At 41.7% G+C, this 129,551-nt stretch overlaps 1 long non-coding RNA gene across 2 annotated transcripts; it reads right to left on the reverse strand.

The window, feature by feature from the left end:
• Positions 1-3,535: 3,535 nt before the first annotated feature.
• On the reverse strand, positions 3,536-89,746 carry LOC143842598 (uncharacterized). 2 transcript variants are annotated; one of them, XR_013233207.1, is made up of 3 exons: positions 89,623-89,746; positions 8,031-8,143; positions 3,536-7,914 (listed from the first exon to the last, which is right to left on the reverse strand). It is a non-coding gene; the product is annotated as an uncharacterized LOC143842598 (long non-coding RNA). The 2 variants fall into 2 exon arrangements; XR_013233208.1 differs by having other exon boundaries at positions 3,536-7,917.
• Positions 89,747-129,551: the final 39,805 nt, after the last annotated feature.

Here is a 129,551-nt window from a genome sequence, read left to right on the forward strand (position 1 = left end):
TTTTCCCGTCATGCCATTCTTGAGGATCCCCTGTTTACCAGGAGTAGCATTTTAGGAGATCAACCCTATATTTATTTTGAGCTATTTACAGACATTGCAGTATGTTGATATTTCAGATTCAAGTACCTGAATTGATTCTTCTAAATGAAAATAGGGTTGTTGCCATCAGGTTCCACCATCTATCATCTTTCTCTGTACCATTTCTCCCCTTGTCTATAGGGTGTTTTATATCCCTCTCATGTTGTTACACCATTTCGATATATGTGGAATTCTGAGAGCAAAATGTAGTGAGGGGGGAAAAAGAACTTTTGGATGAAATGTCTGGGATTTGTTCAGATCTGTTAAAGTAATAGGGGGGAAGCACAAAAGGATAAAGAAAAGAAAGGCCTTAATCTTTGTTCAATGAGTGATAAAGCAGCATCACATGGGTGAAAATTGGCCTGACCTTCACCCACATGATGCTGCTGCTGCCTCAGCTACTCTTTCTTTGCGTGCTGATTAAGTGAAGATAGCCTCTTTCTCTGTGAGGAAAAGTCAAAGAACAAAAAGAGAGGGGGGAAAACCTTGCCTTAACTATAAAAGGCTTATTTTTTTAATCACAGTTGGGCTCATACAAGCTGGTTTCTAATCTTATTTTTAAGTGAAAAAAGTTCTTTTTTAGAATTTCTTTGGTTCAGTAGCTTTCACCTTCCTGAACCTCGGGGTCTAGATCTTAACTCACTTCCTGATGGATGTTCTTGCCCCCCTCCCCTCAGCCCCTCATCCTCACTTTTACACAATAACTGTTTGACTTAAAATGGATTGTTCTCCAAAGCGCTGCCCCTTGGGATATGTCAAAACTGGAGGGAGGGAGAGCAAGACTTGGCTCAGCTGGCTTAAATGACAGGCATAATCTATCTATTGGCTGGGTATTGAGGATTTCTGAGGTAACTTTTACTGGACTTGCATATGTCTGCTTTTTTCTACTGGCTGCCATAAAACTGAGACCGAGTATTAAGTATCGGGTTATCCACGTTTACATAGACAAGGAAGCTTTAGCACTCTGTTACATTTAAATAGCACTCTGTGTGACTAATATTTGTAACAGCACGATACTTAAAATTTGACAAGGCTATAATAATTCCTTCTTGAGAGAGCATTGCATGCCAACAAAACAAGGTCTTCAAGTCATTCTACAGTGTCTTTGGACATAGAATCCATTCAAGCTAATCTCTTGTGGCTGTGTGTAACTTTGTCTCGAAATCTACCAGAAAATAGATAACACAAGACAGTAAACAGAGAAATGTGGAAGAGCGTTCAAGAATCTGGCTGAGATCCAGTGTTCCCTTGGTTAAATCCACTGGCTAGCTTGAGTTTCCAAGGGCCCATCTTCCCTTCGATCGGCTAGAGCTAAGAATGTAAGATGCCATTCAGCTGAATGGAATGTTAATGTAGAGCATATTGCATTACATGCCTGAAGAGGGTTATGAGAAACTAGTGTTCAACATACCTATAACATAGTGGCATGAAACAATATTAAGGATAGATTCATACAAACAGTACTCTCCCAACGCTACATAACACCCTTCCCCCATCATTTCATTTATTTGTACTTTCTTCTTCCTCGAGAGCTGAAAGCAACATTTTAGCCTTACAATAGTTCTTTTGGATAGTGTAGGCTAAGACTTAGGCTTTCGGTGCCAAGATAGATTGGGGTGGTTCAGTGCTGGATAGGGGCAGTTTGGCGCTCCTCGTGTTCTTAGATCTAATGGGGGCATTTGATGTGGTCAATCACAAGTTGTTAGCACACCACCTTGCTGGGACAGGGATTAGGGGGACAGCCTTATAATGGCTTATATCCTTTCTCCAGAACCAGACAGAAGGTAGCTGTGGGGAAGAGTTGTCATGCCCCTTTGCACTCCCCTGTGAGGTGCTGCAGGGGGGAAATACTCTCCCACATGTTTTTTAACATCTATATGCACCCTCTGGCTCAGCTGGTCCAGAGCTTCGAGCTGGGGTGTCATCAGTATGTGGATGACACCCAGTTATATCTCCTGATGGATGGACGGCCAGACTCTGAAGCAGAAATATTTGCCAGATGTTTGGAAGTGGTATCTAGGGAGTCACCGGAAACTCAACCCCTTCAAGACAGAAGTCCTATGGCTGGGTAGACAGGGTCAGGACCAGGAAGCATGCCTTCCCATCCTGGATGGAGTGCAGTTTATGGCTGTACCTACCGCCAGGAATTTGGAGATGATCTTTGATGCCTCCTTGTCTATGGCTTTTCCATATTATATCACTCATCCTTAAAGTTATTTCCTGCCCCCTAACAGAAGTTGGCTTTGTCCAATGTGTTTCAATATAGTTCCGCCCTGTGATAGATGCACTGCAATCTATAACACTATTTTCTCAATTGAAAATGTGTCAAAATGATCCTTGATATGGATCTCAAGGTGCACTAAAATCTATTTGTAATTTGGTACTGCTAAATTTATGTGCCACCTTTTGGCTGACAATGATGGGGTTTTAAAAAATTGTTTCCTTTTCTGTCAAAATACATGGAAATAAGGGCCTATAAAAAGTAGTTAAGAAAGACAGTGTCTGACTATCTATTTGTCTGGTTGTATCCAACCAGCTATTTTTGCTAGTAGAAAGAGAATGAGGGCTTCACTTTGACCACCCAAAAGACTAAGATGAGGTCTTTTATGTAATGAAGAGGAAAATTAGTTGAGATCATATGAAAAAACTGACTGGATCTTACCAAATTTTAAAATATCAACATAGAAATTATTTATTTAATATATTTCTGCATTACCTGACTCACACAGTGAACCTCTTACAAGCTAAGTATTGAAACATACATTGAGAGCAATCCTAAACAGGTCCATGCATAATCCTGTTGGGAAAGGTAGCCATGCTGCTGGCTGCACCAGAGGTTTGCCATGAAGTGAACAGTTTTGCCATGTACCCTTGTAGAGCACTGCATGGTGGGCAGAACATGTCAGCTCATGGTCCTCCATGAGAGGATGGAGTACCAAGGAGCCAGATGTTGCAGCAGCCAATAAAAGGCTCTGTCCTTCATGAAGGTTGGCCATCAACTGTGAGAGTTGCAGCATGGTTACTTTTGAAAACTCATGTCTTAATACTGGGGGTACTTGTCTTGTTTCCAGTGTCTGGCCACGAAGAGGGGGACAGCCCAAGTGAAGTTTCCTTGTGAGTTTGGTATCACTGGGTTGTTCCTCAGCTGTTTCATAGACTACTGCAACTTCAGCTGTCTTTTCCAGAGACAAACATTGGAGAGAGTTTTTATTTTGGGGAGGGGGGGGCGTCATCTGTAATTGGGACCTCAGAAGTGTAATCTGTTCCCAATTTTAGAAAGATTTTAGAGGAACTGATGGCAGGATGAGGTTCCCTGTGCATTTGGTGTGTGTAATTCATAGGGGGTCTATTCTATACTCCTTTGAACCTGCACCTGACATTTTCTCCAAAAGCACTTTCATGGGGCCATCTTCTTTGAGAGGTCATTCATTGTTATACAAAACCCAATAGCCTTGTTGAAAAAATGGACAGACGGGTAAAAGAATGTCTACAGCAGGGGCCACCAACCTTTTTGAGCCTGCAGGCATCTTTGGAATTCTGACACAGGGTAGTGGGTACAGCTAAACAAATGGCTGCCATAAGAGGTGGAGCCAACTACAAGATGCCAACTACAAGATGTCAGGCCTTGAACAGTAACTCTTCAACATTTCAGTCAGAAGCTCTGTTTAACAGGATGCCTTTTTAAATGAACATATGGTATAAAAATGTTTTCTTGCATATATACTTTACCTCCAGTGAAGAGCCTTGCATTGTGGTGACAGCTGGTGCTGAAGCAGCTTAAAAAAAATCTGCACAACCAATTAGGTCTTCAATGGCCAATCAAAAGCCCTGCTGGGCAAAAGCCCCATCTGACTCTACAGTTTCTAAAATAATTGAGGATCTCCAAGAAAGGTATTGTCAGGACCCAAAGGGGACCTCTGGACCACAGCTTGCTGAGAAACAAGCCAAAATCATGGCCAGCAAGATTACAGTTGGCCCCGTTTGCTTACAGGACTACTTGACTCTTGATGTTTGAATTTCTTTAAGGATGAAAGGCCAATATCAGATTAACTAATTATCTAAGACTCTCTTTTTACTGCAGATCACCGGATCTAGCTCTTTCTGGATGTGTTAAAGATCAACAAGAGATGTATAAACAGTACATTGCTCATGTACTCCCTCCTAGTCATACTTATAGTTAGATTTTATATATATAAATATATATATAGTTTTTATACTGCCCCATTCAAAATGACTGTCTTGCGGCACTGTACAATAAATAAAACTGATTACAATAAAACATAAATATTTAAACAGTTTTTAAAAAAAATAACAGTTAAAATATCTAGTCTAGCCCCAGTGATGTTCCATTCTGGTCAGTTGTAAGGAAATGGTATAAGTAAGGGGAAAGAAAGGAGGGGTAGAGAGAGGCCCAATCTGCTGTTTGTCAGTGCTACTGCTGTGCAGGCCTCAAACATAAGCCTGGCAGAAGAGGGGCCCCCAGAACTTCTGGGAATTCATGCCACCAGGCGGGAGCCAGGGTCAAAAAGGTTGAGGCCAAGTATACTTCCTTGAGGCCAGGGACCCTCACCCTGTTGGTATTGGCTCAGCACAGAACTCTCCGGGGGGCATTCTCAGAAACGCAGTCCCTTAGATACAGGGGGCTCAATCTACATATGCCCTTGAAGGTGAGTACTGAAACCATGAACCTGATCTGGAATTCGACTGGAAGCCAGTGCAGCTGCCCCAAAACAGGTTTTATGTGGGCTGTACATGGAATTTGTGTGAGAACCCGGGCAACTGCGTTCTGGACCAGCTATAGTTTCCAGAGCAGGGACAAGGGAAGGCCTGTGTAGAGTGAGTTGCAGTAATCAAGCCTGGAGGTGACCACTGCACGGATCACTGTAGCTTGTGTTTTCATCAAGTGATTAGAAGAAGCACAAGACAAAGAAGACTGCCTAAAATATTTGAGGTTTTTGCAACTGATTTTTTTTTTATTAAAAGAGGGGTGTGTTGTGTTTGATAGTTGCTTTGCATGTTATTTCATTGTTGATGTTTAGAGGCATGGCCTGCTAGAGAGTCTAGTTCACTTCCCTTTCAGTTCTGAAAGGAAGAGTAAAAAGCAAGATGGTGGAGAAAGTTGAGTCAGATCTTTAAGAAGGATAAAATCTGGCCCGGCCTTGTGTCTGTATTAAGCTACAGAAATGGACTGATCTCCTCACTCTCAGACTTACTTGAACTCTTTCTGTCTTCAGGTATAACACCACATCTGCTGGTTGGCACTCTTTTCCATTTCTAATTAGGAATGTTTCTGCTCATTACCAAGTAATGTTGGCCTGTGCCTTTGTTTATTTAAAGAATATTTGAACCTACTATCACATTATACTGAACATACATTTTTTCCCTTTATGTTCAAAATTTCACATGGTTTTTTGGGGGCATGGCAGCTGCATTAACACAAGCTTGAGAAGTTCCATTATTGTCTGTTGAATCCAAACAGTCTTTTTTTTTTCTCAAGCAGCAAAATACATACTTAGTTACAGCAAATTGGTAAGTCAATATCCATGCCATAATGTGCATGCTTAGTATGACTAAAAGTGAATAATTTATCATCCATGTTTAAAATAAAAGCATAAATTCCTACTGTATTGAGCAGATCCCTTCTCCTCCCAAACACAACACTAGTGCATTCAAAAAGGAATCTTTACATCTTCACAACTGAGAGCAGAATTGCCGGCATTTGCTTGGGATCTTTTATAGCATACATATTTTGGTAATAATCATGTATTCTAACAGTCACTTGAGAGCTCATCTGTGGATACTGATATCAGTAGATATCTGTAGATTGGGAACACATGGAAAGAAGACAGATTTTCCTCCAAACTTGAAGGAATCCTCTAGTTTAAGGTGACCAGATTGTCCCACTTTTGGAAGGACATCTGGGGGTACCTGGCAAATTGTATTTATGTTGAAATTAAAATATATATATTACAATGCTATTTTCACGTTCTGTGAAACTTTTTGTTGTTCCATATAGACCAAATTTTTAATCAAGACCCCCCCCCCCCCCGGTCAATGGTGTCCTGCTTTACCAATGTTAAAATCTGGTCACCTTACTCTAGTTTGCTCCTGTCAATAAAAGGTAGGAGGAACACCTTTTGTGAGATATGTTGACTTTTGATGAAAGATTCTTTGGGGCTAGGCCCGGTGGCAACTTTGGGACTACTTGCAATCACCAGTCTCTATGACTTATGTAGGCCTAGCTGCTTGCTACTGTTCAACAACATACATGAATTCTATTAAGAACATAAGATCATAAGAAGAGCCCTGCTGGAACAGACCAATGGTTCATCTAGTACAGCATTCAGCATTACACAATGGCCAATCAGTTCCTCTGGACAGCCAACAACAGGTCATAGAGGTTGGGGCCTTCCCTTGATGCTGCCTTCTGGCTGGGATTCAAAGGCTTAGTGCTTCTGAATGTGGATGTTCCCTTTGGTGACCATGGCTAGTAGTCACTGATAAACTTAACATTACTACTAAACATTATAAAGTTGAAGTTGTGTGCAGACAATTCCCTCTCTAGGGATGTGCCACCAATAAGGAGATAGCACTCAGCCATTGAGGGCCATTCGGTTCAAATTGCACTCTATCAATGAGAGCCAATCAATTCAAACTGCACTCTGCCAATGAAGGTCAATCAATTCACATTGCAATATGCCAATGAGGGCCAATCAGTTCATATTGCATGCAGACAACTAATTCCCTACCTGATTGGCCTCCCTGGGGGTGTGCTGCCAATAGGGAGAGAGCACTCTGCCAGAGAGCACAGAGAGCACTCTGTGTGTGAATGAGACCTTGGGGTACTTGTGGATTGTAAACTAAACATGAGGAGGCAGTGTGATGCAGTGGTAAAAAAGGCAAATGCCATTTTCGGCTGTATCAACAGAGGCATCACATCAAAATCACAATATGTCATAGTCCCATTGTATACGGCACTGGGCAGACCACACCTGGAGTACTGTGTGCAGTTCTGGAGGCCTCACTTCAAGAAGGACGTCGATAAAATTGAAAGGGTACAGAGGAGAGCGACGAGGATGATCTGGTGCCAAGGGACCAAGCCCTATGAAGTTAGGTTGAGGGACTTGGGAATGTTCAGCCTGGAGAAAAGGAGGTTGAGAGGGGACATGATAGCCCTCTTTAAGTGTTTGAAAGGTTGTCACTTGGAGGAGGGCAGGATGCTGTTCCCATTGGCTGCAGAGGAAAGGACATGCAGTAATGGGTTTAAACTACAAGTACAACGATACAGGCTAGATATCAGGAAAAAAGATTTCACAGACAGAGTAGTTCAGCAGTAAAATAGGCTGCCTAAGGAAGTGGTGAGCTCCCCCTCACTGGCAGTTTTCAAGCAAAGGTTGGATACACACTTTTCTTGGATGCTTTAGGATGCTTTGGGCTGATCCTGCATTGAGCAGGGGGTTGGGCTTGATGGCCTGTATGGCCCCTTCCAACTCTATGATTCTATGATTCTATGATTCTATGATTCTATGATTCTATGAATAAGGGTTAATCAGTTCAAATTGCATACAGATAATTCACCCCCTACCTGACTGCCCCCTCCCAGTGTACCACCAATAAAGAGAGAACAAATCATGCTTATAGAATCATAGAATCATAGACAGCTTATCTGTCCCCTTCTTCTTCTTCTTCCTGTTGCTTGTAGGGTAGAAGAGGTGCTGGCCTCTCTGAAAGGCCCTGCTACAGATAAGTTGCTCCGCTTCTTCCTACTTACTATCTCCCCCAGGCAAGGGAGGGAAGCCAGCTGGTTCCTTTGCTGCCTGTGTTGGTTTCAAGTCTCTGCTGGAAGGAAGCACAGGGAGAAGGCAAGCAAAGAGAATCGGTATTTCAAAAACAGAATGCCAAGAGACAGACAGAATGCAATGAATTTCTTAACTCAGTCCAATGAAGGGTACCTTCAGGCAGTCCAAGGGCATCAGCAGAAGGAGCAGATCATAGGTTGTGTCCACATCCCAGGCCTCCCAGCTTCAAGTTAATATAGGCTGTCATCAGCTTCTCAGTATTCACTCTGTGAATATAGTTCTGTAATCAGCAACTGTCTTGCTAACATGGTGTGGTGCCTTTTAGCCTGAAGCTCTTTTCCAGAACTAGCTGGAATTTCTCTATGGCTTAGGTGAGCCAGGAAACTGAAGTCAGGGCTGCCCTGGAAGACTGCCCAGAAGCTACCATTGGTACAAAATGCTGCAGCCAGAATGTTGACTGAAGTGAGTCAGAGGGACCATATCCCTTCAGTTTTGGTTCCTTAAACTGGCTTCCCATTTGTTTTTAGGGCTTGATTCAAGGTGCTGGTATTGAACTTTAACACCCTATACAATCCTACCCACTCACTCCGATCATGCTCAGAGGTTATGCTTTGGTTGTCCCTGCCATCTGAGGCTCTCAATCTCTTATTTCCATCTGAGGCAATATGTAGCAACTTGAGAAAAGGCCTTCTCTGTCATGGTACCAAAACTACGGAACTTCATCCTCAGGAAATTTGGCTGTTCCCCTCTATTAATGTCTGTTTCTGAAAATGTTTTGTGTTTTATTTGGTTTATCCCCAAAAACAGTCATTGGCCTTCCTATTAAGGTAACATTTTTTGTATTTTTTAAAATTGTATTTTAATGGTTCAAATGTTTTAATGTTTTGACATTTACCTCCCTATAGACTGAGATTGGGTTAAAAGACAGCAAAAAAAATTAATCTAAATAAATGTAGGTCAGTTGATAAATAAGAAGCAGAGAAGGAGGCAGGAAAGGAGGAGAAGGGAAATTATTATTATTGTTGTTGTTGTTGTTGTTGTTGTTGTATTTATACCCCGCCTCCCCCCGAAGGCTCGAGGCGGCTTACATAACCCCGTCCCCTAAAACCATAAAATAACAATAAGATCCAATAAATTTACAATAGTGGAACAACGATGGCTTAATCTTACTCATTTGGTCTCTGCATCCTCAACTACAGGAGGGGGGGTGACACTCTCTACCGCCAGTTTGTGAGGGGGGGGCTGATCTTCTTACTGCCCGGCCTCAGTTATAAGCCTGGCGGAAGAGCTCCGTCTTATAGGCCCTGTGGAATGCTGGTAATAAGATTTACCTTGCAGGTCCTTGAAGATTTAGCTGAGACCCAGATACTTAAAAATGAAAATACATAAAATGTCCTCTCTTTCCACACATGCATTTCTGAAACTTCATGGAAATGTTCTTTTTTCTATGTTAGTTACATTTAATGTTCACAAATGGATTGGCGTTATCCCCAGAAGGGAATACGTTTAAATTGGTAAGGGGGAGAGGAATGATTGACACAAAGTATAAGTATTTTTGTCATGACTCTGGTATATTATTAGTTAGAAAAACTCTTCTAATGAGCAATGTCCACACATACCAGCTGTGCTATCAAGGATTTGCCGGATACTAACAACATTCTACTTCATTACTAATACCCATCACCTCAGATATGAACACCTTTAGGATATTACTCCAGTTAAAATTCCACACCATTTCAAGCAGTATACATTTTTCCATGATGAGTTGCTTGTGCATACTGTTATTTTGTATAGATGGTAGATTACAAGTGAGCCGACTACCAAATTCCCATAAAAGATGGGGGGGGGGGAACGCATACCTACTTTTTGAAATACAACATCCACAGTTAATTAGGAACATCATAGAATCACCACAAATAGCCAAGTGTGGAGTCCTTTCCTTTTGTGTATTATGTGTTAGTCAAGTGGAGAGGGAGCATCCCATCCCCACTTCACTTGCTTCCCTCTTCCCCCTTTTTGAATATCTTCCTCCTTTTCCTCACTCCTTCTCCCTCTATAGATCTTCCTATATCTTTCTCCCAATATCTGAGCCTCCACCCCACTGGCCTTGGAGGTTGAGAGCTGCCTGACATCTGACATCTGAGGCTTCATCACGCACATGCACATGCACATGAAGAGAGGCCTTGGAGGCAAAGAGCTGTACAGCTCCTTATCTCAAGGCCAGTTTATCCATGTAGCTCATGTAGCATGTGCTACAGGGCCCACGCAGTGCCTTCTCCTTCCCAAGGATCAGAGCTGTAGCCTCTCTCCTCCTCCCTTCCCCTCTTTAAGGACACTTGGAATGACTACCCTTTCCACTGAGGAGGGGGGGGCTCTCTGTCCCCCATCTGACTGCTCCTACCACAACTGTATTCTATTAGAGCCCTGCAAATCCTTTAAACTGGCTATGGTGCAAATTCTTGAACCACTCCTGGCTGACCTCCAAATCTTCCCACATGACACTGGCCTTGGAGATCAAAAGCTGCTGACTCCCAGGGGCTTTCTGCACTGGTATCCTCATAGCAAATTGTTTGCTGAACGAAAAATCACCATTTAAAATAGTGGAATTCATCATTATGCATACCTGCCTTTGTAGTGGAATCCAGTTGCGTTTCTATTGTTTCCCACAGGCTTCCGGTCTCAGCAAAAATCGCTAGAAAGGAAGCGCTATTGCCAAGCTTGTCCCGCCCCTGGCCGTCAAGCAGCCAATGGGCGGCCGTTAGCATGCTCCCAAACAGCCCCTTTCCCTTTAAGAAAGGTTTTTTTTTAAAAAAAAAACATACCCGTTGCAACAAATATGCGTTGATTTGTTGCAACGGAGAGACCCATCCAGCTGGCAGGTGTGTTTGAGCTGCAGTTTCATTGTTGCCACGCTCCCCCCCCGAGTGAAAAAAAAAATCCCCCCCCTCACGGGCGCGATTTTCAGCCGAAAACAGTGTGAAAAATAAAGGGAAAATACATCAGCAAACGGGCTTTTCTGTTGTTTGTGCTTAGTGACTAAACAGCTCTGGGGAGGGACTGAAGCCAGGGAAGCCTCTAAACGGAGGCTCGCCGATGCGTTGATCTCCGCTCGCTCAGAGAAAAAAAAATGGTATCGCTTCGCCGGAAGATCAGAGGAGAGAGCCAGGGGGAGGGACTTTGTAGAAACCGCAACAATGGTAATGCACAGAACTTTCCCGCTAGTGTTGCAGATTGGTTGCAGGAGTGTAGCGCTTTCCGGAGGGTGAATCCACTTTTGGGGATTTCCCTGAAAGCGCTACAACGAAGCGCTTTTTGCAGATCGGTTTCAGGAGTGTTGCAGATTGTCAACGACGTTGTGCATAATGGCAAATCAGTAGCGTTTTCAATTGGCAACCATTGTGCGATTTTGAAGGAGTGCGGAAAGCCCCCCAGTCTCCAAGGCTTTCCCCTCCACACCCACACACTGGCCTTGGAGCTTGAAAGCCAGGCATTTCCCAACCTCCAAGCCTTTGTTTATGAAACTGGCTTTGGAGATTGAGAGCTCCCTGGCTCCAGATATCTGAGGATTCTCACACCCCATACATATGCACACATTCAGGTGGATAGCTGTGTTGGACTTAAGCAGCAGAACAAAGTTTGAGTCCAGTGGTACCTTTAGGAGCAACAAATTTTATTCAAGGTATCATCAATGAACCAGAATTTCCTCAGCCATTACATATAGGAAGGGGGTAGATTGGTTGCCAGGAAGGTCTGGTTAGAATAAGAACTGTGCATTACCTGGATGAAGGTGGTTGATAAGATTGATGCATGGCAAGAAATTAGCATGCCAATGCAAGATTTATAGATGTGAGAATTAAGTTTGAGTCCAGTGAGAACTGAGAGACCTAGCATGTAGACGCAAATACCTTCAGATATACAGAAGTGGGGTGATCGGCTGTGTAGAGTATTTCTCCTGTCCCCAGACCAGAGAAATACATTCCAGGCTACCATTCCAAATATTTTTGGGGGCAGAATGATTTAAACCTTTCAAGATATATTTTAAACTTTTCAGATGTTCCTACAAAGGTAAGTGTGCTCACTAACGATGGGCTTAGATATCTGCAGATAGGGGGCACACTTGGAATATAGTATATAGATGTGGCTTTATATCTGAAGTAGAAAATGGCATACTTGTTTAAGCTAATTATAGGATAGGTGAGGCACAGACATCACATGTTAATGGATAAATGGGAATTGGATTCGACTAGTTCTTCTGCTGAACAAAGGGATGGAGGAGTATTCACTCAGGTCTCCACCTCATCACAGCCCCATTCCTGTGTCCATGAAGGTCCTAACATCCCTGGCAGAACAATTTTGGGTTCCAAAAGAGCCCCTCCTCCCTCTTGGACCAACAGAAAAGCTGACACTATCCAACTCACTGTGTTTAGATCACAGGAACCAATTATTGAACAATTTCCCATTTATGTGATTTGGGCTGAGTGGAAGTTCTTGTGTAGGGCCATACCAAGAGACAGGGTGGGATCAGTGAGTTTCCACCAACTGTACTAAAATGTTAATACATGTTTGAAAAAAGACGGCTCTTGGGCACTTTTTGCAGCGTTGATTGCCACGGGGCCTAATGCAGAGAGAAAAAGTCCCGAACAGAACAAAATTGAAAGGTACAATAGGAGAAGATTGAATCTTGTTGATCACACTCATTCTTTCTCTTCCACTTTTAAGGGCCACTGGCTATCTGAGGCTCGAAAAAAGAACCAGAGAGCAGCTGATAGAGTATAATTCCTTTTTAGTACATGGAAACACTGTTAAAGAAACACTGTTATCCCTTAGCCATAAAAATCTACTATGTAAGTTTTTGCTGAAAATCAGAAAGCTCAGTATCCATCATAGCATTAAATACAGGACCAGCTACATGAAGGCAGCAATCTCTATTCTAGCATCATCTAGTCTCCATTATGGAATCAGAAGGCTAATAGAAGGAGTCTTCTATCATCTTCTATCTATCTTATTTATATACCACCCTCCGTTGCAGCTCAGGGCAGTTTACATTGAACATGGGAGAAGTACAATCCAATTCAGCAACAGCATTGAATAAAACAACAGAAACAACAGTGGTTTCAACAATATTCCAATAACTTGTGGAATCTAGATCTTTTAGAACGGTAGATCTTTCCCACATTCCCCTCCATTCATTAATCTCTTCTGATTCTGGAGAAATGGAGTCACAGGAACCACCTGGACTAATAGGCATGAGGATTGGTAGGCTATTCTGAGGATGGAGAATGGGCCAAATCACACATCCCCCTTCCTCTTCAGCTCCATAGATGGAAGAGATAGGAAGAACAATTTCACCACCACTCCATGAACACACCCCCTTTAGCTGCCTGTCCCATATGATTATTAGTCCACATGATTCTAGAAATCAACATTTCTGGAACAGTATGTGAATGAGGGGAAGAAAGGAATGTGGAAACGATTCATGAGCATCATTGCCTTCTATCAACAGATCCCTATATCTAACCCATTATGCAGTAGTGTATAGTTTAAACATGCGGCTGTTGGACAGAAGAGGACGGTTATTTATTGCATATAGATATGGCACTTTTTTCTCACATCATCACTTTCCATAGGGCAATTGCTACCTCGGGCAAGAGGGGAATGTGTGGCTGAGATACCCTCATGTATGTTTACAATTAACAATGTTATAAGTCTACAAAGGGGTTTTTGTCCCTCCCCTGAATTTCCTTACTCTAACTTTCCCACAGGACTGTGGGTTAATGTTGGAGCATTTGCTCTGAGTGCAGAAGGTCCCAAGTGGACCCCCCAGAATTCAGGCTAAAGGGGAGCAAGTTAGTAATGTGAAAGACCTGTGCTTGAGACCCTTGTGATCCTTGGCCAGCAGACAGTTCTGATCTTGCAAGGCCAATGTCTTGCTTCTGTATGTCAGCTTTCAGTGTTCATGTGTCCCTTCAGTGTTCATGTGTCCCTTCTGACCTTTGCAGACACCAATGCTCCTGAACCGCAGAACAAGGGAAGCTACAACTGGTTCATTACTCTGAAATGGGCTGCATGATTTTCATGAATGAGGTCTCTCCCAGAGGTAACACTGTGTGCTTTTATGTTATTAAACACCAATATTTTATAGTGGCATTAAATTAACCCCCTAAGAGGTTATTAAAATGCATGTCAATATTAATATCAATACAGAGGTTGATGTTTGTGTTGATCATACCTACTTATGCATGAACCTAATTTGCATTATTTTAATTGCATTCTCCAGAAACAAGATTAAATTACTTCCATTTGATATCTGCTGACTTTTTATGTTTAGCTTACATTAAAATAGAGTTTTCTTCATTTGCTTTATCAATAATATGAAAAATTAATGGAGCTCTTATTAAGGTTAAAAGCACCTCAGAGACACCATCATGCACTTGTGGTTGTTTTGTTATTAATCTTGGAATTGCTGAGAAAGTTGTGTGGTTATCACTATCTGAATAATAAAAAATTCCATTTGCCTGGCAGGAGGTTACCAGATGCTCATCGTTCCTCTTTTAAAATAGGGGGTTTATAATAATTGACTAGTTCCACCCTTATGGTTAGACTGTCAACGTGATCTGCACCCCAGGTAAATTGAAGCATTTGGATTTCAGGCAATTTAAGTCCCAACATTATGAAACTGGTGAACTAGCCAAGCAGCTGTCAATATGCAACACAATGGGTCCTGCATCGCTGCAGCATCACTATAAGTAAAAGGGGTTGTGGAATACACCGCTTTATGGCTATGTGAGCCAAATAGCTTCCTTTAGTGCTAGACAGAGAGAGAAGGCAGACCTTTAATTGGAAATGCAAACATTCTTTGTGTTGCTTGGTTTAACCAAACTGGATCAGAATAAACCCTATTTTTAATGTGCTCATGTCCTGCACACAATGAGCATTGGCCCACCTTTTCCCTCCCTCAAAAGGCGCCTCAGAGTCCTCAAAAGCAGATGCTAGGGTGTCTTGTGTTGCCACAGGAAGAAATGTAGTGAGAAGGGGAACCTTGGGGACAATGCCTCCCAGGCCCTTCTGTTCCCAAATAAGAGGCTATGATGGCAGAAGAGGAACGAGTGATTTTTGCCTGATTATCCACCTTAGTTGGCAAAGTCCCCTCCAGAAATGATTATTTTGTCCACCAGGAGCACTGGACTGCAGCATAATATTTTAAGGAATCAAAGGGATCACATGGATAAGGGAAAAGGTGGGGAAAGTGACTTCCTCTACTTCAACTTATTGTTGTACTATCCACATAGATATATTTTGTATGCAGTATTCAATGTGGTGCACTTTTATATTTTAAAGGAGGGGAAGGGGCTAAAATACATCTTGGTGTAGTGGTTAAGAGTGGCGAATTCTAATCAGGAGAGCCGAGTTGCATTCCCTGCTCCTCCACATGCAGTCAGTTGGGTGACCTTGGGCTAGTCACAGTACAGGGAAGCGTGGGCAGGAGGAGGATGCTGCAATAATCCTGCATGTAGACTTCCTAAAAGTCATAGTTGGCCACTGGGAACAGAATGCTTCACTTGATGGGCCTTGGATCTGATCAAGAACAGCTCTTCTTAAGTTCTCTAAAAAGAAATGCTGGATCAGATTCAAATTCAAAGAGGCACTGAAAGCTCTGTGGTCATATTTCCTTACATTGTTCCTACATGGACTCCTGATTAGGTATTAGAAGAAGTTATTGGCACTCAGTTGCATCAAAAACAAACTCCCGTACTGATACTAATTTTGGAAAGGGGGCAAAAGGCCATACAAAGATGATTTCTTTTGGGGAGGGGTGTGTGTTATTTTGCATTTACATGCAATAGCATCATGGAAGAGGATGGCTTCAATTTGTAACATAATTTAGGAATGGAAAAGTTAAACCTCTTTTCACCTGCAACAAGTCTGGGGGTCTGAATAGTGCAAAGACCCAATCATGATTCTGCTAAGGAGAAGGCAAACCTTTGAAGCCCACACTTTGTAAAGGAGAAGGTGGGTGGGTGTGTGGGGGGATGATTAGCTGTGGGAAACCATCCTTCCTGAATCACTATCTTAAGCTCCAACTTATTTTGCAACGTTTGCTGAGCAATAAACGTCTTTGTAAGTTCTGCAGTTTCTTTGCAGCTAGATGTGAGCTCAGAATGGGGGTGGGGGAGGTGGAAGTGCTTCATCACAGCTGTATCAACAGCATCTTTAAAAAAAATAAGCAGCTGACATGGCATGTCAAGCATGACAGACTTGGCCCTGAAAGTAAAGTATAAGCTTCATTGACCAATAACATAGTTTTGGACTAATGCCACTGGAAAGTTTTCTTGTAAACTGATGCTACCTTATTCTCTGGATTCTATATCAAGCTTTCTGAGATTCACGAGCGCACCAGTGCATTGACTGATTCTTCTCAGGCGCTGCAAAATGCATGAGGATCATGCATTTTGATGACATTTTGATGAAAAGCACAGCTAAACACAACGTTTATAAACATTGGGATGCTGAAACCCATTAAAGAGTCTCAGTCCCAAAGGATTATATAATGCTAAACCCAATATGCTTTCACTTTATATTACATGAGAGCCGTGGAATGAGAATCCAAGAGATGAATGATCACAGGTTATGAAAGCAAGGAGAGCATTGCCAGTCCGACAGGCCCAAGAGTGGCAAGTGGGTGTGATAAACACCCACGTAAATCAGTATAACACCCAAGTGTGTTCAGATGGCTGGGAGTATGGGATGTGAGGTGCCCAGGCTGTAATATCTATTACCCCACTGATCACCAGGGTTTATTCAGCTGATTTGTCTGACTAGTAGGTGTCCCCTACCTTTCTCACCACTCCGTGTGCATCCTTCCTAAAGCTGTGCACTGGGTGGAAGAGAATGACCATTCCAGATAATAGGAACAGACCGTTCTTCAGTCAAGGGTTCAGATAGCTGGGACTATGAAATGCTTGGGGAACTCAAGAGAGTAGAGAAATGATGTCAGTTTGGATCACTGAATGTCACCATTAATGGCAAAAGTATTGATGCATGCAGATTCTAAATCTGAATGGTAATAGAAATTATATGGCTTATTAGTGCCATTGGTTCTATGTGCTGTTAGTTCGGTATAGTTTTTAAGAAGTTTTTATTCTGTTTTTAATTGTGCACCATAATAAACAACCAACAAGTTTTACATTATTTTTATTGTTCAGCTCAACTTTTGAGTTCCTACCTGTTAAGGTTGGGTTTTGTTCCTTTTTTGGTTTAGCATTATTAGCGCCATCAGACACTGAGAATAAAAATAAACCAAAACTATTTGGCAATACTTGGTCAAGAGGCTAGTAACAAACTGCAGAACTAAAAGTGTGGGTCTGTTTTTATTTCACATTGTCTGATTTTTCAGTTTGTTTCAACATTCTGCCTTGCTTAGCCACCCAGACAATGCAAGTGACCCCACAGATCCTCGGTGCCGCTTTTAACAACTGTAGCTGTATTGCTATTAATCATTAAAGATCCAAGAGAGACACATTTAAGTGGCCCAAAACGGTTGATGTTACCTTCTGGGAAAAGCAACATGAAACATTTTAATAAGTATCCAAACAATCTCAACAGAAATGTCATAATGCATTTATAAAAAGACGCTTTGTCATCTGCTATTATTTGCTTAACAGCCTGAATAATTAATCAACAGTCTTGTTATTCATTTGGTCAGAGAAAATAATACGTTGATCAGTTTGGGTCCAAGAGATGGCTTAATTTCTGGGGAAGGAATCAGGAATCTGTGGGAACAGAACAATCTATAGGGAGGAAACTTGACTGATTTAATTTAAGAGGCGGATTCCAGCCGTCCTATTAGTGTGGAAATAAGGCGGAGGGGCCAGGGAAGAGAATAATGGATGGATTGGGTAACTAAGGGTTACAAATTAGAAATCTCAAAGAAATCTGGGAAAGAATTGTTGTGATGGTGTAGGATATTTGAGAAATATCCAGCAGTCACCGAAGCCATGGGAAGAAACTGCAGGAATCTTTATAGACAAAAAGAGGCAAGCATTTTGCACAGGCGGTGCCTTCGCTAGCTTCTCAGGCAGGAATACATCAAGAGGGCACATTTTTGGAATCTTCATATAATGAATTCAGATGGTAACTTCTCTTAAAGGCCTGAAGGATTTGCAAGGAATCTGACGATGCCCTTTTTGTCGCAGGCCCAAAGAATTCACTGATGAGAAAGGCAATAATGGAACTCACAACAATTTCTGGTGCTTTGTGATGTGCTTCATTGAAAAGTTAAGGAGAAACGGAAGTCTAGAATCTTTGGGTTAACAGGAGGCGATATGAAAGGGAAAAATGGTTACTATACTCTGCAGGTATTAGTAACTGCAGATTCAACTTGCAGGCCTACGACTAAATTTATACCACAAGGAGGCCTTGTCACATCACCAAATTCAAATTATGTTCTTAAATAAACTTTTAAAATCAATCTGAGTGCTGCACAATAGGAATGTGCATTAAAAATTAACTAACAAAAATTCAAACCAAATTCCCCAGTTTTAATCATTATATTTAATATTCTACATCTGTCCAATTTTTTGGCAATTAGTAAACACCAGAAGTTGTTAGTATAGAGCCTTGCTGTTTACCTTTTTGCTATTGTATAACAGAAGGAAAGGAACACAGCAAAACCAACATGGAGTAACTCATAGTGCAATCCTAACCAGTTATATTCTTCTAAATACACTGACATTAATAAGCTTAGAAGGGTGTGATTCTGATTAGTATTGCAATGTCAGTGGACAATGTCCATGACAGAGGCATCATCCAGCCAGAAGAATTAGCCAATCTTTCTATCAGACATAAGGACTTCTGAGTAAGGACCAATTATTGCACTGTCTTTGTTCTCCTGAAAAGGGTTTCCTTAACTGCATGCAGTTTCATATTCCTGAAGTTGTTGCAATTATGGGGCCTTGCTGTTTGCTTTTTTGCTATTGTACAAGAGAAGGAAAGGGAAGCAGCAGAAGCAGCAGAGAGTAACTCATAGTGCAATCCTAACCAGTTGTACCCTTCTAAATGCATTGGAATTAATAAGCTTAGAAGAGTTGGTTCTTATATGCCGCTTTTCTCTACCCGAAGGAGGCTTAAAAGGGTGTAACTCTGGTTAGTACTGCAATGTCAGTGGACAATGTACATGACAGAGACATATTCCAGCCAGAAGAATTAGCCAATCTTTCTATCAAACAGGGTTGTCTCCATAAGGATTTCTGAGTACCAGTTATTGCACTGTCCCTGTCAGTTTGAAAAAGGTTTCCTTAAGTGAGTTTACTTTTATATTCTTGCCCACAAGCTTTTGCAAAGAATTCAACAGTCCTATGTCTGGCTCTTTTATTCTCTAGGCAAATAATCAACAGGTCCTACTGTGGGCATCTAAAGCAGGGGTAGTCAACCTGTGGTCCTCCAGATGTCCATGGACTACAATTCCCATGAGCCCCTGCCAGCATTTGCTGGCAGGGGCTGATGGGAATTGTAGTCCATGGACATCTGGAGGACCACAGGTTGACTACCCCTGATCTAAAGGATTCTTTCTTTGTTTTTCCTTCCATACCTGAACTCATGAAGTTACAACTTTGATTATTATGATATGCAAAGTGATTTTTAAAGAAATCAAAGTCCTTTGACAACCAAAACTTCTGCTCCTAATTTGTATAGTTTAATTCAACAAGTATTCAAAAAGCACTTTTTTTTACTTCACTTGGTTTAAAAACAAATAGTTCACGGCCATGTGATCCATTAATTTCTTTCTTTCACACTGTCAGATCTAAGGGGCTTGCTGAGCTCAGGGAGCTCTTTGACATTCATAATTCATTGGCTTTGGCAAAACAGAAACTGCCAAAGAATAATTAACTTGTGATATTGAATTCCTGGTCTGAGCCCAGTTTATGTATCAAGACTCGGGATCAGCAGAGATCTATAAGACTGGTCTAGATGTACACCGTGTGTATTATGCAATAAGCAAGTTTTTAGAGGCAGGGTACATTCAGTAGTATGCTGGCCACAACCTGATACAATTGTCAAAGTCTGACTATCTTATGGGGAAAGAAGAAGGATGTGTGTACCATGGGAACCTACAATACTTACTCTTCAATTTTCCTGGATTTGGAGTTCTCACCTTAGAACATTTTGACTGGGGAGGTTTCAGCTATTTAAAAGGGACGTCACCACTCAGTTATTAGAAGAAGCACCCATCTAATCAGACACTTTTGCTTCAAAATACCACCTTAGACTGGCACTGCCCCCCCCCAACATGGCTGTTCTCTGGTTGTCAGCCAGCCATTCACCAAGCTACTCCAAAGGGTCCCCCAGTTGTGGATATGCCTCTTTGCATGAGTCAAAGCCCCCACCTCTCACAGCCCCCACCTCCTCCCTCTCCAATTGTTAAAATACACATTTTAAACAGAAACCAAGAACTGGCCTGAGACTTTTGAGATGCAATTTACAGCTTAGTTGTCTCTTTGTGCCTTTGGTGTCTCCATTAATCTAGCTAAGCTTGAGATCAGCCATTGTGATCACTTGAGTAGATGCTGCTGACTATGGACATGCAAAAGTAAGCAATGTCGATAATGTTAGTTATTTAAAAGATGTACCTGACTGACTAGGAGAGGGGTGGGGAAAGTTGGGGGAGGATTCTGTCCTTGGCAAGTAAATCAATGTAATGGTCCATCCCTGACCACAAAAATGGAGTTGGATTTTAAAAATAAAATCATCCCACAAGCTGCAATGTATTTGTTACTTTTTACCAAGACATGATACCATTGGCAACCACATAAGGATTACCCAGTGACTACACTTTTCAATTTAAAAAACCCTCTGAGGTAATCTTTGCATAAATATGAGATAGTACAATAAGACAAGTTGGCCTGGCTATTGTGTTCATGTTGAATTTCATGGTGTTTCCTGCCACCTTGTACTTTCCTGTGGGACTTTTGTTCCACCTGCTTCTGTAGTTCTTCCAGGCAACTGTGCCAGAAGGTGTATTGCTTGTACCAAACCTCTCTCAACTTGTCCCCTCCTTGTCCCCTCCTTTCCTTGTCCCTAGATTCTGGCTGGGATCCTGTCTTGAACATCTACTGGCTCAGCTCACTCCTGACTGTCCATCAAGAGCAGATAGCCTTCTCCTTGATGGGCTGTTTGGCTGCCTACAATAGTCTCAGTCCTGTCCCTTTGGCCATTCAATGTGTACCATTAATTCAAGCAAAGAATACTTTCTGAACCTGCCTACCACAATGCTCATGTTAGCCCCTTTTCTATCTCCTTTCATATGGCCCTTACTTCTTTATCAACAGAAATGTTCCCACAAATCCTTTTTCATCATCAATGAGCCTTTTAATATGCAGCACCAGGAACTAATTTTTACAGCTGTTATGTCACCCAAATAATTTTAATTTCATTTTCTTGGTCCAAAATATGTCTACTGAGAACCTGCTCACTGGGTCTTTGTTTACACAAGGGTGATTGCCTAGCAAGGTTTCTCTGAAGCATAGCTGTATGGCAAGAGCTTTTTGCCTGCATGGATAGCTGCTGGGTCATAGCAGCTTGTGGCTGTCTTTGCCCAGACTGAGAAGACAGGCATTTCCCACCAGTGCCATGGTCATTCAAGTCATTACATTCACTAATTCCCATTAAAAAATCCATCCTGTCTTTGCACCAGGACAGAATGCTTTTTATGCTTGTTTTGTCCATGGTACATATTTAAGAAGGGATCACTAGAACCAAGTGCACTGTTTTAGATGGGTTTATAGGCAGATAGGGGGCCTGCTGCTATGGGAGAGCCATCCAATCATGTGAGAAATCAGTGTAATCATGCAAATAGACATATCTGAATTCATTGAGATGTGTCCACATAGCTCACCGAGCAATTGGCTCCCTGCTCATGACCAGCGAGTAGGACATGAGCTGAATCAGAGGGGTTTGAGCATAATTAATCCCAAATAGTTTATTCCTTTCTGCATCCATTCACATGGCCAGGTACTGAAGCTTCTAATGGTGACCTTCTTTACTTTTTACTTGACAACTGGTTCATTCTTTCTCCTTCATTTCACATTTCAGCTTTTCAAGTTTTCTCTTCATTGCTATTCTCCTTTGGAAATCATCGTCCATCTTTTAGACACAACAGGTTTGTTTTTCTTTTCTGTCTCAGCGTCACTTATTCTGCACTTATTCACAGCACCACTTCTGTCTTTTTGATCTTCCTTTGCCATTTCCAGATCAGAACTAATATTGTTCTGAGGCCTATTAAATGTTTATGCAGCTCTGGGGCTAAAACAATGCTCATTACATTGCTGAGAAACTTGTCCTGGTTGCTAGTTTCCCTAGTATTCTGAGTATTCCCACTTCTTTTCAGGTTTGTTCTTCTTTCTTGAGTAATTTCCTAAATGAGCAAGACTTGATTTCTACTCAAGAGCGTTTAATTCTCTTTCAAAGCCTACCTGTCCAATTATCACAGATCTGTCCTGCACATTTCCACCATAAAACTTCCAATACCAGGACCGTATCACCTCTTGGATTTGTATGTCACTTTTCTGATTTTCCATTTCCTCCCATATTATATTTGAGCCTTTTCATTTTCAAAGCTCACTAGAACGACACACCTGTCTACACCTTGTCTCTAGTCCTTGTATTCCTTTCCTATATATACTTGGATTCTCTATTCTCTTATGTATCTCTCTCATTAATCTGCTAAATTGAATATTTAAATTAACAGTCCTTTTCAACAGAACCACTTTGTAACTCTAAAGAAATGCACTGTTATAAGCAGACAGAATATTAATTTTACCTATTAAAGAATGCAGATGAATAAGTAACATACATTTAATTGAATATTGTTTGCTGTTGCTTGCACAACTGAATTTTATTAAGACAATGATGCAAAAAACCCTCAAAATAGTATACATTTAACACAACTATATTTGCACTATACTCCCACAGATGCCATGCAAAAGTAACTGTGACTGCAGAAAGAGATCAGCTTGGAATTCTACAGTCTTCTCCCCTGACCTTCAACTATGCTCATAATTGGTGTTACTGGCAACTTGAAATCAGTTCGTGTCTCCCATGGTAAAAAAAAAAAAGGCATTGACCTTCCCTTCTTTCTCCATCTTGGCTGTATTCTGTATACTGGTATATGCAATACTGTGCATGCTTTGTGCACACCATTATGAGGTGGTCATTAGTTGTAATGGGAGGCCCCTTTGGAATTTACATAGACCTACCAAGCTATCTTGCTTTCCTCTAAGAACCTGGGCTATTGCAGACTTTCTCAACTGGGGTTTTGTGAAACTCTGGTGTTTCATTTTTTTTCATTAAACATTTACCAAGTGATATTGCTAAACATTATAAAGTTGAAATTGTGTGCAGAGAACTCACTCCCTACCTGATTGGCCCTCCCTGAGGGTGCACTACCAATAGGGGGAGAGCACTCTGCAATGAGTGCCAATCAGTTCAAATTGTGCTCTGTCAATGAGGGCCAATCAGTTCAATTTGCACTCTACCAATTAGGGCCAAGCAGTGCAAATTGCACTCTGTCATTGAGGCCCAATCAGTGTAAATTGCATGCAGTCAATTAAATATCTACCTAATTTGCCCTCCCTGGGAGTGTGTTGCCGTTAGGGAAAGGGCACTCTTCCAATGAGGGCTGAGAACTATAAGGTGACCAGCCATTCACTTCTATAAGGAATACCCAAAGTCATAGAATCATAGAATCATAGAGTTGGAAGGGGCCATACAGGCCATCTAGTCCAACCCCTTGCTCAACACAGGATCAGTCTAAAGCATCCTAAAGCATCCAAGAAAAGTGTGCATCCAACCTTTGCTTGAAGACTGCCAGTGAGGGGGAGACTTTCCTGTTTCAATGGGGAGGAGGGGGGAGAGTCCCACTTCTGCTGTAGCCTCTTTGCACCAAAAAGCAAAATAAAATATGATTTTAAAGACTTTTTTTCCCAATGAGCTCAAGAAGTTGTTAGACCCTTAGACACAAAAATTGTTAAGGTCTGCTTCAGAGTAGCAACCACAAGTGATTAATGAAACCTTAAACCTCACAACTCCTGTATTATTTCCCTCCAGATTATCTTTCCCTCTTGATTCTAGCCAGCAATTCATCCAGTGTATTCTATTCTAGTAGTTCATTTGAATAAACTATACCACAGACTCCCAGACGCTCTGGGGTCAAAAGACCCTCACAGACAGGCTAGCTTGAGCACAGTTTACTTACTGCTTGCTTCCAGATAATTCCACAGATTTCAGACAGTTCATACAATGAGTCCTCTAGGAATGAACTTCTGAACTCTGATTTGGAACATCACAAATTAGTCCGGAAGCCTCTTTGTACAGCTGAAATCTTCCCACTTCTGCTGTAGCCTCTTTGACTTTTTAGTCATATGCTGATTTTGTTCTGGGGTAGAGTTTCTTGAACCCTTAAATCCTGTTATTCCCATGTTGGAGTATTGAAAATACCTGATGGTATGGTAGTGAGTATACCAGGCATGATTTAAATCATCTGATTCTCTAGATTGTTTAGGAGAAGAAAGATCTTTTTAAAAAATTGAGTGCATTATACTGCTAATTGCAAAAGACAGTGCATACAGTAAATTCTTTCCTTGTAGAGCTGTCAAGATTCATATCAGCAGATTAGAAAACTGCTATTGGTATGGTGACATGACCGTGCAGAATGAAAACACGGGCTTCATCATCCTGGATTTTGTTCTTTCTTTATTTTGCTTCCATTATCAATGCATGGCTGACAGTCAAAGCCAAGGTATTAGTCTACCCTTTCTGTTCTTTATTGGGCTGTGTGTGGAGACAAGCTTTGTTTTGTTTTGGTCTTGACACATATATCAATATTTCAGTTAAGACAGTTATTTTGAATATTCTGAGACTGAGTATTCTCAGAGCTGGCCCTCCATGGGAGGGCAGTCTAAAAATCAAACACATAAACAAATTCGCGCTATGTTTGAAAAGGCTCATTTGCCTCTCTGGACAAATCAAGTGGCTCTCAGCAAATAATCCAGATAGGACAAGAAAACCACTTAGGGCCAGTTGCTATTCCAGTCGTGCTTCATTTTACCATTCAGGACATCTGAGTTGAGTTCTGTTTCCATATAATCTGTGAGGTGGGTTAAAGAGGACCACTAAACGATTCTTCAGAAAGACAAGCAGACGGACATTTGCAAAATAGTGCATTACTTACCACTAACAAGTTGTGAAGCTTGAATGTCGGTTTCAAAATAGGAACACTGCAAAATGCAATGATCACACATGCGTATCTAGTCCTTGTATTCCAAGAAAGAGTCCAAGAAAAGAACTGCAGCCACTGTTCCACCCTGTCCTATAGTTTAGGCATCTAAAACAGTTCAAAGAGTTCTCTGTATCCATTGCAAATATTAATCAGCATTGGCATGATTGACTATATTCCAGATTTTCAAATTGTAACAAGACTTTCTTACACTGCAGGCCATTAGCAAATGTCCTTTTATCTCATTATCTCTTTGTAACCCTCATATGATGAGGCACTATAACATCTGATGAGCATTCATAGCTCAAGGATTCTTTGATTACCAGATTAGGTTCTGATAAACTACAAATGCATTCATAATAGGTAATTCTGCTGAGAAATATTGAGGATATTTCTCTGGATGCCATATTAGAAGTTGTTACCTCCTCCTTTTTATTCTCTCTCCCCGTTTTAAGGACAGAGCAGGGCACCAGAGTTCAAGACCCAGCAGCTTTTCTGTAACCTAAGTGCCATTCATGTAAAAGATTAACTTAAAGCAATGTCCTAGTTTTATGACCAGGCTTATACAAGTAAGCCTATGCGGACCTGCCCTTGTCTTTGATCCAGAAGTTACAGCTGGTTACAAAATGCGGCTGCCAGGGTCCTCACTGGAACACCATGGTGCTTTGACATCTGCACTGGTTACCAGTTTGTTTCTGGATCAAGTTCAAGGTCTTGGTTTTGACCCTTAAGGCTAGGGTCCTGTTTACCTGCGGGACCACTTGACTGCTTATGCTCTCCGCAGGGCTCTTCACTCTGCGGGTATGAACTTACTGATAGTCCCGGGAACGCTGTGAGCCCAATCGGGAACGGCGGTATATAAATTTAAATAATAAACAAACAAACAAATAAATAAATACAAGTTGTGACCCAGCTGGATGCAATGTAGTACCCATGTATGGTGGCTCAGCAGGGCCTCAATATACTTTTGCTTTGGATGGCTGCTTTACGAGGGACAACATGGTGGCATATGTCAAACACCATGTTCAGCTCAGTGGGTATAATGTTGGTTAAGACACATTTGAAAGGAATTAATTGTACGTCCATGTTTGTCTTTGTGAGGGAAGAGCTGATGCCCTCACTGAGTCACTACCTTGATAACTGAGGAGTGTATACGGCAGACATCATCAAGCAGCACAAAATGGGCTCGTTCGCAAAGCGCAAAATTACAGTAGTTGTTTCCATCTAATTTCTAGGGATATAACTCCGACAAGCATTTGTTAGGCTTTGTTAGTAATTTACCACAGTGTGTATGCAATCTGCCTTCAGCCGGCTGGCCAGGAGTGGCGAGTTAAAAATTTAATAAACAAAAACAAACATAAACAATCAGTAAGCTGTGCTGAGAAGACATCCTTCCACTCTTTGCCTTACCACTGAAGGAGGAACACTGACTCAGTTGTAAAGCAGAATTTTCAATTCATACAACTCCAAATTCAATCATATTTATAATTAGACAGTGTAGATGTGTTGGAAAAGACCCTTTTAGGCCTGTGACTTTAGCAAACTGCCACAAATCAGAACACCAAAATAGAGCAATTGTTTTAATGGATATAAAGCTTCTTCATATGCTTTGCTTCCTGGGTAAAGGAAGATGGTAGAGCTCCCCTCACACTACAACCAGTCAGTTTACCACAGGATTATACACCAACCAGGGTCATTACTTGGCAAATGTACTCAATAAGCATGCTTTCCAGCAGTTCAGAAAGAGGTTGGTGCTATGACTGACCTTTAACAACCAGAATTTAGCATTGGTGGCATAATTTTAATTTCTGTCTAGTGCATACCCACTGAACCAAGGATTCTTGCTATTTTAATTATAGTACTGTTTTTCATAAAAGTCTCCTTTGGGAAAAACAGGATAGAAATTAAAACAAATGATTCACAAAAATTAGGCATGTGGTTTGTATGCTAGCATGCTTGAATGGTTAATGTGCTACAGTCTAGCCACGAAGACCTATGCTTAGATCCCCAAGAAATGTGTAGAAGAACAAGGGTTGGTTTTTATACCCTTCTCTTTTCTACCCCCAGGAGTCTCAGAACGGTTTAAAATCGCCTTCCGGTCCTCTCCCTACAACAATTACCTTGTGAGGTAGGTGGGGCTGAAGAGCTCTGAGAACTGTGACTGGCCCAAGGTCACCCAGCAAACCCCATGTGGAGGAGTTCGGGGGAATCAAACCTGGTTGTCCCAATTAGAGTCTGGTACTCTTAACCACTACAGCCAGTTGTTTTCACACGTTATTGTTGTTTATATATATTGGCTTTAAATTATGTTATTCTACATTGCTGTGAGCTGTGATGCAGCATTTAACATACTTAAACCATGTTGTTGTTAGCCATCTTAGGCTGCATTCGCTGAGGGCAAGACGGAACATGAGTTTGAAAAATAAAATAACATTGAAAAATATAAGTTTACTGGTTAATTCGGGTAAACCAGTCACTCTGTCTCAGCCTAACCTACCTCACAGAGCAGATCTGACCATAACATAGTGAGATATAAATTATTAAATCAGTTTCTTCTCCTTGGGTTGATGGCAAGGAACATTTTAACCACCCTGATAAGATTCCAAAAAGATGGTTCTTTGCAGTTGGTGTAGCCAATATCCCTTGACATCAGTGGATTTGGAATCTGCATCTGAGGGCAAAACTTGGTCACGCATGCACTTTCAGGCCATTCTTTCATTCCCTGCCTTAAAGATTGTTTGGCTGTAATACATGAAAGGAAAAGCAATGCCTGAAAAGGGGAAAGGAACAATTATTCTTGGTGTTAACGGTGAAGTGCCTTAAGTGAGGAGAAATCAGTCACAGGAGGCTGTTTGGTTCACTTATTTTTGCTGCTGCTCTAGGCAAATAAAGATTAAGCCATTCTTTTCCTAGGCATGCCCTCTCCTCTTCTGTATAAAGACATAATCAATCTCAACCCACGGCAACTTGAAGATGGATAAAGGTGTTTGGGCAGGGACTAGTGTTGCTAAATAGACATAAATGCTTAAGAGTTAATTTCCATTTGGATTTGACTTGCCTTTTACAAAAGCTAAACACTTGAAACAATCTTAGCATTTTAATGTATTAATTTGCACAAGAGCTAATAAAACAGCCCCGAAAACTGTTCATATAAATTTATGGCTTTTCGCAAACACAGAGATGGCAGTAATGTGACTCTGGGAAATGTGCTGCTAAACAGTATAAGATCGGTTTCTTTTTTTTTTTCCCAGCAAAAGATCAAAACCATGATGTATAAAATAAATATTTTTCTCATCAAACCATTCCAGCCCCTGCTGAGCATGAACATTTAATGCTGGATCCTTTTGCAGTTAAACAGATGAGCTGGAATAGCTAAGGCAAGTTCAGGTACTTGCTGTTATGCATTGAGACAGGCAAAGGTGATCCCTCTAAAAGCCCTTTCTTTTTGACCTTTTCTATCCATTTTCAGGCACTCAGTCTATAAACCCCAGACTGGTACGATCCCAAAAGAGACATCACCAGACCTTAATTGCTAACTGTGAATGTCTTTTCAGGAGCTTTGAATACATGACTTTAACCTGAGTCAGACTACAGATCCATCTATCTCTGCTCTGAGTGAGAGCAGCTCTCTAGAGAGTTAGGCACTTTCTCCAAATCTATTTAGCTGAAGATAGCAGAGGTAGAATGCTGGCGGTTGTAAGAGCAAAACATGTACAGCTGAACCACCGAGAGCCAGCTTGGTGTAGTGGTTAGAAGTGTGGACTTCTAATTTGGTGAGCTGGGTTTGATTCTGCACTTCCCCACATGCAACCAGCTGGGTGACCTTGGGCTCGCCACGACACTGATAAAACTGACTGAGCAGTGATATCAGGGCTCTCTCAGCCTCACCCACCTCACAGGGTGTCTGTTGTGGGGAGAGGAAAGGGATTGTGAGCTGCTTTGAGACTCCTTCAGGGAGAGAAAATCGGCATATAAGAACCAACTCTTCTTCTTCTGAGTTCCTCCCCATATAGCCCACTACAGTATGAAATTGTATGCCACAACTCCATTTACCATATCGTATGAACACAGTGCATGTGGGAAAAGGGGTTTAAGCCTCCCCCTGGACCATATTCATGAACTGAAACAATCTCAGGGAGCTGAGATTTGCTCTCAGTGGAAACTTATGTGTACCCAGCATTAGGCATAAGGAATGCCTTTTCCAAGACATGGATAGAGAAATACATGCAGACACATATATATCTGCTGGCTGATTAACTGGGTACAGCTTTAAAGTTCACTTTAAAAAATCAACATTGTTGACATGACCGATTAATCAGATGAAGTCTGTGTTCCCGGTTGAATAAATTGAAATGAAACAGTTACCTGCAACTTGTTTGCTTGTTCACATTACTTCTGCCCATATCCACAGTGCCTAAATTGTGTGACCAGAGTGGAATGTAAATGACCACTCGAGTTATGTAGGTTTTTAGCAGTGACAACAGTAAAGGAAAACATCCTGATGTTTTATCTGTAGAGAACAACCAACCAACCAAATGGCTCAATTTAAAGTAAGATCCAGAAAATGTCAAAAAATTAAGAAATTCAGTAATGAAATTAATCTATGTTTAATTCACCTAAGAATAGTCCAGTTCATGTAGAAAACTGCCAGTGTGTTTGCTTTTGATTCAGGACAAGGAAGACAATATCAGCTTCAAGAGAAAGCTACAATAATAGAGATTATTTTAAGAAACATGCCGGTAATTTGATAAAATTAATGGTGATTGAACTATTTGTAGTTCTCACTTTGATTGAAATGAAAACTTTCTTTTTCTGTTCTTGTGGGGGTTTGCATAGGGTTTGTATTTTGCAAAGAATTAATCTGAAGTTTTTTGATAAGATGGTTTATGCAAACATATTTTAGCATATGGATTGCTTGGAAGCTGTTCACAGAGACTGCCACTTTGAGTATAAACTTCTTCTAATTAGGAGTTCATACTGTGTGATTAGTCATCTAAGTCATATGGTATTTCTGCTTCTTGATGGATAATTTCCAGATATACAAAGAATTTTCAGTCTGACTATAAAAGAACTTTTTTTTTACAAACCATGGCTGTACTAGCAAAAGTATTCATGATATTCCATTTATGCTAGAATTTCTATAGAGAAGAAAATCACACACAAAAAGACATAAAGAGCACCAGCCTTCTCTCTTTCCCAGTACACACAAACTTCTTGGCTCAGAATACATATCTTTTTTTTGGGGGGGGGGGGAGGAAATTATCTTAATGTTCCCTTATCTTCTTACAGTGAGAGATTGAAGATAAAAACAGTGGTAAAAGACACACAAGTGTATGTGAACCTTCTTAGAACTTACAGTGCTTCTATAACACACATCATATATAGATGTGCAAGTTCACCTCTTACACAAGATCATAGATGCATGGCAAGAAGATGTGTATTCTAAAATCTGAGAAATGTTCAAAGAAGGTACATTAGTCACTTGTATATCTCTGCTGCTACTTCCTTGGCACATACAAAGTAGCCTTCAAGTCAATCCCAAATAGATCCCTGCTCTTCCAACAGTGAACATTTGAGTGGAGAAAGAAAATGTCTTGGCTGGCCACAGAATATCCCTCCATTCCATCAGCATAATGCTGAAGGTCTTTCTGCAGGAGCTGTCAAAAGCTGTTCCATTTTATCTGTGCCAAATACTCTCAACAAGTAGTTATAACTCTTGAAACCTTCATGCATTAGCCAACCAAATTTCACCTCTCTTGCCATATCACAATTCCATACTACTTTTTCATTACTGCCACCAGCTCATGACATGTAGACTAGAAATGAAATATATATTCTATATGTGTAATATGAAATATTATATATAACCTGTGTTGAAATGTATTATTAATTAATCCATTACTTCATGGGCAATCTAGTCCAACAATCTCCTCCTCCCAGCCCCCCCCCCATTCTTTACTCCAGTGGGTACAAAAATGTGGGTACAGAAAAACATTACACGATTTCTCTTCCTGCTGGAGTGAAGAGCACTGTGGGCATCCCAACATGATCCCAGGAGATTCTTTTTGGGGTTTTTTTATCCCAAGTAAAGGATGAGGGTCTTTTCATTGCTTTAATGGTGGGGGGGGAGTGAGTGATATGGCGAGCTGCTTTTCCCATAACTACCTCTTCATTCAATCACAAGTTTGAGTCATGCAATATGTTAATTCATTATGTTCACACAGCAGATGAAGATGGTAAATTAGTTCAATTGCAGACAGGAACCCAGAGGCTACTGGAGGTTGATTTGTTTGTCAGCAACTGGGAACTTGCCGCATGAGGCACATCTGCTTTAACCACACTCTGTCATGTAGATGGGAGCATCAGTCCATATGCATCATGCTGCTACTTTGGAAGGGGACAGCTCTCTCACTTTCTAAACAATCTAGTCTGCCATTAAACATTTTAAAATAAATATGGTAATATGCTCAGCTCTTAGATCACAAAGACAACACTTTCTGGAACAAGCCACAGCAAACTCTAAAACAGAGGTCCTCCAACTCTGCCATACTAACAGTTGTATTAACAGTTTCACCGAGAAAACAACTGCAGGAGGCTTCGTAGGTGTATACAAGAGGAGGGAAACAACAGATGGTTCACCTGCCTGTGTTCATTTATGCTTGTCCTCTGAAAAAGCAAAGCACAAGAAAAAGTTGGTGGGACCACAGGGCATGATCTAAGATCTTGAGAAGAAAAGACCATAGTTGAGACTTGCAATACTGAAATACTGAAAGTTCCCCTAATCTCTAGCATTGGTAATTTATACAAGAGATTGGTACAGAAACCTGGGAGTCCCAAATGTGCATACTATACAACCCCTGTAACCTTGTGTGCTATGTGCATTGCGGGAAGGACTGCTTCTCTCACCATCTAGGAGTGGGAGTAATTCCAGGTGAGCGTCAGGCAACACAGGCTAGAGGCTAGCTTGTCCCCAATAAAAAGCTGGAGCAGATTTGTCCATGCCTCAGTAAGGAGCAGAAGATGAAGCGCAATTCTGGCAGGGCTACGCCAGATTCCTTATTCTGTTCTGCTAATGAGAAAGTGGATGAGATTATGCATATATAAACCTATTCTTCCCCTCTCCAGGTTTTTGTTTTACTTCAGCAGCTGTTTACCTACACATCACTGTACTGAGCAATGTAAGCTTAGTCAGTTACTGTTTGAGGACAAGCAGAAATTTGGAAGACTCCCTTCACGTTGCCTTGGAAAGGGAGGGCATTTTGTTGTCAAGGTCTGCTCTCAGTTAATTAAGTGTTATGCTGAAGGATTGGTAGGGCCCTAACTAGGGTGGCTGAGGCATCACCTGGGCTATATAAGACATCTAATGAAAAAGGGAGAATCCCCAGGGCCACAGCTCATTGGATTGTGGGGTTGGGGAGGAGATCCCTTTGATGACTGGTTGCATCTGCTAAGCTCTTATTTGCTTAATTAGGCAAGTATGAAAGCTAGAACAAACAAGATTTGAAGTGACACCAGTTGAGTTCAATGGCACTTTTAAGACCAACTAGTTTTAGTGCAGAGGGGTAAAGCAGTGACATGCTGTCTGAAGCTGTCTGCCCATGAGGTTGGGAGTTCAATCCCAGCAGCTGGCTCAAGGTTGACTCAGCCTTCCATCCTTCCGAGGTCGGTAAAATGAGTACCCAGCTTGCTGGGGGGTAAATGGTAATGACTGGGGAAGGCACTGGCAAACCACCCCGTATTGAGTCTGTCATGAAAATGCTAGAGGGCGTCACCCCAAGGGTCAGACATGACCCGGTGCTTGCACAGGGGATGCCTTTACCTTTTTCGTTTTATTCAAGGTGTACGTTTTTGTGTGCACAGTACATGTTGTCAGCCAATGAAATGGGATCTACAAGACCACATGTATAAGCAGAGAGTGGGAAATGGGTTAATATACCACATAATTAGTAGTAGTAGTGGTAGTAGTAATTAGTAGTAGTAGTAGTAGTAGTAGTAGTAGTAGTTGGTTCTTATGTGCTGCTTTTCTCTACCCGAAAGAGTCTCAAAGTGGTTTACAGTCACCTTTCCTTTGCTCTCCCCACAACAGACACCCTGTGAGGGAGGTGAGGCTGAGAGAGCCCTGCTCAGTCAGAACACCTTTATTGGTGCTGTGGCAAGCCCAAGGTCACCCAGATTGATTGCATGTGGGGGAACATGAAATCAAACCCAGCTCGCCAGATTAGAAGTCCGTGCTCCTAACCACTACACTATATCAAGATTAATTATTAATGGTCAGATAAATTCCCAGTTGTGGAACCTGACTGTAAATAAAGGAGAACTTCTCACTACACTTTCTTAACAATCCCCCAAAAGGGCCATGTATCTTCTTCATTTTGTTGTATTTTTTTATTTGGGGTACTCCATCAACTGAGTGTGAAGCCAGTGTGAAGGTGATTCTGTGATGTAAAAAAGAGTTTAAAGGCCAATATTTTGATTTTCAGATTCCACACAATACAATCCCACAAGCCTCATGAAGCAGTATCTTGTGGTCAACAGTGAAGTAGCAATTCTCTGTGCATCATTAGGCAAATCAGTCTTATGTGTTATGCAGGAAGTGTTAGGCATGTGTTAGGCATCAGAAGCCTTCAGTAAAAGTGCAGGAACCACTGGGTCAGCTAGGGGAGAAGCCAGACCCATCTTTGTCCAAAATCTATGCAAGAGAGGTTCACTGGCAGGACTTTCAGAAAAAGCAGTGAAATTGATGCATTCTTCTTCTCCATCTTCCTTCTCACAGTGATCTCTGAACATGGTGAGGTTTCATCCTTGTTGCTCTCCTACATCTATGCAGTATAGCTGCACATCCTTCATACCCCTGAGTATGTCTTTTTAGACACATTAACATAGTGTGCCATGTCATTTTCCACACTCTTGATTCATCAGGCTGAAATCCCACCAAGATAACTACCATTATCTTGGCATGCATTGGAGCTTAATGCAAGTGACACCATCAAGAACTTTTCAATCTTATGTAGGTCTTTGCTGCCCATTCTTCTACTAGGTTATTGGCATTTCTCACTTGTCTGTTAATATCTTTGACAAGATCTGTGGAAAGCACAAGAACTGAGTGGAAGTCAAACAATAGTAATGGTTTTCACAGAAAAAGTTTAACGAAAAGTGCATGAAGCAGAAAAGCAGAACAGGCTGGGGAAAACAGATATGAGCTTCAAGTGACCCAACCAGACATGAACATGCTACGACTCACCTATGACCTAACAGAAAGTCCCACAGGAATTAAAAGGAAAGTATAGGAACCTCTGCTTTCTCTTGGCAATTACTTTATCCTTTCCTACCTCCCACTGCAGGTGAAAAGACCTTGTCCCTCAAAAGCAGCATTTCAGGGAGTATTTGGGACTGTAACAAGAGGGAGTTGAGAAAGGGACTCTCCATGGGTGAAAATTCTCCCACCCTCAGAAACACTGTTATATCCAAGCCCATCTGTTCATGTACATATAAGGGTAGAGGAGAGCAACTGGGAAGCGATTAGGCCACTACATGGGAATAGCTAACATTCCCAAAGTATTTGTGATTTATACTTCATACTGGCTCCTATCAGTCAATGTAAATACATGTTATGGGTAAGACAATATTTGAATCATTATTTTAAGTAATGAAATTGTAATGGAACAGATCAAGCTATCTTGGACGCACTTATTATTAGACTTTTTTTTGGAAAAAAAAATTATCCATTCAGCTTGTATTCAACCTGACAAGTCATGTAGCGATTAAAAATTGGAATGCTGCAACAAACAGTGTTAGAATTAGGATCAGTGACTGGTTTAACTCTCCCTGACAAGGAGAGCCTGGCAAATGACTGGGCCCCAGCCAGTAGGAAATCTTCGGCCTGACTGCACATGGCCAATATGTACTGACAAGCCCCATCAAGACAGCCTGCACGGACTGAGCAGATGCACTTTGAAAAGTCTCCGGTTTCTGCCAACCCAGTCCCATGCTGGTTGTGGTGGTGGTGCCATACTGGAAATTGGTTTTAGATTGCTTGGGATGAAACCAGCAGGAAACTATCTGGAAGCCTGGATAGCTACCACAAATAGAGGCTGCTTGGATGCTAGAATCCAGCCATGTAGCAACTCAGGTAACACTTGGTGATAATCATACAGTTGGTTCAATACAACAGAGATGAATCTTCCTAAAATATGAATGTTCCTCAGAGTTTTCAATAGCCATAAGACATACAATTCTGTGTTGTCGGTGTCATCAAACTAGGCACTGTTGATGATGACAGGTTTCTTCCTCTTGGTAAGGTAACTAGCCTGTGTTAGATTTCTTGGATGCCTTCTGAAAGGCCGTATCAGAGAGAAGGGATTCCATTTCAGGTAAAAGTGAAAGAGACTGGGAAGGTCAGAAGAGGCATCATGATTTATAATGGGGAGATCACCCCATAGTTCAACTGCACAGGTAAATATACATGTATAAGGGCTTGTGAGGTTCATTTCATTTCCCACTCTCCTTTCCCCTCTTTTCTTTTCTTGAAAGTCCCCCATATCCTGCAAGGGCTTGTGAGGATCATTTCATTTTTCCCCTCTCCTTTTCTGCTTTCCCCCCACAGTCTTCCCTGCTTCCCCCCTATAGCCATCCCATTTACCAGATAACCTAACTTGATCTGCTCTCCCCCCAGTCTTCATCTTTCACTCCTTCCACACCTCTAGTCTCAATTCCCCAGGAAAACTGTGGCAGCATTGCACTGTGCCAGTTAGTCACTAAGCCATGTACAGTTGCATAATGGTGGCTGATCTGGGCCTAGCCCCACAGTGATGGCCAATCCAGGTCCAGTTTCATAGTGGAGAAACTAGAAGGACTCTCTGGGGGTATATAATTTCCCTCTGTATCCCCCTTCCCTCAGTACTTCCTTTTCTGCTAGATTTATTATTTATCTATATCATCTCTCTCCACTGGGGACCTAAACCAGTTGACAGCATTTTCTTCCCCTCCCTTTTATCCTCACAACAGTCCTATGAAATAGGTTCAGCTGAGTATTCGTGACTGGCCCAAAGGCACCCAATGAGCATTCATAGTAAAATGTGGATTTGAAACTGGATCTTCCAGATCCTAATCTGAAACTTTAATCACTGTGCCGCATGGTAGCAAGTTCTCCAGTTGTTGCTACCATGCCTGACCCCCAATGAGTACTTCTCAAAGGTCAAAACAGATTGGATGGGGGTCAAATGCTTGGCATTGACTGAAGTATCATGAAAATAAAGCTCCGATTTTTGCATCTTCCTCATCCTCTGGTAATAAGAACATTGGAGAGAATTTCTCAGCTTATATCTGGTAGTCTCATGCATGTTCACAAAACTTCACATTAACATGTGATATTTGTATTTTATGCACAGACTAAAGGGTAGATAGGAATATCAAGTTTTCTTCATTTTTTGAGGTATCATTCTTACAGCCAAATGACTAATAACACAAAACTTTGGAATATGGCAGTGCCATTCTAATCAGAGATGCACTTTTCTAAACCCACTAACTTTTGTTGACTTAGGATCTTATCATGCTTTGGACAGCACTATATGCCACTTTATAGTTTGCATTTTCCTTCCATGAAAGGTGTTTTGTTTTTTCCCATTCTCTCACACAGCAGTACCATGAATGAGCGTTGCCAATCTCCCAACCACTCTGTCTTTTCATCATTGGAGCATACTTTAAAGGGAGGGGGGGAAGAGAGATAAATACTGCTCTCTAGCACAAGCCCACTTCTGCATTGGCATACCCTCCCACAATAGGCCACAATAGGAATTAAAGGTGTAAGATCATTATCTGCGCATGTCAGACAATGGAGAGGGGGGAGGAAGGATGTTGTTCAGGGTTTGCAGGATTCTGAGGATATGCCCTTATAGGCCTGCTGGGCAGCTCAGTACAAAAGAAGTCACCGGGCTGCTGGTTAATGTTTATTTCATGTGTTTATCTCAGAATATTAGCAGCATCTTGGCAATGGTACAAAATGCCTCTCTAGGTTCATGGAACAAACCCGGGTCAAAGCAACAAGCTACATTCAGAGTTGGCAAGAGGGCAGCCTCTTCAACTGTTCCATTCACCTTCAATGATTAAGGAGAACTGAGCTGATGACATCTTGTGATCCCACCCACTCGGAAAGCACGTTTTCTAATTAAAATGGAAATGCGATCAATTAGCAAAAAGTATTAGCTCATAGAGTGGGCCATTCATCTTTTGTTCGCTCTTCCATCTGCAAGAGGAGTGTGTGCAGGTCTGGCAATAATGCCGACATTAGAAATTGCCGCTGCTGTTGCCATTGGTGCTCTGAGTAATACTGAAATGCCACACAGTATGTTCCATGATAGAAAATTCACCTCTGCCACAAATATCAACTGTAGGAGATGCTACAAAAATAAATCCATATCGGTGGGTGCCTGGCTTGGAGGTCATACACATTTAAAAGATCCTCAGGATTGCATCTGACTGCAAACACAACATGAGTTGGTAATTCTGAATACAGCTGCCAAAAAGAATCATGCTACTTTGGGCTGCATTCAGAGATGCAAAGTATCCAAGTTACAAAAAGTGATAGTTCCACTCGACTTGGCACTTGTCAGATCTCATCCAGGTCCAGTTCTGAGAGGTGCACTTTAACAACGCTGTGGACAAACTGGAATGGGTTCAAAAGAAGGCAACGAGATGCTGAAAGGTCTACCAAAGAAGGCATACTAGGAAGAAGTTGGAAGAACTAGGTAGATTTAGTCTGGCAAAGGCCCATTATGCACGGCCGCCGAAATGGCGATTTCGGGTCACATGGAAAACGCGGAGGGGGAAGACGCGACGCATACCGGTTATACACGGGGCGGGGCGCGACGGCGGCAAAACCCAGAGTAACCGATTATGCACGCGCCGATCCGGGCGCCGCTTCTGGTTGCGCCCCGCTCACCCGGAAGCTGCGCTTTCTTCCGCGTTTCACTGACGCGGCTTTTTCGGCGGCATGCACCGAAGCTGCAGCCGGTTGCAGCCGGCTCCGTGCATTATCCGTGATTTTAGTCGCCGCCATTCCACCCCGAATGTGCGCTAAAACCCCCGTGCATAATGGGTCAAAGAGGAGATGGAAAGGAGATGTGATGGTGCTCTTCAACTACTTGAAGGCCTGTCTCATGAAAGAAGGCCACCAACTTGTTATCTGATGCTCTAAGGATTAAGAATAGATCTTAATGGGCTTAAGTTACAGGAAGGCATATTCCCATTAAATATTAGAAGAAACTTCCTAACAAATAAGAGCAGTTCAGCAATAGAAACAATTATTGGGGGGGGGTGCTCTGCATCCCTCATTGCCTGAAGATGATGGAGAACAGTACTGGGACAACTGGCGTGCCGAGATCCTCTACCACTAAGCCACATCCCTAAATCAGTGTTGTTGCTACTAATTTATTACTGGAATGCATTCAATCACTACACTGTCAGGATACTTTGGTTTTGCCATGGCCATACATGGTTTGACTTCTGGTTGTCACATGTCAGGAAATGAGAATGAAATCAAAGCTTAAAATCTGGCCACTACATTTCAGGCCCTCTCAATTCCCCCTCCCTATATAATCTATCTGATTTAAATTTAATACCCTATGTGCTTTCATTCAAGATGTTACGAGATTTTCCGATTGAGGCAGGTAGCAAAAACATCAGGTTTCCATACCCCCAACTGTCCTGTTCCACATGTTTCAGTTGTTAGTAATATTGCACTAAATATGAAGCCCAGAATAGGCATTGCACAGAAATTATCTCCCACACCCATATGTATACTTCTGTTCTTTAATGCTACATAAATTACGGTGAGGCCAAAACCCACATTATTAGTCACATAATTATATGAGTTTTTGCGGAGGCATACAAAGAAACCACCATGATGTATGAGAACACAAAAAGAGCCCTTGCTGGATCAGACTAGGAAGTCATCTAATGTAGCGTCCTGTTTCTCACAGTTGCCAACCAGTTGCATTTACTGATTTTGTCTCCTCTGATTTTTTCTGCCCAGCACCTCCATGTTACAAGAAATGTTACAAGAAATTTTCTGCCCAGCACCTCTATGTTACAAGAAATGTTATATTCAATTATATCCACTTGTTCCCTTTCCCACAAATTGGGGAAGCAAGCTGGGTCTCCAATAGAATGAGTGCAGGATGTAGGCAGAAGGGGGCAGGATAAAGAAAGGGTTTTCTTCAGCTTCACACACACCAAACTCAAATACACACATTGAAAAGGCATCAAGACAAACACTTAAAAATAGCAAAGAACCTTTTTCTACTGAGCTGGTAATTTTTAAAGGCATCCTTGTCGTTGTAACAAGGAAAATGCAAGAGGAAAGGAAAGCATAAGTCAATTTTTCATATGTGGAGGAAGGCATTGCCAGCTAAACCCTAATCATTCAAGACTCTGCACAATCCTGTATTCGGAATCAACTTTCTCCTGAATCCTAAGGCAGAAGATTGCAGTATTCAATTATAATGGTAACTGCTCTACATATTTTAGAGGTATTATTTGTATATTCCAGAAAGCAGTCCCATTCTTGGAAACAGACTCCTTCCTACAGCTTAAGTTAGAAAGAGGGTAGAGAACAGGCAAAGGGAACTTGCTTGTAACAAGACTAGGGAAAGTTTTAAAGAACGATTCAGGGGTATTTATTATTGTTACCTCCGCTTAATAACTCTGAACCATGGACTGATCTTGACCTAATAGAGTTCTTATATGTGTACTACTTGCATTTAAACTCACTGCTTTTCTTATTTAAACCTAGATCCTTTCACACACATTCATTTCCTTCTGGTACTATCCTTCAGCCTGTCTTCTGTTGACCTCCCCATAAGTCTATCAGGCTTTCTGGGAGACCCCTAAGGATTACATTGACTTTAGGAATATATTCTTTCTTTCTTTCTTTCTTTCGAAAGTGTATTTATACAAATGTCTCTATTGGGTCTGTGATTTCAAGACAAATGTTGGCATTTATCTGGCATCATTTTCCTGCCAAAAACTGCAATTTCAGGCTGCTTTGATCTGTTGAGCAAATAATGCAGATAAAGAGCAGTTTTGGACAACCATTTTCAGCAGGAAAATGGCATAAAGGGAGAGAGTTAAATAACCTCCCTGAGGCAGGTTAGCAGTCCTTTGCCAGCAAATCCGAGTAGATTGTGGATGTGTGCCTGGGGACGGGAAGGTTTTAGGGCAGCCTTTCTCAATATTTTTACCATTGAGAAACCCCTGAAACATTCTTCATGCTTAGAGAAATCCAGAAGTGGTGTGATCGTGCAGAATAGGGTTGGGAAGTATTGATGTATATATGGCCACCTGGGACCCTTCCCCCTCCAATCCCCTTAAGGCCCATCACTGGTCAATTTGGGAGGGGGATTGAGGGGTCAACATGACCATATATGGTCAAATCACTGGATAAATGTTTAACATATTTAAAAAATAAAAATGAATTAACACCTACCCTTTTGGGAAACCCTTTCAGGGCCATCAAGAAATCCCAGGGTTCCACAAAACCCTGTTTTAGGGGGATGTGATATATTTTTCACAACACTATGATAATTATCTAAATCTCTATGATAAGGGCTATAGACACCAGGGAAATGGCTAAAGCATCAACATCAATGGTCTTCCACCCCCCTTTTTTTCTTTCCAGTCATGGAGAGGGGATAGAAGGCAATATTTTATCTGCTGTCAATGAGCAAATGGGGATGTTTCTCTCCTCAGAAATGACCCATGTCACAATGGCTACAGGGCGGGGTCTTGGTATTGCCATCAGAGGATCCCCCAGATAGATTAGATCTGGCTCCCCACTCCCATTGGAAGAGAAGTTGGCCTTCAGGGAGGTTGGCTGTTTAGGGAAATGATCGCCATCCGTTTTAATTGTGATAAGGGGTATTTTATGGGTTTTTATGGAACTTATTGTTTTATAATTGTAAACCGCTGCAAGATCTTCGGAGAGAGGCGGTATAAAAATCGAAGAATAAATAAATGTTAGGAAAATCACAGTACTGACAGCATGTGTCAGTACTTATAACACACGTTTTCCTTCATATACATGTTTAAAGAGCCCTCAAATTATGCCATTTGAGATGGCAACAGTGTTTCAACTCACATAATAATAGCCCAATTATACATTCTCTTAAAACCTTAAAAGAGGCAAAAAGTCAATGACAATCAGTTACAATTGATAAAGATCATCAAAAGGAATTACAAGCAAATTCACTGAAATCTCTATTCAACTGGCGAAACAGCAGTTCAAACTACATTTCAATAATCACTGTAAAGGGTGGTGGGGGGAGAAGAGATCATTGCTGACCAATCAGGAAAGAGTTAAACAGTAACTTGTCTTCACAAGGTATATTAGTCATAACAGTAATCTTTTTTATGTATCGGTAGGTCAATAGTTCAGGAAAAAGAAGGCACTATAACTTGAGTAGACACTAATTAAAAGAATCAATTCTTATCCTACTACATATGTCCAATCATATTAACAAATTTCTAGATTTCTTACTCAGTGGACTAGTCAAGATTAAAGGATTTGCTAATATGGATGAACCGAGAATACTTCCAAACTGACTGAGCAGATTTGCGGACAAATTAGTTCATTTAAAATTGACAGTGAAAGATTGATTTTGCACAGAGCGAGTTACCTAAGGTATTCATCATTCCCTCTGCTTCCATGCGCCAGACAGGGATCTGCTTCCCCCTTTCTCTCTGATTGTAATAGGGCTGCTTACTGAGCACCTTTATTTTCCAGCCTTGATTGCCGCTTGTCAGTTCTCTTAATTTAGACAGATTTGAGCCTCCATAGTAAGACCTCCAGAAATAACTTCCTTAAAAGCCTTCATATAATGACTCATTTCGTGAGTTGTTCAATTCAGACATCCTACTTAAAATTATAATGCAGGGTGGGAAATGGCTAATTACACAGAAAAAGATCCAATTACCAAGGAGACCATTTGATTCATTATTCAGATTGTTTGCAAGGGGGGAAAATGCAGATATCTAAACATGGGATTATAGGTGCCTAGCTACAACGCCAACTATTACCACATCAGCATTTAATGCCAACAGGCGCTATGTGGTGGTATCTCTCCAGGATGTTACAGTTTTTAATGGAGAGACTGATTGTCCAAACCCATGAAAAGACTTTTGGAACTGCCACTAAAGCAAGCTTGCTGTTTGACAAATGCACCAAAGATACCCGTGATTTTCATGGAACTGTGATGTGGGAGAGAACCACCATTCTGTTTAGGCTGCACAGTATTGCACAAGGCCATTGCCAGCCAATCCTCCTTCCTCTAATCTGACACTGTGGTGAAAGTATCTTGTTATAGGACAGCTGTATATAGCATCTTGTGGCGCAGAGTGGTAAGGCAGCAGACATGCATTCTGAAGCTCTGACCATGAGGCTGGGAGTTCAATCCCAGCAGCCGGCTCAAGGTTGACTCAGCCTTCCATCCTTCCGAGGTTGGTAAAATGAGTACCCAGCTTGCTGGGGGGTAAACGGTAATGACTGGGGAAGGCACTGGCAAACCACCCCGTACTGAGTCTGCCATGAAAACGCTAAAGAGCATCACCCCAAGGGTCAGACATGACTCAGTGCTTACACAGGGGATACCTTTACCTTTATAGGACAGCTGTGGCATTTAAGGGCCAATGGAACAAGAGCCACTGTCCTGATATGGACCATAAAAGCAGGCTGCCAAGATTCATCAGCTGCAGCTGAGATTCAGCAAGCAGACTGGTCAGATGGTCCTAGATCTTGTGGTAGACTGCTCCCTTCTACATTTACCAGATAATCAGGGGTGGGGTGCGGATGGGAAAGTTGTCTGTTCCCTCTGGAAGGAAAGGGATGCTGAGACACAGATTTACAAAGTGGTTAAAAGAAAGCTGACAAGGTGTTGATTTTATCCCCTTCATTTACACTCCAGTTTGCTCCCCTATTGATACCTAAAATGGCTTACATTGTTCTGCTTTCTTCCATTTTATCCTGACAGCAACCCTGTGAGGTAGGTGAGGCTGAAAACATGTGGACTGGCCCACCGAATAACTTTTCACATTTATTGGGGAGGAAAACTGTAGTATCACATTGAGACAAAAAGGTCTTGACTTTGCAAAATCATTGCATGATAGACAGGTTAGAAATAGGTTTGAATGAATGGTTCTGATCAAGAGAACATCTTACAGTTGGTCTGTAAGTTACCCTGCCTGTGCAGAATCAGCATCCCCATGGTGAGATTTCCCCCTGCCTGTCCACAGCCTTCACTGCATGAACTGGAGTCATCATGTTTTGAAATTGCTTGAACCTTCACTGAATGCCTCTGATGTGAGCTGTTAGTGGCAAAGTCACGTGACACCCCTGACTCACATGGTGTGCTGTACTAATGAAAATGGCTGGGTGACAAAGGAGTTAAATTCATCCTAGGATAAATGTCCATGGTTCCTGTAATATTACAGACATGTAATAACAAACATGTCTGACAGTTGATCTTACCATATCTGACCGTGACAGTCAGACATGAGTGGATCACCCTGTATGTTTATTTCACTCTGACTGGCTCTGAGTCCAGCCCAACAGATTTGTTTTGGGATTCTCAAACCTGCACATGTGCAAAAACAGTGCCAATCCAAACAACTTGCAGCCATGAATGTCAGTAAGGGCTACTTAGGTAAACTCTAATTAAACAATACCCTGCTTACTGGAGCAGTGGAATAGCAACAAGTGTGTGTGTGTGGGGGGGAACTCAATTGTGCTACGTGAGAACATATCTCTGCAGGAAGTCAGGGATGCTTTACTGCACTGTTGGGAAGGAATACAGCAAGGCAACCTGCTGAAAAGATCGACCAGCAGACAAACAGCCCATTGAAAAAACAGTTCTCTATTTGAGACTGGTGGACAGGATGTAAGCCAAACCGATAGCTGTCCAAGCATTCCTGGCTAAAACACACTGCTTGTACTCATAACCATATGCACTGCTGTTTTTTTCAAATATGTGTGCCCCACTCAGAATGGTCAAGAAGCAGCATCTAGCTTTCATTCATCAATGACTACTTGTGAAAGACAAGCACCGGGCCAGGGGGCCTCGGGATGGTGCCCAGAGGTGCCATGGCACCAACCCGCGGTTTTCCTGGTGCCTGCCAAGTGTTTTTAGAAAGCGGATGTGGACTGGTTAAGCTTTTACCCAGCAGGCCTTCTGATGTGATTGGCCACACAGATGTTGAAAATCTTGCTTCAGTAGAGGCTGCTACCACAGTGCAAAGATCTTAACTGAGCAACTCAGAAAAGTTGTGTGTATGCCCAAAAATGTTGTTAAAGAATGTCTTCGTTTTATAAGGTTGCCCTTTAAATGTTGTAGAATTAATATGGGAGTTATGCTTTACTCCTTGACATTTTGTTGTTGGCTCCATCCCATGCAGCATCACAGGGATGCCAGTCCCCAGGTGGGACCTGGGGATCTCCCAGAATTACAGACTAAAGAGATAAGTTCTCCTGGAGAAAATGGCTGCTTTGGAGGGTGGACTCCATAGCATTCTAAAAGATTTCTGTTAGGAGCAGTCATGCCACACAATATGTTAGAGTTGTAAAACATTCCCCAAAACAATTTAAACATAATTGTAATAAGACAATGGACTCCTCAGGGTTCTTCTGACAAAATACTTGGGTGTTGTAAATGTAGACAAGGAATGACATCCAAATAATAAAAGTACAAAGACTGAGTTCTAGATAAAAAGTCTGTTTCGATGACCCTTCCTCAATCTGCTAATTCTGCCAATTAACCTTGTCACTTACCTTCTTTGAAGGAAGTAATCCAGACATAGATACCTACTATAATATGAAAACAACACCAAAGCTGTGAACAATCAGCATAATAGGAGTTGTTGTTACATCTATATACTAATATATCATGAACCGTTTCTAGTAAATATTAAATAACATAACTGACATCCATCTTGCACTCTGTTTGGCAGCAGCTCCTTGTAGTCTGTGGTCTTTGCCTTGTTATTCTAGAGCCTTTTACCTACCAAAGCAAAAATCCAGTGTGAGCCTTTGTGTGTGCAAAAACTTGTCGTCTACTGCCGAGCTACATTCCCTCTTTGCACAGTGCGGCCAAATGCTTGTTTGTATTCTTTGTGGCTCTTCCTTGTATGTTCATTGAATACATAATGCCCATGCCTTATAACAAATCAAACCTCTCCCGAGGGAAAGAAATCCAAAGCTCCACTATGCAGAAAAAGTCCTAGTCAAAAAGTTTTCTGCTTTCTGGCCATTATCTTTACTCAGCATAAAGAGAAAAGTGCTCTATTAGGTGGGCAATAAATATGCTTGGGACACACTCTTAAGTGAATAGCTAATAAAGGGACATTATGTTGAAAACTGTCTTCAGTTCTGCAATTCCCACATGGAAACTAATGTGAAATCCAATTAAACTGAATATTTGATAAGCAAGCAATGAAAAAAAAATATGACAAGCAAGCTTGCCAATTGAAGAACAAAATGTAACATTTGGTTTTCTAGTTAGAAGAAGAAGAGTTGGTTCTTATATGCCGCTTTTCCCTACCTGAAGGAGGATCAAAGCGGCTTACAGTCGCCTTCCCATTCCTCTCTTAGAGAAGATACGTCAAAATAACCTCCCCAAAAGGGAGATAATTGTGAAAGTATACATAGGTGTGCATGGTTCTGAATAAACTTGGATGAAAAATGAGATCAATATCTGCTTAGGTGTGCTATTGTGATCTCAAATCTCAGTATGACCATTTATGCACTGGGAACTTCACTGCCCCAGCTCTTGTGCAGGAGCACAAATTGGGGGCAGTTGAGGTGCACCAGGCCAAATGCTCCACCGTATGGGTGCAGGAAGAGGTGGGGCAACCTGCCACAACAACCTGCCTGCAGCCCGGCATGAAACCTCCAGTGCATAAACGGTCTATGTCTGAACTTTTCTTCTCAAGCCTTCCGTTCATTGGCTTGCTTGCCAATTTTCCTCCAGTGAAAATAAAGTACTTTTCAATCAGCAGAAGAGTCATATGGTCTACAGTGATTCCCTCTCCTGCTACAGATCCCCACTTTATTCCCATCCTCTTCATCCTCTCCCAAGAAAAGAAGTTCAAATGGCCCTATTCCATTGGCTTTGTACTACCATTGGATACAAATTCTTTTCAATTTCTATATCTATTGGCAACATAATTTCCCATTTAAGTCAAGCAGGTACAAAGCCTGATCTTTATCCTTAATCCCAGCACCGCTTCTGATACTTGTACTAAATCTGTACCGAGGGCCTGTTGTTACTGTCTACACTGCACTGTATAAATATGACCCTTCACCTTCATACTCTGTAGTGAAAGCTCTGGCTCACATTCCAGCAATTTCTTTCCTTTTCATACAGAATGCAGCACCCAAAGTTTCAGCTGCAACAAGAGTTGTTAGGTCTCCTCATAAGGTGGGAGACCTCCCACCAGCAACTCTTGCTTCCCATTGCTTCACTGTTAAGTGGTCTGCCTAGGAGAGGGAGAGAAAGTACTGCTGTTGCATGAGGCCTGATGTTACTTCTGGAGAAAGTGTCATCATGTTGCTCTAGGAAGCACCAGAATGTGTTGGGAACTGGCTAATTATAATGTAGAAGGGAGATAATTACCTTGTCCCTGAATTATATGGTGGTTAAGAATGAAGGACTCTAATCTGGATAACCAGGTTTGATTCTCTACTTCTCCTCCACATGCAGCCAGCAGGTGACCGTGGTCCAGTTAGAGTTCTCTCAGACCACTCTCAGCCCCACCTACCACATGGGATGTCTGTTGCAGGGGGAGAAAGGGTAGACAATTGTAGCTGCTTTGAGATTCTTTCAGATAGGAAAAATCAGGGTACAAAAACACTTATCTATTTTTTTTAAAAAAATTATATTTATATACTGCCCATTTCTGCAAAAGCAGGTTCCAGGTGGTTCACAAATGTTAAACAAATAAGGCACAATAAAATTCTATAAAAAAACACTATAAAACACAAAAGCTGAGTCCATAATACCAAAATCTCAACTCATAACTGCATCTCTTATGCCACCCCTTGAATAGATTTTCTTTCTAGTTGTTCCTGATCAGAACCTGAGGGACAGGCTCCAAATATCAGTGACCAACCATTTCCAAAGTATAGATCAAAGTTTTACTCACTTCTTTTTCTTCTTCTCTATGTCAACATTACACACGGAAATTATTCCATGTTGTAAGAGGGTTTTTAAAAAGAAATCGTTACTTTATTATGAAAAATCTGCGTCTGATCTCATCACATATCCAAGTTTTAATGCAGAGCCAGGTGTCATGTCATTTCCAGGGTTTCAGAGCCGTTGCAAGTGAAGATTTCCATGTTTCATGCAGGGCTGACTAGAGGGCAAGTTCTGCTCCCGTAACTAGGAGGAGGACAAGGTCTTCCATGCTTCTGGCTTGCATTAACATTCTCATTATTTATCTGTACGATGTTTTATGTAGGGGGAAAAACACTTGAAAGAAAGAGACTATATTCTGAGCATTGGGAAACGGAGGCAAATGGCAAGGTTAAGGAAAACTATTTCATAATATGACATAAGCATGTGGGATAAGTTACCAGAGACAAGAAAGGTAATTTATAACATCTGTTTATGAATCAGTACGTTCAAAAGCAAACTGGATGGGGCAAAGTGAGAATAGAGGAGTGTGAGGAATGCAGGAAATTAGAGATGGGGGGAAAAGCAGAAAGGTCAGTTTTATGAGGATTAGTTGCTTTTAATAGAACAGGGCTGGGAGCAGGTGGAGTTCCCACCCTCTGCTGTAACACAGGCATGATTCAGAGACCAAACATACCCCAGATCCTTCTGGATGGGCTTTGCTGGCATTTGAAATAAATATATTTATTGCAACTTAAGATTTCTTACTGTGTTTTGTTGTTTCTAGGGTTTCTCTGCAGAATAATCTCAAGTCAAGGATAAGGTCTCACTCTTCTCATATCTCTTAATACCCTGGCGATCAACATACCACACCTGCCATGAAGAATAAGCTAAATTTACTCAGCTGTTTCAGGGTTGCCTGTGCAGAGCGGCTGGGCAGAGGGGAGGAGTGGTCCCTAGTATTCAGTCACATACCTTTTCTTGGAAACCTGAGTGCTAAGTTCGCGTTATGTGGGGCCCATTCACAGTGGCTTGGAGCTAGAACTGATTTGTACTTGCAAGTATTTCTAGTTAACTATCATAGAATCTGGAGCTTGGTATGTACTTGGTTCATGTTGGGTTGGTGTTACAAGAAAATGCAGCAGGATTCACTGAGATAGGAACAAGGAGCAGAAGCATAAATAATCGTTTGGGGACACAAGGGAACCATGGGCGGCTTACTGGCCCAGACCTGGAAACCTCTATTGGCCTGGCTATGAGAACCACTATCCCACTTAGCTTCTTTCAGATGCAAACTTGCTATGCATAGCTGGGCCTACAGGTGCATCAGGATGAAGCGTGAGTAAAGTTGTTGACTTCTGTGGTAGTGAGATTTTTAAAAGCCCCTTGAAAAGTCAAAGGTTGAAGCCCAGCTCTTTGCCCAGTGCATAATGGGTTGGAACTAACTAATGTTTCTGCTAGAGAAAAAGCAAAAGCCACAAAAAAAAAGAATCTCCTGGGATCATGTTGGGATGCCCACAGTGCTCTTCACTACAGCAGGAAGAGAAATCATGTAATGTTGCTCTCTACCCACATTTTTGTACCCACTGGAGTAAAGAATGGGGGAGGGGGCTGGGAGCAGGAGATTGTAGAGCTGTTTGGTAAGCCTGGGATCATGGAAATAGGATGGGGTGAGGACTATAGTAAGGAGAGGAAATTGGTTATGATCAAAAGAAAAAATGGCAAATTCAAATAAAATTTTTAGCACAGGATAACCTTTGAAAGTATAGCCCCCCTCACCTGCACTCTAAAGTGGTGTGGTCTGTTCCGCAACATCATGGCAAAGATCAGTTCTCTCAGAGGAAATGGCTGCTTTGGAGGGTGGACTCTATGGCATTGCACCTCACTGAGGCTCCTCCCCTCCACAAACCTGACCATGTCCAGGCTCCACCCCCAAATCTCCAGGAATTTCCTACTACAAAGCCACCAGCCCTATGACTGGTAGAGAAGCAGCATAAGGAGTTTCGTTATGACTGCAAACTGATCTTGCCTAATGCCCGTAGCATTCTCATTGCATATGTTTTGGATAACACACTTTCAATTTGCATTTGCAGATGAATTTTCCTGTGTAAAACAGGACGATCTACTTCTAAAGTTTGTTGAAAGTGCATTATCCAACATGTGTGGAATGGTGGCTTTTCTTTTTGCAGAAATAAATCTTGTAGATGATCATCACAAAAAGGAAGAGGAGGCAGATAAGATTCAAAAGTGTTGAGAAAATAGATCCATTTTCAAATAAGTTATCTGTGACTCCATTTAGGTCTTTAGGATCACAGATTTATATTCCATATTTCCAGTATATTTTCCTCACCAGGTGGAAGCCATGGAAAGCCATGCTGAGAAGTTGGTGGTGAACATACTTGCCCCGCTGACATGCCCTGATGGGACTCCCTCAAGGTGAACTCCTGATCACCCTGTCAGTCCTTGGCTGATCAGCACTGAGCCTTTGCAGTAGCAGCAGGTTGTTGCAGCAGTTTATGGCTGCATTTAATGCATTGTCAATAAATGGATTGTATTGTTAAACCAAGGAATTTGTATAAAGCAGTTCATCTCTTCTTTGTGCCAGTGAAGTCAAATACAACCTTTCAGTAACCAACATTGGGTAGACCGTGTTGCCTACCTTTGGGCTTCCTAAATCAATGGCATACACTCAAGGAGTAATTGAAGGAACTGGCTGCAAGCAGGGTTGCCAACCTCCAGGTGGGGGCTGGAAATCTCTTGGCATTACAACTGATTTCAGATAAGAGATAAGAAAAAGAACATAAGATCAACAGGGGGGAAATGGACTGCTTGGGGGCAGAGTGGACTGTGTGGCATTATATCTAGCCAAGGCCCCTCCCACTGTCTTCCCTAGGCTTCACTCCCAAATCTCCAAGGATTACCCATCCTGGACCTGACAACTCTAGTTAAAGGTAAAAGGTAAAGGTATCCCCTGTGCAAGCACCGAGTCATGTCTGACCCTTGGGGTGACGCCCTCTAGCGTTTTCATGGCAGACTCAATACGGGGTGGTTTGCCAGTGCCTTCCCCAGTCATGACCGTTTACCCCCCAGCAAGCTGGGTACTCATTTTACCGACCTCGGAAGGATGGAAGGCTGAGTCAACCTTGAGCCGGCTGCTGGGATTGAACTCCCAGCCTTATGGGCAAAGCTTTCAGACGGCTGCCTTACCACTCTGCGCCACAAGAGGCTCTTGTGGCGCAGAGTGGTAAGGCACAACTCTAGTTATGACCTGTTAATTTCCTGAGCAGACACTGAGTCCAAGCCATAAGTCTCATTTCTAAGATCTGAAATCGGATTTTTAAAACTTGTACTATATGGGGTTTTTTGAAGACGGGAAGAGAAGGCAGATAGGTGGCAAGGGATGGTAATAAGAACAGCTAGTCATGCAAGAAAACAGCACAGAATCATGCAAAAGATCATATCTAACATCCTTTGGGTGCATGTGAACAATGAGCAAAACTAAGTTCGGTCCCTTGATATACCTTTGCTAGCCACAGATATTAACTGAGATCCAGTAACCCACTGAGCTGAATCCAAGGCCTATTCTGCACACAACAGATAATTAATTACCTTTTGTGTCATGTTTAGCACTCTAAGATGATTTCTGCACTGGTGACATCGCGGATCCCTGTTGAATGATATTTGCATCCTGCTAAGTTCCAGAAAAACCAGATGTCTTTAGAGACATTTGGGGCAGAGCAGGAAAGGGTGCTATGTTTACTCATGAACCGAATTTCTGGTTGTTCAGTCATTTTAGCACTTCAGGAAGGCACTTTTATAAAGGAAACAGGACTGTAATCTGTGCCACAGCATACAGTATGTATTGCCTGCTCGCTCTGTGTATTGCCTCCTCTGACTGCATCAATTTCTACTTTTGTAATACCATTTTATGCAATGTTTGACATGCTATGTCTAATGCTTTTTGGCATTGTTTCTAATTTGCATAAGCCTAGTTCTATTGCACTGCTTATTATCCATTTCATGCCATTTGTTTGTATTGACTCACACCATGTAATTCACTTTGCATCTCAGTGAGAAAGTAGACGATAAAAAAAATAAGCACATAAAACAAGAGGACTGGAGCAGAGGAGTTCTCTCCACCCTGAGTATATAAAGTTAACTTAGAAGAATGCCTGGAAACTTCAGTGGATCTAGGTGATGCAACAGGAATACTGTCACTTGCATCACAATGTGATAATTTAGTTCTAGGCCCAGTTCTGGTGCTGACCTTTTAAAAGCCCAATAGCCTAGGATCAGAGTACTTAAAGGCCACTGCCTCTCTTAGGAACTCATCCATGATCTGTGACCAGCTGCTGGCACTCAGCTCTGTATGTCCATGATGACAAAAAGTGAGATCGGTGGGCGCACAGGACAAGGCTTTTTCATCCATTGTGACCAAACTATGAAATTCTCATAGAATCATAGAATCACAGAATCATAGAGTTGGAAGGGGCCATACAGGCCATCTAGTCCAACCCCCTGCTCAATGCAGGATCAGCCCTAAGCATCCTAAAGCATCCAAGAAAAGTGTGTATCCAACCTTTGCTTGAAGACTTCTCTGCCCCAAGAAGGTCCCCTTCTCCCACCTCCTCTGCTCCTTGCCTTCTGGCATTCTGTCAAGACCTTTTCTTTAATTTCAGAAGATGGCTAAACCCGAACCTCTAATATATTTTATTTCTGCTTCTGCTGTATGCTGACTCCTCTTGGAGTTCATCAGCTGTGGTCATCTTGGTTCTTTTATTAGCTGTTTCAGGTGATGTGTATGTAATTTTTTTTTGTACAAGTGTGAGAATAAAAAGGTGAGATATAAGTCCTTAAAATACGTTAAAAATACATTGCAGCCTTTCAGCATAGGATGGTTGTACAACAGATGACCCACCTGTCCGTTCGTGTGTTAAGCAAACAGTGGCTATCTTTAATTATATATTGCATCTTGTATATCAGCAGTTGTCTTATATCTCTGTTCAGGAGGCAGCATACTGTGTATGTGTGAACTATTTTCATTCAGAGATTATTTCCTGTGCGGAACAGTGATAGCAGATGGTCTCTCCGCACTGAAGTGAGCCCTAGCCTTGGTTCTACTAGCTGGAGAAGCCAGCTCATCTCTGCATGAGAGCTCATTCTATGTAGATAGCCTAGGGAAGAGAGAGCAGCCAGGAATCCAAGATTACAAAGGAAGAAGCACCTCCTTCTCCCAAAGAGCTGCCAGCAATTGCTATGAGGTACCATAGCCAACAGCTCAAGACAGTCAGGCTGCAGACTGTTTTGGAAGATACAGCAAGACTTTGCTCCATTTGAAAAGCCATGGGGAAGCATCCTACCACTTCACCTTGGTGCCAGATCTTCACACGTCAGTGATCTTGGAACAACCTACGGAAATCTCACCAGAGGTAGCAGCAAGCTGTTTGTCCAAAATCACAGGATGGTTCTCTCAAGCTGGTAAGAGTTACAAAAATGGAGGTAAAGCAGCAAGAGAATGTCATCCCCTGCCAACAAATTTTCTGTTTTCAGACATGCCTCTGACAAGGTCATGCTCAGTTGTACCATTTGGTTTCACATCCTCTTTTTGTATATATATATATTCACATTCACATTTCAATGATGTCACTAATGCATTACTTTCCTGGCAGTCAACTGTATCCACCTTACATATATTCAGTGTTACGTGTTTCTGAAATAGAACAATGATTCAGTCTTTGGAATAAAGGATAACAGCATTTTCTGCTCTCTCCTTAATTGGAACCTCTTCCCCTCCCAATATTTTCCATAAATATCCTCTCTATTGCCAGTTCCCATAACCACTCGTTTTGGAAATATGTTCAGTTCTAAAACTATACCCCAACAATCCAGTCTACACATCGGGGTTTTATGGGTTTATATGGGATTTATATTTTATGTAACCCACCTTGCGTCTAAGGAGGAAGACAGCCTATACATTTAATTAATTAATTAATTAATTATTAATAAAACTGCTTTCTTACATTTTGTGAAAACATGCAAATAATCAGTCAGATTACAGTGAAACAGAAAGATGGTAGCCTACCATAAAATAAACAAAAAATAAACAAAAGAGCTACTGAGGTACAACTGAAAATGCTGGCCTGAAAAATGTACATTTATTAGCCTTCTGAATGAAGTCTATGAACAACATAGGCCTGCCTTTATGTGCAATGACTGAAAAAGCTGGCTAGATCCAACCCATCTACTGCTCTTCCTTTTTGCAAGATTAAGAAACAAGATTTTGGATTGAGCCCAGAAACTCATTGAAAGCCAGCAAATCTGTCTTAGCCAAGGGACAGACTCTTTCCTGTTGGTTCCTCCTCGGTGCTGCATTCTAAGCAGTATTCAAGAAAGCTCCACCTACAATGATCGGAATATATCTCACTTTGAGGTTAACAATGCATGGGAGTCAGGCCCCTGTCACCATTCCTACAATGTTTAAGGAGAAATCCTTACCAGGGCCTAGTCTGCACACACAGGATAATGCACTTTCAATGTGCTTTGGCAGCTGGATTTTCCTGTGCGGAACAGGAAAATCTACTTCAAAAGTGCATTGAAAGTGCATTATCTATTGTGTGCAGACTAGGTCCTGGTCTATCCTGAAGTGCTTTTTTATTCAATGGGAGCCCCACTTCATGCGGTGCATATACTAGGATTAGGTCAAGGGTTAGGAGGGAGAAAACAGAAGCAGAAGAACTGCTGCCAGGTGTTAGAAGCACGAGGGGGATGCAGGCTCTCTGTTTGATGTGTGTATCTATTGTTCTGTAGCAATATCTTTCTTTCTCCACATGTGCTGTAGCTTTTATATATTTAAATAATGCACATATGATTTTTAAAAACACCATTAACTTTCAATGCTCTCCAGCCAGGCATCGCTATCTCTGGAACTATTCTCCACTTGGAGAAGCATGGAACACAAAATTATATGGGTAACCTTTTTAAACTTTATCCAAGAACTCATTATTATTCCAGATCCATTCACTTGTAAATGTTATACATCTGGTTAGCCATGGGCAAAATATGCCTATATAAAATATCCACCAACCAAGTGAAAAGAAGTAGACTCAATAGAAATAAGGTTAGCCTTAACAAAACTCTATCTGATGGAGTTTTAGCACATAAATAGCTTGTTTTTTTCTTGCCACCGTTCTTTTTCCGTGTGCCTTGTTAAAAGGGAGTAGTATTTGGACTTGGTACTTCAAATGCAAAAATATCTAATGCCTGAAAAGCATTAAATGCTTTATAGTTTATTTTTCTGAAGGCAGGGTACTTATTTGGGAGATGATGAACAAATCAGGAGGACTTATCTCTGAACATAAAGCGCAAATATGAATGTGAATAACTGGCATTTCAAACAGTCCCACATTAGGATTTGGGAGCAAAACACAGGACTGGGCTCTTTCTGGTCTCCCTCCACCATTCTGTATGTTTACAAAGTAAATACATTACCTCCAAACTGTGTTCATATTTAACTGCATACACAAGTTTCCCAGACTTCCTACTCACTTAACCCTCTGTTTTCTTTTCCTGGACCCAGTTTAGTTCTCATTTGAGTAAGATTATAACAGTTTTCTAAATAATGCAGTATAAATAATAGAAGGCATTTTATACAATACATGAATGTAACCAAATGCTTCCATGACATATTTAATACCATGCACAAAATGAAATAAACACACCTAACACTTTTTGGAGGCAACAGTGTATTTCCTGCAACCTGTCCAGTTTCTTGGTAGCCTAACCTGGAGCTATCCTGGGTGGGGCTAGGGTTTCAAATATGCATCATGAAGGTCTTGTGGAGAGCAGGCACAATAACAAACATGGTAGTCATGCTGTGTAATTAATTATCAATGGCCCTTTAAAGAAATATTTCTTAATAAATTTGGTGTTCAAATGTGATGATTTCTTAAAATCGCTAGGTTGGATTCCACTAGCTTTTTTGTTGGTGAAAAAAGGAAGGAAAGGTCTGATTGCAAAAAAATGTATCCGTACAAGGACGAACACCACGTGGGTTAGGAGTGACAGTAAGGAGGAGAACTGGGCAAGATCAAGGGAGAAATCTGGCTGAATCCAACCACGGATCTGCTCCCACAACCCTCCTTCCAAAATTATATGAGGAAAACACATACCAAAGTGTTTAAAAAAAACACACTCTTATTTGCAGTGGCTACGATCCAGAGAAGGCAAAGACATATGAGCAACAGTTTTGTATAAACACTCCCTGGATATATGATATAATTTGGCAATTCATGCAGGGAGCTGTTAACTCTGGGGAAAACACCAGATAAGACATCCAGATCTGTTGTACACAGACTGGAAAATTGCTCAATTTAAGTTGAAAAGTGCTTTGAGGACCAAGGATGTCAGATGTATCATGTAATGATGAATCAGTATTGTAAAGTGATCAATCAGAGTCACAGATGTCCATAAGATTAACAGCAGTGATTTTGTGCTCCTCTCTGGAAAAATTTTGTCATTAACAAAATCACTTTTGAATATCTACAATTGCATTGAATGGGCAGCTCAGCAAAGTGCTTGTTCTGGTAGTATTGCTTTGATGACTTTGTATTATTTGGAGTAATTCATGTGAGGGTTACTACGCAGAGTAATCCAGCATGCTAAGGCATACTATAAAATACATTTGATACATATTAACATCATACTTATCAAAAGCAATGTAGGTGGCCTCTTGCCCTCCTCCATTTACACCCTCAATTCTAAATGGTTGCATGTACATTGGTCTACTGATTTCAGAGGGATTTACTTCCAGTTTGTAGAACATATTTGTTTGTGTTTGTACCCCAATTTTCTTCCCTGGGGATTCAAAGCTGTTTATAAAACATAAGCTAAAAATCCTTCAAACTTTTGATGTAAGGAAACCAGTAAACATAGGTTGCCATGTACCAGGTAGTAGCTTGATATTGCCTGCTATTACTGATCTCCAGGTGACAGAGATCAGATCACCTGAAGAAAATGGTTTCTTGGGAAGGTGGACTCTAAAGCATTATATCCAACTGAAGTCCCTCCTCTCCTCAAAACCTGCCCCTCCTCAGGCTACACCCACAAAATCTCCAGGTATTTCCTAACTAAGAATTGGCAACTCTAAAAGAACATTTAATAAACAAACTAAAGCAAACTGAAGCACATCTTGGGCCAGCCCTGGACTCCTTGACCAGCTTGTCCAAAGTCACAGGCTACAAGCCCTGGCCGTGGGCTAAGAGTTAAAAGGCCATGAACTCTTGTCCGTGACTTGGCACCAAGGACTCATTCTGGGCATAATGCAGCTTTTTAAGGTACCTGAAATTGGAAGGAAACAATCCTCAGCAAAGATGTTTAGATCTCAATCCAGCACAGTACACAACTGAAGTAGTTTTGTACCCAATAGGACAATCCCAGTCTGGAAATATTATTGATCCAAGTGATATCTGTATTATTGCATCTCTGCTCTCTTTTTTTCCTTTCAAAAGGTGACAGTGAACATATTCCAAACCTCAGTATAGCTTTCAGAGGAGGAGTAAATTAATGTCAAGAAATCCATTGCCAAGCGATATCAAAAGGGTCTCTGTTGTACTCAGCAGTTTGTCTCTTGCATTGGGGGACAAAAATGTGGGCATTCTTCCCCTAAACAATACCTATGCATAGCATGCTGGGTGCTGACAGATGGACAGTTCCTTTCCCCACATGGCTTCTTGCTCTTGGAGATGACATTCTTCAGATGTCTGTTTTCTGAATGTCAAAAGACCACATGGCAGTTTCACGTACAGCGGCTAAAACAAAAGCTCAATCTGGTTCTCTGCTTCAGCCTTCACAACTAAATCCAATTATTTGGTAGGGACTAGCTCCTCCCCCAAAAGAGAATATTCATCTTCCACTTGGCATTTTCCATTCCTGAGAATCATAAATTCAAGCTGTTTATTTTCCAGTTGATTTCTTACTCAGAGGTTATTAGGCAAACTTGGTTCCCAGCATTATTGCCACACCAATAAAGGGTGAGGCGTGAGATTTTATTTAATTTGTCAAAGTAATGACTTCCTTTTATCGAAAGTGATTAAATGTATTCTAGTTTAAAAACAGCAAACAAACAAAAAAAGGACTGGATTAAAAAAAAGAAACCCACACAACCAATGTTCCAGTCTGGAAATAACCAGGAAGATAAGTTCATTAGCTTGCCTACACTTGTGCATCATAAAAACCTTGTTAAAAATGACTCCCCAGCCTGCTGTATTAGCTTCTTTATGAGGTAATTTCTCCATACGGTAATAAGATTTTTCTTTGACTCTCCAGTGCATATTAAACCCACTAATCTTCTTTTATAAACTATACTTTCAGCCATTTTCTCAATTTACTCACTTTAAAGATACTCCCCTATTAATATTAAAGGTGGCAAATGCAGCTATGAACTTTGTAAAAACATTGTTTCAGATTTATTGCGATATCTTTAAACAGTGTATTACGGAAGCACAAGATAGGAGGAACCACCGTAAATGTCAGATATGCTTTGTGGCTAACCAAACAACATTAGTCCCCACAGAATTATATTCCCATTCGCTGTGAAGATGCACTGAGGGGATATTTTCTTCTTTCTGCATGTACATGCTGTACATTTAGGGTTGGGGAATTCCTAGAGATCTGAGGAGGGTGCCTAGGGAGAGCCCTCTGCGGGAAGTAAAGCCTTAGAGTTGACTCTTCAAAGTAGCCGTTTTCTCCGGGGACCTGATGCCTGTAGCTTGGAAATAACTTTATATAATTTGCATTATTATTATATCAATTGAATAATAATAATTGTAATCCTGCATTTTATATATACTGTTCTATTTATGCCTGATCATTGATAAAGGTGGCCATGTTGAAACATGTCTGGTCAGTGGAAGCATTAGTATGAATGTATGAATGTACACATGGATCTTAATGAGGCTCTTCTTTAAGCCTCGGGATTTTAATTCTAATAAATAGTAATATTCAATTTTACATTACGGTCTACCCTAGAAGTTTGAGCACATTTTCCTTATTTTGACCCTTTTTGTGTGTGTGTGTATGTGGGGGGGAGGTATTCTTGACTTTGATCAGGATATTTTCTCCTTTTTGTTTTGGGTAAGGTCAGGGTGACCACCCTCCCGGCAGTACCTGGAGATCAATCACTATTACAGCTGATTTCCAGATGAGCAAAATCTGTTCTCCTGGAGAAATGGCTCTTGGAGGTCCCACACCTCCCTCAAACCTGCTCTCCCCAGGCTCCACCACCCAAATCTCTACATATTTCCCAGCTTGGTGGACAATTATATGGTGAGAACAGCACAATAAACATTTCTATGGGTTGAAAGAAAGAAAGAAAGAAAGAAAGAAAGAAAGAAAGAAAGAAAGAAAGAAAGAAAGAAAGAAAGAAAGAAAGAAAGAAAGAAAGAAAGAAAGAAAGAAAGAAAGAAAGAAAGAAAGAAAGAAAGAAAGAAAGAAAGAAAGAAAGAAAGAAAGAAAGAAAGAAAGACCTCTCATGATCCAAGGTGATCTCAATGTATTTAAAAAAAAGATCTCTCTTTCCAGATTCTTCTTGGACCTAGCTTGGTAGTGAGCTGATTGCAAAGCTTTCATGAGCTTATTGCAAACTGGTTGCAACTGAAAATAGTTTGTCTCTGCTGATTCACAGGCCTGTGACCCCTCTCAAGCTGTAATAAAATAAGCACTAAAAATGATTTCTGCAAACTTTACAGAGGTAGAGAAAGAAGCTAAACATGCCTGTAATGCATACTTTTTTGGAAGTAATGTCAGGTTACCTTTATATTTGAAAAGACTTATTTTTTAGATTTTGGTAAGAATTAGAAGTAACTGCCCACATATGAGTGCACCTGCTGTTTGAGTTCTCTTTGTATATCTTCTGAAGGAAGGGATGCTGTTGTCTTCAGCCATGAGAAAAGGCAGAATATAAATATTTTAATTAATAAATCATGTTTACTATCTTAAGCAAAGCTGGGCGTACCTGGACTGGGCCGGCCCGTGGAGCACACACTCCCAGGAGCTGGCCGCGAGGCACTCACAGCCTCATGGCCAGATGTTTCCTGGCCACAGAGGAGAGCAGACCACGCTGCCCGGCCTGACCCAACGCTCCAGCCAGCCAGCTGCCAGCTCACGTGGTGGCCCAACTGCCTGCCGCAAACATTGCCCATGCCGCAAACATCCTGGACATGTAGGGCAACAGCGTGAATGTCATGGACTCCCCCTGCTAGTGCCCATTGCATACCTGAGTGCAACGGGCTTTAGGACTAGCCTGAAATATTTGTAAAACTCTCTATTTCTGTAGCACTTTGTAACTTTTCTGAATTATTGTTTTAAAAATTTAAATATTGTCGCTAGATTTCTTGAACACCTTGAGTGCTGGCTTATCACTGGGTTAAACATTCCCCTCACTTCTTCATCTGAATTTCACAGATACGGTGACATCATTCACATTTCACCTGTTTCCCCATTCAAAGCGAGGGGAGAAAGCAAGCCTGCAACTCTGCTTGCACATCAGGGGCCACTTCATTAAGCCTGCTAGTTGAATTGATTAATTGATTGATTATTGATTGCCCATCATTTCTCCACAGATTCAAACACATCCACTCCTGAACTTATCTGATGGAAAGAGAAAGCAGCCTGATTATTAGCAACTTCTGAAGGGGATATGTTCATACCTTCATTCAAAATGAACATTTGGGGTCATTTTGCAAGAAGTTTTGGATAATGTTTATTGCCACGATTAACTGTATCACACAAGAAACAGAAATGGGTCCAACTGAAACAAAGATAATGCAGAACTTTGTGATACTAGGGAGTTCCATTAAATTAACATGGAAAACTAGAAAAGGAATCTACTGGCCTCCAACAAACAGGATAAGTATTACTTATGAAGCTAAAGTAATTAGCAGCAGTGATAAGCAATCCATGGATCTAATACACAAATGTGGCTGCATAAGTGTAGCCGAATAAAGTTGTTACTCACATTTCTTTTATTCAGATCAAAATAGTGTGTCTTTATTGACCTTCCCTGAGAGAACAGGAACCTTCCAAATGAGTATAGCAGACAGGCAGTGACCTGTGAGAAGTTAGCTGAATTACATTAAATGTATGTTGATCCAGCTTGACCTAAAACGCAGATGTTCCCTTCCCACCCCTGGCCATACATTTAATGTCCTATATGGACTTTTCTTGTTCAAAGGACCAAATGGCTCCAAACAGAATATTTCCACTGAAACCTTTTAAGGTTCATCCACATTTATTTTCTCTTCTATTTTTCTCCACCCTTTAAGGTCCTTTCATAAAGAAGATCAAAAGACAGCTCTTCCCGCTCTCCTCTGCAGGTGGTCAGCAGCAGATTAACTACTAACAGAGCTCTCAAAATATAAATCTGGATGTCTTGTTTTACAAGCTATTATAACATTAGTGTTATTTCTCTCCTGTGTTATATTTCCATACATGAAACTAGGGAACTGTCAGTGATCTTGTGAAAATTCCAAAAGATCTGAAGATAAACTCCCAACCATCCTACAGGTGAAGAGAGAAAGATATGTGCCTTTTATTTCCCTTTACCCAATAAAGCCCTTCCTGAACCGGAGCCCTGTGTTTAAAGAAACATCTCTCCCTATATGAACCCATCTGCCGACTCACTTCTGCGCTGTAACTGATACCTTCCATTTGGAACATTCATTCCATCTTAATACCATGTCAGGCCTTCTTCATTGTGTCACAGATGTTATGGAATGGGCTACCTGAAGAGATCTGGAGGGCAGCCTATTGAAGGGCAGAAAGAAGTGTGATTTCTTGTTGACAGGACATTTTTGTAAGTGCAATTATTAATGAGGGAATTACAGAGCACAGACTTGACAAAGACTATGCCTCAGTATCTACCTGCATTGGGCAAATTGTGTTTTGTGTGCATGAGCATACAGTTCTGGCTTGGGTTGGGGCTGCCCTTCAGTTTCACTCATCCAAACTGGGCTCCCTATACTGCTACTGGCACTTTTAAAGTGTCCTGTAAAATAATCTCTTTTTTTCCTTTTCAAATGCTAATAAAAACGTGGTGGCCTAATGGAAACCAGCCACCCTTCATTTTTATTAGCGTTAGCAAGCCAAACACGTTATTGAAGGGTGAAATCCCTCTTCCCCTCCCATACAATCTGATCTCAGCTGGAGCAGTGTGTGAACACAATTTGCCTTTTACAGGTTAACTTCACCAGGGTGGAAAAAAAGATTCCAGGCATCTTAAAATCATTTATGTAGTCTAATGCTATCCTCTCTCTCTCTCTTTCTCTCTCTCTCTCTCTCTCTGTGTGTGTGTGTGTGTGTGTGTGTGTGTGAGAGAGAGAGAGAGAGAGAGAGAGAGAGAGAGAGAAATGGGATTTTGAAACTATTTTGAGTAAAAAAGTGGGCTAGCCATTTTAAAATATAGAAATAAATCTGAAACCAAATGTGCATCTAACAGCCAAGTATATCCTATTTTAGTGATGCTCAGTGGCTCTTTGACACACTGCTTACGGCTCTTCTGAGTACTACTTCCTCACAGGGCACCTGCCCTGTGTTTCAGGAAAGGGGGCAAGGGCCTTGCTCAGTGGGGCAGGTGGGTATTCACCTTGCATCAGCCACTGTGGGAGAAATGTGTACATTGCAAGCATCCCTGAAATTCAGTAAATGGGGCACTCCATAAACCACTGTCCTGCTGCCTTTAATGGAATACACATTATTTATTCAGATGCTTAGGATCATTGTGTCATAGCCCCCTTTTTTTCTGTAGCCATTTTAGAACAATGCCGGCCAAATCTACCACACCTTGGAACTTGCCGCTTTAGTTCACCAACTCTTGCACTCGTAGTCCCATGTAATATTCACCATCATTGTTACATACCACTAAGTCACTGTGTTGATTCTAGACCTTTTGCTTCTTGCTAAGTAGCACAATAGCTGCCATTCTTGCCCATATACTTCAAGGGAAGTTTGTTGATTGCTAGTTATGCAAAGCCAGCCTGATATCAGGGTGTCGATTGGTATAATGACAAATGATGTCACCCACAAAAAACCCTGATGTGCCTCCTAAACTCAAGAATAGGGGTAGTCAAGCTGCGGCCCTCCAGATGTCCATGGACTACAATTCCCAGGAGCCCCTGCCAGCGAATGCTGGCAGGGGCTCCTGGGAATTGTAGTCCATGGACATCTGGAGGGCCGCAGTTTGACTACCCCTGCTCAAGAAAGGTGATTTCACCATACAGTACTCGCTCATGTTCCGTATACAGTACCATAGCTATCACCACTTTTAATCAAGTCCAGCATACTTTTGTTTTTATTTAAGACTGCAATCAACAGGCTCATTTTTCTCCTCCCTATTTCTGCATCTCGAGAAGAACTTTAACCATAGTATTTTTTCATGATGCTTACCTTCAGAATGAGGTGCCTTAGTGGGCTGTAATGGTCATTTAAAGCATTATTAAAATGCTAAGTGCCTATCTTGGGCTCTATCAATACTGGATTCAGATCACTCATTACCTAATATTTAAATCTGATGTCACAGTCTTTCCTATCTCCATTTAAACAGGCATGAATTTGGTGAGAGGGCATACTTAACACTATCAAAGAGCTTATTAGATTGGATTTGCAGCCTCTTCAGACCCTTTTGTGTTTAATGGCACCAATAAGATACCTGGTGCTTCTTCAACAAATAACATTTGGATTAAGGTAGCATTAATTCAATGGAACCTAGAAATGTCATGTTAAAACAGTGGGAGAAAAAAAGAGAGAAATTCTTCTTTTGGCCATTATTCATAGAAAATAAAGCATTGTTCTTATCCATCTCAGCAACAGAAGGCGGGATTCTTGAAAAGAAAAAAATGGCTCTGAGGGAAATAAACCCTCATGCAGGAAAAGGTTGTGCACATATTAAAGAGTTATGAAGCCAAAGTTGTTGGTTTTTTTAAATAAAAAATACCAGTCAAGAATAGAGTTGTGTTTATTGTTTCTAAACGGGGCTAATAAGGTGCATATGCCTAACACACTAATATGCTCTGTAACAAGATGTCCATACCATATTTAATTATCAGACTACATTCTTAGTTAAAATTTCTTGGTCATCTAAAAATCTCTATTTTTTTAAGAGCTGGGATGCTGTGACCCCATTCCCCTCACATTTCTCTCCGGATGCCACGGAAGGTTTTCTCTACTCCTCATGCTCACTGTTTTTTTCAAGGAGCCTGTATGTACACCGGGACGCTAATGACAGAAGAAGCAAAATCTGCAATGAAAGAAAGCCTCTGTAGCAACTGGCATGAAATGCTGGAGAACATAGGATTCAAGACAAAGTTAGTATAAAAAAAGCACTTCTAAAGCCCCCATAAAAAAAAAACAGGAAGAAATGCTCCTTGCGAAACATCATCTAAAAATGACAAGGAGTGGACATGTGCCATGGCTGGTGTTAAGGGTCAGCATGGTGGGACTTCTATCTAAGCCAAGCCATGCTGAAGGTCACCACAGATATTTGGCCAGTCTCCCAGAGGAGAGAGTACCAAGTGGCAGTAAGGAAAAACAGCACAAGGTAGCCATTCTCTGCAGCCTTCTCTAGATATTCTTCCTGTTCAGACGTCAGAAAGTTCAATTCTGATGGAGTCATGATGGGGGTTGTGGAAAGGAGAAGAGCCAAAAATGGGAGGGAAAGAACAAGAATGGACCCACAAAATGCAAAAGGAAGTGGGAGGGACCCATAAAATGAGAAAGTAAAGGAAAGAAGCTGAAAACTGGGTGAGGAAAGAGATATGTGATTATGGCACACAGTCAGCAATATCTGACTGCTTCCTAAATTTGGCGTCACAGTTTAGTGCTTCCTAAATACCTGCAATGCTTCCAAATACCTGGATAGCCCAGGCAACTCTGATCCCATTAGAAGCTTAGCAGGGTTGGGTCTGGCTAGCCCTTGGAAGGATGATCTTCGAGGAATACCAGGGCAGACAGTGGCAAACCACCTACAAACATCTCTTGCCTGGCAGCCAGTCAATCTTAGGATCTCCTGGCTATATCACACACACGTAGCTTAAATAAGAAAATAAATACACCACTTTCTCTAAACACTTGTATAATAACTCAACCAGGTACAGTGTTGCTAGAAACTTTAGCTAGAACTTTAGCTAGAAACTTATCTAGAAAAAGCCACATGAAATGAATAAGTTTTAACCAGCATTCAAGAGAGATGGAAACTTGAAAGTGGAGCCTGGAAGGTTAAACTTTAAAGAGGGGGGAGGGGGACCTCAGCAGGCAATAATGCCATACAATCCACCTTCCAAAGTAGCTATGGACTCCAGGAGAAGTGGGACAAATCTTGTAAATAAATAAATAGATAAACTATCCATGTAGTCTAGAGATCTATATAGTCGTAATTCCAAGGGATCTCCAGCCCCCAACGGGAGGCTGGCAACCCTAGAAAATGGATCTCAAGCGACAAGAGTTCCAAAGCTGAGGAGCATATATTGAAAAGGCTTTGCTTCTAACAGAAAATAGCCTTGGCTCTTTGGAAAATGGCATCTGAAGCAGTACTGAGGAATAACTAATCTACATCAAATTATTGGTTTTGAGTTCTGGTGGTCTTTCATCTTTTGAATCCTTTCTGAAAATTCAGCCCATACTAGTAGCTCTAGTTGGGTTAGCCCATCTACATGGGGCACTGTGATGGTACTTTGGAAAGGGTCTAAAGATATCCTGGTGGCAGCCCCTGAGCCCCTCCATCACTCCATACCGTGGCATGGAGGGGGGAGGAAGAAATGGGCACACAATTGTCATCACATCAACAGTATGATGTCACTTCCAGGGTCACCCTGGAAATGATGTCACACCAGTATCCCACAGGGTGCTAACTACTAACTGGTAACTTTACAGGAAGCCGTTCACTGAACAGCCTGCTACTAAGAGCAAAACAGCACTGAAACTGGAAGGAGAAACTGCTAAGCAGCTGTGGCAAGCTGGGAAGGCCTATTTGCTACAATCCCCCTTCCTGGGAATCTCTTTAGTTTTCCAATATTGGGCATATAATATTCTGGCAGTCACTGTCATAGGAAACAGCAGTATTCATTCTATTCTTAGAACTGTTCCTTGTAAGCATGGTAATAAGCACACTTTGCAGTCCAAAGCAAGGTTAGAGTTCAGTGGCATATTTATATGATTATTTTCATCCAGTTTTTGCTCTAGCAGAAAAACATCATCTGTGTGAAAAACATTCCTTCTATTATGAACACATTTAAAAGATGTATCTGTGTTGTTATTGCAGATAAATAAGTTAAAGGGGGTCAAATAACATGGGTTTAAGAGTTTAGAATAGCTTTCCCTCAGAACTGTATATACAGGACTGTCTCCACTCCCCCAAAACGTATTTCCAGGCATTTACTAGTAGATATATTTTACTTATATTTCTCAGACCATTTCCACATGAGGAATTTGCCTCTGGACAGCCTCTGGTTGCTGGTGGGTTTTAGAGCCCCCCCCCCCTCCACATGATGTCACCTGCATCTCAAGGCTGTCCAGGGGCTGGCTCAAGTTTTTTCCTAGATTTGCCTTGGGATGAGGGAAATCACAAAAAGTGTATTTGTGATTTCACATCCCGTTAGTGAGTAACCAGAGGCAAACCGGTCTGGAGGGGGAAACATGCAACAGTCTTACTAGCATTGCCCCCCCCCCTTGCACCTGCCCTCCCATCCCCATTTCCTGCTCCAAGTTTTGTTTTTTAAATGGTGCAGTCCACGTTGCTGCGGGACCGCAAAGCTACATTGTCAAAGGTAAAATAAAATCTTCTTTAAAGTGTCCACTGTCTTTTTAAGATCAGGCAGGAAAAACACTTCCATTTGTGTTTTCTGTCCCATTTGTGTTTTCTGGAGATGGAGAATAAACAGGGAAAGGGGGGTGCAGGATAAAGCAGCCCTCTCCTGATCATCTAGGCATGCATGTGTTTTGTTTTTTAAGCCCACTGATTACACACAATCACTCATCATGGTCCAGTCACCATTTCCAGCCTCTCACATATCTACCCAGACATAAATCGAGTCTGAAATACCACACATCCAAAAAACGGAAGGGGGGATGCTGTATTGTTCTGGCATTTCTCCATAGCAACATGGCAATGTTAATTTTTAATTTAAAATGGTTCTGTGTTGTGGCATAGCAACATGAACATGCCTTTAAAAATAATTTTGGGGCTTGGGGGAAAGAAAGTTTCAGTCCACAAGAGAACTGATGTGCTGTGATTGGTGACTTGCTATGATTGGCAAGCCAAGGAGTGAGGAAGGGGGGGGGGAGAAGTTCAGCTTGTTTTCCCTTGCAGCCTTGTCAGGAGGCAAAAAAAACCACAATGGGGCAGAGGGAAATGCAAGAGGGGTCTCCCATTTGGAGGCTGCAAATACGAGGTTTACCGTCCCACATTTGCAAACAGGAGGCCACATGGGTTTTGCCCCTTCCGAGAGGAAAAAAAAGTTTCTTTAAACTGTGTGGCAATAATTTCATGTATAAAGTAAAATCATGACCATTCCAATTAAAGTCTATCGATAGCAAATAAGTCGAGATTTTACTTATGTTTCCATGCCTTCAATGCTTGGGATTTTGAAGTAGTTCAGAGCTAAGGAAGAGAAATACGAAGAGTATTTATGGAGACCTCCAAAGATGAGAATGGTGGATGAAATGATCTATTTAAATGATCTATTTAAATGATTTATTTAAAAAATAAAATCTAACATGTGAGCAAAGCAAAATTATAATAGCTGAAAGGAACCATCTTATTTCCTGAATTTGTTTGTTTTGTTTTTCTAAGATGTTAACTGTACAGAGCTTGTGTTTTATTAACAGTAAATTTAATTAATTAATTTAATACAATGAAATTTTCTGTATTTGAACTTCACAAGTTCCTCAGGTGTCAAATGCCCTTTTAGCATTTTACCATTCCTCATCTAAATGCCTTTTTCTGATGTGAACACGTACCTAGAGTAGCTACCCTGTTATTAGGTTGCTTTTCTAAACTTTCTTTACTTACTTCTCCAGTCATAGAATCATAGAGTTGGAAGGTACTTCCATGGTCATCTAGTCCAATCCCCTGCAGAATGCAGGAAATTCAAAACTACCTGCCACAACTACCTATATGAATCCCATGCCCAGATAATACCCCCCACCCACCCACACACACACACACACACACACATATACCAAAAAGACACACCAGGATCCCTGACCAGTCTGGGCTGGAGGAAATTTGCTGAGGAAATTTGGTGAGGTTTCAGGAACAGGAGGAGGAACAGGAGGAGGATGCAGTTGAGGAGATGGCAGGATGACCTCTGGTGGAGTTGGTACATTTTCAGGTAAGCTGAGCCCCCATGGTGCTGGCAGTTGCTCAGGGGCTTGACACTGACTTCAAGCAGCAATGGATTGATATGGTGGAGAATTTGACCATCTACATATCTCCAGAGGCATTTCTTCAGTGCTTTTGACTCACTATATTTAGTTGCCTGCTCGTCAATAAAACTGCGGTATTTGGTGGTTTTCCTATTGCCAATCCAGCTGCCACTGTACCAAAATGGCAATGGGGATTTCATGCAGAAGTTTTTCGTGCAGTTTTCCAGTCACAAAATCTAACTGTTCGAACTGCAGACCAACACAGCTAATCTTCCAGGTTGCTTCTTGATTTGAGCCCGCGTGGTATTTTGATACTTTATTGCAATTTTATAAACATTGAGATAAATGTTCAAGGGGAAAAGAAAAGACAAAGCAGGATAACCGCTGTATACAAGATGAAAGAGAAAACAGAAGGACATCAGTTAAGTTTTCAATTTCTCAGCCACAGAAAACTATAACAACACTTGTCGCAAAATAATTTTCCATACGAAAGTTGCCTACTTTCTCTAAAATTATTATAACATATTAAACATTTATAAGGGAAATAACTTTCCTCTTCCTTTTTACATCTCTAACGATCTGCAGTTAACGTCGACTTCAATCTAAGATTTGGGCCCACGTGGTGTAGTGTTCACAATGTGAGAGGAGAAATGGGGAGAACCAGGTTGAAATCCCAACTTTGCTGTGAAAGCTTACTGGCTGGCCTTGGGCCAATCACTCGCTCAGCCTGACCTGCTTCACAGGGTTGTTGTTGCATGATTAAAATAGGGGAAGAATGAGTGACGATGGAAGCCACTTCATGCTCCCAGGGGGAAGAAGAGCAAAGTACAAATATCAAAATAAATAAATAAGAGAACCTGCACCATGCCAGGTGCCATGGCACTACACAAACAGTAGGAGTGATACTAGAGGTATCAAAGTAGCAGTCATGAAAGTAGCAAGCGTTGGTAGAAGGACCTAATTGTCCTACTGTGACTGGGTCAGTCAGCAGTGGTTTGTTAAAGGAAAGTTGAGCTTTCCAGACTTGCAGTAGATTTTGCCCTTCTATAAGTCAAGTCACCGTGAACCTCGAAGGGGAAAAAGAAAAGTGGAAGTAAAGTATGTTGGACATGCCAATAAATGAATGATAAATTATTAAAGCATGATTGGAAATATTGCCATTTTTCACAGCTGTCACTTTAAGTATAAAAGCATCAGCACATTAAACTAGTTACTGCTTTTTCATAATTGAGACTTTAGCTCCTGGCTGCGCCCTCCAGCTTTCCATTAATCACTGGGACTGAAGTTCAAGCACAATGACAGCTTAGAAGGCATTAAATGGGCAAAGCATTTTCCAGGTACAGCTACGAAAGGCCCTTTTAGTCCTCTAATCCTCAGCTAATTGTTTTTCAAAGTCTCTAAACAAAATCTGCTCATGTCGTCTCTTAGTGACAGAATTACCAGCAGCCTGGCTTTTCTTTTTATCTTTGCATGCTTTCCTCTCGCTGTAAAGTCTACTGAGTGCTTATTTGTTGGTTCCCTTGAACAGGTGCAAAAGGACTGTGATATGTAAAACTGTAACTGATACTTAACCAAGGAAACATTGATTAGGCCGGCTGGGAAACAATACTTCCTGAATACTTACTCTAATCATACCATTTAATTTGTCATAAAAGAAGCAAGATGGCTTGGATTTCCCCCCCCCCCTAACACACAGATTGTTTCCATTCATTCTCTAGCAGAGGAGACCCATTCACTTGGGCTTCCCGTTCTCTTTGATTTGACTGTTTCCTCGCAGGATATGTACAGTCCATACAGCCGAGCTCCTTCTGTAGCTCTCTATCTCTTTGCAGAGAGGGGCTGTACATCAGAATTTAATGGATGTGCCAAAACATTCTTCCTTTTGTATAACAAATTATCAAGCACATTGAGATTCATTAATTATGTCATCTAATTGGATTGAGGCAGGTGCAAAATACCTCAGATGAAGTGGTCACCGGCACGGAGGCCTCAGCGCAAGCTTTTCTATTAGAAACCAGCATGTCTCCAGACTCCTGGAATTACTTTGTACTTATTGATTAATGGCCATAATTTATTACAGTGCAGAAGATCTTGCATTGAGTTAAATGTGTGATTAATCAATTTTCCATCAAATTATGAACAGCCGCACAGTTGCCAGAAAGAAAATACCAAGTGAATTTTTCCCATGGCATTGGGGGTATAAGGTAGGAGGACTTCTGGCTTGAGGAGAACTAATAGCTGTCTATCGCATGTATAATATTTCCTGCCACGCTGATAAATGCCTAGCCTCATAAACAGGCCACAGGTAGGAGTGATTGAGAGACCACCAAATACAGTTTATAGCTGCCTTTCATCGATAATGAAATATTCCTTAAACCCATTTCAAAACAATTTATTAATGCAAAATGCATTTCTGCCTTCAGCCGGAAATATATCATTGTTAAGTCAACAATATTATATTATAAACTGATAATTGATATTGTGGGGAGAGAAGTGGGGAGGGAAATCCCTAGGCAATGTAGAGATGAATTTGAGATTTCTGAGTACAGCGGCTCATTTTTATTTTCCATCACAAACACAGCCTTATAACTAATTGATGTCACTTCCAATCTGCTAATAATTCACATTACATGGGTAGCCTGGGAATACTTGATACCAGGGCCAGTTGATGTTAAGAAGGTCCCCTGGTACCTCTATGCTTCTTATTCTAAAGAAGCAATGAGCTTGATTTTGCTAGTTAAACTATGCCCACTGTAATGTTTCATGAATCCTCAAAGGGACTCTCCGATTCCATTAGAGTGGAGTTTATGGCACTAGCTAAAGACATGAATGGGCAAGGATGGGACCTATGGAGAGTATTTTTAAAGCCCTGCAACCTCTGATTCAAGACCTAATAGGAGGGAAATACATAAAAGTAGCCCTTGTCACATGAAGCCTAGGAAAAACTACCATGGCACCCATCTAACCACAATTCTTGAAAGTCTTGTGGAAACCAACGGGCCATAATTCCAAGTGCTTTGTATAACTCAGATTAACAGACCTACACATACATAAATATGTGCATATAGGGCAGTGGATTCTCCTCATTTAGCCCGCATGGGACTCAGTCACATAGAGCAGGGGTCCCCAACCTTTTTATCACCAGGGACTGGTCAACGCTTGACAATTTTACCAAGGCCTGGTGGGGGGTAGCCTTTTGCCGAGGGATGTTGCTGCTGCCGCCTGAGCCCCTGCTCCACTTGCTTTCCCACCGGTGCCCCTGACTTCTTGCCATCTGCTGGGGGGCACTGCCAGCAGCAGCTGTGCAGTGCCATGCTGAGGGGGACGCCCAGCCATGGTGGCCACTGGAGATCTCCAAAAGTGAGCCGGTGGAAGAGCAGCCAGGGAGAAGGACAAGGAAGAGCTGTGGCCCGGTACTGACTGATCCACGGACCGGTCCCGGTCCCGGTCCCGGTCCCCGGACCGGGGGTTGAGGACCATTGATATAGAGTAGTGTTGATATATACATTTTTACATGTATGGGGTTTTTTCTAGTCTCGGGCTGATTATGCACACACTTGGGCACACTGGGCTGCCGCTGATTCCTAGCAGCAGGGCTGCATGCCCCACCACTTCACATGTACTCAGGGAGGACAAAATCATGGTCTGTCCTGGAGTTGTATGTCCACATACACAACTCCAGTGTAGGAAGGGTCCACTACACCTTGCTGTGCATGCCACTATCCCACCATCCTGGGAGGTATACAAACACCCTGTTAGGCTCCTCAGCACTGCAAAGCCAAATAGGGCATTTCATTGTCACAGGAGCAACAGAAATCACCAATAACCTGTATGAATGGGTATGGCAATGAATGAAAATATAAAGCTCTTAAGGGGTTTAAGATAAGGTAGCACAAACGACTGGTGTATACAATCCTTCTCCCTTATGAAATTGTTGCTCTGCATATTAGGCATTGCAAAGCACAATGGATAGACAGAAATAACACTTTAAAATCTAGGAAAGTCATCCCTACAGCAGTCATCTCCAGGGCAACTCACTTTATGCAGGGCTAACCTTTGCCGTGGTCTGAAGATTACAGCTGGTGCAAAACACTTCTGCACAGGTCCTTTGGGGACCCCAAGGAAGGCCATATTCAACCTGCCCTCCAACAGCTACACTGGCTACCAGTGGAGTTCCAGATCAGGTTCAAGGTTTTGGGACAATCCTTTAAGGCCCTATGTGCTCAGGGCCCTGAGTATATGAAGGAACTGCTTGTCCCAATATGCTCCCCGGAGAGCACTGCACTCTGCTACTGCCAATCTGTCAGTAATCCCTGGGTCCAAAAACATTTGCCTTTTTGGCCCTTGCTCCAATCTGATGGAATGAATTGCCAGTGGAAATCTGGGCCCTGACGGACTGCCAAAGTTCTTCAGGGCCTGTAAAATGGCACTCTTCCACCAGGGTTATGGCTGAGACCATGGCTATCCAAAGCCACTCAGTTTCTCAAATGGGTGGGAGTTAATTCATTTTAATATATATTTTTTAAATTGTTAAATATTTACCAGGTGAAATCATGTTGAGCCACCACCACCCCTCCCCAAATGACCAACGATGGGCCTGGAGGGGGTAGGAAAGGGAGGGACTCTGGGTAGGTAAGTACACAGCTCTGCTTCCCAACCATATTCTGCATGACTGTGCCACTTCTGGGGTTTCTCAAAGCCTGAAGAATGTCTCGGGATTCTCAACAGCAGAAAAGTTGAGAAAGGCTGCTATACATGGTTGAATGGTTGTAAATTAGGGGCACTCTGAGGAAGCGAAATTTATGTCACTTCATGTATGCTTGGTTTTCTTCCTTTTCAGCCCTTTAAAGGAGCTAGAGCTATTTATACAAAATATTGGCATTTGCTGTAAGGCAGGATATAAATCTAAAATTAAAAATAAATGGTATCAATGACAGACTGAATGTGTTTTGGGGGGCAGTGGGCTGATTTCTGTTCACAAAAGAGGAGACTGAGAATTCAAATGTGAGGAAAGGTGGGATTAAATCCCATAATAAGATAACAGACGGGCAACTTCATGTTTTCCGTCTGTACATCAATTACCTGCCAAGGGAATGTCAAGTCTCACCTGATTTGCACTTGGGGATTAAGATTAGGAACACTCCAAGCCTTGTTTGGACTGCCTGACTCACGTTAATGCTGAAGACTAAGACTCCTATTCAAAAAGAAATATTTGGCTTGCTTCTCTCCAGTCCACATTATCATTACTCAAGGGAAGTATCTAATGCTTTTCCCTACATAAGTTCTTCTTGTGTGACATCTATTAAACATAGGTTTTCATACACCAGTGCACCTCGCATTGTGAACACTTCACGTTTAAGCACCGCAGAGATTGTACGGCTCGGAAAAGGGCATCAAGTCAGATGCTAAATAGGCCGACATCGCTCTGAGGTATATAATGTGCATATTCATCAAAAGCCTTTGAACAAATCATTAAAAAGTGAGGACTACAAGTTACTGCTGCCCTGGGAGAAGCCAAAATTACATGCTGTCCACTCAAGTGAATAATTGCTGGAGCACACAGAAGGGCAGTGTACACCGCACAGCAACTTATCTGTGAACTGAAACTTTTAAACACAGTGCCACACACGAATGCACTTCCCTCGAGGAACGTGCCTGCATGGATCTAGTGGCACACACAGTCACTCCTCCACTTCAGGAACATTTGGTGGAAACTGAACATTGTCACACAAGTGTAATATTTATTGGGGTAGAGGCTAGAAGTTTTAATGACCTCTTCAGAACAGAACATAATAACCCCTTCTTTGCTGGTGTTTTAAGAAATTAAGGAAGCTCAATTATGTCCTTGTCAGTAAAAATGTCTATAAAACTCAATTGCTGCATTGAACCAGGATTTTCAGGTAATGGAGGGGTTCCATTATAGGATTCAAGTAAAACTCCACTTGTGCCTGTGCATGTAGGGTTCCCAACCCTAGGAGACTGGGGAGCGCACTGCTTGTGAAGTGATGTCACAACCCAAAGTGATGTCACAATCACCAGCCCCTGCAGCCAGAACTGACAACACTTCTGGGTGATGTTCTGATTTTTAAGTCATGCATCCACAGCATTTTGGTGCCACAGTGAGGCAGAAACATGGTTAAAATACACAAATCCTCATGATTTTTGCACTGGGACACCCCAAACTCACAAGAAGAAGAAGAAGAAGAAGAAGAAGAAGAAGAAGAAGAAGAAGAAGAAGAAGAAGAAGAAGAAGAAGAAGAAGAAGAAGAAGAAGAAGAAGAAGAGTTGGTTCTTATATGCCACTTTTCTCTACCCGAAGGAGTCTCAAAGCAGCTTACATTCGCCTTCCCTTTCCTCTCCCCACAACAGACACCCTGTGAGGTGGGTGAGGCTGAGAGAGTGCTGATATTACTGCTCGGTCATAACAGTTTTATCAGCACCGTGGCAAGCCCAAGGTCACCCAGCTGGCTGCATGTGGGGGAGCGCAGAATTGAACCTGGCTCGCCAGATTAAGTCCAAACTCCTAACCACTGGACCAAACTGGCTCTCAAGATCACTTCTAACAGTAGCCACAGTATACACCATAAAAATCACAGACCTAAGCCTTTATAGAAATATCACAGGGCAAAAACATTGTTCCAAAGCATGGATCCTCACGGATCGTAAGGGTTTTGCATCCAGTCACCTCAATCTCACTCTAAGATTATCTATTCTATCTATATCCACAGCACACACCACAAAAATCAAGGATCCAAACCTTCAAGGTCATGCCAAGAAGCAAAAACATGGTCCCAAAAGTCAGATCCTCACAGATCCTTGGGTTTTATTTATTTGTGAGACTTGTATACCGCCGCTCCCAGCAAGCTGGTTCACGGTGGTTCACAACAATATCATAAAAACAATATACAATATAAAATTATACAACCCTATTAATAAAAACTAAGCAATCCCCCAACAACAGATAAAATGGAAGTACATAATAAAAGCTCTTCTATGCAATGAACCATTGGAATCGGTCAGAATGACAGTATAGATAGAAATAAATACATACATACATACATACATACATACATACATACATACATACATACATACATACATACATACATACATACATTTATTTCTCTTAGCCCTTAATTAATAGGTGACATTATCACCTGAGGCTATCAGAATAGTGCCTGTCAGCTGTTAGCCATATTCAGAGATACCTTCTACCATTTTGTATCCATTCACCCCAAACTCACTTGTGTGGTTCTTTGTATAGTTCTCAGTTCTATGTAAACTGCCCTGAGCCTTCGGGGAGGGCAGTATATAAATGTGAACAAATAAAATAAATAAATAAAATAAAAAGCATCCTTCCTTACTCAACACTCTGAAAGGGAAATAAGTCTACAGTGGTCACGTTCAAGGTAGAGTGTCAGGATGGGAGAGTGGAGCTGTAGGCCGCAATGGGAAGTTTGGCCACAAACATCCATGAACACTGGTTTGCAACCTCTGTTACTGGAGATTAAACTTCTGAAGATGCTGTATGTAGGGGCGGTGGAAGTGGTGGGGGGGTATTAGGGTTGAGCCATGGCTGCCCCCTCCCACAGGAGGAGAAGCCAGAAACATACCCCTGACCCACAACCACCCCCAAATCCAACCAACTTACATTTTCTCATGCCCACCACTAGTTGTTACCCACCCAGAGCCATCGAATCAACCCTCCTCAGGCACATGTGCCCCAATCTTAGCATCTTCATAACAACAGCATCCAAGCTGCTTCTAAAGATTTTGAGAGAGGGGAGATACTGGTGAGGTGAACCAGCAATAATTTCCCCATGCAAGCACAGTGATATGTGAATTCTCAACATTGCTTTAGTGAATATTTCCACAAGGACAGGTGAAAAAGTCCTCCTTCCTGCATAAAACCTATTGCAGAGAGCCACTGGTAGTGGTGGAGAGACTGAACAGAGAATAGAGGAAGTGAAGGCTGAGGAAAGTCTCATGAGGTCTAGGAACAAAATTGCTCTACATGGGCCTACCCTTGCCCCAACCTGGAAACTTCAACTGGTACAGAATGCAAAGAATTAAAGACATAAATGTTTTTTTATTAGAACCCATGGAAATTAAAATGAATGTAATAATGAGAACTAAAGAGAATAATAACACACATACATAAACGCATGAAAAGTTTGAAATAAAAATGAAAACAAAACTGGCAAACCTCTAAAATGGAAGCTCAGTGTACAAACAGAATGATACTTCTGAATGCCTGTGCAGGAATCAAAGAAGGAGACAGAAAGCGCCTTCATCTCTTATGAAATCATCCAAAACATCTAGTTGATCTCTGCCAGAAAGAGAGTGCAGGGCGAAATGGATGTGGCAGATCCAGGAAGGGAAGCCTGATGTTCTTACAGTATGTTTCCAGCCATTAAAAGGTTTCTGTTAGATTTATCTGATTTTATTGGCTGTTCAGGTGTCTCGTCTTACTGCATTTCTGTAACTTAATGAGCATGGTTGCAGATGTCACTGTGGTCCAGCCCACTTGGAAGCTACTGCTAATCAGTGACAAAACACTTTCAGACATCTAGGGCTTAGTATTCAATAGGAACTGATGGAATGCATGCTAAACACAGCTATAAGAGTTTCCACAAAATAAGGGGGAAATTCATTTATATATATACTGACAGTTTCAGCATCAGATTTGGGGGAACAAATTGGTCACTGAGTTCCGAGAGCCAGCGTGGCACAGTGGTTAAGAGCAGAAACTTCTATTCTGGCGAGCTGGGTTTGATTCTCCGCTTCTCTGCATGCAGCCAACTAGATGACCTTGTAGGGTATAAAAACCTACTCTTCTCCTTCGAATCCAATATTAAGGTAAAGGTAAAGGTATCCCCTGTGCAAGCACCGAGTCATGTCTGACCCTTGGGGTGACGCCCTCCAGCGTTTTCATGGCAGACTCAATACGGGGTGGTTTGCCAGTGCCTTCCCCAGTCATTACCAATCCAATATTAGGAGGAGGCTAATATAAATGCAACTATTCTACACTATCACCTGGAAATCACTATTTTTAATTGGCTTTGTTGGTTTGTATTACATTAATGGCTCATCCCAAAACAAGTGTGATGCTGTACTGTTTAAGAGACAAGCAAATTAGTGTGTTATAATGATAAACAGCAGCAAAATACTCATTAAAACAAATTCCTTCCAGTGGAGGGTAAAGTCCAACCAGTAACACAATGCATAGCTAGACGATGTCTCAAGCATATAATTTCCATTTGCATTTATAAGAGTGGATATTTTTGCTGGCACCCACAAGATATCGGCAACAGCAGCCACTAGATCTCATTGGGGATGAACTGGGGGAGATCATTCTAGCTGGTAATGGGGGAAGAAGTGAACAGAAAAGCTTCATTCAAACTGAGTAGCCTTTTAAAGACCAACGGAATTTCCCATGGTATAAGCATTCATGAGTCAAAGGTCAACTTGTCAGAAATTACTCATGAAAGTTCATTCCCTGGAAAATGTTTTGGTATTTAAGGTGCTACTGGGCTTGAAATTTGTTCTACCTCTACAGCCTGCCCCCAAATTTAACAATCCACAATTTAGAATTAATAGTCTAGACCAGGGGTAGTCAACCTGTAGTCCTCCAGATGTTCATGGACTACAATTTCCATGAGCCAGCAAATGCTGGCAGGGGATCATGGGAATTGTAGTCCATGGACATCTGGAGGACCACAGGTTGACTACCCCTGGTCTAGACTTCACATGGAATCTGAGAGATGAGGAAAAGGGAGTCAGGTGAACGTCTCTGAAGGGTGTTCCACCAATGCAGCATAACCACAGAAACAGCTCTATCTGATTTACTTCAGGGGTAGAGGCATCTGTAGAAGACCTTGCAATGATGTCTTTGATGGCTAAGTTGCTTCATTTTGGAACAATGAATTCATCTGAGCGAGGTCCACAATTCTGGGGCAACCTCCAAAGATTCTCACAGTGTAACCTGACGATAAACTAATGCACAGAAGAAATAATTAAAGAGGTCACCCTTTTCAGACCTTGGCACGTGCAATGGGAACCAGGGAAAGCTCTTGAGCTTCTGAAAAGTTTACATGTTTAAGTGAATCCCTTGAATTGTATCCAGAAGAAACAGGGGACCTTTGCAGATTCTGAATAATAGATGCAACGTGGTTTCTATAATATAACCATGCCAGGAACCTGGCTAGTAATTTTCAAACACATTTGATGTTTCAGGAGAAATAAATTAAATAACTGAAGGATGGGGAAATAATGCAATTAGTTTCTGACTTCTCATTGACATTAGCCTTTATGAAAGAGGATAGTTTTTTTCCCCTGGCATCCATAAGGTTTTGCCAACAGCAGACACTTGATCTCCCTGGAGAGGAATTGGGGAAGACCCTGCTCACTGGCTAGCAGCAGCTGAAGAAAATCAGTCTGAGTTTGTTTCTCCTCTGCCTAGGCAAAGGCATGGCCAGGGCATCAAAGGCTCTAGGCATATAAGATGGCAGGAAGATCTGTTTGCACAGGTGTGTTCTGAGTTAGAATTTTTTCTCTCTCTCTCCTTCTTCTGAGTTATCTGTTTCTATATACTTCTGCACTTTATTTTTGTAAAATCCTTTATTAGTTAGGCATACTTTATCAAAGGGAAAATGTATATGGTTTTTCACTTAGATTTCATCTTCTATTTGTATGCCCTCTGTATTTTTCCATGCCGTTAATATCGCACAAGCATGGCTTACATTTTAGTAGTTCAGCTTCATGTTATTTTTATACAAAATATACCCTCCGGGTAATTTCACTCATTCCCAACCTCAAACTGAATTTAATAATAAAAACAGTCTATTGAATTAAATTCCATATACTAAATGTTATCATTGGCACAAAGATTAATTTTCCCTGGGCAAAAATTAACAATTTCAGTTGCAATACAGCTACTGCTTGTATCTAAAGGTGTATAAACAGAAGCTAATGGAGCAGGGTCTATATGCAGGGAGTTGTCCTGAGAATGGCCAAGTACTAACTGGATACAGACAGAATAGCATGTTCAGTTTTTTATACAGGCAGCGCCTAAATTGCAGCATAGTGTCCCTGTTCCAGAACTCCACAAAACTATCCAAAGCACACATGCCATTTCCATGGGATCTCAGCAGGATCTCTTAGCCCTCCCTGGAGATGCACATGTACAGTAACCCTAGATTTTGGAGTGTAGAAGCCTTTGCATGTTTGCATCATAGCTGGCACTGAATGAACATGGACAACTCTTAAGTGAACAGCCTATAAAACAGAAAGTGTCATTTGTACCAGACATTGCAGATAAGTTTACAGAGAGAAAATGGTACCAAAACCTTATGAGCATTATCAATTAGATGTCCCTAGGGAGTTTCACAATTGGTTGGTGCCACCTAAGAAGCTATCGCCCATCTAACTCATAGATCAGATTATTATTAATAATAATAAATTTACCCTGTGGGCTCAAAAACACCTCTGATATATATTGTAAAACAGGTCGATATAGGATAGCCATCTGATGGAGAGGATGATTCTGTGAAGGTTCAAGGGGGTCGCAGGTTACAGTGGATGAGCGATAGGGTTGTGAATGTCCTGCATATTGCAGGGGTTGCACTAGATGACCCAGGAGGTCCCTTCCAACTCTATTATTCTAGGATTCTAGGATTAGACAAAACATTCAAGGCTTCTGTGGTTAAAGCTGACATACTGAATTGTACCTAGAAAGATTTATTTAGCAAGTATTAAACCAACTGGAGTTCTGTGTGGTACTTAAGGGCAGCCCCATCAATGCACTCCAGTTCTCAAATTTGTATGTTAGCAAAACAAGGATAGCTACAGACATGTTATCTGTTCCAGGAAGAGATGAACCAGTTTACGCTAAAAATTTTAAAAAAGAAACACTTTGGGCCACAAAAGCTAACTGAGCTTCTAAAGTAAAGGCTAGATCTAACAGTGTTTCACTGGGTACAAATGTGACTCTCAAAGGGAAGTATATCTCCATCTAGAATAGGTTGGACACCATCTTCATTATGTTGTTGTTGTTAGTTGCAAAGTCATGTCCGACCCATCGCAACCCCATGAACAATGATCCTCCAGACCTTCCTGTCCTCTACCATATCCCGGAGTCCATTTAAGCTCGCACCGACTGCTTCAATGACTCCATCAAGCCACCTTATTGTCTGTCGTCCCCTTCTTCTTTTGCCCTCAATCGCTCCCAGCATTAGGCTCTTCTCCAGGGAGTCCTTCCTTCTCATGAGGTGGCCAAAGTATTTCAGTTTCATCTTCAGGATCTGGCCTTCTAAAGAGCAGTCAGGGCTGATCTCCTCTAGGACTGACCAGTTTGTTGGCCTTGCAGTCCAAGGGACTCGCAAGAGTCTTCTCCAGCACCAGCGTTCAATCTTCATTGTACCCACCCATAAACTTCCATTTTTTCTGGGCAGAACTTTGACCAATTAGTCCTCATCCAGCAAATGATCAGTTCTAGATGCTTGTCATTCTTTCCTTGTCTGATTTACATGAAATGGGCAGACACGGTTAAGGCTGCTGTGATATTGGCCTGTTGACAACACTTTTCTGTAAATCCCTTATTACAGGTTCCAGATTTCTGGCTGGTTCCAGATTTCTACCATCTAAACTCCTATTGCATCATTTATTAGATGTCCTGTCCTGTTGAGTATATTGATTTACTCTATGTAATTTGCCTTGAGCTGTGTAATTTGCATATTAGAGACAAAATTTAAAATTTTGGTACCTCCTAACGAAAAATACATTGGCTACAGCAAAAGTTCCACCTGCAGCATACGCTGGCATCAGATATGTAGGAATAGACTTAAATAATCTTGGGCCCTGAACATAAGACCCAGACAAATGCTTCAGAAGGATACCAGTCTCATCAAATGGTACTAAGAGATCCAGAATAATTAATACGACCATGCTTCATCTTGCCCACCTGGTATAGACAGTCCAACAGAGTGACTAAGGCCATATCCTCACACCATTGGCTATTACACTTTTGTTGAATTATATCAATTGTTAACAACTGCATTGTCTTCTCCAAACAGGAAAACCCAGTGGCAAAATTCAGATTAAATTCAGATGCCGGTAAGCCTATGCCAAGCTTCCATTTTAGAAAATGTACCAAAAGCATGAAAAGAAGTATGAAACACTTGTATTCATTGCTCGGACATTATAACTTAATTCCTTGAGAGTGTTTTTTTCGGGGGGGGGGGTAAAGGTACAACTCTGTGTTGCTTTCTTTTTGATGATCCTCTGGTTCTTAATGAGATCAAAGATACTGCCTCACCAGCACCATTGCCCTGAAGATGGCAACATTCTCCTGTGGGTGCAAATGCAGCTCCTCAAGAGTTATTAAGAATGAAGGCATATGACATCAGGTGACCTGGTGCTGTCTCACATCTTTTGGGGGTATTCGGGGACTCCTGTCATCATCTGTTTATAAAGTCTTTGTTTTCTAGTTTCTGCCCTGATAACTTACAGGCTGTTTAATTCCTCTTTCTTTCGGTGGATATTCATTCTCAAATTTTTGATTGTGAGTTTTGCTAGCACTGTCATTCTTTAGAATTCTGTTCATCCCTTTCCCTGAGGGTCAAACTAAACATTATGTTTGCCACATCCTCACTCAGACTCCACCTCCAATCCTTTTCAAATATAAATACTACTTCAAATGCTTAGATTTGTGGAGGAATGGCCACTATAGTACTCCCCATCCTTCCCCACTTCTTGGATCCAAGTCACTTCTCAGAATTGGCTTTTTCATACCTGGAAAGGGCTACAGATGAATGGCACATGTTTGGTAAGGCATAGAGCTATTTTCTGGGCTAAATGGATATATTAAAGCATTTTTGAAGAGGCATTAACTTTTCTTTAGCAAAAATGCTGGTTCCAGAAGAACCCCTCTGACTCTTAAGCAACTTTGCAAGGGTCAGTTGAATCCTGTCCAATGTGTGCTTACTCTTGACTTTCTTGGCAGTCAGGTCACAAGCACTGGACTTGGTTTGGGCATCATTCTTCCCCATATCTGCCCTGCCTCTGCTTTTTCACAGTTGTGGAGTCAGTTTAGTTTCTTCCCCACGTGCCTACAACAATGAAGATTTTCAAGAGAAGGTTTTGTCATCATTGATGGCATCACAGCACCCTTCTCTTTCCAAAAAGGCACTAAAATATCTTAAAGCTGTTTTTAAAAAAGAAATCACAAGGGGGGAGGAAGCTTGAAGTGAAAACTAAAGGGGCAAAATGTGCACATAAATCAGAGGATTAACCAGAGCACTATGGAGGCAGAACCTACTGGGGCAGGGGGGGACTCCATGTGGAAAAGACCAATTTCAACTTTCCTGACTGGCGTCACCTCCATCTTCTTAGAATCCAGTTTCAGCTTGATAGCCTTTAGCCATCTAACCACAACAACTGGGAACTGGCTCTTTAATAATGCAATACCCTGGGACAGTCTGGTGTCCTGGGCAAAATTCCAGGATAGACCCTTGAATCACTGTTGCCCCCCCCCCACACTTTGTAGGGACCAAGCAAGGAGTGGCCCTCATTGGGTGTGAGGCAGATAGGTGCACCACTGCTGTCTGAATCCAGCTTCCCAAGCTCCAGATTGAGCAGTTGCAAATGGCAGCAAAAGCCTGCTTTTCTTATTTCCCTCCTTCCTTTGAGGGAATGGGACTGTTGGCAGTCAGCCCTCCCTCTAAGCATGGGGCCTACGGCAGCTGCCCCTATTGCTTATCAGCTCATGTTAGCAATACTTGAAAAACATGGGTGGATTTTAGATGCAGATAGTGTTGTGAAAGGCTGCAGTCCAAAGATACCCATATGAGCACACACAAGAGCTCACAGGATGGTGGTCAAAGAACGAGGATGAATACATACAAATTAGGGATTCTGTCCCTGTCCCTTGGAAGTCGACTGCAAAATATGTCAACAGCTTCGAATCACATGTTTTACCCTGTTGTGCCTGATCTATATACTATACATTGTACTCTTTAAACCTGACATGTAAGCTGTTGACTCAAGGCTGGGGACATAAAACAGGAATCAGTTAAGAAAACCAAATTAAGAGCAGTTGTTGCCACTAAATTGGAACCAGTGGTGCAGTTAGGATCATGAAGTTATGACTTTTGCCAATTTTCATACATATTTTCTACTCCAAGTAGGAAAGAATACATGGATGGGAGCAACTCCATGGTGAAATGGCTGAAATATTAAATAACTAAAGGGATCAAAGTAACAAACAAGGGTGATTTTCAGAAATGCACATTGCTTTTATTTTGCAAAATGGCTGAACAGCTTCTAAAATTACCTATGCAAAACTTTTAACAGTTTAATTTATAACATTTTATTTCATATACTTGGAAGACTTTTCCTTTCCACAGCTACAAGTTTGTAAAGGGGGCTGCCAGTTTTGCACAGAGACTCGGTGTCTATGGACACTTCTCGGTTTAATTGCAATTTAAATTGTGGTGTATTTCATTAGATCTCGGAATGGATTACTATGCTCCATTACTTTTGTTGTTATATATTGAAAAGTTTTAACCATTTTTTCTGCCCAGTATCACATGGATTTTAGGCTACAGGCCTTAAAGAATTTGTCCCATTAAGGGCCGAATAACGTCAAAGCCTCTTGCTCTAAAGGAAGTATTTCAAGGATTAGGATGTAATATCCTCAAGAAAATGAAATTTTAGCTAGTTCAAGGTTTGCACAATGACTGAAGATCAGTATGCTTCTTATGGCTTCCTGGGTGACCTTGGTCCAGTCTCTCTAACCTGGTTTTTAGGTAAAATGGAGGATGGAAAAATGATGCTGGGTCCCCATTAGGGAGATAAGTTGAGTGTAAATATCCAAATAAAATGAATTTTCTTTAATAAATTAGTTTTCTAAGATCAGTACCAAAAATGGTGGTGGAAAGTGCTGTAAAGTCACAGTTGGGTTTTCAAGGCAAGACACATTCAGAGGTGGTTTGCCATTGCATACCTCTGCACAACAATGAGGGACTTCCTTGGTGGTCCCCCATCTAAGTACTAACCAGGATTGACCCTGCTTAGCTTCTGAGTTCTGCTAAACTCAGCTTAGCCTAGGTCATCCCAGTTAGGGCCTATCAAAGCTGGTAACATTGTATCTAAATTAGTTACTTGGGGGTGAAATTTGATAGCTTCTATAGCATCAGTTCACTGCTAAGGAGGCAAGCTGCTCTTAGTCTTGTTCCTTGTAAATTTGCAAAGAAGGGTGAAACTTTAGCATTACTATGTAGCTAGGAGATTGGCAAAAATACTTTTAAAAATTTAGTGGCATAAGACTAACAAAACTAACAAAAACTCTACACATACACACATTTCCAATGATCACAGCTTGCAGTGTCAGTGGGTTCAACCATGCATTCTATACACTCAACATGTCCCACCATATTATGAAATCGTGTGACTCTCATTTTTCAGAATGGCTGATAACATAGCAGAGAATCCCCTAGTGGTCTGCAAAATGAAAAACAGGGCTTCACAGCTGCTTGTCAGATTCAACCCAAGTCTTGTCAGTTTCAAGATTGGCCTGTGTTCTCTGCCTGTGTTCCTTTCTGTTCCCTTTCATTCAACAAACTAATGCTCAAATGCATGCACAAAACCTGAACCTTCAGAATTTAAAGGGAAGGTGCATGCTGGACACTACTGCACAGCTGAGATAGGGTAACTGCATAATTTTAAAAAAAAAACTTTGGACATCACCCTCCCCATGCAAAAGTGATGTTCACCCAATCTAGAAAAGTGTGAGTTTTAAATTATAGCGGCAGAATAAATATACCAGAGGAAAAATAATGGTGTGTAAGATGGTCAAAGAATCTGAAATCAAGTTTAAAGGCTTACTGCTTTTAAAATCTGCAGTAATGGGTCTTTGTATTGACACACATAGGATACAATCCTGCAGATGGCTAGGCTGATTAACTCCCATTTCTATCCATGAGGATCTCAGCAGGCTATGTGCAGACATTCAGCTTTAGATGCAAAGCATTTCTGGCTTTGCAAAAAGATCCTAGAATTTTCTAGTCAAGAGTTTGTGTGTGTTAAGTTAATCAATGCAATATTTAACCATTTTCAGATGGTTTGCTGTCATAACTGGCTGAAAGTCATCATTAGGCAACTGTAGTGATGAGCAGATTTCTGTTCCGGTTATCTGACTTTTCATGCCACTATGGAGTTAAGGGTGGCTTGCACAGAGATTTTAATCCACATGAACTATATCATATAGGTAAAGCCAAAAGAGTGTGACTGGCCCTTCAGGTTACCCAAAGAGATTCAGGGCTGACTGGGAATTTGAACCCAGGTCTCCCTACTCATAATTCAATGAACTAACCACTATACCACTTTGGAGTAATATAGATAAGCCAATTGTCGGATTCTTTGCCTTTTTGAAATGCAGCGGATCTTACTCTTTCATTATATTTTTAAAGACTGGAATGTTCTATTTATACAGTGTAGAAATGAGATCTTTTCAGATGATTTGAAATTATATAGAGAAGATATTATACAGATATCATTATCGCAACCTATAAATAGTCCATTCCTAGACACATCTGCAGGGAAACAGATCTATTGATCTGCAATAGCATTCATGTCACATAATGAGCAAGGATTCTAGCTTTATAAATTAAGGGAGGAGTGAAAAAGTTTGTTTTTAATGCCCCATAAAATGCAAATTGAAATAGACACATTTCAGATTTGTTGCAGTTATCCTTTAGTAGTTTTAACTATCTTTGAGCATATTAACACATTGCTAAAACCCTTTTTAACTCTAAGCCAAGCACTATTGTTCAGAAAGGCTTGCATTCCACTGAGGTAGACTGATTTTTTCCCCATGCTGTTATAATGAGAAATTGAGAGCCAGACTGGAAGCTCAAGACAAAAATGTATGCAATACAATAATCACTGTCTCATATTAGCCATACATAAAATCTAATAAAACTGCTTCCTTTTTAAAATATAGATTAATAAAACAGATACAAATAAGAACTTACAACAAATACAACACCATGTAGTGTATAAAAGGATTACATCATGTTGTTTATAAAGGAGGGGGGCGAGTTTATGTAGCAATGTATAGGTAATTAACCCAAATTATTATTTCTAGGCTAGCATGCTGCCATTTTAGATGCATTTGGTTTTGGTTATCTTTAAACAAATATATGTTTTCAAACTAACAGTACAACTATCAACTGAGTTATATCCCTCAAAGTCCACTTAAGCCAACATATTTATTAGGATGTGAGCTCATCTTCAGTTTCAAAAACAAGGGAGCAGCTTTCCAAATGTGCAAAAATTAAATTTAACATACAGATGGAAGCATGAATAGTTCTGAACTTGCCAATCACAGCATAAGAGATAATTTACACTACTGAGAATAAAGCTTCCTTTGGACTTTAAGATACAGTTTGCACTGTGAAATAAGAGTATCATAACTTAAAACTAGTTGGCCAGCTACATTTGGGGGTCGGATAGCTTTAATATTTTTAAAACATTTTTATTCTCTGTTAAATTATCTGAAAGTTCAAAAAATACAGTTTTACCACTACTTCTTTGATCTGGAAAGCAGTGTTTTTTATTTGTAGTCCCACAATTGGAAACAGGGAAAAACAAAAACTTCAGAACCAGGCAATGTAACAATCATTATCAACTCACCTACAGTCTTAAGTAGGACTTGAAACTTCTTTCAAGAATTAGAATCAGGTTCCTGATGCTTCTTTGAAACTTTCACAAACTCAGTACTGAACACATTAAACATAAATCTGTTTTAGTTACTTGTTTCAATAATGTGTTTTAATAATTTTAGCAGATCATTTATTTTGCATTGTATGTATTGTTGTTACCCATCTTGGGTCTTGACTGCATCAGGAGACAGGTAGGATATATAACCTCTAAATAAATAACCAGCATTTATTGCCGTGAGATTTGCTTCAATACAAATATTACCTTTAGGGCAAGAAAATTAGAGTAATGGGAATGAAAAATACAAAGTAGTAGTTCCCCCACCTTTAGGATCATATTTTCTCCTTGACATTAAACAATCATGGGTCAAATACCTGTCTATCATTCTTTAGCCCACAATGCTAAACATATCAGTAGTGAAGGAATGGAAATCATCCTGGGATCACAGCTTTTGGATTCAGTATCATTGTTTTGTTTATTAATCCCAAAAACTGAGAATGAATTTCACACTAATTAAAATGCTAATAGACTTTCAGTATGATCTGGATATTTACTTAGAAGTAAACATGACTGAGTCCCCTACCACTAAGTATGTACAGGCTTGCAAACTAAGATAGATTTTTTAATATATATACGTGAACATTATTTGTCCATATATGTTAAAACCCGTTCCAGTCAATATATTCCTATATTTACGGCAAAATTAGAAAAGGGGATATAGACCAATATTCTTGTCCATGAATCAGCAAAACGTCTTTATGACAAAAAACAAATCCGGCCCCACTGTAAATGGAAAACATCGCCATCTAAATTTATCTTTCAAAAAAGTTAGTAAGATTCTTTTAGTATAATTGAAATCATTTTTATACACATCAGCAAAACTGTAGTTCCAGTAAGTTTATTTGTGATTTGTCTCCTGGGCTACACAATTCAAAAGCCAGATCTTTGTGACTGTTTATTACCTTCTCCCCTGAAATTCTTAAGCACTTTAAGAACCCACAAATCATTAAGAAGCAGAATCTGTGTTTTGTCCTTGAAAGTTTTTTTCCCTTTAATTTTCTCTGTTTCAGGGACTTGAAAGTCTTAAAAAATAAATATGAATTTGCCATTAGCACCATCTTATGCCATGACCAGGAAAATGTATTAGTAAAACAAGACATAAAGGGGGACAAACTACTTTGTAAGATTTAGTGAACTTTAGTTCTTGCAGTAATTTTATACAAGTTAACCGACTCATTGCCATCACCTTGCAACAAAACAGATGATGCATTAATGCAGAAGTATCCAACTTGCCCCATCATTGCCCTAAGAAATTTGTATGACTCTCTACATTTCAGTTTTACCGACCAATATCTTCCAAAATCCAATCTCCTCCTCTATAACTCTTGTAAAGCTACAACTCCTCCCGCCCCCCATCCCATCATATTTGATATTAATTTAGAGAGTTACCAAATTACCAACAACAACAAAAAAAAGCAATCCAGCCATTCTTAATGAGTGCCGCCATTAACAATTTTTCCCCCTGACTGCAGACCCTGTTCAAATACCTTGGACACCTTGTTAGCACAGAATGAGGGTGTTCAATCAAGAGACTGGGAATTGGAAGTACCAAGGCACAGGGTCTGAGTGATGATTACGAGGGCATGAGTAGGAGTACCAAAGTAGCCGTCTTCTACGCTGCAGGACGCTGAGCAACCTTGAAGTCTACATTTGTAAATCAGCCCGGATGATTATAGAAGTCACAAGCAAAGAGAACATATGAAACAATGATTTGCACCATTCTCTCCGTGTTTTAATTTGCTCTCGACAGGAACGCAGCGCTGTTAAGCGCTGCGGCAGCTTTGTCTTTGCAAATTTTGCACCTCGTTCGGCATTTTTCAAAGTGGCAAGCTAACTGCCTTAAAAGTAGGAACGCAACAAAGAACTATTGTTTTCCGGTGGTGAAAACCACTTTCAATGCCATAATACAGCCTTGCTCTAGTACTCGTTAAAACACCTTTGATGCATAGACAGACTCTGTAACCTTTCTCCCCCCTGACAGTTCCTGCTCTCCCAAGTATTTAGAGAAAGAGACATTTTAGTTAGCAAGTCAAAGCTTTATCACTGTGTTGTATTATGCTGAGCAACTGTGCAATCAGGTTCCTCGGCAGGGGAAGTCTGAGAACATTTTTTTTTTAAGTTTGCCACTTATAAAAAGAAATACTGTAACATTAATAACGTAAGTATAAATTCAAGTACTTTTTGTGATGGAAACAAATCTTCTAAGCACTTTACATTCTTTTTTGAATAAAAACTGTAGCAGGGAGTTAAACATAAACAGATTTTTGTCAAAACAAAATTAAATAGAGAGAGGGGGAAATGAAGAAAATTAAGACATCCGAAGCATTGCAGTTCTCCATTATCTTTATTTAAATATGGAGCCTGGCTGCCCCCCCCCCCTTCTTATCCTAAGCAGTTAATGTGGAAACACATTCTATTGACAATAATAGGGATCATGTTTAAATAATGTATTTATGGACAGTGTGAAATAGTTTCTTTAGCATTTGTATTTCAAAAGCCATTAATAAAATATGTACTCCCAATGGAATGAAGCTTTTCTTTCCTTTTACAAACTACTAAAAATGTCCCATTTATTAAAGATAGTTTTATACTTATCATGGGAAAAATTCCACAATTCTTTACGTATGTTGAGAAAAGAAATCAAATGCTATATTACCATGCAGCTGCTTGCCATTCATAGAGAGCAGAACAAAATAATCTCCTATCCTTTCTTTATGGCAGACAGTACATAAAAACGAAGAGTTCATAAAGGAATTTGGAAATCATTACTTTTCCCATCAGTAACTGTATGTAAAACCAGATAAAGTGTTGTTTAGTATATCACCTTCTGGTTTTTATTATCTATCGCGTTTCACTGTTCAGTCTGGAAATCTCACAACTTTTTTTCCGTGGGATAGAAGGACTTGAAATGAACAATCAATTATATTTAATAATATGCTCAACTCTCAAAGCAGAACAGAAAACACTGTAGTATGCATATATAATCAATCTTCCCTCAAAGTTTCATTGTTAACTGTGTTAGTAGGAGGACCAGCTATTCTATATATGTCTTTTTAAGTTTAGTATAATGGTTAGTATTGTAAACACAACAATGTAGAGGGCTAATGCAAAAGTTTATAATTCTACATACCTATTAACTTTCTATTTGACCTTTTCAAGGCCCTCAAACAAAAGCAGCAACAGACAAGAGATGGATTTTATAGAATTCTCTCGGTAAGATATGACCGTCTGGCTTTGGTTTTGCTGGGCTTTTCCAAATGTAGAGGGCGCTGTTGCTCATGTATTTTGCAGCTGCTTTGCCTAAGAAGAAGGAGGGGGGAGGGAGACCTCACTGTTGTTTAATAGCTTGATGTTTACATTTTTAAAAGTTCCCTATACATGGAGAACAGGAACATTTTATATTCTCTTTTCTTTTCTTTTTTTTTTTTTTGCAAGGCATTATGGAAATAGATTCTGAATTCCCCGCAAAGTACTGCTGGGTTTCAAATAATCACTGTCAAAAGTTAAATGTCAAATGTTTCCATATAATGTTCCCTTTGGCAGAGATTGATAAATCAGCTACCAGTTCCTTGTATTCTGAAAGATATATATGAAATATTTTCATTTTGATTGTTTAAGACCAAAATGTTTTTTTTTAAGAGGGCAAATCCCATTATTTAAACCCCGGTATATACTCAAAGTGATGCTTGAAAAATCTGCCGATTACACACCTCCTTTAAGAACACGGGACTTCCATTTCCAAGAAAGATGCTTGCTTTTCCTTTGGGAATGCAGCTCGTTGATAGGTCCATATGTGAATGAAAACATGTAAAATTCAACAAAACTAACCAACTAGTACAGATAATGCAGGATCTTGGAATGTTTGGAATGACAGGTGTCTTTTAGTTTAAAGGATTCCTCCTTCTTTAAAAGAACAAGGTGTAGCCAACATCTAATGATGCACAACTTTCCTGGCAGAGTAATACAGCTCGACCCAATTCCCTCCATGGATCCCTAGCATTCATTAACATTCAGTACTTTCCCCCTTGACACATCTTCAAACCAGTAATGTCACTCTTAAACCTCCCAACATCATCACCATCATCAACATCATCATCAAATTTTCAACAGCTTCATCCAATATCCCCCCCCCCATCACAGTTCGGACCCAATACAAACTTAAACACGTGTTCATTGAAATCAGAGGGCATAAGCATGTTTAACTACATGCTATCTTGTATTCTGTGCATCTGTTGGCAGCTATCTAGATGAGGGAAGGGAAACCTGGAAGGAAACTGAGAAAGTCCAGGCTTCAGTTCCCTATCTGAAGGGCAAGAAAGTTTCCTGGTTTCAGAAAGAAATAAGGGCATCTATATTCCTTGCTTGAAATTAATGCAAGCGCTGCTTAAACAGGAAACAGAATTAAGTCTCTATGAACTGTTTCTGCAACTTTCCTGCATTTTGGCAACACCATGAGATACATGAAGCACTTTTTCCATGTCCTTGTTTATATTAAAGTTCCAATGTCATTTGCCCACATCAACATTTTCTGTGTCAAAAGGTGGCCAACGGCCGTAAAGTAAGACGTGCCGGTTCTTTTCAGCATTTTCGCCCCTTCCTCTGAATTCTGTACACTTCATGCTGGATCCTTTAATGCAGGTTTGTAATGGAGAAGATAAATATTGGAAGAAATGTGATTTATTGTTAGTTCTGGGATGAGTTTTCATTTTAGGGAACGCTTTTAAGATAAACTGATTACCTGTCAAATAAGAAAACAGGCATATATATCACCATGATTGTCCACCACTGCTAAGCTTTCTTGTTTAAGAAAAATTTTACGAATACCTAGAATAAAAAAGGGGGGGAAACGATGCCTATTGTTTGCTTTTGTCCAGACCAAAGCAGGTTTTTCTTTTCTTTTTTAACCTAAGAGCAGATTAAACTGTAACAGTCGCTTCTGATGATTGCTAGTGCCAAGTCTTTGGGGCCAAGTCACCCCAAGCTCGGCCTGGCTTGGATGCTGAGAAGCATTTGGCCCTCTCTTGATGTCAAATCACTGCCATCAAAACAATGGCTCATATTACATGAAAATCTTGTGCAAATGAGCCATAATGGAAGTGAATGACAATCTCTTAAGACTATGTGGCAGGATTCGCCTTTGATCTGAAATACTGTTAATCTTTCTCAAACATAACACTAAGTATACTTGGCAAATCCTGTAACAGCCCGTTCTCTTATAGTGCGGGCCCGCAAAATCGACAGCCATTAAGTGAAATACTTGCCAATCAGGAGTTCCATATAAGCTACACAATTCTGTACAGTTTCTTTTTTGGGGGGTGGGGGGTGGGGGTGGGGGAGGGAGAAGCATTGTTAGCCCTTGTTCCTCTACAGCAAGTGGTGTGGGAGCTGTCTGCAACCAAATTCAACAATATTTTAAATTAAGAATGGGATATTTGTCACTCGCTGCAAGAGAGTACTTCCTCACAAGCTTATTTAATGCCACAAAACGGGAAGCCTGCTTTCTTTCCAAAATCCCTTAAAGTTTTCAGTATCTGCTCTAGATTGCAAGTATGAATAGAATTGTGGCTTGAGAAACAAGCCTGATTGAATGTATCCTTTTTCGCTGCTGATGGAAATATGGAAGACCTTACACTTTCTAGATGATGCCCAAATTAAATAACTGCAGGGATTCACCTTGTCTGGGAAAACACATTGAAAATGGGAGACCTTTCCCCTTAGACTGCTTTATAGTCGGATCACACCTTGTCTTTTTGTTGTTGTTGTGCAGTCAAATATGTGCAGCGTATGTAGACAAATGCAAAGAGGGTAAATCATATTGATTCAGTGCTAGTCGGAAGCACATCTCTTTCAGTGGTGTGCTGCTTTTGAAGTACTGCCTAAAATCAACCCTGGGCTTCAAAGAGAGAGGATTATAGCCTTTATCCAGCAATTAATATGGCTGAAACTCAGAATGTCAGCACCTGACAACTATACAGGCTGGGCAGCAGCCTGGTAGGGGTCCGGTCCCCTGAAGAATTGGAATTTACAATAAAATTAGTGCATAAATAGATTGAAATATTTTGGGGGGAGGGGGAAGTGTACAATTTCTAATGTCTTAACGACCTGTCTCTATTTTGACATGAAGGGGAGGGAAAAAATGGTGGTGTCCCTTGACCTTTAACCTGCCTTATCCACCTAGATTATTTTAATCTCCCACCAACTGTTAAGCAGAAAGAGTGCTATTAAAGAGAAAGCTATTCCTTTTTCCTTCTTACATAGATCAGATGACAACCTTCCCAAGTCCCTCCTCTCCGCCAGAGTTCAAGGGTTCAAAAATGGTCAGAATACCAAGCAAGAGAAAATCAGCAGGATGTTGCCAAAAAAAAAAAAAAGTTTAAGCACTTTTGTTTAATGCAGAGCAGATAGATGATAGATGAGTACGTACACGCACACTCTCTCAAAATTTTACTTCCCAATTTACTTTCAACTAGTTTGGATCCAAAGTATTCCTAAGCATTAACATTTGTGAAAGACACAATAAGCGGTGATCATTTGAATCCAAACTTTCTTGCTTGAAAAGTCTTTCCAATGTTCAGGAAAATAAAGAATTATCACAAAGCAACCCTGTCGAATGTCAATCCACTGCAGATATCATGAAAATAACTTAAGGGTACATTTACATACAGAGTAATTTACAGGCTGCCAGGGACATGAAATCTCTGAGCCAGTACTGGCCTAGTATCTGAGAGATGTAGGTTTGCATACCCACTCTCCAGTAAAATTGCAAAACTCTGTGATGGTAGATACCCAAAGAAGAACAGCTGAAGAATACAACTTCCATCCAGCATGATGCTTTGTTTCTAAAAGTTGTGCAAAATATCAGGTCTATCTGTTACAGAATGTGAGCATTGTGCTTTCCAGGAAGATGTGATGGAGCTCTTTGGACTCTCCCCAGCTGAAACTGAGTGGCTTGAAAACGTAGATATTAGTATTTAGAGGGATTGCCCAATCTGTCAGCATAACCATTGAACCTACTTGGCTGCATATTTTATATTATCATATGCTTCTTGTGTGCCATACAATAAACAAGTGAATTCTTAAAGTTAATAGTAAAACAGACCATGGCAATGGAAGAGAATACTGAGAAATATTTTAGATGTTATATCTTAGCTGTGGTCAGGCCCAGCAACTTGAATCTAAATGTTTCAAAATAATTTTGTAGGAACTGGATTTTTGAAAGAGACCCCACAAATATATGATCAACATGTGACAGTAGTACTGTCATAATTGCATGAACCGCCCATGAGAAAACAAGAAGCCTTATTGGATCACACTAACAGTTTGTTTAATCCAGCATGCTGTCCTCTAGTGGCCAGTCAGGTATCCCATGGAAGCCCACCAGCAAGACCCTTAGACCAGTGGTAGTCAACCTGTGGTCCTTCAGATATCCATGGATTCCAATTCCCATGAGCCCCTGCCAGAAAATGCTGGCAGGGGCTCATGGGAAATGTAGTCCATGGACATCTGGAGGATCACAGGTTGACTACCGCTCTTAACAGCTGATTCTCTCCCAGCATCTATGAAACAGAGGTATCTTGGTTCTTAAACCAGAAACCCAAATAGACTAATAGCAAATGTCAGACCTATCCTCATGAAATCTGTCCACCCCCCCCCCTTTGAAATTATCTAAGCCAGTGGCCATCACAACCCACCTTGAGGCAGCAAGTTCCACAAGTCAACTACCCATTGGTTCCTTCAGGCAGCTCAATTTAGTCAGATAGTGTGTGCGAACAGGACATAGAATCTCCAGCTTTTCATAGAATCATAGAGTTGGAAGGGGCCATACAGGCCATCTAGTCCAACCCCCTGCTCTACGCATGTTCAGCCCTAAGCATCCTAAAGCATCCAAGAAAAGTGTGTATCCAACCTTTGCTTGAAGACTTCCAGTGAGGGGGAGCTCACCACCTCCTTAGGCAGCCTATTCCACTGCTGAACTACTCTGTCTGTGAACATTTTTTTCCTGATATCTAGCCTATATCGTTGTACTTGTAGTTTCAACCCATTACTGCATGTCCTCTCCTCTGCAGCCAACGGAAACAGCATCCTGCCCTCCTCCAAGTGACACCCTTTCAAATACTTAAAGAGGGCTATCATGTCCCCTCTCAACCTCCTTTTCTCCAGGCTGAACATTCCCAAGTCCCTCAACCTATCTTCATAGGGCTTGGTCCCTTGGCCCCAGATCATCTTTGTCGCTCTTCTCTGTACCCTTTCAATTTTATCTACGTCCTTCTTGAAGTGAGGCCTCCAGAACTGCACACAGTACTTCAGGTGTGGTCTGACCAGTGCTGTATACAATGGGACTATGACATCTTGTTTGTACAGACATGTACACTCAAACTGTGGGTTTCCAAACACACAAGGCCAGACTGGAAAATATGTATGTTGTCCATTGGGACTGCACATTTCAAGAAGACAATGCAAAATATGATTTCCCCTGATATGTTGCTGAGTTACCAGAAGAGACACTGTGGCAAATGATGCAGGAGGCAGAGGCTGCACATCATTTTAAGATCCTTTGTCATTGGGTATTTGAGCTTGTGTATTAAATTGTTTGTGTCTATAGGCAACATTAATGGTCCTTCAACTGAAAAGAGGAATAAAATATTTACTAAGCATTTCAAGGAGCTCCTCATAGGAAGCTATCTTAATAACATATCAATGAGGTAGGTAGTTGTGTTAGGCTTAAGCGGGGTCCAGGGACACCTTTAAGACCAGTAAAGTTTTATTCAAGTTATAAGCATTCATGTGCCTGCACACTTCGTCAGATACAGTAGCGATCCCCAACCTGTGGGCTACGGACCACATGTGGTCCTTCGACTAATTGGAGGTGGGCCCCGAAAGATGCCTTCTCCCCCCCCCCCGGCCCTTTACAACACACTTCGGGTGTCATTGTCTCCCATCACTCCCAGATGGGACTATCTCATTGCAGAGAAACAAGCTCAGGGTTCCCATTGATTTGTCATTGTTATGAGTTAAAATTTCCATGAAAATAAAATGTTCCTTATGTTCATTGTTGTGGCGTGTCTGTATCTTATTTTGAAGGGATGTTTAAACATTACCATAGCGATCAGAGAGCGTTAGGGCAGTGGTTGAGAGTAGAGGAGTAAACTACCCCCCCCCCCACCGGGCCTCAGTAAAATTGTCAAGCGTTGAGTGGTCCCCGGTGATAAAAAGGTTGGGGACCACTGGTATAGGTAATCCAAAACGGCTGGTGTAGTTTCATTTTTAAACCCATTGTTAGTTGGAGGGGAAGACATTGAAAAGCAAGAAAGACAAGAAGAATGGGAAGAAAGTAAAGGAAGAGTGGAGGGAGAAAGAAAAAAGGAGGAAAAGGGAGATGGTGAGAGCTGAAATAAGAGAAAGAAACAGAGTGAGGCCAATGGGGGCTTCCAAAGGGGGGGGGGAATCAAGAAAGGACAAGAAGGAATAGGTTCACCAATCACCAAGCAGAACCTGGATGTTTCTTTGTTTTACAACATATCTCCAGATTACAGAGATCAGTTCATCTGGAGGAACCGGCTGTTTTTTAGTGTTGACTCGCTAGTGTTATACTTCACTAAAAATGCCCCAACTCTTCCTGGGCACCAGCTCTAAATCCCCAGAAATTTCCCAATCAGGAATTGGCAAGTCTAAGAATTAGGTAGTAGGGAGGAGAGAAATAAGGAAGCACAGAATGGAAATTGAGAGCAGGATAAGGAGGGAGAGTGAAAAATAGTAGAGCAGGTTTTTCTCAACTTTTTTACCATTGGGAAACCCCTGAAACATTCTTCAAGCTTTGAGAATCCCCAGAAGTGACGTGATCATGCAGAATATAATTGGGAAGCATTGCTGTGCATACCCATCCAGAGTCCCTACCTTTCCCACCCCCTCCAGTCCCATCATTGGCCATTGGAGGGGGGGTTCAACATGACCATATATGGTCATATCACCAGATAAATGCATTAAAATGTATTAACTCCCACCCACTTGGAAAACCCTTCCAGGAACATCAAGAAACCCCAAGTTTTCATGAAACCCTGGTTGAGAAAGTCTGAGTAAAGGAATGAGAGTTCCCCTCCCATAAATCCTGGCGAATCCACCACCTGGGGCTTGCTCCTTACAGGTGAAGCCTGGAATTCTGTTGAATGAGAAATGGTCTCTGGCTACAGATATCAGTTCCCCTGTAGAAAATAGCTGGACAGTGGGTGCTATTGCTCCTTCTCCTCCCTAAGGACTACCCTTACCAAGGCTCCATCCTCATATCTCCACCAATTTCTCAAGTTGGAGTTGGCAACACTACCACCACTTGTTTTTCCTCTTTGCGATACTCAGATTTCAATCTCTGTGCATGTATTTCACAGCTGTCTTGGCATCAGGTCTTGGATACTGGCTCATTATCAAACAAGTCATGACTGGTTTGACATAAACAGGGGGGAGATGCATTTCAAAATTTCATCTGCAAAGTTGCAAGATGAAAGACCAAAACATGATTTACTGTCTCCAGCACAAGAAAAATTACACTATGACAAATACGAATTATCATGCATTCCAAAAATTTTTTTCTGAGCTGCAATACTATCTCGCTCCTAAATATTTGTGGCTATAATGGTGAATAGACAGAGGAGTGCAATCTCTTACTCAGCATTTTGAAAGCAAACATCACAAAGTACACATAATAACTGGAATTGCTCAAGAGAGACCATAAATTGTACCTGTAACCCTGTGAAAGCTATCTGTGTGAAAGTTAAATGATCAAATGGGCTTACATGCAAGTGCTCTAACAGAACTGGGTGCCAGAAGACTCTGAATAACCTGATTTGCATCCCATCAAACACTTTGGAATGTTCACCATAGTCTCTTCTAGAATAAAGCATGACCAGTTCCCAAGCAGTTAGCAGATTTCAAGGTCTGTATTATCTGCATAGTGAATCACCGTTCATTTTCCCCCCACTGCATTGGGGGGAATCTTTAATTTTGAAACGCACTGCCTCCCCGCCATTACAAGCCCCTCCAGGGCAATGATCTATCAAGTTCTGACTGTCTCAAACTGTTTGTGCTGGATTCAGCATCTATCACTCCTCTGACTTGCTGCACAATCAGCCAAGAAACAATAATTTTCAATTAAGAAACCTGGATAAGACTTGGGGACTTGATTTATGGTGCATGACTAATTACCAAATAGCTCATCTAATGAAAATTAAGCTCCTGGTTACTACAAAGATTTAACTTCATTTTCTTGAGAAGATGCTGATGCTACCCAGAATATAATTTACTGAAATTTTTAATATATATATATATATATATATATATATATATATATATATAATTTACTGAAGTTCTGTGATTTGTAATTAAAATGATCTCATTCTAATCATGTGGCATTGCAGTATTTACACCAGGAAAATTTATGTGCTTATACTTTGCTGTGGCATCTTTGTCACATTTTCTGTAAAGGTACCAGGTCCTCACTAACTGGATCACTCATTAATCCACTCACTCACAGGGGATTCAAAACGGTCTGCGCACTAAAGCTGATAGGCTGCTAAAATTGGGTAGCCATATATTGTGTGTCATTCTGACTGCTGGAAAAAAATTGAAAACCAAGTGGCTGTTTGCAGTTTGTGCAGAGGTTCCTGGCTTTTCTGATCCCATGAGAATGGCGAAACTGATAGGACTACAGCTGGTTATAAAAGAGGAAGACCCAATATGAGATGAAAGCACTCAATAAAACAAGCCATGGTCTTCAAGACCTGAATGAGGAAGGCTGTTAATGATAGGACATTTGGAAGACTATCAATTCCTTGAGTTGACATAAGTCAGAAGTGACTTGATAGTGCATAACACATGCACACAAATATGCCCAGGGCATGAGCTTTTATTTAAGTCTGAGGTTGCTTCAACAAGAAGAGTTTGTTTCAGCTTGGGTATAAAACTGCAGGGTATTTTCTTTCCAGAATTTCTAAAGAACTTCATTTCCCATTTGTCCTCCATTCATGCACACCCATAGTTTCCTCTGTTTTAATCCATCATTTTCAAAACCAGCTTTGGTATACAATCAGAGAGTTGGGATGGGCCATACAGGCCATCTAATCCAACCCCCTGCTCAATGCAGGATCAGCCTAAAAGCACCCATGATAAGTAGCTGTCCAGCTGCTGCTTGAAGACAGTAAGGAGGAGCTCACTACCTCCTTTAGGCAGCTGATTCCACTGCTGAACTACCGTGACTGTGAATTTTTCCCCCTGATATCTACCTGGTACCATTCTACATGCAGTTTAAACCCATTACTGTGGGTCTTATTCTCTGCTGCCAACAGGAACTACTTCCTGCTCTCCTCAAAGTGCAACTTCTCAAATATTTATTGAGAGCAATTATGTCTCCTCTCAACCTCCTCTTCTCCAAGATGAACATTCACAAGTCTCTTAGCATTTTCTTATAGTGCTTGATCTCCTGGCCTCAAACCATCCTTGTCACTCTTCTGTACCTTTTCAGTTTTGTCCACATCCTTTTTGAACTGAGGCTTGCAGAACTGCACACAATATTCCAGGTGTGGTCTGACCAATGCAATATACAGCGGGACTATGACATCTTGTGAATTTGATGTGATGTACCTGGTTTCCCAGAGCTAGCTATCCTCTGCCCAATTATACATCTGCCTGCATTTTTGATCATCCAATGGGCTTGTGTGGGAAACAGTGTATTAATTATTGTATCACTATTGTTGTGAGTTTTATTGTTTTATGGGGGTTTTAATGGGGAATCCTTAATGTTAATATATTGATGTGTACATGAAATATTGTAAACCACCGTGAGCCGGTTCTCCAAGAGCGGTGGTCATACAAATCTAATTCATAATAGATGATGATGATGATGATGATGATGATGCCTCTGCTGATACAGCCCAAGATTACGTTTGCCTTCTTTACTCCCGCATCATACTATCTGCTCAGATCTAGCTTACAGTCCACGATGACCCCAGGATCTTGGTCACACTCACACAGCTACCCAGAAGTATATCTCCCATCTTCTCTTTTTTGTGGCCCCAAAGTAGAACTCTGCACTTATCCCTATTTAATTACATCTTGTTCTCATTTGCCCACCAGATTAGAAACTCACCAGATTAGAAATCCAAACTCCTAACCACTCCACCAAGAGAATCCCTCTGTGTGGATCCTCCATTGCTACTATGAATGCCTCTGCATTCAGAGCACACAAAGGAAATCATGTGGAAGCAGCCTGAATTTCACACAAAGTTCACAAGAAGTAGCTCTAAAAGCGTGCTGCCTATAAGAAACGGTCAACAGAAGCTAAGCTGTTGCACCTTGCTATGCGTACAGATGTCTGAACTTTCTGAACTCTCCATATGATGGCTAAATAAAATGCATAGGACCCAAAACAAAGCATTTATACTTAGAGATATTTTTTCTGTCTTTCTTCTTTCTTTCTTTTTTTTTTCTTTTTTTTTTTTTTTGCATTCAGACCTTGGTATGTCACAATTGCTGTTGCACAATTACATCCAGCTGCAGTGTGAACTAGCAAGCATAGGCGAGTGATGAGGCTGCAGACATATGTGGATTGTTGAAGCCAGGTAAAGACAGAATACAATGCCCTTTGCCTTTGACCCTGCCATGCTGACACACCCTTGAAGTGCCTTCTATTACGCACTGAAGAAACAAATTATAGTGAAAAGTGACAGTGAAGGAATATGAGACCTTCACACCAACAGCTGGGAAGTATGTCCAGAACTGTCACCAAAGGGAGAAAGGAAGGGAAACCCAATGTATACAGGAAACGATTTGAGTTCTCAGAAAGCCTTTATGGGAGTTATTCATTTATGGTCAGAAGGACAGCTGGCAACCAGAAAGGAAATTTAAAGTAAGTTTCATTTCCTCTCTGACCCTTTTTTAATGTTTGGGATTTGCTGGAGTCGATGGGAGGGGCAGGGAATAAATTGAAGAATAAATAAAATACAGAAAGATGTGCAGATCTACCAGCAGGACGAAATTGCAACTGATTTCCCCCCCAGCCTTCTTGGTGCCATTCCCACAAAAAGAAAAATAATTTATGTAACATCTTCTCAGCAATGAAATGGGGAATGGCTGGATGAGTTTCGGACTCCTTGATAGTACTTTGCCTATTCCAGTATTGCAGATGATCTTTATTTTCCTTGATTTAATTCATTTATATATTGCCTTTTCCCCAACGGAGAACCAAAACAGCTTACATTGTTCTCCTCTCTAACATTTTATCCTCAGAACAACCCTGTGAGGTAAGCTTGCCTGAGAGCGTGTGACTGGGCCAAGGTTAACAGATTTCCACAGCAGAGTGGGAAACTGAAGTCTCCCACATCTTAAATGCACTCTTTGACCACTGCACCACCCTGCCTTTCAATATCCAAGGCATTTTGAGGCATTTGTGGTTAAGATCGGTGACTTCTAACCTGGTCAGAGTCTGCACTTACTTTCTTTATTCCATTGTCAATCCTGTTGAATTCAGAACGCTTTGAATTCGGGTCTTCCTCTCCCCCCTCCTCCCCATTGAAACAGGAAAGTCTTCTGCACGTGGTTAGGGAGGCTCAGAAGGTGGGGGGGCTCTTTCTTTTCTTGAAGCCTCTTTCTTTTCTTGGAGGGGAGGGGGAGAGGATCGAAAAAGGCAGAGGAAGGAGGAAAAATCCAGGACCGACAGAAGTTGAGAGAAGTCAGGGGCTTCTCCTTTAAGGCAAGTGTGTCACATGACCAGGTGTAGCCTATCAGAGGTTCTCTACCATGGAGCTTTCTTTATTCAGGATTTTCAGCAGTCTCAGATATGGCACAATAAAGGTAGGGTCACTCCGGATCAATCCTTCTTGCTGCAGAAGGAAAATTAAAATCGCCCCAAATCCAAACTGAAATCGCATTCTGTGTAGAGGGCAGGGACTGAATCGATCTGGGGTTGGAATAAAAGCTCCATGCAGTTTACACCCTGGTGAGCCAGGTTTGATTCCTTGTTGCTCCCCATGCAGCCAGCCAGGTGACTTTGGACTCGTCACAGCCCTGATAGTGCTGTTTTGTCAGAAGCTCCCTGAGTCTCACCTACCTCACAGGATGTCTGCTGCGGGAACAGGAAGAGAAGGCGATTGTAAGCCACTTTGAGACTTCATGGGTGGTGAAAAAGCCTTTCTCCTTCTTAATTGGAAGTTGTTTCACTGAAATTATAGGGTCTTTCACAGAAAAATTGTATTTACCATTGATACATTAGTTTTATACCAAAGTTTGCTGTACAGAAACATAAAGTATGAATAGGAGACTACTCTGTAAACATGCAGTGCCAAAAAGATGTGGCCAAAATGGAATTTCTATCAGGTGCTCATCACCTGTTCCCAATATTTGGAGATTATACCTCCCTTGTATACTGGATACGTGTGCCACAAAAACAAAAAACAAAAAACACTGGTGTGTTGTGGTTGGTTTTGTTTTTGGAAAATGGAATCTAGGAGCTTCCTTTCATTAAGTAGCTTTTTGTAGAAAACCCGTGCTGATGGCTGAACAATGGCAAAGTCATTGCTTTGTCTCTATGGTTAACATTCAATGATACTGAATGGAGGATTTCCTTTTCACTTCATTGTCAGTAACAACTTTATGTCACGGCTGAGGACTGGGTAGTTTACCTGTAAAGGTCAAGTAGCAATTGAACACCTCCCTTGAGGGCTATCAGGCAAAGAGGCTGAGCACTCTCTACCCTAGGAGGTATGTATATATGCAGAATTCAAAGTTATAGTTGAGATGCAATGGCCTCAGTGGATCCACAATATTCCTGGTCTTATCTGCCATTGGTCCACAGTCCATTTGGCTTCAAAATGAGGTGAAGAAAATAAAACTTGGAGTCATGTTCAATTTGATTGTCATCTTAAAACTTTCAGCTGCTCCTGCAATCTCAAGATTCAAGATACCACAAAAATAGAGTCCAATCACAGCTTTAAGACCCATAAAGATTTATTCAAGGTGTGAGCTTTCAAGTGCATGCCTTGACTAAATCTTTGTGGGTCTTAAAGATGCGATTAGACTCTATTTTTGTTGTGCTACTTCAGACCAACACGGCTACCCACTTGAAGATTCAACATAGTTATGAAATGCAGGTTATTTCCAAGGCCAGCTTTCTCTCCCACCCAGTTAGGGTGAAATTTTGTCTGAGTTCCCCTCTTATCGAAGCTAGCTTCCCCCCCCCCCCCCAACATTCAGACTGACAGAAGAAAGCGTCCTTGTTTTTTGGGGGATGCTTCTTGCTTCCAGAGTGGGTTTAAAGAAATATTAAATGGTACGTAAATTAGACTTTCCTAGGTCACTTTTCTTGTAGCAGTAGGTTCAGCTTCTTTAACATGTGAGCAATTGTTCAAGCCTATCATTTGCCTTCACACACCATTGTATGATTTTGATATAACTATATCCAAAAGATATAAAATCCTATTTGTGTTTCCAGCACTCATAGAAAGGTTACTTGAGCCTTCATCTTTACTGATATATCTTGTGGTTCCACAGACGTTTCCTGTTCTCTATCATGGAATTAAAAGACTTAAAGCTCTGCCCCTATCCCATCCAGGCTACTGGACATACCATCTTCACACATCATTCGGAGGGACAGCCTGAACCACTGTCCCAGTCTTTGAAACTCTGCCGTCTGTTACTATGCCTTTGTCTCTACAGCAGACATGCTTTCCTTCACTGAAGAGACATGTGTTTCTGGCTTCTATGCCTCCCCTGTTGTGCTTTATGGTGGAAGCCGGTAAAACTCCCACTAGACCCAAATTATGAGAGCTCGCAAAAACAAGATCTGTGCTGATATATAATCAGAAATCTTTTCCAAAGGTTCCAAAAGCCAATTATGCCACTGAAATACCAGTTGGGATATTCCTGTTCAGAAGAAAGATGGATCAACTGTTCTGGTTGAAGGACATTCATGTCAGACATATCTGTAGTAAGTCACACTCTTACCTTACCAGAACATTAGATATGAATGGCCCTCTCAAAGGTTTTCCAGCCATTCCTGTATGACATATATCTTTTTACTCAGCTTTATTTCAAATTGCTCATTACTCCTGGATACAGAACATGGTAGGACCATCATAGCAGCACAAACCTCAAAGTGACAGAATTGCTTCTTCTCTGGCATATCCTGGTGTTCCATTTTTCCTGCTTCTACTTGAAAGCTAAAGGAAAAATTGGAAGCTAGGAAAGAGCCATAGCTCAGTAGGGGACAGTGGACTACATGGATCAATGGGCTGGGTCAATATATAGTTGGTTCATAAGTGACCTCAGACATAATACTCAGCGGTGACTTCGATACTAGAAATAATACTAGCAGGATAGATGTTACAAATAAGGCAAAAGGAATACAAGCAAGACTTCATCAAGTACAATCACATGGAATGGATCTCTCTCTGCTCTCATAGAACGCAGCCCACAGGCAGACCCTTTCAATATCAGTCCCTTAAAAATTGGTCTGAAAGCAATGAAGTGTCATTTGTTCTGTGTGTGAAGAAAATAAGTATTTATACACTGTGAGAGTATCACATCCCATTATTCTCCCAAACGTGTCACCTGTGTGATTTATTTTGAAATAGTTTTATGATGAATGGAACAGAAACCTACAAGAAGGTGTGGGTGGGTAGAGAAAACAAAACGATACCTTGGCATTCTGAAACAAATTCGTAGCAAAGTTTTAACTTTTAAGAAAAGTGGGATCTAATCTCATGTAAATATTGCAGCCACATTTCTGCAGCTGTTGCCTTTATATATTATATTATATTATTTCCTGCAGAGGAAAGGACACACAGTAATGGGTTTAAACTACAAGTACAACGATATAGGCTAGATATAAGGGGAAAAAATTTCACAGTCAGAGTAGTTCAGCAGTGGAATAGGCTGCCTAAGGAGGTGGTGAGCTCCCCCTCACTGGCAGTCTTCAAGCAAAGGTTGGATACACACTTTTCTTGGATGCTTTAGGATGCTTAGGGCTGATCCTGCGTAGAGCAGGGGGTTGGACTAGATGGCCTGTATGGCCCCTTCCAACACTATGATTCTATGATTCTATGATTTTATGATTATTTCTTAGAATCTTGGTTTTTTCTGCACTGTATCATGGGGGAATTCAAAAATACCAAGAATGAAAACTTCATTGTTTGAAATACTAAGGAGTATGCTTCTAAAGTTCCAGAGTGAAAATGGAGCTCCAGTGACAGGGATCTCCCCACAACCTTGTCCCCTTGCCAGGCTAACTTGGCATCCAGTCTGTCCCTAACTGTTGCTGTTATCCCCTCTCAACTGTTTATGGTTACCTATGTGTTCTGCTGTTATGACTGTTTGCATATTTTCTCATTCATATTGTTCCAAATGTTCTACGTACCTTTCCCATTCCCCACTGGTTTTATGTACACCACCCTGCAATGTCATAAAGAGGGGTAGTATATAAATGACATGAATAAATAAATAAAGGTTTGTTCTTTTTCTAATTCTGTTCTGCTCAGACTGGTTCTCCAATGTCTGTGATAGAAGTCTTTCCCCTTACCTCAGCCTCATGCCAAGTCGATGTTCTGTCACTGAACCATAGCCCTTCATAACTGATTCTAAGAAAACTGATACAGACAGAAGCAGGTCAGCACTGACTTTTTGCATATCTTTGTAAAGTCTCCAAAAGCTCCACTTAGAAAGGCATGGGAAAAAGGAAGGAGGTAATTGTGTATGTGTAGGCAGATGACCTTGAGAAGTATACAGCACATTACCTTTTCCCCATACTCTGTGAAAAAGGTAATGTGCTGTATACTTCTCAAGGTCATCTGCCTACACATACACAATTACCTCCATGGGTTACAGCAGCCACCAAAAGTAAGTACAATGACCTCCAGCTTGCAGTATTATTGTTTATTATTATTTAATTCATTTATACCCCACCTTTCTCCTCAAAGGGGAACCATCATCTCCTTCCTTCCATTTTATCACAGCATCCCTCTTAGAGCCAGCTTGGTGTAGAAATCCAGCTTGGTGTAGCGGTTAGGAACACCAAATTCTAATCTGGCAAGCAGGGTTTGATTCCGTGTTCCTCCACTTGCAGCCAGCTGGGTGAACTTGGGCTCGCCACGGCACTGATAAAGCTGTTCTGACCAAGCAGTAATATAAGGGCTCTCTCAGCCTCACCTCCCTCACAGGGTGTCTGTTGTGGGGAGAGGAAAGGGAAGGTGATTGTAAGCCACTTTCAGACTCCTTCGGGAAGAGAAAAGCAGCATATGAGAACTCTTCTGCTGCTGCTGCTGCTGCTTCTTAGGTAGGTTAGGCTGAGAGTGTGTGATTGGCCCAAGGTCACCCAGTGAGTTTCCATGGCACAAGCTGGGATTCAGATTTAGGCCTTCCAAATATTAGTTCAACACTCTTAAGAATGTAGTAGTGGTTAAGCTTGGTGTAGTGGTTAGAAGCGGCGGTTTCTAATCTAGAGATCTGGGTTTGATTCGCTGCTTTTTCATGTGCAGCCAGTTGGGTGACCTTGGGCTACTCACAGTCCTGTTAGAGCAATTCTCACAGAGCAGTTTCAGAGCTCTCTCAGCCTCATCTACCTCAACAAGTATCTGGTGTGGAAAGAGGAAGAGAAGGCAATAGAAACCACTTTGGGACTCCTTCTTCTTCTAGTAAGCAATACCCCACACCGCTTCTGGAATAACTGTGAGAATTCTCACAGAAACTTGACTGTTTAATCCTGTCAGTCTTAATTAGATATATATGATCTATGGAAACACCACGTTCTTTGGTGGTGACTCAAGAAGCCACAGTCATGTAGTGTAGCTCACATATGGATTCCCACTACCCATGCTTGTATTAGAGACTGACAAGACTCTCAGACTGTACGATGGCTCTCAGGTTGCCAATGGATGTAACAGTCACTGGACATTGTCATATGCCATTTTGACCCATGAGGTCCCTTCCAACTCTATGATTCTATGATTTTCCTTTGATTTGCTCAAAATAGCATCTGCAGACCATCTGTTTTCATGCTCCATGGCTAATAAGATCCTAGAACAGGACTCTGGGCATGTGGACTTCATATTCAGCAGTGCACACATGGAGATTCTCAGGTAAGTATACTTTCAATGCAATAAAGCTTTATCGAAAACTAATCTCATTCACACTCAACACTCGCCTAAAGTTAGGTTGGCCAGGCCTGATGAGGGTGGGGTACCTAGACTTCCTGCACAGAAGAGCTCCAATGATGATGGTAAGTAGAATGCTGCTTGTTCTATCTTTGGCTGCTTTATAGGGCTGATGACATCATAGTGACTCTGGCCCTTCTTTGCTGCTTCTTTGCCTCTTTTGCCCTTGCCCCTTAGCCACCAAAATGTCCAAGTCTTGCCCAGTTGACAATTTCCCAGCTCCTTGCTTGCGGGAATTTATAAAGTGTACAGAAGTTGCTTTGCTTCTTGAATTTTTTGAAGTTGGTAGCCTAGCCTAGCCATGTGGTATAGTGGCTAGAATTTCAGGTTATGATGACTAGACCTGAAGGCCCTACAGAGTCATAAAGCTCCATGGGTGACTCTGGGCCCGTCTTCTAATCAACCACATATAGTAGAGAAAGCTTCTTGAATGGATGATGTCATTAAAAGGTTTTTTTTTTTTAATTAGATTACATGGGGAAAAATCTTACCAATTTTGACAGCTTGATTTTAACTGACTAGTTTACTCCAGAGCAGCAGTTGAAAAGGGGCAGTGGATTACTGAAATGAGGTGGAAGGGAAGACAGATACAGATAAAAGTTTACTGCATAGGGTGAAAAGTAGTCTGAGAAAAGCTCTAAAATAGAACTTACTTCTGAGAGATGTGCATTAAATTGCAGCATTAGATCTTCTCTGCAATTGAGGCTATATTATTTCATGGCGTTCTTCAGTTACTATGACTACATGAGCATTTAGAAGGGTGAAGATACCAAAACCACCCTATGCAATTTTTCCCTTTTACCAGGATTGAACTTTCACTGGCACAATATGCATGGTAAAAAAAAAAATTCTAGTATTACCAAAAGACGAAGCAAATGACAACGCCCAGTATGACTTGAGCCTTCTGTTTGTTCACACACTGACAGAAAATGACATAAGGAGTGAACCATAGTCACTGATTGGTTCATTGTCAGATGCTGTTGCACTGTGGATTTTTATGTATGAGAAAGGTCTTAGTCACACTGGTGTGAATTTTCTATTGACTATAGTACAAAGAAAGCAACGCATGACTACTCTGAATTTTCCACTTCTCTGTAGGATACTGATTAGCAGCTAAACTAAGGAACAAGAGATACGAGAAACAATCAGGATGTCTAGAGAGGGAGATAAATAAACTCATTATTGAAAAAGGGGGATCTGGATAGTTGCAATGCCTCATCACCAGTGTCGTACCCACTAACTAGCAGCGTCAGGTAGTCCAGGTTTCGCTAAGAAACTAAGGTTTCGCTAAGAAACAAATCATTTCAAACCAATCACTCAATAAATATTGGGTTTTAAAGGAGGAACAGGAACAGGAAGCCAGCTCAACCTATGTTATTGTGTTACTAGGAAACCAATCATTCCATTCACCTCAGGAAAGCAACCATTTCTATGCAACCGTCTCTTCTGGCCTCCATAGTAAAGGGGGAAAGGTTAAACAACTATGGGTTAACACATTCAAAGAGAACCTGAAGGGGGAGGGGGGAAATAGTTCAGTTCCCCAATGACTGAGTTTAGCTTGGCTGACAGGACTAGCTCTTTAAGCAGCCTCAAGAAGACATAAAGAAAAACAAATAAAGAAAAATAAATTAATCTTTTATTTCTAGCCATGTCTGTGTGAACCAAATGAGCTGTTTGGCTATATGGCCCAGAAGAAAGTGGTTGTGGGAAGCACTGTAGGATTAGGTGGATGTGAGAATTGAGCTGGGGAGATGTGGCTGTGGCAGAACCTGAAGTAAGAGAGAGAGGAGGGAGGGAAGGGGGTAAGAACAGAGGGGTGGCTGGAACATTTTCTCCCTGCCTCCCACAGATAAAATGAATTCCTACCATTATTTATATTTTCTAGACTGCCCTCCAAGAACCAGCTCAGGGCAAAGGGATTACAAAATCATTTTATTATAATGTACTTTTATAATAAATAAATCTAAATAAATAAGTAAATAAATATTGTGAATGTTTTTTTTAATTGATAGTTCTTTTTGCCCTGCTTGCAGATCTGCCCAATGAATCTGAGATTTGTTAATCTTATAACAACTAAGCCATATTTATTTCCTGGATCTAAAATTGAACTTACATCACACCTACAAAAAATAAGTTTCCTTTTATAGAGTGTAAGAATATGTAAGAATAACCTGCCCCAAAGAGCCTACATCCTCTGGCTCTTTATGACTGATTATGCATGACAGCGGCTATGCCGGGCCACTGCTGGTGTCTACCGGTGGGGTAATATGATCTTCCACTTCTGATCAGAGCCTGCCATGTTGTGCAGCGGCAGCAGCAGAGGGGAGTTGGGGCATGGGGACCCACTGCACAATGGCAGGAGAGCAGCATGCCACTATCTCACCATTGTAGGGGTGGCGGACACCCCATTCAGCTCTGCATCTCTGCGGAGGTTGCTTGTGCATCTCTCAGGGAAGTATTGCAGAAATTAAAGACGTAAATAAATTTAGAGAATAGTCATTTTTGTGTGTATATATGGGGCTGGCCCGGCCTAGCCACAGCACCACAGGGAATACGAATAAATCTGCATTCCCTTACTGGGGCCATCCAAGGACTTGAGTCAGGCCAGGGTTGGTAGGGGGGGCAGGATGGTGTCGGCATTGTAGACAATCGGGGATTTGCCCCGCTGCCTTGCCACCGCTCAGACTTCCTGCCCTGAGCATAATCGGTCCATGAGTCACTAAACTGAGTATGGATCACATCACTGTATTGACTCACTACTAGTCTTGTTAGCCTGGTCTTGTTTGATTTGGGAAGTGACACTGACCATATTTGTAAAAGAACAAGAAACTGAATGAGCTCAATAAAAGGGGCCTTTGTTTTGAAATGTTGAGAAACGGTGTAAGCACATTAGCCTACTACATGAAGGTAGCATGTAAATAACCTCCATGAGACCAATGACCCACACTCTATGCGTGTAACTTGCTTAGTAGGCTGACCATATCCACTACCAAGATGTGGGGAGTCGCCCTCCCACTGCCAGCATCTGGTGATAGCATGCAAACTTTTAAAAAATGATTTAAAAAACATTTAGTAGCTGCCTTTCTTCGTTATGGAGTTCCATGTGGCTTACAAACAGTTTCTTTCCACACAGTAGCAATGATTTACATGAAATCTTCCACACAGTGGCATTGATTTGCCTCATGAACCACGCAACACATTTCACCCATGATCTACAGTACTTTCCGCATGACACTTATTTCCACTATGCTCCACAGAGTGAGCGTAATGTGAGACGGGCCCAAATATTTCCTCTCCCAAACTTCCCTCATGTTGACCAAGCATGTGCTTCTCTGTGCATAGTAAGTCTTAGAACCATCATGTGCCTTCTTCTGATGTATAATCCAGGACATATGCTTGTGCATCTCTCGGGGCGGGGGGAAGGGGGGTATTGCAGAAATTAAGTATCAAAAGATGTACATGCATAAATTTAGAGAATAGCCATTTTTGTGTGTATGAAAGAGAGAGATCGCCTTTCACACTTGCCCGTCCTTCTACATGTGTCTCTTTAGAGATGTCTACAATATGTGCAGCATCTGCGTGCTGATGTAAGACATTCTTGACCACAGATGTTACTACGCTGAATTTCTTTATTCAAATGGATGTGCCGGGATTTCTTGTTTTAGAATTGTGCTTACCTTATGGTTTATTTATAGATGTTCGATTATAGTACATATCCTTACAAATTATGTGAATGTAGATATATTATTGATTTTGAACTGCAGATGCTTAATAAGGGAAAATGGTTACCCTTTCTAGGCTTTGGGCACAAAAAAAATTGAATTTTGAATTAAAAAACAAATGAATGCAAGTCAAAACACTGAATTTAAACCCAAGGACTTTGGCCTGAGCGGTCTGTGTGGGACCTTGACTGCTTTTTGGAAGGCACAACGCATCGCTGACCTTGAAGTACAGGCATGCAGAGGGTGACGGGGGTTTCTGTAGTTCACACTGTACAAGGTGCAGCTGTTGCTACATTTGTGATGGAAAATACATGTTCATTGTAGGAACTTATTTTTCTTTCCCCTGTTCAAGCAAACCTTGTTAAAGAGAGAAGGAAAAAAATCAGTATAAACAAAGTCTACCCCCCAAAATTATAATAGCATCATAACGATGAAAAGCGGAATCATCGATAGTCCTCTTGTATTTGCCTGTGATTTTTCAAAGTGCTAAGTTTCTTGATTAAAAAGACACGGAGATCTTGTTTTACAGCATATTTGAAACACATAGGGGAAAAAATGCTGCATGCTGAGCAATGAAATTGAATTTTTTTCCCCTGCTCTTGAAAGAGACCTATCCATTTCATTCACATCTGCCATATTTTTAAGTTAAAAAAAAAAAAAACAATAGGCATCTACAACAAATATTTTGGTAAAATCCGCAGAAGCCCGCAGGGGTCCTGAAACTCTGAGTGATATTTCTTCCATCCTTCCAATGAATAACTCATCTGCTTCCCTATTCTTATGGAGCTCAAATGAAATAATAGCAAGGAGATGCTGAAAACACATTCTCAGTTCTTCTAATGCCCTGTGCTTGTTATACAGCCATTAGTAAAAGCCAAACATTTTGAGTGTTAAAGATTGTTGCAGGGCTCAGGCTGTTGTGCCTAAATTTTGATGAAAATTTGACCGGGAGAAGTGAGTAATTTATGACAGGTGCCTCTTGTCAGGAAAAAAGGGGTATATTAAATTTGGCATTAAGTGGCCTTTTGTGGGCCATAGGGACTTCAGTCCTCAGGTGGGAAGTGGGGATCCCCTGGAATTACAGCTCATCTCCAAGCTAAAGAGATCAGTTACCCTGGAGAACATGGCTACTTTGAAGGATGGATTCGATAGCATTATATTCTACTGAAGTCCTTCCCCATTCCCAATCCCACCCGCTCCATTCCACCCCCCCAAAATTCTCCAGATATTTCCCAACCCAGAGCTGGCAACCCTAGTGGGCTTTATCTCCAGACTAAAGTGAACAGATCCCCTGGAGAAAATGGATGCTTGGAGGTTGGGCTCTATGGTGTTGTACCCCACTGGGGTCCCTGTCCTCTTCTAGCTCCATCCCCAGATTTCCAGGAGCAGGGGTACCTGGCAATCCTAACATCAGCAGCAGGATCATGGTGACCCCATTATTGGGGTGTTCCAGGCAAGAGACAAGCAGAAGTGGCTTGCCATTGATTTTCTCCACACAATAGAGCACAGATAAACTGATAAAGAGCTGATGAGTGTGGCTGTTGACATTATATTCTGGACCTTTTCTATTCATCTGGAGTATATGTTGATGTTGGAGGGTTATGGCAACCAATTGCTGCATGGGAACCCTACTCTGTGGGTATCTGGAAATTAACATGATAATGTGGCAGCATCAGGGACAGACACAAGCCTTATTCAAAACATTTGCGGCACAAATGACTTCACTTCATGATTCCAGGCTTGACTCATGTAATACACTTTTATAAGAGGCTGTCTTTGAAACTAAGCCTCTTGCCTCAAGTGGGTAAATATGAACATACAACTAGTTCCCCAGCACCTACCACTGGGTCCCATTCAGAGTTCTACTATTAACCTTTAAAACCTTTCATGATCGGGGGCTGACTTACATGAAGGAACATCTTTTTCTATGTGAACTAGGCTTACCAGGGCTGATTCTGCACTTACTTTGTTTATCCCATTGTGGATCCTGCTGGATTCAGGTTGATTTGAACTTGGGTCTTCCTCTATCCCCTTCCCCCCAACTGAAACAGAAAATATTCTGCACTTAATTGGTGAAGCTCATAATGGGGGGGGGGGCAAGCACAGCAAGAGCCTCTTTCTTTCTTTTCTTGAATGGGGGGAGAGGATTGGAGACAGCAGAGGAAGGGGCGGAAAGCAAGAGGCAAATCTCTGCTGAGAGAAGTTACGGCTTCTGAAGTGCTTCTGGAGCACAGTCATTTTAAGATAAGCCTTGCAACCAGGAACCAGAAGGACTTTGAACTGACGCCCCGGCCAATCAGGGAAGACTTCTTTGCTACAGGATTGAGGCAGCAAGTTAATTCACAAAGAGCAGAGAGCTGCACATTTACTCATGGGAGTTTTTTAAATATCAAGGCTTATATCCCCTCCAGGATATTACGGGGGAAAGGTAGGGTCACCATGAATCAATCATGCTTGTTGCAGAGGGAAAATTTAAAGTGCCCAAAATCAAAATGCAAGTTAAATTCAGTGTAGATGGGAGGAATTCATTTGAACTGGATAAAAAAGCCTGGTCCCCTCTGGCTGCTGGCAGGGGATGGTGGGGGGGGGGGTAGGGTTGCCAGATCCAGGTTGGGAAACTCCTGGAGATTTGGGGATGAAACCTAAAAAGGTCAACACCAGGGAAATAAACTTAAGCCTATACAGGGTGGAAAGCAATTATAAAAATACTACGGGCCAAGCCCATTGTATTCAGGTACAACAGGTACTAGATTGGGGGGGGGGGAGAACTCTGCAGACATCTTCTCCCATCCCCCCAGGATCTGGAAGACTGCAGGCTGGAGGCCCCAGGAAGGGAATTCACCAGCAGGGGCAGCTCTCACGTGGCAGGGATATGTAGTGTTTGAGGGAATTGGAAGGAGGAAGGGGTGATCAGGGGTGGGGGACGGACAGGCTGGCCGCTGGACAGACAGGCAAGCCGGCTGGAGGAGGAGGCATTCAGGGGCAGGACAACCACCCTGAGTGGTGTTAAGCACTGAGTGGCACTTAAGCCACGAGACACACTCCTCCTCCAAGGCCTTACCAGAAATATACTATGTGGAACAGATATAGTACCAGTATTTATTAATCAAGTTAAAACCCCAAGGATTTTAGCTTAGCCTCAATAAAATCAATACATACATGCATACTGCTGCCTCCACTGATTAGGCATGTTTCAGCTTTGATGCCTTTATCAATGGTCAGGCATCAAATAAAACCAGCATACATAAAATATACAGTAATTGTTGTAGCCAGATGGATTCTTTACATAAAAAGATATCTTCAGGACACTGCAGTCTTATGGTCGATTCTATGGACCAGAAGGCCAGATAAAACTATCTGAGGCCTCTAATATTTCAAAAACAGGCCATTGCAAGCACTTTCATTGTCCAGTAAGTGTCTTGTAATCAGGAGCCAGCCTTCATCCAGAGTATGCTGCGGAGGATGCTCTGCCCTGCATACATTGCATGCCCCTTGGGCATGAAACACACCCGTTCTGTTTCCTGTTCACACCAAGTATCCCAACAGCACTGAGTAAAGTATGCATAAAACCACAATAGTAACAAGTAAAGCATTAATGACCTGGAATCAATGACTGGAACCAGACTCAAATTGTGACTGGGAATGCATAGCTGATGTTGACTTCTTTGCTTGAAAAGGGCCTTTGAATTCCTTTTCAATAACCAGTGTTCTTTCTTCTTAGTAACTTGTCAAAATAGTTCTCCTAGCACTTTGAAATGAACTTAAAAGGAACAATTCGTGTGTTATATAGCGCTAAGTGTTACCAAATATAACAAAACTATTTCAACTGCTTTTTTTAATGTGTGTGTTTTTCTTGAAGCACAGAAATCTCCCTCTGAGCTGTCAGAGGAAACAGAACCATATAGGAAGAAGAAGGGTGTTTAGAAGTCCAGATATGGTGGCAGTGGTGGCCCTCTTGTCGGTCCCCCTCCTTTAGAAAATGATCCACCTCCGCTTTGGTTTACCAGTAACAATATGTCGGCTTCTTTGTTTGTTTGTTCTGTACCAGTTAATGCCGGATGTCACTCCTGATGTTCATGCAGAGATGAGGTTTTGCCAGCTCCGGCTAGTTAAATAGTTGCCCATTGCCAGTAGCATTTTTGGTGCGGAATATTTTTTTCCTTTAATTATTCTGGTACCTGCGGGAAAAGTACATACATTCTATGTCACATAGCAGCATAACATGGTCAAAGCCAAAGTCCAGGCACAAAGGCAGCACAGTGTAGGAATCAGCATGACCCCACATTCACTGCCAGGTGCATATGGCTGGCTAGAGATTGAGTGCAGCACTCTGCTGTCAACCCCCACAGGGCAAATATTCCTCCTACTCCAGCTTCTGTCAGATGGCGTTGGCACTGCTTCGCTGGTACACTCATATATTTCACAGTAAACCTTTGGGTATCATGCCTCTGCTGTAAACGTATCCATTGCAATGCTTTCCCAGCAATCTGTGTCAAGTCCAAGGCATATGAATGTTTGGATGGCATCGGACCCTGGGCAAAACTCTTCGAGTTGCCACTTTTTTGCAGGCAGACTGCTGAAACCAGTTCAGAAAGACCAATTTGTCCAGTGTTAGACCTGAAGCTGAGAAGATTAGGTGTCTAAAAAAGCTAAATTGGATGTTACACAGGACCAGCCTTTAGTATATAGCCATTTTAGATGCTACAAGGATGATAGCTCTAGATCATCTAGTCACAGTGATCCATGTGATGGTCACCTCCAGGTTACTCTTCTGTAACTTGCTCTATGCAGGCCTACCTTGTCCTTGTCCTTGTCCTGGAAATTGCAATTGGTCCAGAATGTAGCAGCACAGATCCTCACAAGAACTCCTTGGAGGGCCCATATTCGGCCTATTCTTAGGCAACTGCACTGGCTCCCAGTTGAATTCTAGATCAGTGGTCCCCAACCTTTATTAGGCTGGGGACCGGTAGGGCATCGGGCCGCGCCCGCAGGGACCGCGCGGGCCACGCCCACGAGCCGCGCCCGGCCGCGCCCGCGGATCGGGCCGCACCCGCGAATCGGGCCGCGCCCGCGAGCCGCGCCCGGCCACGCCCGCGGGCCGCACCCGTGGATCGGGCCGCACCCGTGGGCCGCGCGGGCGCGGCCCAGCCCTGATTCCCTCTCCCCGCCCTCCCCGCAGTAAGAAGTTTCCCAGGCCGCAAGATTGCGGCCTGGGAAGTTTTTTACTGCGGGGGGTGGGGGGGGGTGGGGAGAGGGAGCCGCGGCCCGGCGCCATGGCCTTTGCGGCCCGGCTCCGGGCCGCGGACCGCAGGTTGGGGACCACTGTTCTAGATCATGTTCAAGCTTTTGCTATTGACCTTCAAGGCCATCCATGGTCTGGGCCCAAGGTACCCAAGGGACTGCCTAACTGACTATAACCCCCAAAGTGCACTTTACTCAGCTAATACAAACCACCTGGGGATCCTCGATCTTAGAGAAGTATGTCTGGCCTCAACCAGGGCCAGGGCCTTTTTGGTGAAATAAACTCTCAGAAGACCTGCAGACCCTCCAGGAAGTTCCTCATTTCTGAAGGGCCTGCAAGACAGAGCTTTTCTTCCAGGCTTTTAGTTGGGGCCAGTAAATTACTAAATACCATTTGAATGAGCTCTCCCTAAGAATAACTCACCCCTGAATAGGAAAGGGATATGCAGAAACTAAGATTTTTGGTTGATGAGTTTGAAATATTTTTAACTGCTTTGTAACTGTTGTAGATTATTTATTACTATTTATTACTATATTGTATGTGAACCATCCTAAACCGGTAACACCAACAGAGGCAGTATAGGAATTTGATTATCAATAAACTAAATGATGGACATGATTATAGCTTGTACCCAAACACCTTCCAAAAATAGTTTTTTGCAGATGAAAGTTTTCCCCATATTCTTTTTTCCCTCCCTCCACCCCCACCCTGAGATGATGCCTGAATTTGTGGAACCATCATGGGCTGGTAGTCTACAGTGAAGAGGGGAAAATCACATGAAATTACCCCTCTGCCTTCTTTTCTAGGCCAGGGTGAGTCCACCTGAGCTAGAATCCTGGGAGGGAGATATAAAAGTCAAAATAAAAATCAAATAAATCAAATGCTTGGCATGCATCTGCTTGGCATGCAAAAGATCTCAGAGTTAAGCACTGGCATCTCCAGTTAAAGGGTAATGCAAAAGACCCTAGAGAGCTTATGCCAGACAGAGTAACCAATACTGTTCTTGACAGATCAGTGGTTGACTGAGCATAAGGTAAATATGTATTTACTGAGAGCTGGAGGGGGAGGCAATTGTACTGATTTCCTCTCTTCTTCCCATGCCAGTCCAGTAATTGTAGGTACTGTGCTTTGGGAGTATCAAAGGGTCTTCTAAGGAAAGGAGAATGCAGGGAAAGAACTACCTGCAACAACACCGTAACCATCACAATCATGCCTATAACAACCGTATCTACTCATTTGCATCTCAGATGTTTGACTGTTCAGCAGTACCATGGGATGCTGGGGAAGGAGAAGGGTTCAACACCACCTTCCCATTCTCCCAATAAAAAAAAAAATGTCCCTGGGCTGCAGGGAAAACCCTAGGTTAAGGAAAAACAAATAGACCCTCATATTCTCTCCCCCACAATGAATTAATGTAGGCAGGAATGACCATTTATGTTGCTGGAAATGGGACAGAGATGAAGAGCTAACTCTTTGTTTTTATCTTTCTCTTGAAGTTTCCTCAAGCCTACCAGCCTTTGCTTTAGTCTCCAAGTGAACACATTCTTTTATCTTTTTATCTGAGGTGAAAATTTTCTTTAAAATACCTTTTAAGCTGGCTTTGTGATCTGTTTCTAATCAGTGGGCTATTTTCGGAATATTTTAAGTTGCTGAATGTTATTGTGGTATTTTGACTACCGGAATATGCAAGCTTTGAACTGTGCATGATTCAAAAACATATGAAGAATATCCTACAGGGGGCATCGCAGGAGATGTTTTTAGCTTAGTTAGATTAAAAACTTCCTGATATTTTTCATATTGTCTCCTGACTGGCTCTGAAGATATCCTGCTCTTTTGAGCACACCTCCTCCCAGTTTGCCTCCAGAACAGATTGAATTAATGCAGTATAGAACAGTCAGATAGTAAGCTATCTCTCTCCCGCTCCAAAGTTATTTCTCTTCTTTTTAAAAAATATATGGAACCTGATTTTATTCTCATTCCTATATATACCCAAAGTAAAAGAGTTACTTAAAATGCTATTAACATAAAGTTTGGGGCACCTCAGAGAAAATCAAGCCATCAAACACCAACCCTGCCAGGTGGAACTCTCCCATAGTAAATAGACATGTAGGGATAGTGTGTTAGCACTGTCAGCAAGAGGGACATTTAAAGGCTTATTGTCCAAAATTAGACAAGGGGCAAACCTAAACATCAGCCAAAACTGTCAATATAGTAAAAAGGGCAGAAAGAGCCATGGAAGCCCCATTGACAGACTCTGAGCCACTGGAAGCACAAACAGACCAATCAGCGAGAATCATGAGAGGAATATCTAGGAGTATTTAAAGCTGTAATTGTAAATGGTGAACAACTAACTGGCTGGAAAGATACAGGGCCGAAGTGACTTTGGTAAAACCAGGCCTGGTAAATAAAAGTTACTACAAAGGTCCTACAAAACCAAAGGCATAAGTGGCCTAGAATTTTAAGGAGAGTTAATTGGAAATTCTAATACAAAGGTTTTACAGGGCAGTGGACAGTAGGAGTTTTGGGGGACTAGGTATTCCAACTTTATTAGGTAACAGGGCCTGTAAGACGGAGCTCTTCCGCCAGGCTTATAGCTGAGGCCGGGTGGTAAGAAGTGGTAAGAAGATCAGCCCCCCCCCCCTCACAAACTGGCGGTATAGAGTGTCACCCCCCCTCCTGTAGTTGAGGATGCAGAGACCAAATGAGTAAGATTAAGCCATCGTTGTTCCACTACTGCAAATTTATTGGATCTTATTGTTATTTTATAGTTTTAGGGGACGGGGTTATGTAAACCGCCTCGAGGCGGGGTATAAATACAACAACAACAACAACAACAACAACAATAATAATACAACTGGGCCTTGCAGACAAGAACAATAACTGCAGCTGCCAGCAATAGACTTCAGGCATCATCACCCATGCAGCAGACTGAACTAGAAGAATGCAGTGGCTGTTTGAAAGGGTAACCTTTGTGGTGTTATACCTTTTTAAGGTCATAGAATCATAGAATCATAGAGTTTCTTCCATCAGAGATTGTGAAGAAGAAGAAGAAGAAGAAGAAGAAGAAGAAGAAGAGTTGGTTCTTATATGCCGCTTTTCCCTACCTGAAGGAGGCTCAAAGTGGCTTACAGTCGCCTTCCCTTTCCTCTCCCCACAACAAACACCCTGCGGGGTGGGTGAGGCTGAGAGAGCGCTGATATCACTGCTCGGCCAGAACAGTTTTATCAGTGCCGTGGCAAGCCCAAGGTCGCCCAGCTGGCTGCATGTGGGGGAGCACAGAATCGAACCTGGCATGCCAGATTAGAAGTCTGCACTCCTAACCACTACACCAAACTGGCTCTTTGTGCAGCCAACATAATCAACTGCTGTTTGAGGACCTTCAGAAAGGTTTCTGGAGGCAACTATGGAAAAAAATTGCCTCTTGGTTACTCAGGGGAGGGGAGGGGTAGATGTGGAGCAGCTGTTAAAATTCTGACAGGAAGACAGCACCAGATCAGTACCCTCCCTCTCTTCAATTGATGGTGACAGTTGCTTCTCATTCCTGGATCTTCAGCAGCAGACATCTCAAAGATTAGTGAAGGTATTGGGGAAATGGTGGTGGTAAAAGTCCCTTTCTCCATCCTGTTGTTGTTCCTGCTTCTTCTCCTTGCTATATGGGACCCATTATGGTCATTGGAGCAATAGTCCCTCCCCAGAAGCTAATATTGCTTACCTTGGAGGTGAATAGCCATGAGCAACAGGCAAGGGAAGATCAGAAAACTGTATGTCTAATTCCTAAATCACAAGCAGACAGCAGTTTTAAAGCTTGGATCCACTGGATAAAGATCCAGTAACATTGAACTTGTAATATAAACATTGCCTGTGAAAATTTGTGCTAAAAGAAACATAGGGAGATGGATGCGTAATTCTTGCTTAACCCTATATTTTACAGAATAAATGCTGAACAATTTAAATGCAGTTTGCTTGGCTTGGCCTGTTTTTTCCCATTTAAAAGAAACCTAGCCTTACATGTGCATAGCTTGTTTTCTGTCTTGCAGATCCTATGTTATGTTTCTGTTGCTATAGTAACTGCTTTTTAACAGCTAAGCAAAAACTTGTATTTAAAGGTACGATGACTTGGAAATATTTACATTTCCAACTTAAAAAAAAAAAATTGGCCCCCTCAAAACAAAGCCTCCTCCCTCCCCCTTGTCTCCCTTTTTGCTGCTACTTATTTTTTTTAAGTGTCATATCATGTGATGGCTTTCTTGTTTGTTTGGTTTTTTGCAGTCTTGGATGGAAAGATCCAGGAGGAGATATCAAGCTTTAAATACTATGGCAGTTTTGTTGTTGCTGTTAGAGGTGATTAATTACTCAAATCCACTGTGGACCATTCATTCTGTGCATGTAAGCACCATGCTTTTATCTTCCGTTATTCTGTAACACCAAATGGTTAGTTTTACTCCACTGAACGAAAGGAAGAGTGTAGGGCCTTCAGAGGCGCACACTTTGGATAAATTCCACTGTACATTTGCCAAGAGGGTCTCTGAAATCAGCTCTGTAAATGCCATGATCCTTAACTCTATTGTGGGTTCAATGAAGAGGGTCCCTTCAACACATTTGGCAAGGCTGCTGAGCGCACACTTTGTTTTCCCAAGAGATGAAAGCAGAGCAGCAAACCGTTTTTGTACACTGTCATTCTCCCACAAACAGTTTATGAAAGAAACATCTGTGACAGGAATCCTTAATTCTGCTCCTCAAAGCCACAGCAGACGCTACAAGAGAGCTGCTCAAAATCCATCTCCTTCCAGGCCTTCCAGGGCATGACTCTTCATTTGCTCTGCCTCACATGTAGTTTTGTTCACATGTGCCGTGACTCTGTGACACTGAAATTTCTGGATCGTCTTGAATTAACACTTTGTACATGTGCGGAACTGTATAGGTGTGTTAACTGGATACGTTTCCTCAGGGTAGGGAAAGCGTTTATTCAGAATTGTGTAGCTTCTTTGTCAGTCAAGAACAAGGTAAGAATCAATGTTCCTCAGACGTCCCAGTCTGAGAAGAATGGAAACAGGTGATAATTTTACCTCACCTTTAACCTGATACCTGCCCTTGCTACAGTAATATAATTCCCCTTACCATTTGGAATGGTAATGCAAGGGGTCCACAGCCCAGAATACATTATACTTTGGGGAAGCTTGTCCATCAGTGTCAGCCTGCAAAAACAGTAACAAGAATGTTACCCACGTAGGTTGAATAGTTGTATGTATCACCCTAAACTAGTTTTTACACTGCAAAAAATTACTTCTGGGAAATAAATGTTTATGAGTACCTTTCAAGGTTAGTATATAGTTCAGGAGAAGAATCAGCTTATTATGTGGTGAGGAGCAATCATGGGAAGGAATTACATCTGTATCCTTCTGAGGGTGGACTGTTGCCCCTGAAAACGTATGCCACAACGTATGCCCCGGGCCGGGGCGGCAGCGTTGGGGCCGGGCTGGCGTCGGAGCGCAGCCCGCTGCTCACCTACCGCCTGTGCAGCAGCATGTTGGTGGACAGCGAGGCGGCCGGGCCGGCGGCCGGAGGAGCGCGCAAGCTGCCCACCTTCCTGGGCGTGGTGGTGCCCACCCTCCTGTCCATGTTCAGCGTGGTCCTCTTCCTGTGCCTCGGTTTTGTGGTGGGCCAGGCTGGTTAATTTTTGAGGTTAACAATAATGATTTTTTAATGCTGTTGTATTCACTCTTGTTATGTTTGAACAAATCCATATATATTATTCACAACAGGCAATAGGCAATGATTCCTGGGTGGTATCTCTCATATGATCATTTACAGCAATTGATTGTGGGTGGCTGGGCAGAAGGGATTGTGTCCATGCTTGGCTCTTACGGCTCTTTCTTGCATGCCCAGGAAGATGCTGATTGCCCCTTTGGGGTCAGGAGGTGAGCTTCCTCGAGGCCAGACTAGCCATGGATTCTGGTTTTGGGGAGAGGAGCATCATCTGGGCATGGAATTGGGGTCACTGTGATGGGCAGGTAGTTGTGAATTTCCTGCATTCTGCACGGGGTTTGACTAGATGACCCTGGAAGTCCCTTCCAATTCTATGATTCTATTATTCTCTTCTATGAATATACACAGGAATAACTGCAGCATATAGTAAAACCCAGCCCAAATGCTGTATTGGTAGGTGTCTCAAATTGGATTGCATAAGAAGAAATCATCCAGAAGGAGTCCTGTCTGTCATGACTCAAAGTGCCGCAGTCCTTGACTTGCAGATTTAAAGAATCATATTCCAAAGTATAAGAGAAGCAGTTGCCTCTGACTGTGTAATATGGAGAGAGGCCATGGATACGTGCTAGAACATGTGCTTGGCATGCAGAAGGCCCTAGTCTCCCTGATATCTCCTGTTAGTCCCTGGTGTATCTCTAGTTAAAAGGACCAGGCAGTAGGTGATATGAAAAGCTTCCCCTTGAAACACTGGATAGCCACTCCAAGTCTGAGTAGACAATACTGACCTTGACAAACTAGTGGCCTGATGAAGTGTAAGGCATTTTTATATGTTCAAGATGTCCTGTTCCTGCACATATTTTCTTGTTCAGCTTCCTGCTTTCCTCGCACCATCCCCTTTCAATACAAAACTTCCTAAAGTGAGGTGCTTTCACACTTCCTAAATTGCAATCCAACCCAAGCCATGTCCCCGCTGAAACTGCTGTGAACATTTCAAATCCAAATGTTTTCCTAATAGCTTGGAATGGATGGAAGCCTTCTGGCCTGATGGGGTTTTTTGGTGTTTCATTGTCTGGTTTTGATTGTCATAGTTGCCTGCGTTACTCTGGCAGAGAGGCTGGGCAGATGGGAGAAAGCAGGCATAGAGGCTATGACTTGCCTAACTTCCTGCTAGGTAGGCCAATTAGCCAACATGCTTGACCAGGGACAGATGGAAATGCTTCACTTATACTAGTTGGCAAAGGGCTGAAGTTGCACAGAAGGGAAGAACAGAGGTAGGCACCAAAATGTCACACACACACACACACATAACACAAACAGATTATCTTTCAATATGAAAGAAGCAACCACCAATTCAGGATCAGAGGTACATCGGTTATTTCATGTCACCACACTAAAGAGATGGACAGTTTACTCTGTAGAGGCTATTTGACAAAAGTGTGTAGTTAATACTTTTTTAAAAGGTTGGAAGCTAGAACAACATGCCAGAAACTAAAGGCATGTCTTCATGGGCACATCTCCTACTTCAGCAACAAACTGGAGTATGCCTGGGAAAAGGCATGCTATGACCCAAGTATGCCCCACATCACCATCACAATTTCTGTTAGGAGGACCAAAAAGCTCTTTCTGACCTCACTTTTACTTACACTTGTTTTTCAGACAAATATAAAGGAGCAGGATAATATGGAAGGGTGTGCTAGCGATGTATGGGCATGCAGAGTCTCTGCTTTGCTTTGCTTTTCTCCTGTGAAAGAGTAGAATTGATTCACGACAAAAGGATGGTGGGGGAGTCTCTATGACAGGATTTCCCCCCTTTCAATTCTGAGGATTGGTCAGGGTCTGGGTCCATACTTCAAAGCTGAGGGCCATTCAGCACAATGACCAATGTTGCTAAATGTTTGCAGTATGCAGAAATGCTATATTTAATAGTGTAATTTCATCATTCAGCATAGAAAAGAGATGACTTGGGGGGGACATGATAGAGGTTTATAAAATTATACATTGGGATAGCGGGAGTTGACTGAAATAACTTTTTCTCCCCCTCCCAAAATACTAGAAAGATGATAGGCAATAGGTTCAGGACAGACAAAAGGAAATACTACTTTATACAAAGAGGGATTAAAATGTGGAATTCACTGTCAGATGTTCTAGTGATGGCCACAGGAATAAGCAGTTTTTAAAAAATGATTAGATAGGTTCATGAAGGATAAGTCTATCAATAGCTACTAGCCATGGTGATTGAGGGAACCTCCCAGAGCCAGGAGACAACATCAAGGGAAGACATTGGACCCCGTGTCCTGTTGTTGGCCATCCAGAGGAGCTGATTGGCCACTGTGTGAAACAAGATGTTGTACTAAATGGACAATTAGTCTGATCCAGCCAGGCTTTTCTTATGTCCTGATGGACCATTCTCCTGTAGGTCTACCAGGTTTTTCTTCTTTTTGGTACAATTTCAGCCTAATCAGATTGATAGTCTGCCTAGATTGCTGCTAGCCACACTCAAGAAGAGATCTTTCCCAGATTTCCATTTGAGATCTGCTGAGAGTGCTAAAAAAACCTGATGGAGGCCTTATTCGTGCGTGGAGCTAATTTTTCTCAATTATTAAATAATTGCTTCATTGGATAGATTGAGTTGCAGGTCCTTAGGCAATGTTGAATACATCTTTATTTTATTTTACAAAATTTGTATCCTGCCTTCCTGCCATTGCAAGGGTCAACAAAATGGCTAACACATTATAATATACACAGTAAAATCACGTTAAAGTCACCCCAACAGGTTATTAGAATACATACAAAAAAAAAATAACTGTTTAAAAAATGCTGGTCAGGAAAGAAGCATCACTGAAGTGAAGGTCAAATGAAACAAAAAACCTCCTTGCCCATACCAGCCCCACACAACTGTACTCCGTTAAAAACTCCTGTAATATTTTAATAAGTCTCCTGCTTTGGATTGGCAAAACCCCTTCTATATCACAACATTGCAACACTTCTAAAAAAAATCAAGGGGCACCATGTAATTAAATCTGTTGTCTCACCAAACAGTAGTCTTGTCTACTGCTATGGTTAAAAAAGGTGTGGAAGCTACTTGTTGAAGCAGGGTCATCAACTTCGATGCTTAAGCAAATACTTGAACTTGGTGAATAGTAGTGCTGATTTTAAAAGGCCTATTCACAAGCCTGATGCCAAGGATCCCTTTAAAGTGCTTTTATTCGCTCAGAGGCCACAGCTAAAAACAAATATAATCAGCAACAGCCAAAGGGGGGAAACTTCCAACATGAAAGCACAGCAGCTGGGAGTCAAGTTGGTGCATTCTTTTCAAGAAGATAAATATGGAATAAAATCGCCTGCAAATTCTTGTTCAGTACATATAATGGCAAGTTCTTATATCTTTTTTTTTGTGGGGGGGGGGATATGCATATATTCATCAAGAAGAAATTATGTTCCATGTTGCATTCAGCACACGAAATTAACATTTGATTTCAATTTCCAAAGCCCATTTGCTCACACAGCAAATTAAAGTGTTTTATTCACAAGAAAGAAATGCAAAGATTCAATATCTGACTACCCCTCGACCCCCCTCTCCCTTGGGAGCTGCAATTAAAGTTTTTTATATGGACAGTCATTTGGAGCGGGAAGTATTAATCTGAAATACTTGGCATATCTGAGCTTTCCCATAGTTCTGCAGCTGGTTTGTACAAGATGCCCAGTTTTACTATCAAACATTAGACTTGTGAGTACCGAATATTTAATCTGAAGAATCAAATATTCAGAGGGGGAATGTCTGGAAAGGACTGGAGAATATCCAGCGTTAAGGACAGCTACACTTCACAATAGATATGATACTCTGAGATCCATGTCTCTTTTCAGCATTTAAAGATTTATTTAAATACTAGTAGTAAAAGTCCATTTTGTAATGCAATGGGAGATAGCTCATGGTTTGGTGTAGGTTTAGTGCCTCATTTGGAAACTGGTAACCTTAAGAGCCTCTTGTGGTGCAGAGTAGTAAGGCAGCAGAAATGCAGTCTGAAAGCTCTGCCCATGAGGCTGGGAGTTCAAACCCAGCAGCCGGCTCAAGGTTGACTCAGCCTTCCATCCTTCCAAGGTCGGTAAAATGAGTACCCAGCTTGCTGGGGGGTAAACGGTAATGACTGGGGAAGGCACTGGCAAACCACCCCGTATTGAGTCTGCTATGAAAACGCTGGAGGGCATCACCCCAAGGGTCAGACATGACTCGGTGCTTGCACAGGGGATACCTTTACCTTTACCTTTAACCTTAAGAGGTGGGGAAGGCACTGGCAAACCACCCTGTATTGAGTCTGCCATGAAAACACTGGAGGGTGTCACCCCAAGGGTCAGACATGACCCAGTGCTTGCACAGGGGATACCTTTACCTTTACCCTTAAGAGGAGATCTCTCTGTGCACAGCAGTGTTGACCTTAGTCAGATTTATGCACACATAGGTAGTGTGGAATTTCAGAACATGAACCTACACCAATCCGGCAACCTTACTTCCATAACAGCATCCAGTCTCACCTGCACAACGTTGCCCTGTAGGCCTCAAATGTTCAGAGAGTTACGGAAAAGAGACATGCATGGCTTGGCTGTGTATTCCCTCCAGCAGCGAGGCTGGACACAGCAATATTTTAAGTGAGAAGGGGCTTTTCTGTGGCTTTCTGTCAGCCAACAGTTAGGCAGAAGGGAAAAGCTTTCCTCCCTCTAAAGGAATGCCCACACACTCCCACAGACTCCCCTGAATTGCTCTCGGAAGAAAACACCTCCCTCAGTCAGGGGCTGTTAGTGGCTTCCTTCACAGCAGGCCTGAAGGGAGGAGAGGGTTGCAGAATCCTGAGCAAGACCAGCAATTGGCCCTGGGGGAAAGAGATTCCACCAATAGGAATCTTTGGAACCTTCAGCATGTTGTCAGAAGTATGAATCACTTTTTATGTATACAGATAAAGTCCAGTGACACATTTAAGAACAACAAAGTTTTATTTAATGTACTTAATTTGAATATTGTTATTATTATTTCAGTTTATTACCTGCCACTCCCAAATGGCTCTTGGTGGGTTACAATCGTCTGAATAAAATCCCAGTAAAAACCCTCATTAACACAGATCCAACTAATCACAATAATAAAAAAGGAGATAGAGTGGAAAAAAGCTAACTGGAATCACAATCATTCCCACAATAAAAATCTCATTGAGGAGATGGGAAGAGGTGCTCAGATGGAACCCGTAAGCCGCCATTCACTCTGCTCAACCCTGGAAGGGGGACCATACAGATCTTCCTTGCCGCACTGGCCTCAACCATAGATCTGGTGGAAGAGCTCTGTTTTGCAGGCCTTGTAGAACTCCAGAATATATGTACACTCTGCTTTTCTTCCCAGAGAGGACCCAAAGCAGTTCAGCATTGCTCTCCCTTCATCTGTATTTTCTTCACAATAACCATTATGTGAGGTAGGTTAGAGGCTGAGATAGAAGGACTGGTTTGGATCACCCAGTAAGTTCCTGTGGCCAAGAAGATGATGAAGAAGAAGAATTGGATTTTATACCCCACTTTTCACTACTAAAAGGAGTCACTAGTGCACGCGCCAGAAAGCCCGGCGTGGCGGCAGCAGGGCTTCAGGGAAAATCCCCAATTATGCCCAACGTCGCCGCCATCCGAGGCCTGGCCCAACCCAGGCCGTCAGAAGACCCGCGTTAAAGGTACGTGGGTTCTTCCACAGGCCAGGGAGCACAGCGGGCGCACGCAAGGGCTGGCTCGGGCCAGCTCTCTGCATAATTGTAGGAGCCAGGCCTTCACACCTGGCTCCTCCCCCAACCTACAATGGCCTGCAAGGACACCTCTCACTCCTGCCAGGTCCGCGGCTCCACTGGGCTGACATGGGGCATCCCCCCACCATGCTGCTCCCCACCTTCATGAAGCAGAGGGGCCATGCCCCTGATCCCCCCTCCACTGCTGCTGTCAACGCTTCAGCGCGCGCCCTGCACTTTCGACTCCACGTTATCTGCTCGGGACCATTGTGCTGGGTGTGATTATTTTTGCCCATGCTAAAGAGCAGCGATTCACACCTGCTGTGGCCACCTGTTTTCTAAAATGGTACCTCTTTAACCAGGCATTAAAAGCCACTCTTGTGACCAGTCACACTCCAGTGGCAGCACACAGAAAGAAATGGGGGGGGGGGGAAAGGGAAGACTTTCACACAACCCATTTGCCCCCCCCACCACCAAAAGAAGCCTTCCATTGCATTGCTTAAGGCAAATCCATGGCATATGAATTAAACTCTGCAGCATACTGGAGTGGTCATCAGTGGAGTGTCCCTTAGTCTCCCAAATTTTGAGGCCATGAAAAAACTCTTCCCCATTTTTTTCTTTAAAATGCATTGCGTTTTTCAGTATGTGCCAGCTTTTCTTTCTTATTGAACATATGGTCATATGAACCATATAATGGCAGTCTTGATTCATCTACATGAGCTCTCAGTTTGTTTCTGGGTACAATTCAAGATGCCGATCTTGACTTTAAAAGCCTTGGATGGTTTGGGACAGTCAGAGTAGTTCAGCAGTGGAGTAGGCTGCCTAGCAGTGGAATAGGCTCCCCCTCACTGGCAGTCTTCAAGCAAAGGTTGGATACACACTTTTCTTGGATGCTTTAGGATGCTCTGGGCTGATCCTGCATTCAGCAGGGGGTTGGACTAGATGGCCTGTATGGCCCCTTCCAACTCTATGATTCTGTGATTCTGTGAAGGGCTGCCTATGGCCTTATGAATCTCTCTGGACCTCTTCAGTCATCTCTGAAGGCCCTTCTTCCCTGCATTCTGGGATTAGAAGGGTGGCAGCCTATGAGAGGGCCTTCTCAGTCACAGCACTAAAGCCCTGGTATTCTCTCTCCAGAGAGATTAATCTGTCCCCCTCTGCTCTCATCTTCCACAAGCAGCTGAAGACTTTTTTCATTTCATTTGGCCTTCCCTCGGTGACTTCTCCTTCCTGACCACTGTTTTACTAGCTGTTTTATATCTTTGTAAATATTTTAACTCTACTTTTAATTTATTTTAATGATGGGGGAAAGGGGAAGGACTTGGGAAGAGTATAATGCCATGGAGTCCACCTTTTAAAGCAGCCATTTTCCCAGGGGGAAGTGAAATGTTTTTAAATAAATAAGCAAGTGATTTGCATAGTTTGGAGATCACATGTAATTCTGGGAGTTCTCCAGCCCAAAACTGGAGGCAGGCAACCCTGTTTACACCTTAGAGCAGGGGTAGTCAACCCGTGGTCCTCAAGATGTTCATGGACTACAATTCCCATGAGCCCCTGCCAGCAAAATGCTGGCAGGGGCTCATGGGAATTGTAGTCCATGAACATCTGGAGGACCACAGGTTGACTACCCCTGCCTTAGAGCACATCTCTTCCTAGGTCAATATTTCTGCCATCACTGTTAATTTGGCCAGAATCTGCTTCAGTTATCTTCCATCAATTCAGTAAAAATATCCATTGCTAGAAACATCATTTTTGCAGCTATGGCCCCCAGTTTTTGAATGAGCTTGCTTTGATATTGAGAAATTGTTCCTCTTTGCTTTCCTTTTAGGCTAGGCTGATTCCACATGGGCAGAAAAGGCTGAGAGGACAATCATATGGAAGTGGGGCTAATGACTGCTTCCACGTGATGCCGTCGCTGACTAGGACCCCGCATGGGCCTGCTGTGTATTGAGCCCTCAAGTGACCCGTGCTAAGGGAACAGGAGAGAATTCACATTCTCTTAGCCACTGCAGGGGGGGGAGCAACAGGGTCTGTCACGTGGAAGAGCCTGTCCTACGGTGGCCCAGATGAGACGAAAAATCCCCAAGTCAGCTTTACAGCCCTGGGGTGGACAAGAGCATTTTTTTTTTTGCAGGAAGGTGGAATGCAATCCTACCTTCCTTGAAAATAAAAACAGACTCACAGGCTCCCCAGCCCAGTGGAACCATTATGTCGCTGCTGTGTTTCCCAGGGGGACACAGATTACTGCAGAGCATGCAACTCCACATCAATGCACTGCAGGTGGCCTGGCGTGGTCACCACTGTGTAGAATGGGCCCTAGACTGCTTTACTTTTTTGTCTCACCTTTGGGAGAGAATTGTGAGTTTACATTCTAAGTCAAAAGTTCATGACTACCATTCCACTTTATAGCCTTACTATGGATGATGACATACAGAGTTATAGGAACAATCATA

Source organism: Paroedura picta, chromosome 8 (assembly GCF_049243985.1).
Source record: "Paroedura picta isolate Pp20150507F chromosome 8, Ppicta_v3.0, whole genome shotgun sequence".
Lineage (NCBI taxonomy): Eukaryota > Metazoa > Chordata > Lepidosauria > Squamata > Gekkonidae > Paroedura > Paroedura picta.